The 144,179-nt window shown below is 41.4% G+C and overlaps 5 protein-coding genes across 9 annotated transcripts in view; 2 read left to right on the forward strand and 3 right to left on the reverse strand.

Moving 5' to 3' along the window:
* Positions 1-11,156: 11,156 nt before the first annotated feature.
* Positions 11,157-52,264, reverse strand: LOC137095121 (protein-L-histidine N-pros-methyltransferase). 2 transcript variants are annotated; one of them, XM_067461403.1, is made up of 5 exons: positions 51,801-52,264; positions 35,050-35,240; positions 25,527-25,736; positions 23,152-23,336; positions 11,157-11,906 (listed from the first exon to the last, which is right to left on the reverse strand). In XM_067461403.1, the coding sequence occupies exons 1-5, from the start codon at positions 51,975-51,977 to the stop codon at positions 11,701-11,703; spliced, it is 969 nt and encodes a 322-aa protein (XP_067317504.1). In that variant the 5' UTR covers positions 51,978-52,264; the 3' UTR covers positions 11,157-11,700. The 2 variants fall into 2 exon arrangements, with proteins under 2 accessions (XP_067317504.1, XP_067317505.1); XM_067461404.1 differs by lacking the exon at positions 51,801-52,264 and adding an exon at positions 35,851-35,964.
* LOC132782018 (immunoglobulin superfamily member 6) lies at positions 13,849-20,180 on the forward strand. Its single transcript, XM_067461405.1, has 6 exons — positions 13,849-14,097; positions 15,324-15,674; positions 16,620-16,726; positions 18,336-18,389; positions 19,382-19,456; positions 19,792-20,180. Exons 1-6 carry the CDS (start codon positions 14,037-14,039, stop codon positions 19,831-19,833), a joined length of 690 nt encoding a protein of 229 aa, XP_067317506.1. The 5' UTR covers positions 13,849-14,036; the 3' UTR covers positions 19,834-20,180.
* A 5,143-nt stretch (positions 52,265-57,407) lies between the features above and the next one.
* LOC137095354 (transmembrane protein 180-like) lies at positions 57,408-75,364 on the reverse strand. Of its 3 annotated transcripts, none has more exons than XM_067461929.1 (8): positions 75,300-75,364; positions 67,027-67,121; positions 65,806-65,986; positions 63,863-64,597; positions 62,734-62,888; positions 61,748-61,831; positions 60,766-60,909; positions 57,408-59,973 (listed from the first exon to the last, which is right to left on the reverse strand). In XM_067461929.1, the coding sequence occupies exons 3-8, from the start codon at positions 65,956-65,958 to the stop codon at positions 59,850-59,852; spliced, it is 1,395 nt and encodes a 464-aa protein (XP_067318030.1). In that variant the 5' UTR covers positions 65,959-65,986; positions 67,027-67,121; positions 75,300-75,364; the 3' UTR covers positions 57,408-59,849. The 3 variants fall into 3 exon arrangements, with proteins under 3 accessions (XP_067318030.1, XP_067318032.1, XP_067318031.1); XM_067461931.1 differs by lacking the exon at positions 67,027-67,121 and adding an exon at positions 66,853-66,978 and having other exon boundaries at positions 75,300-75,346; XM_067461930.1 differs by lacking the exon at positions 67,027-67,121 and having other exon boundaries at positions 75,300-75,348.
* A 100-nt stretch (positions 75,365-75,464) lies between these two features.
* LOC137095355 (cerebellar degeneration-related protein 2-like) lies at positions 75,465-97,603 on the forward strand. Its single transcript, XM_067461932.1, has 5 exons — positions 75,465-75,689; positions 86,879-86,991; positions 91,960-92,108; positions 93,537-93,701; positions 94,314-97,603. The coding sequence occupies exons 1-5, from the start codon at positions 75,611-75,613 to the stop codon at positions 95,170-95,172; spliced, it is 1,365 nt and encodes a 454-aa protein (XP_067318033.1). The 5' UTR covers positions 75,465-75,610; the 3' UTR covers positions 95,173-97,603.
* A 2,796-nt stretch (positions 97,604-100,399) lies between these two features.
* POLR3E (RNA polymerase III subunit E) overlaps positions 100,400-144,179 on the reverse strand; it is a 49,482-nt gene continuing 5,702 nt past the window's right edge. The window contains exons 2-21 of one of the 2 annotated variants that reach the window (XM_067461927.1): positions 139,710-139,792; positions 137,131-137,181; positions 136,946-137,023; positions 136,153-136,268; positions 134,794-134,876; positions 133,087-133,194; positions 131,873-131,922; positions 131,255-131,374; positions 129,259-129,344; positions 127,341-127,385; positions 126,698-126,789; positions 124,721-124,841; positions 122,245-122,326; positions 120,931-120,990; positions 119,298-119,455; positions 118,170-118,234; positions 113,703-114,184; positions 108,027-108,104; positions 106,774-106,899; positions 100,400-100,842 (exon numbers count right to left, since the gene is read on the reverse strand). In XM_067461927.1, the coding sequence (XP_067318028.1) occupies positions 100,777-100,842; positions 106,774-106,899; positions 108,027-108,104; positions 113,703-114,184; positions 118,170-118,234; positions 119,298-119,455; positions 120,931-120,990; positions 122,245-122,326; positions 124,721-124,841; positions 126,698-126,789; positions 127,341-127,385; positions 129,259-129,344; positions 131,255-131,374; positions 131,873-131,922; positions 133,087-133,194; positions 134,794-134,876; positions 136,153-136,268; positions 136,946-137,023; positions 137,131-137,181; positions 139,710-139,745 (2,103 nt within the window). In that variant the 5' untranslated portion in view covers positions 139,746-139,792 and the 3' untranslated portion in view covers positions 100,400-100,776. Of the gene's footprint in view, positions 100,843-106,773; positions 106,900-108,026; positions 108,105-113,702; positions 114,185-118,169; positions 118,235-119,297; positions 119,456-120,930; positions 120,991-122,244; positions 122,327-124,720; positions 124,842-126,697; positions 126,790-127,340; positions 127,386-129,258; positions 129,345-131,254; positions 131,375-131,872; positions 131,923-133,086; positions 133,195-134,793; positions 134,877-136,148; positions 136,269-136,945; positions 137,024-137,130; positions 137,182-139,709; positions 139,793-144,179 lie in introns of those variants that run through there. The other variant, XM_067461928.1, reaches the window with a different exon arrangement.

Consider the following 144,179-nt stretch of genomic DNA (forward strand, 5'->3'; position numbering starts at 1 on the left):
CAGACCTCCGCTGATTGTCATCCCAGATTTCAATGGCAATTCTGTGCAGGTTTACTTAGAAGCAAATCTCCCTGAGTTCAATGGGGCTTACAGTCAAGAAAATAGGCACTGATTTGCCTTCTCCATTCCCTACTGATGATTATATTTAATACTTGCTTTCCTTTTTTAAAAACAAGAAACTCTGCTCTTTTGGGAAATTATTTTGATAATCAATCTGGATATCACATCATTACAGCAATTTACAACTAAGGCTAGATCTACACTGCCAGTTTGGAACCACATTTTATGATCAGTGTAGACCCATATTGCATTAGATGGTCAATGTAGAGCAGGCATGGGCAAACTTCGGTGCTCCGGGTGTTTTGGACTTGGGAAAAACTGGGAGGCTGTTAGGAATTGTGGGAGTTGAAGTCCAAAACACCGGGGGGGGGGGCAAAGTTTGCCCATGGCTGATGTAGACTCATATAATGCAGCTCGATGCAGATAAACTGGATTCTAGGAGTCTACAGTCACTGACAATGTATGCATTATTTGGCAGTGCAGACAGGGCCCTAGAGGGGAATATTTCTGGATCATGGCTAAATTAAACCATAGATATTGAATCCAGGGATTGTACTGCATAGTGCATAAATTTCCTTGGTATATACTGTAGAACTGTAATTATGTGATACCTAAAGGAAATCTCTTAAAGTTGGGTTGTTGTAGGTTTTTCTGGGCTATATGGCCATGTTCTAGAGGCATTTTCTCCTGACATTTCGCCTGCATCTATGGCAAGCATCCTCAGAGGTAGTGAGGTCTGTTGGAAGTAGGAAAATGGGTTTATATATCTGTGGAATGACTGGGGTGGGACAAAGGACCTTTGTCTGCTGGAGCTAGGTGTGAATGTTTCAACTGAAACTTCGCTTAAAGTTTCTTGTCATATGTTCCTAAAGACGGTGTTCCACTGGAAGAATGCAATCATCATCATCAACAACAAAAACATCAATATCATCACCACACAGTAAAAACTCAGCAAATTAGGCAGGCACCTGAAAATAACCTGGACCATTTGATCTTGACTGTATTTGTTGTTTATTTGTTCAGTCGTTTTCGACTCTTAGTGGCCTCATGGACCAGCCCACGCCAGATTTCCCTGTTGGCTGTTGGCACCCCCAGCTCTTTCAAGGTCAAGCCAGTCGCTTCAAGGATACCATCCATCCATCTTGTCCTTGGTCGGTCCCTCTTCCTTTTTCCTTTTTCCTTCCATTTTCCCCAGCATCATTATCTTTTCCAAGCTTTCCTGTCTTCTCATGATGTGGCCAAAGTACTTCATCTTTGCCTTTAATATCCTTCCCTCCAGTGAGCAGTTCAGCATTAAATCCTGGAGAATGAACTGATTTGATCTTCTTACCTGGCCACGGTAGTCCACGCTCTGGTTACATCCCGCCTTGACTACTGCAACGCTCTCTACGTGGGGTTGCCTTTGAAGACGGCCCGGAAGCTCCAATTAGTCCAACGGGCGGCAGCCATGGTATTAACAGGAGCAGGGCGCAGGGAGCATACAACTCCTCTGCTGTACCAGCTCCACTGGCTACCGATTAGCTACCGAGCCCAATTCAAAGTGCTGGCTTTGACCTTTAAAGCCCTAAACGGTTCTGGCCCTACATACCTATCCGAACGTATCTCGGCCTATCAGCCCACCAGGACCCTAAGATCTTCAGGAGAAGCCCTTCTCTCCATCCCGCCTGCTTCACAAGTGCGGCTTGTGGGAACGAGAGATAGGGCCTTTTCTGTGGTGGCCCCGCGGCTTTGGAATGCCCTCCCTACTGAAATAAGATCAGCCACCTCGCTAATGGCATTTCGGAAAAAACTGAAAACTTGGATGTTCGAGCAAGTTTTCAACTAATTCCGATGTGATGATGTTTTGATCATGGACTAGCAATCAAGGATAACGAATTGGATTACGACTTTAACTATGAGATGTTCCGGTCTGTATTGGTGGCCCAATACTATGTATGTATATGTATGTATTTTTATATTTTATTTTATATTTTTAAAGTGAATATTGTATTTTTAAATATGTTGTAAACCGCAATGAGTCGCCGCACAGGCTGAGATATTAGCGGTATACAAGTGTACTAAATAAATAAATAAATAAATAAATTTAATGGAAATTGAAGCAATTGCTGACATCTGGTTTTCTAGATTTTTATGCCAACTACATTTTTATGCCAACTTCCTACATCTCATTTTCCAAAAATTGCAAGATTTCGCAGTCCAAGGCACTCTCAATATTTTCCTCCAACACCACAGTTCAAAAGTGTCTATCTTCCTTTGTTCAGCCTTCCTTATGGCCCAGCTCTCATATCCATAGGTTACTACAGGGAATACCATTGCTTTAACTATGTGGAGCATCGTTGCCAGTGTGATGTGTGCTATGTATGAACGTATCTCCTTCTACGTCCCACCTAGGAATTTAAGATCTTCTGAGGATGCCCTGCTCTTGGCCCCACCTTTATCACAAGTGAGGCTGGTGGGGACGAGGGACAGGGCCTTCTCGGTGGTGGCCCCCGCCTGTGGAATTCACTCCCCAGGGAAATTAGATCATCGTCATTCCTCCTATCTTTCAGAAGGAAGTTAAAAACTTGGATATGGGACCAGGCCTTTGGGTAATCTGGCAGACCGACAAGGACAATGACGTCTATAGCTTTGGAAAGGATTATGATAATGCTGAATGGACTTACGGATTACAGAACTCGGCGAACGTTGGCCACCAGATTGGCTTTTCTTTTTTTAGTTGTTATTGTATTAATTAAATGTTTTTAACTATTTATAATTGCTGCTGTTATATATTTTACTATGTTGAATTGTTGGCATTGAATTGTGCCGGTTATAAGCCGCCCTGAGTCCTCCCTAGGGGGTTGAGAAGGGCGGGCTAGAAATGCTCGAAATAAATAAATAAATAAATAAATAAATAAATAAATATGTGTACAGTGTGAGGAAGTACATCATCAGTGTCACAAATGGATGGTGAACCGACAGCTCCCCTGACGGCCAGAATACCCTCATGAAAAAGCTGGAATGTTAATAGCCTCTGTGTGTCTGTCTATATATGTTGCGTGTCTATGGCATTGACTGTTTGCCATGTATATGTACATTGTAATCCGTCCTGAGTCCCCTGCGGGGTGAGAAGGGTGGAATATAAATACTGTAAATAAATAAATAAATAAATAAATATCTCTACTCTTAATTATTTTATTGAGATTAGTCATTGCTCTCCTCCAAAGAAGTAAACGTCTTCTGATTTCCTGGCTGCAGTCCGTGTGTGCAATAATCTTCGTGTCTAGAAATACAAAGGCTGGCAAGTCTGGCACTGTCTCCACGTTTTCCCCATCTGTTTTCTAGTTATCAATCAGTCTAGTAGCCATCATCTTGGATTTGGTTTTTTTTATGTTAACTGCAACCCAACTTTTGCACTTTCTTCTTTCACCTTGGTTATCAGGCTTCTCGTCTCCTCCTTGCTTTCAGCCATCAAAGTGGTATCATCTTCATATCTAAGGTTGTTAATGTTTCTTCCAGCAATTTTAACTCTAGCTTTGGATTCATCAAGCCCTGCATATCGCATGATGTGTTTTGCATACAAGTTGGATAGGTTGGGTGATAGAGTGCCCTGCCATACTAATTTCCCATCTTGAACCAGTCTGTTGTCCCATGGTCTGTTCTTACCATTGCTACTTGAACTTGCTTGACTGTATGTAAAATTTTATTGGACTGCTTGGCTTCGAATGAAGGGGGGAAATATATTTTCAGCAATAAGAGCTAAAAACTCCTCCTTTAGTTTTTAAAACCAACTCTACATCCAATCATATATTCTCAGCTTGCTTTTTGTCACAGACTCCCCTCAGCCCATCAGTCACTCCTTCCTTGCTTGCAGTGGAAGATCTTTGGAAAACAAGGAGGGAGAGAGCAATAAACACAATCTGCCTTGTATTTGGAACTATAAAGTTTCTTTCAGGGAAACTTTTCAACAGTTAATCCAGCAAATGAGAAGGAGCTTCTATTTTGCTTTTGAGGTCTGAGTGATAAGGCTAACAATCCTTATCACTGGATTGTTTGAGGAAAACAGTTCCCCAGTGGAAGCCTCTGTCCCGATCTCTGGTTGGCATTGCACCTCATAGTTATGCTCAGCAAGACCCAAAAAGCACAATGGACAATAATAACAGGCACAAAAAGATAGCCGAGGGCAACATCTCACCATTGCCAGCTGATTAGAGTTTGAAATGGATCAGGGTTGCATTGTAGCTCTGGAAGGAGGTAAAATGAGGGCATGGCTTCCCAATAAGAAAAAAACCCTTTCAATTAAATGACTAGGATTGTTGTGACTTAATTTTTAGTTGTGCATTTAGACCAGCTATGGGCAAACTTTGTCCCCCCAGGTGTTTGGACTTCGACTCCCACAATTGTGGGTGTCAAAGTCTAAAACACCTGGAGGGCCGAAGTTTGCCCATGCCTGATTGAGACATATTGTTTAGCACTTGCAAACTCATCCTCGTTTTCTTGCAACAGTGAGTGAAAAATACATAAGTTTCATTTAAATCATATATGAGAAGGGATGTTATCCTGTATATGTTGGGAAGTAAGTCCCCTCCTATTGATTACACTATGTTCCTGGGTTATAAAGGTCATTTCCTGATTGGTTCTATCATTAAAACATGAAAAAAGTTTATTAAACTGCAAAAAAAGTGGTCTGCACAAGAGGTTACAAATTGCCTATAAATGGTTAAAAGTGGCAGCCACAAAAACCAAGTCTCTGTAGTATAACAACTACTTTCAAAGTGAGGACTGCACAATTAAACAGGAAATAATACTTTCAAACCAGGAACAGATTTTCCCCCAAATTTTGTTACATAGTGTTGTCAATTGCTACAATCAAATGAAAAGTAAGAAATGGGAAAACGGGAAGTTCAGTGTCAGTACTGTAGAAACAAACAAACCAATACTTTCCCATAAACACTGAATTTTATGAAAGCATTCGTGATTTTTTTTCAGGAGAAGCAAGCCTTTCATCATCCACTGGATTTTTGTTTCTTATTGTTTTAACTTGTTTAAAATGGTTCCACATTTTATTATAATTAAAGTGCCTTTTAATCAGATTCTTTTTTGTATGCTGTTTATTTTTTTTAACTCTGTCTGTTATAACCGTTATAAGCCACCTTTACTCACAAACTGGGAAAAGCACAGTAAATATAACAATAATAACAATAACAGCAAAGCAGATCCTAAACTATGAATTGAATTCCTGGTCCATTAGTGTTAATAATAATAATAATAATAATAATAATAATAGCAAAGCAGATCCTAAACTATGAATTGGATTCATAGTTCATTAGTGTTAATAATAATAATAATAATAATAATAATAATAATCGCAAAGCAAATCCCAAACTATGAACTGAATTATAATAATAGCAAAGCAGATGCAAAACTCTGAACTAAATTCTTAGTTCATTAGTGATAATAATAACAATAATAACAACAATAGCAAAGAAGATCCTAAACTATGAACTTAATAATAATAATAATAGCAAAGCATATCCTAAACTTTGAACTGAATAACAACAACAACAACAACAACAACAACAATATTGATAGCAAAGTAGATATTAAACTATGAATTTAATTTCTGGTTCATTAGTGTTATTACTAATAATAATAGCAACAAAGCAGATCCTAGACTATTAATTTAATTCCTGGTTCATTAATGTTACTACTACTACTACTACTACTACTAATAATAATAATAAATTTAATACTAAAGCAGATCCTAAACTATGAACTGAATTTTTAGTTCATTAGTGATAATAATAATAACAACAATAGCAAAGAAGATCCTAAACTATGAACTTAATAATAATAATAATAATAATAAAAGCAAAATAGATCCCAAACTTTGAACTGAATAACAACAACAACAATAATATTGATAGCAAAGTAGATCTTAAACTATGAATTGAATTTCTGGTTCATTAGTGTTAATACTAATAATAATAGCAACAAAGCAGATCCTAGACTATTAATTTAATTCCTGGTTCATTAGTGTTAATACTACTACTATAATAATAATAATAATAATAATAATAACAAAGCCGATCCTAAATATGTACTCAACAACAACAACAACAACAACTTTATTTATATCCCACCACCATCTCCCAAAAAGGGATTTGGGGGGCAGCTCACATGTCAACAAAAGTGCAATACAAAACATATAAAATACAGAAAAATTTGGCCACATCAATGAGCAACACCAAAAATAATAGCCAAGCAGATCCTAAACAATAAATGGAATTCCCAGGGATTATATAAATGCAAGCATATATTAATATGATCATCATCATCATCTCATAAATATAATTATTAGCATGACCATGATCACCCATCCATTGCAAAAAAAAGTTATCCTATGGGAAAATACCTTATGAAAGGTAATATCTGGGAAACCTTCAGTTCGGACTCACCTGCAAATCCTGTGAAGTCGGTGAAACCGAGGATCCCAGGAAGTATTCCTCTCACTCAGTTTTAGGGCTGCGAGTCAAAGAGGTTTACTTTCTAGAAGAAAGGTGAAGAGGGGGAGACTGAGGAAGAAGGAAAGAAAGAGAGAAAGAGAAGAGGGAAGAAGAAAGAAAGGGAAAGGGAGTCTGGAATGCAGAGGGACAGCAGGGACTGTTGAAAGGCAAGCGAGAAGGAATGAAAGGAGGAAGGAAAGGAGCACATGAAGGTGAAGCGAATAGGGAATTCCAGGGAATGTGAAGCCTCTTGTGTCCCCTCACAGGAACAACACTTGCGCACTATACACAAACAACTTCTGTGATTCTGCTGCTTCTAGATCACTGATCAAGTAGCTCATTAACTGTACCTTTAATGCAGAGCTTTCCAAATGGTGTGTCGGGACACGAGTGTGTCACCTGCAGTCCATAGGTGTGTCACATTATATATTTAGAACATTTATAATTATAAATGTATTTATAATTGGAGCCCTCGGTGGCACAGTGGGTTAAAGCACTGAGCTGCTCAGCTTGTTGACCGAAAGATCGCAGGTTCGAATCTGGGGAGCGGCATGAGCTTCCGCTGTCAGCCCCAGCTTCTGCCAATCTAGCAGTTCAAAAACATGCAAATGTGAGTAGACCAATAGGTACCACTTTGGCAGGAAGGTAACGGTGCTCCATGCAGTCATGCCGGCCACATGATCTTGGAGATGTCTATGGACAATGCTGGCTCTTTAGCTTAGAAATTGAGATGAGCACCACACCTCAGAGTCGGACACGACTGGACTTAGTGTCAGGGGAAAATCTTTACTTTCACCTTTACCTTCTCAACCGCCGAAGAGGAACTCAGGACGGCTTCCAACAGGCAACTATTCGACACCGACACAGTATATTAACATAACATAAAAATGCAATTAGAATACATTAAAACCAGTTGTAAATATACATTAAAACAGTTTGCCAGTTCAAATCGTCATCCAAATCAGTCCATTGCAGTCCACTATTCTATTCAGTCTATTCTGCAAACGCTTGATCCCACAGCCAGGATTTGAGCTTCTTCCAGAAGGTCAGGAGGGATGGAGCAGATCTAATCTCATTAGGGAGGGAGTTCCACAGCCAAGGGGCCACCACAGATAAGGCCATGTCTCTCGTCCTCACCAAATGCAACTGCGATGGCGATGTGACCAAGAGCAGGGCCTCGCCGGATGTTCTTAAGGTCCTTGGTGGTTTGTGGAGGGAGATACATTCGGACAGGTTAGCTGGGCCGGAACTGTTTAGGGCTTTATGGGTTAAGACCAGCACTTTGAATTGTGCCCAGAAGCAAATAGGCAGCCAGTGGTCTTCCCATCTCACTGGAAGCAACCCCTAAAGGGCATCTAGTCCAACCCCCTTCAGCCAGGCAGGAAGACATAGTCAAAGAAGGAAAAATGGAGAAAAGATGTCTTATATATATATACACACACACACACATTATTTCGCACTTTATGCTGATCTCTTAGGTGTGCGATTGCCGTTGTTCTTTTGTGTTTAGATAATTAATGCTTTCTTCTCCTCTTCCATGTATTTCTTAAATGGTTGCCAGTTTGTTTGTTATGAGTTGAGTCAATTCATCCATGTTCATTTCGTCTGTTATTTTTATTTGCCATTGGTCTTTTGATGGGGTTTCTTCCAGTCTCCAATTCTTTGCATATACTAATCTTGCAGCCGTAATTAAATAATTTAAAAGAATTTCTTTATTCAATACCAATTTCAGTGCAATTCCAATGGTGGGAGTTGGAGTCCAAAACACCTGGAGGGCCCAAGTTTGCCCATGCCTGCCTTACAAAAATAACACAACACGGGGATTGTTGCACTGAGATCCTTGTTTGCCATGTTGCCTCCGCAAAATTGTCCTGCACAAGGAATTATTCACTGGTTGCTATACACAAAACCTGCTTTCTTAAAGCTACACACAGCTTTAAAACATGAACTGCACTGCCATCTAGAGAGAAGGCAGTGGGACAACCGAGATCTAAAGGCCTGTCTTGGTTCTGTCATCTGTCCTGAAGGCTGATGAAGTAATTCAACTCACAAACAACATCTTTAAACTTACTCGCCCCAACGACGCTCAGTATTCACATCAACACAATCACCATAAACAGCTTGCATTCTCTGATGAATCTCCTTTGGGGTGACACCTTCTGCTGTCAAGAATTCAATGACTGCATGTTGCTTAAATCACATTGACCGACTGTCTGCGTAAGGTTCCATACTTTGCACTTTAACAACACAACTGTTCAATGCTAAGGCTTCCCACCAAAATGGAACTGTAGAGGAGAGTCTACTGAACAAGCCAGTACCTGCCACATACTAGTACTGCCATCTGTTGAAGAGTTATGAAGGTGGAGGCATTACTTTTCATTCAACCCTCGTACTCTGATGTTGAAGCCCCCAGTGGCGCAGTGGTTGAACTGCTGAGCTGCTGAACTTGCTGGCCAAAAGGTCACTGATTCAAATCTGGGGAGCAGGATGAGCTCCTGCTGTTAGCCCCAGCTTCTACCAACCTAGCCGTAGGAAAACATGCAAATCTGAGTAGATCAACAGGTACTGCTCCGGCGGGAAGGTAACAGCACTCCATGCAGTCATGCCAGCCACACAACCATGGACATGTCTATGGACAATGCCAGCTCTTTGGCTTAGAAATGGAGATGAGCGCCAACCACCAGAGTTGGACATGACTGAACTTCATGTCAGGGGAAAACCCTTACCTACTCTGACATTGAAGTTTTCAGATGTGATTCTATGGTATCCTCTTGACCCAAGTATAGTAAATATATAAGGTACACTGTTATGCATAGTTTCAGGTATCCAGAGGTGGTCTTGGAATATGGGAGTCATACTGTATAGGGAACTTGAAGAAACAGACTACACTGTATCTGCCTCATTTATCCTTTTTTGGCCGCAGGGTGGTGACCCTTCTGGACACAGCCCAGGATAAGAGAGGCTATGACTACGTTTAGGGCACTTTTTCTAGCCCCTTCCCCAGCAGCGTGACTTTACTTGCAGAGGATTCTAGGTTTTGTCCTTAGCATCTCAAGTTGGAATATCTCAGGTAACAAAGGAAAGTCAAACTTGACCCCGGTAGTGCACACTCTGGTTACATCCTGAATAGACTACTGCAATGTGCTCTACTTGGGGCTGCCTTTGAAGACTGTTCGAAAGCTACAAATGGTCCAACGGGCAGCAGCCAGGCTAACTGGAGCAGAGTAGAGAGGACATCCCTCCTGTTGCGTCAGCACCACTGGCTGCCAGTCTGCTACCGAGCACAATTCAAAGTGCTCCCTTTAACCTATAAAGCCCTAAATGGTTCTAGCCCAGCTTATCTGTCTGAACTTATCCCCCTATGGACCGCCTTGTAGGTTAAGATCTTCTGGGGAGGCCCTGTTCTCAGTCCCACCTTCACCGCAGGCACAACTGGTGGGGATGAGAGACAGGGCTTTCTCAGTGGTGGCCCCTCGGATGTGGAACTCCCTCCCTAGTGACATTAGATTGGCCCCCTTCCTCCTGGCCTTCAGAAGGAAAGTGAAAGCATGGCTTTGGGATCAAGCCTTCGGAGAATAATTGTAGTGCAGTAATAGATACGGATTATGTGAAATGACTACTGAAATGGCCCCAGATTACGACTGTGGATGGTGTGGTTTTTAACAGTAAGTGTAATGTATTTTAAAATGTTTTAATGTGCATTAATTTTAATTCTTAATTGAAATGTTTATTTTAATTGTATGTTGTGTTAAGGCATTGAATAGTTGCCTTGAGTCCCCTTCAGGGTTGAGAAAGGCAGGGTATAAATAGGGTAAATATATAAATAAATAAGCTTATCCTGAGCTTCAGTGGTGCAGCAGTCAGTTTGGAACTGAAGATGCTACTCATGGCAACCCCCATAGACAAACCCACAAGGAAAGCAAAAAATAATGCAAGTTGCAGTGTTGATCTAACGCAGGGGTCCTCAAACTTTTTAAACAGAGGGCCATGTCACAGTCCCTCAAACTGTTGGAGGGCCAAATTATAATTTGAAAAAATGCATGAATTCCTATGCACACTGCACATATCTTATTTGTAGTGCAAAAAACACTTTAAAACAATACAATAATTAAAATGAATAACTATTTAAACAAATATAAACTTATTAGTATTTCAATGGGAAGTGTGGGCCTGCTTTTGGCTGATGAGATAGGATTGTTGTTGTTGTTGTTGTGTGCTTTCAAGTCATTACAGACATAGGTTGACCCTGAGCGAGGGCCAAGTAAATGACCTTGGAGGGCCGTATCCAGCCTCCGGGCCTTAGTTTGAGGACCCCTGATCTAACGGTTCTGGCAGTTTCCATTTCTACCAGGAATAAGTCATTTTCAAAATTCAAAGGTATTAAATGTTTACTCATCACCAAGCAACAAAACACATTGCTTTACAACAGGGCTAGTGCAGTGGTTCTCAACCTTTGGGTCGCCAGATATTTTGGCCTTCAACTCCCAGAAATCATAACAGCTGGTAAACTGGCTGAGATTTCTAGGACTTGTAGGCCAAAACACCTGGAGACCCACAGGTTAAGAACCATTGGGTTAGTGCAAAAAATAAAATAAAATTCTGGGACAAGAGTCATGTCAAAAAAGTTTTATTAGGCATGATTAAAAACATGTGCTGAAGACCAACAGATAAAATAACTTCATAAACATGGAAGAAAATCTATCCCAACCCTTCATCAACCCAAATTTTATACCGAGCGAACAGCTTTATTGCCAGGGTTCTCTTCCAATGTTCTGGAGAAAAACAATGCACACGGGTTCCGTTTGTGCAACCTCCTGGCTGTTGCTGAATCAAGTCCTACCGCTGTCAGGTATAAAAATATCTTCTAGTTATGGTTGGATTGCAGGGACCTCGTGGGGGTTAAGAAATCATCAGCAGAAGAGCTCTGTCTTTTTTTCCTTTTTTAAAAAAGATGTTCTTTTCTTAAAAAAAACATACTACAAGGAAATTAGTAATTCTTTTTTTGACCTTTAGACTTCATACATGACGTCGATTTAGAATGGACAACCACAATTTTTTCCTCCTTTCCTGTAATTAATAATAATAATAAAAAACAAAAAAAAATCAAAACGCTTCATTCACAGGCTGCTTCTTGGGATCGACTCAGAAGGTACATTTACACTGGTTTGAGGACGAAGACAGCATCATCTAAGACATAGTAGTCATTATACATATCACCTTCACATAAGTAGGGCAGTCTAGTGAATGCCTCTATGGCAAAGCCAGCTTTTTTGAAAACCTCTGGCAGGCTGTTCACTTGTTCCTCCCATGTCAGTCCTTTGATGTCCAAAACTTCAGAAGGCTTGTCCCACTTGCCACCTACTGAGAGAACATACGGGTTTCATTAGCATTTATTTTTCATAATTCATATTGAGTCTCAATCCTGCCATCTGGCTCAATTCATCTAAGAGGAGAAGTCCATTTATAAACCAATCTACTACAAAGTGGGCAAAACTAATGGGTTGGAAAGCACACAAAAGGGAGGGTAAGCGTTTCCAAAACAGTGAGAGACCCATGGAGGCTTGCAAATAGAAGCAATAATCAGCTCAACAAAGTAAAAGTATAAGGAAGAGTGAATTTCTTACTTTTTGGTCAAAACAATGAAGAAATCTGTGGCACTTTAAAGACATATTGCCAGGGTTCATGCTATGGTTCTCAACCTGGAATCCCCAGATGTTTTTGGCCTACAACTCCCAGAAATCCCAGCCAGTTTACCAGCTGTTAGGGTTTCTGGGAGTTGAAGGCCAAAAACCTCTGGGGACCCCAGGTTGAGAACTACTGCGCTATAATAAATTGGGTTGTCCGTAAGGTGCCAAACCATTGGTTTTACTCAATCAGACTGACTTGGTCACTCCTTCAGATCCTATCAGGCAGAGCAAGGTGGACTTTTGTGGCCCACCTGATGCTCTTGGCTTGCAACATCAGCTGAGGCACCATTATTAATGGTGAGGAATTCTGGGAGGTACTTTCCAAAAACATTGAAGAGGCCACACCAGCTCACCCTTGTGTCCAGGAGTTGCAATGCTTTCCACTTCATGGGTGACTGTTCCTCAGGTTCTTAACTGTCTGTGGATCCATAAGGTTTTCATGAATGGTCCATGGCTGGTCTAGAGATCCATGGACAAGGTGCTATTTTTGTTCTTCAGATTTATAACAAAGAGGTTATAAATATTGCTTTGACTAACAATCTCTTGACCATGCTGTGCTTCCTGCGTGGTTGTGTTCCTCTATGCCAGTGGTTCTCAACCTGTGGGTCCCCAGATGCTTTGGCCTTCAACTCCCAGAAATCATTAACAACTGGTAAACTGCTGGGATTTCTGGGAGTTGTAGGGCAACATACCTGAGGACCCACAGGTTAACAACCACTGCTCTTTGATAAGGATGAAAACACCAGTGTGAAAAGAAGAAATTTAAACTTCAGGAAAACTTCCACTATGTGCCTTTCCCTCTATCACGCAGCATTCCCCATTATATGTCTGGCCTTTCTAGCCTTCACTGATTTCTGGACAAGATTGTAGAGTTGTTGAACCAGACATCTTGGTTTCGATGAGTGAATGTGAGTGAACAAACTGCAGTGAACATGGGGCCTGCTTTCAGTTTTGGCAAAAAATCCACTGAAATTTTTAACTGTAGCTGAGAAATCCAGGACACCCAACCAGTTATGCTGGAGAGGGAAAATTAAGTCCAATGATAAAAACTGATATGGAATCAACCCCTAAAATTATATATAAATTTAAAATATATATAATTTTTTTTCAGGGAAAGGGGGGGGGGAGTTGAATACACATGGTATTAAAAGTTATGATTCTTTCAAATGATCTTGAATGTCCTTAAAACTGACATGACTTTAGCCTTGAGTTATGTTCAAAACAGTATTTCAGTGCAGTTTCTTTGAGGGAAGTGAAAGAATAACTTGGAAGGAAGAGCGCAATCGCAACCACTAAACCACTAAACCTTACAAGACAAGAACAAGAGCTACTGTACTCGGCACGGTTCAGCAGATAGGCAAACAACTTGCAGCGATGGTCTGTTTTACTGCCAGGGAATCACTTGTGGAATATTTTGTTTCAGGAGCCAAATACGTTGACTACTTTTGAGTACTGCTTTGAGTAGGTCATGTATAAATGTAATTTGCTGAAACACATCATGCAGCAAAATGCTTCAAGCGCGCCCTGGAGAGAAGACACATTTATGGAACTGGAATCTGTTCATTCAGAGGGAAGGCAAATATGATCTGTGCTAAAAACTGAGACAGCCAACTTTCATCAAGTAAGCGAAGGTATTTTCAGAAAACAGAGCCCTATGCTTCCCCTAAACATACGCTTGGGAAGTTCCTTTCTTGAGCAATATGAGGGCATTAACTAAGAAGAGTTTCCTATTTTGGTGCTATTTCAGGGTGACTTACTTCCACTTTCTCAAGCTAAACCCTTTCAGAGGAATCTCACAGGCAAAATGATAACGTCCACACAATGGGTTCTGGTTCTTGAAGTTACCTGGCTATCATATTGTGCTGGTAAGGAATTTTTTAAATCAATGCTTTCTGCTATTATTGAGCTTTAAAATAACAGTCAACAGGGCTAGCCCTATCATAAAGCAAAATGAAGTAATTGCCTGCTTGATGTGCCCTGGTTGCATTTTTTCTTACTAGTGGTCGGGAGAGCTGCTTGAGAAATTTTCTGCTTAAATCAAAATACCTTGCTTGGCTTTGCGGATTTATAGACTTGAATGTTGTTGGGGGCAGTTGTGACCCTGCCTAAGGATGGTCTTGAGTTCACACAGATTTCTTACACAGAGTAACAGAAAATTACTCTCCTGAGTAAACCTGGACAGGAGTGGGAAAGGCAAATAGGGAGAAACAATTTCCTAAGCAAGTTATTTCACAAATTTAGAGGGACATATCACATCCTCCCTCACCCTACCGTCCATGGAGCAGCTGACAGTTCTGTGGAAATAAACCACAATAGTTCAGAGGATTTATTCGCTAATAAGCATGCTTGAGAGTGAACATAATCACTAGTAGTCCTAGCTGGGCAGAGTAGAAAAAGCAAGAATGAGAGCAGATCTCAAACATCAACAGAACAGTCACCCTGAAGACTACCAATGCGTTGTTGAAGACTTTTATGACTGGAATCACTGGGTTGCTGTAAGTTTTCTGGGCTGTATGGCCATGTTCCAGAAGCAGTCTCTCCTGATGTTTCACCCGCATCTATGGCAGGCATCCTCAGAGGTTGAGGGGTCTCTTGGAAACTAGGCAAGTGAGGTTTATATATCTGTGGAGTTTCCAAGGTGGGAGAAAAAAACCCTTGTCTGCTTGAGGCAAGTGCGAATGTTGCAATTGGCCAACTCGATTAGCATTTGTGAAGAGTGACACTCTAAAAGCAAGGGAATTCCAGACAAGAATCAATCAGGGCCAGTTAACACCTCCCAACAAAGGATTCTTCCAGGCGGCAACCAGCCAGGCTTTTAAACGGCAAGGCCATTAAATGCTAATCAAAGTGGCCAACTGAAACATTAACACTTGCCTCAAGCAGACAAGAGCTCCCTCACCCTGGACATTATTCCACAGATATACAGTATAAACCTCACTTGCCTAGTTTCCAACAGACTCCTTAACCTCTGAGGATGCCTGCCATAGGTGTGGGTGAAACATCAGGAGAGAATGCTTCTGCAACATGGCCATACAGCCCAGACAAATCACAGCAACCCACTAACAATGCACATTTTCCCCCTTTTCAATAGGTGCTGACCATTGTGCAGTGAGTGTAAGACAACCTCAATCCATGGATGGTTTTACCGAATCCAGCAACATTAGTATATCATGCACCTTTTCTGCTCAGAATTGTCCCACATCATCCCTTAATATTCTATGGTTTCGGTATCTTGCAAAAACCCATGAAGATTTGTGTACTCCTGTGTGTAAAAACAGAACCAAGTTCGAAGTGCTTCACCCAGCAGATGATCAGATTTTGCTTCAAATTAACACACTCAGTGTGGACGACAGTGGAATTTACTACTGTGGTGTAGCATTTCCGGATTCCATAGCACCTACCTCCAAGACCACAGGGGAAGGAACAGTGTTAGTGATCAGAGGTCAGTTGCAATTTTGAGTTTTTTTAACACTTTATTTAAGAGATCTAAAATCCACTTTCCTATCAAAGAATGCACCCAAATATTGTTTATCGTGTGATTTTACAGGTAAAATCATATGGTACCGGGCATGCTCTGTATACAGAAACCACTAATTTCATCTTTAGTATTACAAGGAGAAAGAAAAAAACACTCCTACCTGAGACTCTAGTGAAGCTTTACCCATTGGATTTAGTACAAACTGCCTGATTACAGATTTGCTTCCAAGCTGAACTCAAGAGGCTGTTACTTCTTTACAAAGTTTTAGCTTTGAGGTAAATATCTAAAAGGCTGCATCTTGCCCATATTTTATGATTCTCAATGGAGGATCATTTGTATGTTTAATCACCCCAAATGGCTGAGTTAGTGGGCACACATGGAGCTGCGGTGGCACAATGGGTTAAACCCTTGTGCCGGCTTGATTGCTGACCTGAAGGTTGCTGGTTTGAATCCGTGAGACAAGGTGAGCTCCCACCTGTCAGCTCTAGCTTGTGGGACCCGAGAGAAGCCTCCCAGCAGTATGGTAACACATCCGGAAATCCCCTGGGCAACGTCTCTGTAGATGGCCAATTCTCTCACACCAGAAGCGATTTGCAGTATGTTCTCAAATCACTTCTGACACGACAAAAAAAAGTGGGCACACAAGAGAGGACTTTCTCTCTTGTATATCTGCCAACCTGGACTGTGAAATTGCATTGCAAGGGAAGCTTGGCATACTTTAAATATGTCTGAAGTTCTAAAGGTGACCTTTGAAGGTAGCAAGCAAGATATAAAGCATTAATATAAAACCAAAGCCCAGAGTCTTCAAATTGGAATGAGGGTGACAAAATAATTCATACTATAAATCTGATATGAAATAGGGAAATAAACCACATATCCTGTATTATTTTTTGTTTGCCATTAACACAGAAACTAAGATATACAGCCAAGGAACTATCAATATCATGGTGGCCATATCACTGCTGCTGTTCTTATACTTCACTGCAATTTTGGCAATTTTGAAGTTCTTCTCTAAGGTATGTTCATGACTGTATCCTTATTTGTGTCTGCGTAAGCATCAAAGCATGTACATGGTTTTTGCAATGACTCTGAAAAACGTTAGTTAGTGGACTACAATTTCCAGAATCCTTGAACTAATGAAGTCTCTGTATGATGTATAAGAGATGCATGTCTTTGTTCATGTACACATTTATTATAGACAGTAACACCCTCTGAACTACTGCAAATTATCTCAATCTGGGGCAAAGTAGAATTGAGAGCATCAGATTTTCTTTTAAAAGTGTCAAATGAATATTAAGACACCTTACTTAGTTAATGTAGTACTATTAGCCTATTTGCTGCATTGGACAACTACAATACGCTCTTTCATCTGAACAGAGTTTACAAGCTGTATCTGGTCCAAAATGCTCTGCCCAGGCTGCCCAGAGCGGTTAATAGGAATAATGCTACAAAAATGAATTTAAAAATGGCATCCCCAGTCAATTTCTGAGTGCAATCCCAATACTCTAATCCTGATAAGAGCCTAAGTAAGGTACGGTATGGAAAGGGTAACCTGTGGGGCAACATGTGTTTCCCAAATCCCACTTTGTCAGCTCTCAAAATCCCCTCTAAGTATTTAATATTGTTTTCAGCTTTTTTTTGCATGGATTTCACTCAAAAACTATTCCAAAACACCTGAAAATCACATGCAAATAGGGTGGTTAGCCCCTCATTCCCTTAAAATTGAGTGGTGACATGTCATTTGGAACTTATTTTTGGCCTTTTTCTAAGAGTTTTACTTTGTCCTTTCTTTGGTGACATTCCATTGGTGGACTTCGACATTTCAGGTGGCTTTTGAAATTTGTAACCTGATTTCCATTGGCTTCTTCTTACTGCTTGCAGATCTTAATCAGTGCTATTTTGCTTTAGTGCGATTGATAGCCTTAGAAAACTAACATATGGTGAGTGTAATATGTTCTAGTTTGTATTCTATATTCTTCCTTGCTTTTAACAATATTTTATGGGATACGTTGGATCTAAATAATTCTTAATAAATCAATAGCTGAGTTCAATACTAGAGTGGATAGATTGTAAGTTGGCTTTCAGTGCTTCGAAACCTAATTAGTCATTAGATTAGTCATTTCAAGTTTGGGACTCTAGAAACAGCAATTCAAAAATAATTTCCCAGTTTCTGATTGGTATCTACTACAAACTGATCTAATCATTACCTACAGAAACTACACTTTTGGTCTATTTAAACTATGTTCAATTGTTTTAAACTGTTTAAATTGATTTTACTTGTACACCCTCTTGAGAGAATGTGATATAGAGAGGGATACAACTACTGTATTCAAATAAATCAATGTCCTATAACCAGCAAGAGTTTTTACTCTCCAGTGAATTAAAAACACAGATAAGAAGCTCCCTCTTCTCTCAAATTTTATCAAATGTGCTTTTAAGAAGTCATTCAACTTCTCCACTTCAGTCCCATAAAGATAATGTGTCAGTTCTCCATGCAGCAATATTATTTATTGCTTGCAAAGGAAGGCAACTAGACCTGAAAAATCAGAACCACATCCCCTAACATTTGCAAGGCTACCTTCTTTGTTATTTACTCAAACCATGTGCATTTCCTTTCTTTTATAGCCAAAATGTAAGAAATCTGAAAACGATGACCTGAGAGGGAAACAAAATGTTCATGTAAGTGTTAGCTATTTGAGAAACTACAGTAATAGCAAATCATTACCTGGTTGTGGCTTCTGGAGAAAGAAAGAAAGAAAGAAAGAAAGAAAGAAAGAAAAGGGGAGGGGTATCAGAAGGTACAAAACAACCCCAAAGTCTGCATAAGTTAAAAATAACAGGAAAGACACAGAAATAACTATGTATGTGGGCTGGAATCCTCTTGGTGATTTATAACTGTGCAAATGGGGTTGCATCCCAAGAAATGCTCTACTGGACACTGCAGGAAGAGGTATCCTACATCTCTTTCAGAACTTTTTTCTCCATTGTGCAAAGGCAGCTGGATATCTCTAGGGAGGAGCTCCACTTGACTGAAACACCACTGACTGGCTACAGGGTTTGTGTCTATGTACCCCTGGGTGCCATTCAGTTGCTTCTTCCTTTCTGAGGCCCTTGTGTTTGTGACGCTAAGGCATACCAACAAAGTCTACCAACCAAAGTTTCCTTCTTGCCGCTTTCTAAAAGGGAAAGGAAGAGCAGCACACAAACTGATAGGATGTATGGTCCAATTGTATAAAGATTGTATAATCTTTATACAATCTTTATACAGCCCTGCAATGAGTTAAATCTTCAGCTTTAGGGTGTGCAATTTGGGGCCCACCAGTCATCACTGTACTGAACTCATGATCATTCCCCATTCCTGTTGCAGAACTACTGGGCTAGATAATCTCTGTGTCAATATCAGGGTGTGAAGCTTCGATCATCCAATTTTTTTGGACAACAACACCCATAAAACCTTGTCAGCACGTTGCAGAATGATGGGAGTTTGGGGACCAGAAATAGCTTCCTACCCTACTTTAAACAATTCAACCATTATACATCCTACTACAGGGCAACAACAATAATCTTTCTTTTAAAGTCAGCAATATGTTTCATATTTTCTGTTTATATATCAGACTATGTGACAAAGGTAAGACCAGGACACTATTCAAAACTCTTTTTTAATTTCCCAGGCGAAAGAGACTAGAGATGCTTGTCAAGCAATTGCAAAGGAGATCTACAAAAAGAAGAAAAGAAAACAATGGCCTGTAAGTAGCCAGTAGCATCAAAACTGCAAGTCAGTTCTGGTGTGAGAGAATTTGCCATCTGCAAGGACATTGCCCGGGGACGCCTGGATATTTTACCATCCTGTGGCAGGCTTCTCTCATGTCCCATGAGAAGCTGGAGCTGACAAATGGGAGCTCACCCTGCTCCCCGGATTCGAACCACCAACCTTTTGGTCAGCAGTCCTGCTGGCACAAGAGTTTAACCCACTGTGCCACCAGGGGCTCCTGGTCTGTGACTGAAAGTCATATGAAGATGCTACATGATCTTTTTTCCTCAATTTTCTTTTGTCTGAACGTGCTACTTTCCTTTCTTTCAGAGGCATCTGGCTAACATCAGCAAAAGACATGTACCATCCTAGTCACTTTTTTATTTCGTGCGTCACACAGCTGAGGATGTGATTCAGATGCTGAACATTTGCAAGAAAAAGATCTCTATGAAGACCATCATTTACCAGCAAAGTATTTTGCACAGAAACTGCATCCTAAGTAGAACATTAAACAATAACATAGCATTTACTTGTTGCCCAGGAACTGCCAGGACCAAAAGGCTTTATGGATGTGCAAAGTGATTGGTAAGGTAAACTGTATGAGAGAAAAGACTTAACTATCAGATTTCATCAACTTAGTGCCTTCCAGATTTCTGTGGACAATTATCTTTGTAGAAAGGCCAATAAAAATATATTCCAAAATATCTGGAGAGTCTTTGGAGGACATTGCCCTCGGGGCAAAACATCTTCCTCGGTCTAAAATAATATGCTTACCATAGGTGGTGGCTGGCTCATTTCACCAGGAACAACTCATAAAGGCTTTTTTTTTTTTTTTTTAAAGTTTGTTTGGAAAAAAACTCCCTTTCCTGGTTCTCCCTATTTTTGACCTTTGACCTATTCCCTGGCTTTGGCACTTTTGGGTTAACATGGTGGGAATCTAAATATATACAGGACCAAAGATTGAGAACCACTGACTTTTCAAAATATATTCAGATGTTATATTCCAACCCTTTCAAAAGAAACTGAAGTGTATTCTTGGAATTTAAGATAGTGAAAATGCAAGTGCCGGTGAGTCTTGCACCATATGTGCATGTGAAAAGTATTTCTATAGATACATCTGTGTTTCTCTGACATCCTCCAACAATATCTTCATTAATGGTTTTATTAAAACTTTATTATCTAATTCCAGCTCAGATACACCATAGAATAGTCACAATTCTACTTTTTGCACATATATATTCAACCCTAGTAAAACCATCCAGATGTTGTGGTATCATAACTCCCAACATTCTTCATCATTTGGTATGCTGCTGAATGCTGCTGGGATTTGCAGTTACACAACAACTGCATGATCCCCACCTTTGCTTCATAGATTCTAATGGAACCTCAAGCTATGGAACAAATGCACAGAGAAGTCTTAAGGGTCCTGTGGCCCTTCCTCCTTTTGTGCACCACAATTCTCCTCTTCAAGTCTAGTTTGGAAAGTGCTATAGCTTATGGTATTGGCTGTACTACCAAACCACTGTTTGTGTTTATCCAACAATTATGATGCATGCAAATACAGTTGCGGTATATTGAAGGACACATATCTTGCAAGAAAAAAGAGGAGATTGTTTGCCCTTTGTTAGCATGTGTCCATGTTTGTTTATTTTCCCTTGGGTTATTTGCCTTTGATTTAATTTTAGTTTATCCTTTCAATCTATTCACTTTATTTCTTGGGTATTTACATTGGACTGAACTAATATGTAAGAGTTTTGTATTTTAATGTATTGTCGAAGGCTTTCATGGCTGGAATCACTAGGTTCTTGTGGGTTTTTTCGGGCTACAGGGCCATGTTCTAGAGGCATTTCTCCTGACGTTTCGCTTGCATCTATGGCAAGCATTACTACCTCTGAGGATGCTTGCCATAGATGCAGGTGAAACGTCAGGAGAAATGCCTCTAGAATATGGCCCTACAGCCCGAAAAAACCCACAAGAACCTAGTTTTGTACTTTGATAAAACTAAAACGGAACATCTATGTGCACACATGGTATTTAAAAAAAACTGAGAAATCATACAAGTTAGCTTGGGTTTGTAGTGAAGAGGACTTCTGTGCAACTAGAGAAAAACTCTTTGAACCTGGAGAGAAATGCAGGACATCTGGAAAGTGCCTGTTCTTCTATTCTGACTGTGGGCCATGGTTGTCTAAAATCTCCAAAGTGAGTCCTTGTAAGGGCTGCTTCACATGTAATTAGAAGTACGGTGCCTGCTTCTTCTGCATATTAATTTACTACGGTTCTATGGCTTGGCTGTGCCACTTGGCATAACTTCTAAACATTCCCACAGAGTACAAGAGCAGCCACAAATGTAATGCTCACCACAGAGCTACCGGCAAACCATAAATCAGCCTCCAATTCTAAGAACTCTGTCATAAAGAGTCCTTCTAGTATGCCACAGCTTGCATTCCACACCCAGCATTTCTCCATTCTCCCTTTCCCAATCACTGGCTCCACTGACTTGCTTTTAATTTGGAGTGACACCAGTTTTTAAAACTTGCCTGACTAAACAGACTGAGTATACATCCTACTGAGCCCCACCCAGCTAGCAATAAGCCTCAAACTTGACAAGTCTTAAGTATTGTTAGAGCCAAGGATGCAATACTGGAACTACAGCAAAGCATGGACGTTTCTCAAATAAGATTCAGATCAACTTAATTTGGTTATTTGCATAGGTTGCTTAGAAAACGCGAACCGACTTGAATTTAGTCATCTGTGAGTCAATTCTCCCTATAGCAAACAAAGTGTGCCACACCTGAAGAAGTCAAGGCAGAGCCCTTTAGTGTGCTCCGAAGGAAGCAACAAGTGGCAATGTTTTGAGGCCATGAGATAAAGCAACTTTTCTGGACTAAAAGAGATGTGGGGTTGGCTCTCATTTGGATGGGAAACCACATGTGTGTTTTGCCACCCCGAATCCCAAAACAGGTAAAAATACTCTGTATTTTCAGGGCATGTTTTGTGGGGATCAAAATTAGACAAGGTGTAAATAAACTCACCTTATGTCTTATTTGTGGGGTAGGGGGATAAGTAAATAAGTAAGGATAAAATACAAATGGGAAACAGCTTTAACTCACAGTAAATAACAGGGTCAAACTAGACACACTTAATAATTTTTGTATCTAGGCCTAAGATCGAAAACCATACTTTCATTAGAATGACACGAAAAGGAGGGGGTAAACTTCAAATAGCAAAATGTTCTAGGTCCACTGCATCACCTTTCAGAAAACCTTGACACCAGCATATCCATTTCCAAGCAGCTCCCTGCAGCCAACCACTGATAATGTGTCAGATGCCTGTTCTGTGTATTCCTCTAATAAAAGAGGAAAAAGGGGTGTGTCTGGGAGCTATTATTCTAATTTTCCACAATGCCCTGGAGTACTAGTATATTAAGCATATTTTTTGGCAATCTAAATCAAGATTTCCAGGCCAACAATCTGGTGTTGCTGCTGCATGGCTATGGAAGACAATAGAGGGCCCATTACCCAGAATCCTTCAGCCCCGGAGGTGGCCTTGGCTGTTGTCCTTCTGGCCAAACCCAATCCCAAACTGATGATGTATATATATATATATATATATATATATATATATGAGTGCTCTTTACATGGGGCGATTCATATGTGGCTTTTTCTCAAGAAGCATCTGGCAGACACTTACCATTTTCCACATACGGATGAAAAGGCAGGACCAATGCCAGGATAACTCTGCCTCTCGTAGGCTCCAGTACACTTCTAATATCTTTTAATACAGTCAATGGCTGATCACAGCGATCAAGCAGATTCAAGCAGCTGATGACATCATACTGGAAGCCTGTATTTTGCCATTCGTTGATGCCGAGTATTCTGCAAAAGTGTTTTAAAAGCACAAGCTTACACTTAGATAATGGCTTATTTGCTTACAGCAATGAGAAGGTGAGGTAACCAAAGAAAAACTTCACCTCATTAAATCTAGTCCATCAACCATAAGAAACTTGACAAAGGAAATGTGATTCTTTCATTTCTTTTTACATTATTAACAGATATAAACACTATTATATCAATTTATATTAATATTGTACATTAATAGTATTAATAATCTCCCCATACTCTACCTATATAGATCTTTAATAAATATTATAATACGTTAATATGTATTTGATGAGTGGGGGGTCTAGAAATTGGCAAGACACAATTGCACTACAGAGCACAATTGAGAAAAGAGGTTAAATAGACATGAATGGCATCAAAAAGGGCAATACCCCAAAACTAGCATTCCATTTCAACTTTCCTGGATATACCAATATGGGGCTTACAAGTGGCAGTTCTAAACAAACAAAAAAATCGAAGGAAGAAAAGAAAGACAGAAAAATGAAAGAGAAAAAGCTGAAGTCGTAAATTCCAATCCACTGCACACTACAGCATGCTATGTATGTAAATACCTCAAGCTTCATAATTGTGCATATAATAAAGGAATTTTCATGGAGGAAGTTTTTGAACTGACTTCTGAGACATAGATTTAGCGCTTGTACAAATCAATACTAATTGATAATTTTAAAGACTTGGGAGTCATGTATAGCCTCATAAAGTTCTATAAAGATTTATAGCCAAGGCCACAATTTGCATCTTTTCGTATTTTGCTACATTTTATCACACTCCCACAACTGTTTAATTGCACTTAAAATCTGTGGCTTTAACAAGGAGGAAGCATAGGAAGCCTATGATGCCTTTATATGTGTTATTCAAATAGAAGACTGTGACCTCTTAAAGAAAAGATATTATCTGAGAAATGATTATAGATCATGAATAGCTGGAAAATATTGCACTGTACATAACAAGCACTTACAAATGTATGTCTATTTCAATAAACAAAATAATAATAATAATAATAATAATAATAATAATGATGTGGCTTTAATATTACTTCATCGCTTCATCAAATGAAGTGGCCTGACGTCTATGAAAACTCATGCCAAAATATACATTATTAGTCTGAAAAGTACGATTAGATTTCATTTAACCTTTACCCCTATTTTACTATGGCAGGGAAGATAATCTCTGGATTGTGGAAATACCACAACCATAAATGCCCCAAATCTGTCCCACCGAAAGATAGCAATTCTCCTCCTCTCTGCAAACTCTCTGACTATTATTGTGCAGCTACAAACAAAACACTCAATGGGACAGCAGAAAAAGTGGAAGGAAGAACAGGTTTCAAAACCTCAAGAGTGAAGAGAACCCTATGGGCAAATCATTGCCTGAATTTGGACACTGGAGATTCCTCCTTGACAAATATTAGTTGAGCAAAGGCTCAAAAGGCAATCTGACTTCCTCAACGACAACCTATGGGTTTGCTCCATCATTTCTGACTTGCTGTTGCCTAATTGCTTTCCTTTGATCAAGCACAAGGAACACCAACTCTTGTCAATCCAAAAAAGGATGAGTTGCTGTGAGTTTTCTGGGCTATATGGCCATGTTCCAGAAGTATTTTCTCCTGATGTTTCGCCCAGAGATCTTGGCAAAATGTCAGGAGATAATACTTCTGGAACACAGCCATACAGCCTGGGAAACTCAAAGCAACCCAGTGATACCAGCCATGAAAGCCTTTGACAACATATCAAAAAAGGATATTTTGTAGATATTTATTTATTTATTTCCTATATTTATACCCTGTCCTTCTCACCCCGAAGGGGGGACTCCTAGATAGGAGAACATAATTCTTCATAAGGAAAATTTAAAAGGAAAACCAGCAGCAACTGTCTTATTCGTACATTTCTTGGAAAGAAACTCAACATCCATGTCCTGGGATTATGAAACATGCAAAAATCTACTTCCTTGCCCCCATTCCATTTTCAATTTATCATTATATGTCCTGTAGAGCAGGGGACACTTCTCACACATTCTCTTTTCTTTAAATGTTCTATCTTTCATGGAAATCAGCCACAGAATTATTGCTATAGGTTACTTTGAAGCTATGAAAGAGGACCGAGTGTGGGGGTGGGAATAAAATAGCTATGTCCCAGTACCTATGCACTATCATGCCCATTTCTGTCATACCTGTATTTCTTCTTCTGAAGCTGCCATATCATTGTTTCAGACAACTCGGTAACATAGGTTTCTTCAAAATGCGGACTCATGACTTTTGTGACTTCTCCATCTCCGGCTCCTAAATCAAGAAGCCTGCGGGATTTCCAGTCTGGATTTATTGTGAGCAGTCTCTGAAATTGTTCGGGTGAAAACACAAACATTGAACCTCTTCCCAGCAACCTGAAATGTCAAAAGGTAGAGGTTTATGTATTTCTTTATTTTGGAAGAGAAACACATTCAGCAAAATGATACTTTTCTTCAGGACAGGACTAGACACAGCGGTTGGATGAAGGTATCAGAACACTGCTTCAGAAGGTTACGCTTATTTTGAGAATAACTTCGCAAATCTCCCAGCCTACATGGCCATGTAACTTTTCCAAGTTCTGGGCTAGATCATGGGTAAGGAAAGGTTGCTTACCTGTAACCATGTTTCTTCAAGTGGTCATCTGTGAAATTTGCACATAACAACAATAATAACAACAGCAATCTTTATTTGTACCCTGCAACTTGGGGCGGCTCATAGAAGCGCTCAAAGTGCCACACGCAAACAACAATACGTAAGTATAAATACAATGACATAAGTATAACAACAATGCATAAAAATCTCATTAATAAAATGATAAAAAACTGAGAATTATAAAATTCCTAAAATGCAGTGGGATCTGCCAGTCGGCTATCTGTCATAACAATCAATCAATCTGAACTGACTGCTTGCACAATCAGTTCAGAATCTTCTAGAAGCTTTACACCTTTTAGGCAGTAGCCCAGCCACACTCCCCATGGAGTTATATATCTAGTGGGAGGGGCTACACCTCAGTTCCTCCGCTGCAAGGTAGCAGCAAGAGAAACAGAGGCATGACGAGATAGTGAGGAGGATGGATGGAGATGTCCACATTTCACAGATGACAACTTGAAGAAACATGGTTACAGGTAAGCAACTCCTCCTTCTTCTTCGTGGTCTCTGTGAAATCACACATATGGTAGAGTACCAAGCTACTAACCTTGGCTGGCAGGAGTCATGCTACTAAAGAGAAGAGGACTGCTCTGCCAAAGGCCACATTTCTCATGGAAAGAGTATCCCTTGAAATGGGCCACAAAGGTGAGTGGGATAGACCAGGTGGCTGCCCGGCAGACATCTTCTAAAGGCATGTCCCCACACACCCTTTCTACCTCAACATACTCTTTCTACCTTTTCAGCTTCTCACCCATTGCTTCCCCTACCTTTTCCCTGTTATAGATTTTAACATCAAACTTCCCCCATTGGAAAACCTGTCAATAAAGATGATTTTAAAAAACGAATAAAGGCATGCCCCTCAAGAAGGCCCAGGAAGTGGCCACCGCCCTCGGGGAGTCGACCCTGATTTGTGGAGTTAAAATACTACCCACCAACTGGTAGGCCAAACGGATAGTAGATACAATCCATGAGGAAATTTAGAGCTCGTGCCAGGCGAACAATAAGTGCTGCGAAATTGCTGAATTCATCGGCCGATGGGAGCTCCATTTCCAACTGGGACTCAAGTGGGGATGCCATGTGAATGCCCTCTGTTGACTCTGAGTCCTTGTCGGACTCGTCAACTTGAATGGGGGGCGAAGTCGAGGCCGTCACCACTGGCATGGCAGGCTGGCTCCTCTGCAATGCTGAATTCAAAGCAGCAGGTATGGGTGGTTGACTCTGGAGGGGCTCTTCATCTATGGGGTATGAAGGCCCAAAATAGCAATAACTGCCCCTGGGGGGAGCACTGCCAGCAGCCCCAATTATCAGGGCATAAAAGCAGCCCCTATAGTCTTTCTTCCTGTGGTAGGAGGGGGAGTGGCAGCTATAATCAGCTCCCCTATGTGGAGGCAGTGACCCACGATAGTAGGATATGCCCCTGGAGCGGCTATGTGCGCAGGAGGTCCAGAATTGTGTAGCTGAAGCGTGACCCCTCAATCTTGAGTACCCTGAGTACTGAGATCAGTAAGTGTGGAAGGAGGTACAACACGCATGTGATCTCCTGCTTTTAACTGTTTGCCCCGATCTAGTCATTTCCCAGATGGTGGGAGCTGGGAGGTTTTGGGCTTCTTAGCCTTGGCAGTCTTGGACCGAGTGGGCCAGCTTTGGAGGGACGAGCTCTCCGCCAAAGATAGGAGGCACTCCTGAGCAGCGCCATTAGTTGAGGGAGCAGGTGGCCCCGATGCTAATCTCTTTTTCAGGAAGGCTTGCTTATAAAGCAGGACATTGAATGGGACTCATGGTTTTTTCAAGCTTGGGGGTGAAGGAGGGGCACATGCTACAAGATTGTACTGTGTGGCCTTCTCCCAGGCAGAGCAAGCACATTATGTGCCAGTTTGTGTCAAGTAACTTCCTCCCACAGGACGAGCACTTCTTTTAAAAAGCGGTAGAAGACATTACTGCCCTGACCCTATTCACGTAGTCAAGATAGTCCGGGTCAAAATGTGTAGCTGAAGGAGAACTAAAGAAAGAATAGTTTAAAAAAAAAACAGTCCTAGTCAATGACCAGGTCAGTTAACCTATTTGGGTCCGTTTTTTTTGTCGTGCCAGGAGCCACTTGAACTGCAAGTCGCTTCTGGTGTGAGAAAATTGGCTGTCTGCAAGGACGTTGCACAGGGGACACCTGGATGCTTTGATGTTTTAACATCCTTGTGGGAGGCTTCTCTCATGTCCCCGCATGAGGAGCTGGAGCTGATAGAGGGAGCTCATCTGTACTCTCCCCAGATTTGAACCTGCGACCTGTCCGTCTTCAGTCCTGCTGGCACAGGGGTTTAAACCTCTGCGCCATCGGGGGCTCAGTAACAAGGCAAGTAAGCTAAAGAGCAAAGAGATTCCTAAGCCGCTGCAACTATGGTGGACAAAAGGAACTGAGGCTGTAGCCCATCCCACTGACTATATACCTCCATGAGGAGTGTGGGCGGGGCTACAAACTAAAATGTATCATAGGGCTTCTAGAAGATTCTGAACTGACCATGCAGGCGTAGGAAATACCATGTGTGATTTCACAGAGACCACGAAGAAGAAAGGAATTATAACAATTTAGACCAGGAGATCATGTTTAGACCTCTCTGACTGATGACAATTCAAGGTTTCACAAAGAGGCAATTTTTAGTACACACTACCTAAGAACCTTTGAAATGAGTATTTCAGAAATGAAAATAGGATTTTGTGTGTGTGTGTGCAGAAAGCAGACAGGCAGAACCTCCTCTGTACGCAGTATTAGAAGCTGATACTGTAGAATTAATGCAGTTTGACACCACTCTAACTGCCATCGCTCAATGCTATGGAAGCCTGGGAGCTGTAGTTTTACAGAGTCTGTAGCCTTCTCTGTCTGAGAGTGCTGATGTCTCACCAACTACAGCTGCCATGTCACATGATGCAACTGGGTGGTTGTAGACAGCAGACAAATCAAATCAACTGGTTTTTCATGGAATTTGCTGACACAAAATGCAGCAATGGTCACCAACTTGGATAGGGATCAGACAAATCCATTTTGGTAAAGCTATCAAAAGTGACTAATAATGATGGATATGTATCCGTGGCAATGAAGCTCATATGCTAGCAATAAGAAACGCAAACAAGGGGGTTACATCCTGCTTGTGGGTTTCCACTGGGCATCTGATTAGCTACTGTGTAAAAAGAATGCTGAACAACTTAGGCCAAGTGTGGCTCAGGAAAATGTTGCACCACTGAGCCATGGTCTCTCCTAGAAGCCTGGAGGATCCTCCCTTTCCTCCCTTCCAGAAGGAATCTCTCTGCCCATAATGCAACTTGAGGACTATTCATTTAAAAATTAATTCTACTTTTTGTTTGTATGCCATATTCAAACTCAGGAAAGAGTGAACATGGAACGGCTTAGACAATGTTTTTGGAAAATGATTTAATAGAAGTCACTGGTGATTGTATGTTTTTAATTATTTTTACATGGTTTTTATAAGGTGCACTAAATGTTTTAGTCCACCTCAGACATCAGAAGAGTTGCAAGAGCGAGAACAAGCCACGAGATTAAAGACTAAGATCCACCCAGAGGAAAAGTGTTATTGCCATACATTAAGGGAACCACTGACAGCATAGGGAAGCTGATGAGGAAACACAACATACAAACTATCTACAGACCCACCAAGAAAATCCAACAAATGCTACGTGCAGCAAAAGACAAGAGGGATCCTCTCACTTCTGCAGGAGTCTACTGTATACCATGCAGCTGTGAACAAGTCTACATAGGGACCACCAAACACAGCAGCATTGCCCAAACACGAATCAAAGAAGATGAAAGGCACTGGAGACTACTTCAGCCAGAGAAGTCAGCCATAGCAGAGCACCTGATGAACCAACCTGGACACAGCATATTATTTGAGAACACAGAAATGCTGGACCACTCTCACAACCACCATGTCAGACTACACAGAGAAGCCATTGAAATCCACAAGTATGTGGACAATTTCAACAAAAAGGAGGAAATCATGAAAATGAACAAAATCTGGCTACCAGTATTAAAAAACTCTAAAATTACAACAGCAAAACAACAGAGAGGAAACAATCAGGGACAGCTAATCACCTCTCAACAAAAGATTCCCCCAGGCACTAACAAGCCATGCCAAAAAACTGCTAGGCCATCAAATGCTAATCAAGGTGGTCAGTTGAAACATTCACACCTAGCTCCAACAGATAAGAGTTCTTTGTCCCACCCTGGTCATTCCACAGATATATAAACCCAATTTTCCTAGTTCCAACAGACTTCACAAGCTCTGAGGATGCTTGCCATAGATGCAGGTCAAGAGAGAATATCTCTAGAGCAGGGGTCAGGAACCTTCAGCTCTCCAGGTGTGGTGGACTTCAACTCCCACAATTCCTTGAGGCTCGGCATTCACCCCAAAGGCTTACCTTGGTCTCAAGGAATTGTGGGAGTTGAAGTCCACCACACCTGGAGAGCCGAAGGTTCCCCATGCCTGCTCTAGAGCATGGCCATATAGCCCGAAAAAAACCTACAACAACCCAGTGATTTCGGCCATGAAAGCCTTCGACAATGCGTTTTTAATTGTGTTTTAGGACTATTGTGGCATCGAATTGTACCAGTTGTAAGCCGCCTTGAGTCGCCTTTGGGTTGAGAAAGGCGGCAAAGAATCGCCGTAAATAAATAGGTAAATAAATAAATACTTAAATAATGAAGAAAATATGAAACAATCGCCCATTCTAGTACCTATTTAAAAGATAAAACCTAATTTATATTGGCACAGCAGATCACATGAATAATGGCAGTGTGGAGGATACAACACTGTGCAGAGGAACACATTAGCTTATATTCACAGGGCATTTAGAGACAGAAGATAGCAGATCTGATCCAAAAGACTGAAGCTTAAAAAAAACCAAAACGACAAGGAAGATGTAAAAGAACAGAAATTCCAGAGTGAAAGAGAGGCTGAAGGTGACATCGATGAAGCAGTGGGAGAGGAGATTAATATTTTAAAACTGTATAATCTATCAGCAAAGGACTGCAGTAGCTACCTGAGGCTCTCTTGGACGGGAAAGAATGTAGAATAGCAAATGAGCTCTTCATTAAGGAATGTGTGGCAGGGGACAGGCAGGGTCTCTCTGGATCATGCCAATGGCATCGCGGCCTGCTCGACTTTGTAGACTATATTGTAAGATTACAGTAGAAGCGACAGAGGTTCAAGCAGATGAAAGGATACATAGAATATACAGGGAGAAAGAAAATAATTGGTTAGCAAGAGAGACGAGAGGGGAGCCAGGCATTAGTCAGGTCGGCATAGCTAGAGAATCCAAACTAGAGTGTAAAAAGCAATTGGCGCCAAGGCATCTGCAGCTGCAAAGAGCAGATTCATGATCAAGGGAGAGGACAGGGGAAGGAGAAAGAATAGGTAGCGAAGACAATGAGGCCAGATGAAAAGTGAGAAAGCACCGCGGATTTATGTGGGTGGAATATAATGGTCCATAGGAAATGACCTGTTAAATGTTGATAACAGTGTTCAAGGAAATCATTTTGTACAGAATACCACTTCGGTTAAAAGACCAACCCCCTGGTGGTACCTTTCAGTGTCAGATAAATTGGCACAAGGGTATTATTCCTAAAGCCATGGGGAGAAGAGGTTCAAAGCGACAGAACCCCTTTTTGAGCCGAGGAAAAATGGCAAAGAAGGAAAGAGGGTGGAAAGTACTACTTGACTACACACTCCACAGGAAACGTCTAGCTGAGAAGTATGATTGGCTCTTAATATAATATTATCCCTCTCTCTCTCCCTCACACAGACATATGCCAGCTTCAGCAGATCAAACTGCAGAAGAGGAAAACGCGAGGTGGTGGGAAAGGAGGTCAAAAAGTGTAGTGCAATAGTCAATCTGCTAAATATGGAAAACCTACGAAGCATGATGTTTTGGATTTTGATGGGATCACTCAACATGATGCTCCACTGGAAACTTTGTGGGCCTATGACAAGGTACTGTGTGATGAATTATCCCTCACACAGATTATCCCTATCTTAGATTTAGGGTGCAAGATCGGAGCTTGGACAAAGCATCCCTACTTTCTGAACAACCTCTGAGGATGCCTGACATAGATGTAGATGAAAGGTCAGGAGAGAATGCTTCTGGAAAATGGCCACACCGCCCGAAAAACTTACAGTAACCTACTTTCTGAACACGGCTATCAGCCTCCTCCCAGTAGACTCTAATCAAGACAAAGCTTCATGACAATCACCACTCCTCTTAATGTTCCTCCAGCAACAGCAAGAGTATCCATCTGGGCAGCTAAACCAGGAAATCCCAAGTGGATGTCCCCCCACAAAGGTCTGCAACCTGAGGCAAACCAAGAATGGGCAACTTGGAAGTCCCTGAAGACACTCAGAATTGAAGTGAGCAGATCAAAAGACAACCTGGCAAAATGGCACTACCTAAAAGAATCCTCCACCTTGTGTGACTGTGGAGCAGAACAGACAACTCTGCAACTGTATGCTTGTCCACAATGTCCTGCCTCATGTAGAGAGGAAGAATTGTTGGAGGCTACAGATAATACGGTTGCTTTTGTCCATTTATGGTCAAAAGATACTTAGCCACTTGTGCTCCTTCTATTTTTATCAGTTTTATACTAATTTATGCAATGCTTTTGATACAAAATAAATAACTTTCTGAACAACCTCTTTCCCTGGCCCTTTTACTACAGTTAAAAAGTACAGGTCAGAAACATAGAACGGTATAACATTAAACCACAATGGAGCAAATTGTAATATAAAAGAACAATGGAATGAAAGACAATTGAAAACAAAATCAGTAAGGTACAAGATAATCCCATACATTCATCAGCAGCTCTTCCACAAGCTCCACCAGAATCAAAATGCTCTGACTTGGGGTCTTTGCAGTGCAACACAGATTGTGAAGTTAATTTGCACAATGAAAAATTGTCAGTGCCTTCCAATCAAATATCTGCCACAAGGCAAAGGATCCTTGTGTGCCTTATTCAGCAACCAAAAATAAATGACATGGACACAATGAACACTGCCAGGAACAGTTTTGTGTCTCAGGACAAGACACTTGGAACACATCTTACCCAAAAACATTGGCATTCTTCACAAAATAATGTATCTGTTATCTAAGGTAAACTTCTACCCAATTTCTTCCAAAACTAAACACACAGCCAACTATCTTCCCGAGAGCAAGGGTCTTAGAACAAGCATTGGATTACAATATGGAGGGCAATCCATGTGCAACTTTCCTATTTTCCTCTGTTCAGTTGGATGGTACTGAAATCCAAGAATGGTAAAATAAAAGAACCTTTCTACATTAAGACATGCTTCCCCGTCTGCCTCATTTTAATGTATAAATGGCACTGTGTATGGATGCAATTGTTGGTGGATTGCCAGGGAAACATGTTCTTAGAACAACTGTGTTGCCCACCCTGGGCTAAAGTGGGCAAAATGGGGAATGAGACACACATAGCCCCAATTTAGTAGACCATGAAGCACCCCATAAGCCTTCAAACACCAACTCCAAACATTCAGACAATTTTTCACAATCAAAAGCCCCAAATAGTTAAAACCACAGGAAAACGTAACAGTTTGCCTTCACAGGCCCTCAACTACACATGTCACAAAATCTTTAACCCCCCCCCCCCCCAAACTGGCTGAAAAGCAATTGAAGCTGAAGTAGAACTGATATAGGCTGACCACTTCTAGATTGCATGGCCTTCAAACAAGAGTGAGAACTCAGGATCATTCAACACAGCTTACATTTTATTGCAAGGGCGAACAGACTGTGTTTAAAGGATATCCTTTGATGTTTTATTTGTTTTGACTTCTGAGAGCCAAAAACTTGAGACTGATACAAAACACATATACTTAGAATTAAAACATTCCAAGCCCGGCAGTTGGTTTTTAGCATTAGAGATAAACACAGCTCCCAGTTCTTCCATGCAAAAAATACAGTGCTTTTCTACACACAGTTTTTTTCATTTCTGTACAATTTTGGCAAGGAAGGCTGTCATTTTGTAGTGGTTGCTGTTAAGCAATTGAGTGTTAGAAATGTTTGCTGATCTACCACAGATCACCTGGAGATTTGTTTTCTGCACATTCTTGCCTTAATGGTCAACAGGGACAGCCCCCAGTAAGAAAAAAAGTAGTTCACACAAGACTAACATTTGCATTATAGGTTTACCAAAGGTCAGTGCTAAATAATTTAATCAGTAACTAACCTCCATCATTGCTACTGAAACAACTAGGGCTCTGGCTGGTATTTGGGATTCTGATAAATGTTTTGGTTCAAGTGCACATTATATGTTATGAACACATAACTTCTTTGGCTAGTTGATGCTGTGGTTAGAACTTCCTGACACAGTCAGTGCAATTGTGCTGCCTAGGGATGTGCTACAGCTGAACTCAACAGGACAATGAGGGGCTGTCAAAGTCTAGAACACCACAGCATTCATTCTCATTGAACTCAACAGTTTGCATTGACATGTTCCAATACGACATGGGGTGGTTTGATGTGATGCATCAACTTATCTCAGATAACAAGTTATGGTTTGCTAACCAGTCACAAATGACAATCTGAATCTACAGTTAGTTGCTGGTTTATTACCTCTGATTTGTTTAAATCATGGTTTTCTATGTTTACCTTTAAAATAATTGAATTAGGCAGAGAGTGGTGGGAGAACACATTAAAAATGGTGAACATAAACCATGGTTTGTTTGATCATCTGACATGCAATTAACACTATAAGGAAAAATGGTTTATCTTAAAGACAGTTTATTGTGACAGTTTGGCCAGTCATTACATAGGCCACAAAAAAGCATGAAGACAATAGTCCATGCCTAACTGATATTCAAAGAGATACTGCTTTTGAAGATGAAGATCTCAGCCTGAAGATCAACTCGGTTAACTCAATTTGGTTAAATTTAACATTTCTTTATGCATGCTTTACATTATAGCAATATTAAAAAACAAATTTAAGAACACGTCCCAAGCTTGATGTTTTCATTTTTTTTTACTTACCCATTAATAGACGTCCTAGACATAAACAAGCTAAAAACAGAGGACACGAAGGAATGGTAGAGTTGAATGAATAGCCAGCCAGATTTCTCAATGCTGTTATCTAAGAAGATCTGTGTTCCTTGGTCAAGGTAACTCTGGACGAACATAGGCTGAAGAGATTCACATAGCTGCTCTCGATTGCACACGTACCACTAAAGGTGAGCAGGGGAGAAAAATAACCAAGAATTATTATTCACATTTCAGTACCGCCAAATGAGACTTAACTAAAGAATAGTCTTGAGAGAAGTGAAGGAATGTAACCCAACTGCAGAGTATGTGCTCTGCATGCAGAAGCCCTTACATTTGATCCTTCATGTTAATAATTCAAAAGATTAGGCACCAAGGGATGGCAAAGAGACTCTAGAGAACTGCTGCCAGTCAGAACAGACAAAATTGGGGTGGATGGACACTATTTGACTTTGTATGAAAGACTAAATAAATAAACACTTTGAAGATCCCTCAGAATTTCTTAGAACTTTGCCAAATATATAAAGTTTAGCAGGCAATAAGTGTAATTTGCCCATTTGTAGTTTCCAGGTCAATTTAGACTGATGGTATCAAAATACCAAGATTATGACGCTAACTTTGAGGTTCCCTCTTGCTGGGAAGCCCTGCAAGAACAGGCAGGATTGTGGAGTGTGGTATAGCCTCCTTCTGTTGCAAGCGATTTGACTGTGTGCTCCTGTATGGCAGAATGGGGTGGGACTTGATAACTCTTGAGGTCCCTTCCAACTCTATGATTCTATGGTCATACCTGCCTACCTGCCAAAAACCTTGTTCTCTTGTTGCAAAGATCACGACAACGCAGCATCCAATTGTGGCACAAATCAGAAGGCTACAGAAACCTACAGATAGTTGCATCATTCACCAAACAGAGCTTGGACAAGGTAGCTTTTGGACTATAGCTCCCAGAGTCTCACAAACAGCATAGCGGATTATCCTTAAGAAAATGTGGCTCTAAACAGAGAGAGAGAAAAATCCCAATTGTTGGCTAGATAATCTCTAAGTATAAGACAGTTTTGAGCAAATGAGGTATGAAATAAGCAGACTGAATTGTTTCAGCTGCCCATTGATGAAAATGGCTCAGTTCTACGCATCATCATTGCCCAAGATCCAATTATATCCTAGTCTTTAATAATTGGTTCTAGTACACCGCCAACACTTTGTTTTGTATTCCTTACACATAAGCTGTGACTCAAGTTCCTTCCCATTCTGAGCAACTGTGGACACATCTCGCCTGCACTTCCTCTATATTCCTGGAAATGTCCTAATCGCTACAACTAGGTTTTCTGCTGCTTTAGTTAAGTTCCACAAAGCTTATGTGTCCCCCTCCCGTCTTTTCCTATGTTTCTAAAAGTGGCTGGGCAGGGGGAGACTGGAATTTTCCCCATTACAAATAGCCTAATCAAACAGATTGAAATTGTTACAATATCTCATGTGAGAAACTACCATTTACATAAAACTTTTTATCATTTCATCATTTTAATTGACTTGGGAATCTGTTTTATGTTTTAATTGGATTCGTTTTGCTTGATAGTATCATTATTAGCCATCTTGAGAGCTGTACTTCAGAAGCAAGCTGGGGCATAAATCCAATAAATTAATAATTCTGAATTCTAATCACATAAATTTCAATGGCAGTCGGGAATGACCTTAATAAACTTGGCTGGCAACCTGTTCAGGATTTAAAGGTGGATTTGGAGTCTTGCTACTGCTGGAGATTCATGTTTAAAGTCTATTATTATTATTATTATTATTATTACCACTTTTTCTCTCCACAAGGAGACTCAATAACCACACACATCTAAAACAACCCCCCAAAAACCTTACAATTTCTATTTGGCAGCACAACAACTTAATGATTTTCAAGGTGCTGCAGATAGCAATGCCCTTCCGGTTGTGTGGTGCCTTAAGACAAGCTGTGGGAGTTGTGGTAAGACCTCAAGATCTCAATGTGTCCCATAACTAGAGGGAATTGCAGATATTATTACTGGGTGTTCTAATCTACAGAAACCCTTCAACTGAGGCATTCTTAGGCAGAAACAGTAGGCTTTAGAGCAGCCTAGCTGTTAGGAATTGTGGGGATTGAAGTCCAAAACACCCGGAGAGCTGAAGTGTGCCCATGCCTGCTTTAGAGGAACATCATCATCAGTCATAACTGATGTAGGGCTTTAGTGACTCAGCAGAAGATACATCTCTTCTTCCACTTCTTTCAATGAGCAATTATTAAATCATATAGGAGTTAAATAAACCCATATAGTATTTTATCCCACTATGAATGATGAAGAAACCTGATACAAGCTGTCCTGCTAACTGAGTTGGGGAGTAAGAGCATAAAATTTATTAATATAATTATTTTGAGTTGCTGCAATATTTTGTCGTCATTATTATACATAATCTGTCCATTCATTTAAGTCACTCCTAGAGAATGAATTAAAGTATATACCATATATACTCATGTATAAATTGATCTCATTTATTAGTCGAGAACAGATCTGGGGCCCAAAATTATAGATTTATATATGGCCAGGTGTAAAGAGGGCACCCAATTTGTAACGATGCCACCAGTTTGTAAATGTTTGTAAAGGAGCCACCACTTTGTAAGGACTTACTAAATTGATAACACAACTAATAACTTGTAATATTGATTTAGTCTTTCTTCAATGTGTAGCGTGGCTTAACTTGGAAGTATTTGTAACAGAGACTTGGCTTTAGAAGAAACTGTAACAAGGTTATTGAAGTATAGAAGAAGCTTGATGGTTTCAATGTTTCTTAACTCTTAGAGGCACATATCTTCAGAGGTTACATTTATAACTTTTCATAAAACAACTCTTAAGAGGACTATTCCTTCTACTAAACAGGTTTCAAACTTATTTTCCTTCAAAATGTGTTTCTTTCTTTAACAGATTACTTCAGGCACAGGCTTATTCTTTCCTTATGTTATTTCTGTTAGTAAAGATTCTTATTAGGGTTCTCTCACCCTTTCTACTCATACACTAACTACTAACCTAAATAAGTCAACTTGACCTATCCAAACTACACAGGCTAAAAGCCTAAATGCTCCTGATTTTCAACACAGTAGAATCAGCCTTTCCCTGTAGTTCTTAGACTACTTTACTGGTTCTCAACACACAATAGAACCAGCCTTCCCTGTAGTTCGCTGACTACAGACTAACTGTTTTAAAATGGCTGCCCTGCCAAGTGGCAGTTGGCTCTGCCCCTTTTTCCATGGCAACCCAGCTCAAAGTGAGCTAAGCTGGCTACCATTCCCCCAGTTATGCTAGTTTAAATACTTACCCTTTTAAACACCTATCTATTATTATACATAACTGTAGATTAAAACTCACACTTCACCACACCAGGGATATGCCAAGCCTCATCTCATGGAGATCAGAAAACTTAAGCATTGTGTCAGGGGTTCAGCCATCCCTCGATGCTGCTACCATTTTCCTATCCAGGCATTTGAAAAGGCCAGAAGTAGTGTTGAGGCAGAGAGTAGACAAGGTCAGTGCTTCTTCTAAGTTCTCCTTGATGGACTAAGCTCTCACCTTTCACCACTTTATATAGAGAAGGGGATTGTTCCCTTTAAAAATAAAAGTACCATACTTACATTGAACCATAGAAAAGAAACCAGTTTTTTTTTGCTTAATTTTTAAAACTAAATTTTCTAGACTTATACACGAGTATGTACAATACATACCGTATATACTCGAGTATAAGTTGAGTTTTTCAGCCCTTTTTAAAGGCTGAAAAAGCCCCCTTCGGCTTATAGTCAAAGTTATTTATTATTTTACTCTGTTGTTATTATTACATTTATTATTTTACTCTATTATTATTATTGTATTACATTTATTATTTTGTTCTATTTATTATTGTTATTATTATTACATTTATTATTTTACTCTTTTATTACTGTTATTATTACATTTCCATTATTCTACTCTATTTATTATTATTAGAAGGATACGTAAACACATTGGGGAAGGTGAGACTAATGGTTTAATCAGAGTTGGACAGCCTTATCTTAAACTACAGTTTTATGTAAATATTCAAAAACATTTAACCTACTGATGCCCCAATTAACGTAATTTTATTGGTATCTATTTTTATTTTGAAATTGATCACTAGCTGATGCATTTCCCACCTTTGGCTTATACGCAAGTCAGTATGTTTTCCCAGTTTTTTTGAGGTAAAATTGGGTGTCTCGGCTTATATTTGGGTTATTTGGGTTATACTCGAGTATATACGGTATATTTGACATTCAGACATATAGAATATTGAAATAAAATTTCTTATTAACTGAAAGACACAACTCCAGAACACAAAGAACTCAAAAATAAGCATCACTCCTAGTTTATCCTTGGTTAAGTTAATTACATTGATTGTTTTATCAGCTATACTATAACAAAATTACAGGGGAAGGGGGGAGCATATAACTGAGCAGGAACATGAATTATGATTTAGAAGATGACATCATTACAATCTCTGAACAACATATAAAGTCTTGCTCCACTTCCTTTCCTGTAACATGAATGCTTAACATTCATTTACGAAAGAGTCAAACTGCTCTGTGTTGAAATATGCACCAGTTGCTCTTTTACGTTCTACACAAATAATGAGGAAAAGAGCACTCCATTCTGTTATCCTGCAATGTGACAATAACAGTACAATAGGATGAAGAGGTAAACAGTAATAGGATAGTAATTTATGAAGGCACTACAAATTTAGAAACAGCATAGCAATATAATTGCGTATCCCAAAGGAAATTATATGGCAAAACTTTCTATTTGCACAGAAAGGGACACTGACTGGATTATCATATCAAAGTAATTCACGGGGACTGCCTGTAGTTTAAACAAGCCACAATTCATTATACAGAAGTAAATGTCAGCTGCTCCGTATGACTAGCTAGCATATAACTATTTCAGAGATAACACTTTTGTATGCACTTGTAGTTCCTCCAATGGGGAGGATCTAGAGATTCCTAGAGATGAGTTTCCTCAAGCAACAAATAGGCTCTATTTGTAATTCTTGTTTTTCCATTACATAGGAGTCCCTATCCCCAGCAAAGGTGGAGGCCAACTATACAGACCAGCGGTTCCCAACCTGTGGTCTGTGGACTACCAGTGGTCTGCAAGAACTAAAATATGGTCTGTGGTCCCATCATTACTACACCATTGCAACAAGAGCGACTGGTCTTGCGAAACCCTCTTATAGTGCCAAGGTTTATAAAATATGGTTTTCTGTGGGCAAGCAGGTGGTAACTACTGGATGGCATATGTTCTGTATCAGAAACTAGAGCTTATGTGGTCCATCCAATGTAATTTTCTAAATCAACACCCCAAATAACCAACCAAATCTAAAGTTGGGTTGTTGCATCTGATGCAGGCGAAACGCCAGGAGAGAATGCCTCTAGAACATGGCCATGTAGCCCAAAAAAACCTACAACAACCCAGAGATTCCGGCCATGAAAGCCTTCGACAATAAATCTAAAGTTGATCAAAAACTGATTTGTAACTCTTTTGGTACTAATGTTGCAGAATGGTCCCTGGTAAAAAAAAAAAAAAAAAAAGGTTGGGAACTACTGATATATACTAAGCTTCAGTTCTTTTTTCCGTTGCATAACAAATTTGATGGGTTTTAGTCAAATATGCAGGGTGAGGCAGCATAACTTCCTTTTTTAAAATGCGTGCCATTCAGTCGGTTGAAGACGTAGCAGAGCGCTAGTGGTCTCGTTCGAGAGGCGGGAGTATAAAGTTTTGTCCTGACACAGTTCAGTCGCCATCATGCGTTGGAACAGTGAGGAGTGTGCTTTTGCGGTTGAGGCCTACTTTTCGAGTGGATTTGGAGTGGCTGGCCCGCTCTCCAGATTTGGCCCCTTGTGATTTTTTTCTATGGGTTTTTTTGAAATCCCGTGTTTATGTGAACCGTCTAAGGACCCTACAAGATTTGAAGACCAACATCCAGGAAGAAATTGCCAATATAACGCCTGCTATGCTGGGAAGAGTCATGACAAACACCAGAAATTGGTTTACTCAGTGTATGGAGAATGGAGAATGGGGGACGTCACCTACCTAATTTGATCTTCAAAACTACATAAAACAAAACTTTAGGTATGCGCCTCCATTATAAAAAAAATCTGATTCATACAATGGAGGACAAATTAAGATGGTCCGCCCTAGGAGACTGATGGATCCGGACAGATTCCTGAGGAATCTTAGGGTTCTTCCTGCCTTGGAGCCTGGCGATTCTATCGACGCCTTGGTAACTCTCTATAACGGGGAGATGGCCAGGGCGTTAGATACGATCGCACCCGAACGCCCCATCTCGTTGTGTCGTGACAGGCCATCTCCTTGGTTCACCGAGGAGCTGGCTGTGATGAAGCATACGAGAAGGGGGCTAGAGCGCAAATGGAGGAAATCTCGAGATGTATCTGATCGAACACGGGCTAGAGCCTCTCTTAAGGCATACTCCGTGGCCATACGGGCGGCCAGGAAGTCATTCACGACCGCTCGTATAGCATCTGCAGCAAATAGATCATCGGAGCTGTTTCGGGTCGTGGGAGAACTCCTCCAACCACCTGCGGTGGAGGAGGTCCCTGACGACCCCGCAGCTCGGTGTCGCGATTTCGCACACCATTTTGCAGATAAAGTCGCCCAGATACGCCTCGAGCTCGACTCCAATTCCATCGCAGTGCCAGAAGAGGTGACAGAGGCACCTGCTTGTCCAGTTTTATGGGATTCTTTTAGGCTTGTTCTCCCTGAAACCGTGGAGGAGATTCTTGGGGCTGTGAGAGCGACCACCTCATCTCTAGACCCATGCCCATCTTGGCTCATTAAATCAGCCAGAGGGGGGTTGCTTGATTGGTTTGTACTGATTGTCAATGCATCGCTGGAGCAAGGAATTTTTCCATCTAATTTGAAGCAGGCCGTGGTCCGCCCACTTATCAAAAAAGCTTCCCTTGACTCCACGGTGCTGAATAATTACAGGCCGATCTCCAACCTCCCCTTTTTGGGTAAGGTGCTGGAAAGGGTGGTCGCCTCTCAGCTTCAGGGTTTCCTAGACGATACCAACTACCTAGATCAGTCACAGTCTGGTTTCAGGCCTGGTCATGGCACCAAGACAGCCTTGGTCGCCTTGGTGGATGACCTCCGCAGAGAACTGGACAGGGGGAGTGTGACCCTGCTGGTTCTCTTGGACATCTCAGCGGCTTTCGATACCATCGATCATGGTATCCTTCTGGGTCGTCTCTCCGGGATGGGCCTTGGGGGCACGGTTCTGTTGTGGCTCCAGTCCTTCCTGGAGGGACGAACTCAGATGGTGAAGCTGGGAGACGCCTGCTCTGACCCCTGGCCTTTGACCTGTGGGGTCCCGCAAGGCTCTATTTTGTCACCCATGCTTTTTAACATCTACATGAAACCGCTGGGAGAGGTCATCCGGAGTTTTGGAGTTGGGTGCCATCTCTACGCGGATGACACACAACTCTACTACTCTTTTCCACCTAATTCCAAGGAGGCTTCTCAGGTGCTAGACGAGTGCCTGGCCGCTGTGTCGATCTGGATGAGGAAGAACAAGCTGAAGATCAATCCCGATAAGACAGAGGTCCTCCTGGTCGATCGCAAACCAGATCGGGGTATAGGGTGGTCACCTGTGTTGGACGGGGTTACACTCCCCCTGAAGCCACAGGTCCGCAGTTTGGGCGTCCTCTTGGATTCTTCGCTTACACTTGAGGCTCAGGTGTCGGCGGTATCCGGGAGGGCCTTTGCGCAACTGAGACTTGTGCGCCAACTGCGACCATACCTCGTGAAGGCTGATCTGGCTGGGGTGGTCCATGCCTTGGTCACCTCTAGAATGGATTACTGCAATGCGCTCTACGTGGGGCTGCCCTTGAAGACGGCTCGGAAACTTCAATTGGTCCAGCGGGCAGCAGCCAGGATACTAACCGGAGCTCATTATCAAGAGAGGTCTACCCCTCTGTTTAAGGAGCTCCATTGGCTGCCATTCATTTTCCGAGCCCAATTCAAGGTGCAGGTGCTCACCTACAAAGCCCTAAACGGTTTGGGACCACCCTACCTGCGTGACCGCATCACCATCTACGAACCCACGCGCTCGTTACGGTCATCTGGAGAGGCCCTGCTCGTGATCCCACCCACGTCGCAAGCGCGCTTGGTGGGGACACGTGACAGGGCCTTTTCTGTGGCGGCCCCCCGACTTTGGAACGCCCTCCCAAAAGATCTCAGACAGGCCCCCACTCTAGCCGTTTTCAGAAGGAACTTAAAAACTTGGCTGTTCCGTTGTGCCTTCCCAGACTAGGAATCCCCACCCCAAGTCCTAGTAGCACCTTAGCATAACAAACTGTCGCTGCACATCGCACTTTTAACCCTACGTGCCTCCTGCCATTTCAGCACTTTTAACCCTTGTACCCCAGTGCGCCGGCCGAACCAGTTTTTAATAATGTCTTGATGTACTGCCATTGTTGTTATTTTGCTTATTGTTTGATTTGCTTTGTTGTTGTGATGTTACATTCTCTATTGTATTGTGTTTTGAGGCTTCGGCCTGTGTAAGCCGCATCGAGTCCTCCGGGAGATGCTAGCGGGGTACAAATAAAGTTAATAATAATAATAATAATAATAATAATAATAATAAGTTTTGAAAAAAGGAAGTTATGCTGCTGCACCCTGTAGAAGCAGATTCATAGTTGTCATCTTCCACAAATTTCTTCTAACATGGGGATGAGGAGCAATTGCTCCTGCAGACCTTGGCAGAATATAGCTCCCATCACAACTGATGTCTGCCCATGTTAGCTCAAGCGAGTGGAGTTGGACAACATATAGAGAACCACACCTTCCTCATCCTTGGTCTAGCAAGCTACAGGAAGCCAGCTGCTATTTCTTGTCTGTTGTTCATATGATGACAAAAGAAAGTCATATAGACAAGATTAGCAATGATATTTACTTTAGATAGCATGCCTAATACATTATCAGTTGAGTATATAAAAATTGGCATGTGTAGAAGTGGTTGTGGACATTATCACTCTATTAATAAAAAACCCTATAATTTTCCAAACTTGGGTCCTTTCAGAAAGGGTTTTAGGGGTATGGGATAGTACTTCTAGAGCAAAGAAATAAAAGCAAACTTAATATATAAAAAGGCTGGCCAATTCTCAACCTAATAAAATTAAAAAAAACAAACAACAACAACAACAAAAACCCCACAATCTCTATCACTTTACTTAATTGAGTTATAGGCCTCCTTTCTCATAAAACTGGAATGGAAATTAGCTCAAAGGGTAGGTATATCACACAAGAAAATTAACTCAAAAGGTAGATATAAAACACAAAAGGTTGTAATTAAAATAGTTTTTAAAAGCCTGGACTTGAGACAACCAGAAGGCCTAATAAAATTGCTTTAAAATTTACTGTTTGACATCTAATTTTCAGAAGGAAGGTGAAAACCCATAGTCAGACCATGTTATTATGCTCAGTATCACTGCGGGTCCTTCCACACAGCTACATAATTCAGAATTATCAAGGCAGAAAATTCCATAATATCTGCTTTGAACTAGGTTTTCTGAGTCCACACTGTCATATATTCCAGTTCAAAGTAGAAAATGTGGGATTTTGTTCAGCTGTGTGAAGGGGGCCTGCGTCTCCATTTTGCCTAAAATTATAAGTGGCAATCCAGAGGTAGTGATGATAAGAATAACCATGTCGCTAAACAAAAGATTTCCCATCATGCTGACAAGTGCCACACAATAGTTTTACATTTTTTTCATCTTCATTCTAAACCTGCTTTATCTCCACAGTTTCAAGGTGGATAATAATGTATACGAAAATCACTGAACCAGAATAATAAGTGTGGTATAAAGCAAGAAAGATGCTATCCATTTAAAAAATCTGATAAAAATGATAGGGAAGGGAAAAAAATAGAATGAAGGAAAAGCAACAAAACAAATGGATAAAACCAGACCACCAGCAGATAAAAGAACAGACAAACAGGAATATTTTCACCTAGCGGTGAAAACTCACAAACAGTCAGCAGGTGCTGGGGGAATCACTTTGAACTTGAGATATTCCATAGCTGGAGCATCACAATGAAGAAAGCTGGAGCATCACAATGAAGAATAGCCAATCCTTGGTCAAGGTGCCTCACATTAATAGAAATGATACCCAAAAATGATTTCAGGGATTAGACAGGTTCATTGAGAAGCAGGCAACTATAAGAGTAAACTGATCCAAAGCGGCCACATGGCTTCTGACTGCACAACTTCACCAAAAAGGGGTCAGAAATAATCCTGTTCAACAATGGCAATCATAGATATGGTATCTGGAAAGCTTTACACCAAATAGTTTTAGTATTCCAGTTTTTCTTGGTCCCAGTTCAATGACATCTGGAAATGTTTGCACGTACTGTTACAATAAACATTATCAATATTGATGATCCACTGTCAGTTTAATTGCATAAGAACCCACATATACATCTAAAACTCTTCAGAAAGTTTCCCTGAAAATGAATTCTTTACAACTGTACAGAATGAAACAGTACCAAAAAGATGGTCCAGAAAAAACCCTATAAATTCCAAATTGGTTTAGGTATTTTTCAACACAACTCTAATATTTCTGCTTGGCTTTTAAACAACTAAACACAGTACAGTAGTCTGAAGATAATGTTCCACTTACTCGTTTTCTCAACGAGGTTGCCATTGTATACCAAAAGGAGCTGAAAAGTGTCCTAATTTACCTATAGCCACGTTACGAGAACAGATGGATCTGAAAGTTTTACAGAACTGTAACATGCTTTTATAAACATGTATCTAGGTAGTTTGCACAACTGCTACAGCGTTTGTATATTAAACAACTCCTCCTTCGCTGATTCTTTTCCTGTTTGCAAATATCTCAATGTATTTCAGTCTACACATTCTTGCTTTGGAGGTCAAATTGCAACATTATCTATTATCACTAGACTTCCTTGTAGGACAAACATCTCCAGAGAAACATGATGAATGAGACCACATTCGCCCAATCAAAGGAGAGAACTTGCCCCCTGAAAAAGGAGGAAATTTGGGGGCCTAACTAGAGCAAGAAGAGAGCAGTAAGTATACAATCCCTTCTGCAGATACCTCTGCGATGCTTCAGGAGAAAGCTTAATAGAGGGAAATAACCGCATAAAGATGGATATGGGACTTCATCACACTAGAGAATTCATCCACTTTAAATCCGGTTTCTGCTACCTGCAGAATTCTGGGGTTTGTAGTTTAGCAAGGCTGTTAAAGGCTCCTCCCTAAACTTTTTTTTTGTCATGTCAGGAGTGACTCCTGGTGTGAGAGAATTGGCCGTCTGCAAGGACGTTGCCCAGGGGACGCCTGGATGATTTGATGTTTTTATCACCCTTGTGGGAGGCTTCTCTCATGTCCCCGCATGAGGAGCTGGAGCTGATAGAGGGAGCTCATCCGCCTCTCCCCTAAACTACAAACCCCAGAATTCTGCAGGAGGCAGAAACCAGATTTAAAGTAGATTCATTCCCTAGTGTGATGAGGTCCATGTAGATGTAATTAAAAGAGACTATGACTCTAGAGATGAAGGTTTGAATCTCTGCTTGGCCATGGGAACCCACCAGCTGATCTTTGGCAAGTCCCATTTTATCGGACTGAGAGAAAGGCAAAGGAAAACCAACACAGGATATATCTTGGGGGGAAAAGGACGGGTTTTACCTTTGGGTCACCATAAGGCAGAAACGCATTGAAGGAACACAACAACCAATGTAATTAGAATGGGCTATCATGTTGATGGCACTCAAATTGTGGCAATAAACGTATAGTTCCTGAAAAGGTAAGGATGCATCTACACTGTCGAATTAATGCAGTCAGACACCACTTGAACTGCCATAACCCACAGCTATGGAATCATAGGAGGTGCAGTTTTACAAGGTCTTTAGCCTTCTCTGCCTCACCAAACAACTCCCAGAACTACAGTGTATTCAGCCATGGCATTTAAAGTGCTGTCAAATTGCCTTAACTTTACTCTGTAGATACACCTTCTAACTCTTTGTATCATTTCCTTTCCCTTATATTCTAAACTAGTATACACTTATTTATTTCGTGTCAGGAGCGACTTGAGAAACTGCAAGTTGCTTCTGATGTGAGAGAATAGGCTGTCTGCAATGATGTTGCCCAGGGGACACCTGGATGTTTGATGTTTTCCTATCCTTGGGGGAAGCTTCTTTCATGTCCCCACATGGGGAGCTGGAACTGATTGAGAGCGGGAGCTCAACCCGCTCTCCCCAGATTCGAACCATTGACCTATTGGTCAGCAGTCCTGCCGGCACAAGGGTTTAACCCATTGCACCACTGGGGGCTCCCCTTATACATAAAACTGAATTACCATGTCACAAAAGGACACATTTCTACAAAGTGTGTCACCAACATAAAAACTTTGGAAAGCTCTGATCTAAACCATGGGTTATATGGGGAAGGAAAACATAGAAGTGTAGAAATGGGGAGGGGAGTTGAGATGACAAGCAATGAAGAACTCAGTCCTTGCCCAGGTTTCATTATATGAACCCCATCTCTTGGGCTTAGTCATACGTGTACAGGTAGTCCACGAGTTCCTCTACCCCTCGGAAGGGAAATCCACTCCTGAAAGTTATTATCATGGGGAAAAGGTGTCCTCACTGAAGCTTTCTCCCAATCATTGTTTCCACAATAAGCCACATTTTCCTATATCCAATTCTCACAGGGAAAGTGAGGCTCCTTAAAAAGTGAGCTATATAAAATCCACATTGAACTGGACTAAATGGCAGTGTAGACTCAGATAATCCAGTTCAAAGCAGATATTGTGGATTATCTGCCTTGATAATCTGGGTTATATGGCCGTTTGGAAGGGCCCTGAGATGACATCTTGTGAACGGAGGCTCAGACAGGAAAACAAACACTTTTCCTATGTTATCCAAAGCATGTGTGTGTGTTTGTGTGTGTGTGTGTATACACATATGACTGGAATTCCATTTTTAAAGTACCTGTACTGGCTTACATACAAATTAAATTTTAGAAAAACTCAACAGAATTAATCTTGTTGGTAACTTGAGAACTGTCTTTATTTGGGAAAACCCAGAAAGGGAGCAACCCACCGATGATGATGATGATTATTATTATGTGCATTTATATTCCACTTTTTTTCTCCACAAGGAGACTCAAAGTGGCTACCATTCACCTCCCCCAAGATTCACTCCTGGTGACAGAGGACCCTTCCAGACAGGCACTATATCCCTGGATCTGATCCCAGGTTTTCGGTTTATCCCAGATTACCTGTGATTTTAAAATTTGCATTGTTGTATTTTACTATGCTCTTATTTTAATTGTGTTTTTGCTTTAATAGATAGTTATGCTTTTATGTTTTGTTAGCATTGTGACCCATATGTAACCTGCCCCGAGCCCCTTCAGGGAGACGGTGGTGGTGTATAAGAATAAAGTAGTAGTAGTAGTTGTTGTTATTATTATTATTATTATTATTTTCTGCCAGTGCGGACTCATATCATCCAGTTTAAAGCAGAAAACCTGGGATCAGATTCTGTGATACAGGGCCTGTCTGGAAAGGCCCTGTGTCTCAGGCCCCTTCCAGACAGCTAAATAAGATCCCACATTATCTGCTTTGAACTCAAATATATGGCAGTGTGGACTCAGATAAATCAGTTCAAAACACCTATTGTGGGATTTTCTGCCGGGATATTCTGTATTGTAGTCCCTTCAAGGAGGGGGGGGGGTTATAAACAAAGTATCATTATTATTGGGTTGGTGTGAGTTTTCTGGGCTGCATGGCCATGTTCCAGAAGCATTCTCTCCTGATGTTTCACCCACATCTATGGCAGGCATCCTCAGAGGTTGAGGGGTCTGTTGGAAATTAGGCAAGTGGGGTTTATATATCTGTGGCATGTCCAGGTTGATTCCGGCCACAAAAGCCTTCTTCTTCTTCTTCTTCTTCTTCTTCTTCTTATTATTATTATTATTAGTTTGCGTGGAAGGGCTCTGAGTCCATACTGCCATATATTCCGCTTCCAAGCAGATCTTGTGGGATTTTATACCTTGCTATTCTGGGTTATAGTCCTTTTGGGGCAAGAGGGCGGGTTATAAATAAATAAATAATTTACTACACTTATATACCGCCCCTCTCAGCCCAGAGGCGACTCAGGGTGGTTCATAATTGGCAACAATTTGATGCCTCCAGAACTATAAAGTGCAAGTTAAAAACAGATTATAAAAACAATTAAAACATTAACATATAGTATAAAACACAGACAAAGCTATAAAACACAATCTTCAATGTCTTCTTACTGAAATCATGATCCAAGTGCATCGTCAATCATTTCAAATTCATCTTTATCTAATTATGTTTCACTGGCAAAAGCTTGCTCGAAGAGCCATGTTTTAACCTTCTTACGGAATGTCAGGAGGGAGGGGGCTAATCTTATATCTGTGGGAGGGGCATTCCACAGCCGAGGGGCCACTGCTGAGAAGGCCCTGTCTCTCATCCCCGCCAATCACATCTGTGAAGGGGACAGCACTGAGTGCAGCCCCCCCCCCCCCCCCCCAGACGATCTTAAAATCCTAGATGGTTCATAAAGAGATATATGTTCTGACAGGTAAGTCGGGCCGAACGTATCTTATAGGTCTGTGTGGAAGGGCCCCGAGTCCATGCTGCCATATATTCCAGTTCCAAGCAGATCTTGTGAGATTTTCTGACTAGAAATTCTGGGTTACAGTTCTTTGGGGGAGAGAGGGCAGGTTATAAAATTATTATTATTATTATTGGTCTGTGTGGAAGGGCCTTGAGTCCATACTGCCCTATATTCCAAGCAGATCTTGTGGGATTTTGTGCCTTGATATTCTGGGTTACAGTCCTTTTGGGGAGAGAGGGCGGGTTATAAATATATTATTATTATTATTATTATTATTATTATTATTCTGTGTGGAAGGGACCTGAATCCATGCTGCCATATATTCTAGTTCCAAGCAGATCTTGTAGGATTTTGTGCCTAGATATTCTGGGTTACAGTCCTTTAGGGGAGAGAGGACGGGTAATAATAATAATAATAGGTCTGTATGGAAGGGCCTTGAGTCCATGCTGCCATATATTCTAGTTCCAAGCAGATCTTGTAGGATTTTGTGCCTAGATATTCTGGGTTACTGTCCTTTTGGGGGGAGAGAACGCGTTATAAATATATTATTATTATTATGTATTATTATTATTAGTCTGTATGGAAGGGCCCTGAATCCATGCTGCCATATATTCCAGTTCCAAGCAGATCTTGTGGGATTTTGTGCCTGGATATTCTGGGTTACATTCCTTTTGGGGAGAGAGGGCAGGTTATAAATATATTATTATTATTATTATTATTATTATTATTATTAGTCTGTATGGAAGGGCCTTGAGTCCATACTGCCATATATTCCAGGCAGATGTTGTGGGATTTTGTGCCTTGATATTCTGGGTTACAGTGCTTTTGGGGAGAGAGGGTGCATCATAAATATATTATTATTACTATTCTGTGTGGAAGGGCCCTGAGTCCATGCTGCCATGGTTCCAAGCAGATCTTGTGGGATTTTTTTGCCTTGATATTCTGGGTTATAGTCCTTTTGGGGAGAGAGGGCGGGTTATAAATATATTATTATTGATAGCTGTCCCCTGCCACATGTTGCTGTAGCCCACATGGGGGTTCTGTGTGGGAGGTTTGGCCCAATTGGTGGGGTTCAGAATGCTCTGATTGTAGGTGAACTATAAATCCCAGCAACTACAACTCCCAAATGTCAAGGTCTATTCCCCCCAAACTCCATCTGAGTTTGTATTTGTGGCAAGTTTGGTCCAGATGCATCATTCTTTGAGTCCACAGTGATCTCTGGATGTAGGTGAACTACAACTCTAAAACCAAAGGACACTGCTCACCAAACCCTTCTAGTATTTTATGTTGGTCATGGAAGAACTGTGTGCCAAGTTTGGTTCAATTCCATCGTTGGTGGGGTTCAGAATGCTCTTTGATTGTAAGCGAACTATAAATCCCAGGAACTACAACTCCCAAATGACAAAATCAATTTTTGAGTGAAGGACATACATTGGGTTGTTAGGTGTATGCTGTCCAAATTTGGTGTCAATTCCCCCAGTGGTTTTTGAGTTATGTTAATCCCATAAACGAACATTATTTTTATTTATACAGATGATGATGATGATTATTATTATTATTATTGATTATATTGATGATTATAAAGATTATGATTATTATTATTGGTCTGTGTGGAAGGGCCCTGGGTCCATGCTGCCATATATTCCAAGCAGATGTTGTGGGATTTTGTGCCTGGATATTCTGGGATGCAGGGCTGTGTGGAAGGGCCCCCCAGCAACCCCCCTGTGTGCGTGTCCCCTTTTCCCCAGCAGGAGGCGCTCTCCCCGTGGCTCCTGCCCTTCACTGAGGGGGGGGGATGGGGTAGGGAAGGCCCAGGGCCCCCCTCCGCCGCCGACAGGGCCATTGCTTCCCAGGCTCCCCCTTCGGAGGAGGAGGAGGAGGCGGCCTCCCTTGCCTTTATGACGTCCACACAAAGCGCAACACGCCGAGCAGAGGCGCCTTCTTTCCCTCGCCTCTCCGTGTTGGGTAGGCCTCTCTTTCCTGAGACTTTCCCTCAGGGAGGCGTCCCCTCTCTCCCCTCCCTCCCGCTCAGAGGCGCCTACCTGGTGGTTCTCCTTGAGGCCCGGCGCGGGCTGGCCGTGGCTGCCCATCATGTTGGCGTAGAAGAGCGAGCGGGATAAAGGGCTCCTGAGGTAGCGGGCAGGGCCAGACCACATCCTCCTCCTCAGCGCCCACAGGGACAAGGTGCAGCAGCCCAGCCAGGCTAGCCAGAGTCTCATGAGGGGACGGGGAGAAGGGAGGAAGGAGGCCGAGGAGGAGGAGGAGAGGGCCGCGCGGTCACCCTCTCCCGCCTCTGCCGCTGCCTCTCCCGCCGCTGCTGCTGCCGCCGCCGCCTCTCTCCATGGCAGCCGCCCGCGCCCAGCTCCCCATTCAGTGGCCGCACAGGCCGAGCGCGGAACCCCAGGCCTCGGGGAGAGCGGGGCCGGCCGGACGGGATGGCCGGTGACACACACACACTCAGACACAGAAACACACACACAGAGAGGCGCTGGCCTCGGGAGCGCGCACGCACGCCGGCGTGCCTCTCTCTCCCTCCCCCGCCTCCTTCTCCTGGAAGCGCTCCGCCAATTAGAGAGCGGCGCGAGCTGCGCCTCTTGGGGGCGCTGCTTTTGAAAGCTCGCGGAGGCACAATGGACGCGCCTCCAGGTGGCCAGGGGGCGCGCACGCACGCACGCACGAGGGCTCGGCCGCGCGCCTTGTCCCCTCTGCCAGAGGCTTCCGAAGCGCCTGGCCTGAAGCTGGACTATCTAGAGCAGTGTTTCTCAACCTGGGGGGTCGGGACCCCGGGGGGGGGGTCACAAGGGGGTGTCACTGGGGTCGCCAAAGACCCATCAGAAAACACACTATTTTTTGTTGGTCATGGGGGTTCTGTGTGGGAAGTTTGGCCCAATTCTATCGTTGGTGGGGTTCAGAATGTTCTTTGATTGTAGGTGAACTATAAATCCCAGAAATGACACCCCCCAAATGTTATTTTCCCCAGTGTCCACATTTCCCCCACTCCACCAGGGTCCACTGGTGGAGCGAGGAGGAGCTGAGGAGCCTTCTAATCAAGGTGAAAGAAGAAAGCGCAAAAGCCAGGTTGCAGCTAAACACCAAAAAAACCAAGATTATGGCAACAAGAATGATTGACAACTGGGAAATAGAGGGAGAAAATGTGGAGGCCGTGACAGACTTTGTATTTCTAGGTGCAAAGATTACTGCAGATGCAGACTGTGGCCAGGAAATCAGAAGACGCTTACTTCTTGGGAGGAGAGCAATGTCCAGTCTCGATAAAATAGTAAAGAGTAGAGACATCACACTGGCAACAAAGATCCGCCTAGTCAAAGCCATGGTATTCCCTGTAGTAACCTACGGATGTGAGACCTGGACCTTAGGGAAGGCTGAGCAAAGGAAGATCGATGCTTTTGAGCTGTGGTGTTGGAGGAAAGTGCTGAGAGTGTCTTGGACTGCGAGAAGATCCAACCAGTCCATTCTCCAGGAAACAAAGCCCGGCTGCTCATTGGAGGGAAGGATACTAGAGACAAAGTTGAAGTACTTTGGCCACATCATGAGGAGACAGCAAAGCCTGGAGAAGATAATTATGTTGGGGAAGGTGGAAGGCAAAAGGAAGAGGGGCTGACCAAGGGCAAGATGGATGGATGGCATCCTTGAAGTGACTGGACTGACCTTGAAGGAGCTGGGGGTGGTGACGGCCGACAGGGAGCTCTGGCGCGGGCTGGTCCATGAGGTCACGAAGAGTCGGAGATGACTGAACGAATGAACAACAACACCACCAGTGTCCACATTTGGGCATACTGAGTATTCATGCCAAGTTTGGTCCAGATCCATCCTAGCTTGAGTCTCTGGATGTAGGTGAACTACAACTCCAAAACTCAAGGTCAATGTCCACCAAACCCTTAGTATTTTCTGTTGGTCATGGGAGTTCTGTGTGCCAAGACTGGTTCAATTCCATCACTGGTGGAGTCCAGAATATTCTTTGATTATAGGTGAACTATACACTGCAGCAACTACAACTCCCTAATGACAAAACCCCACCAGTATTCAAATTTGGGCATATCGGGTATTTGTGTCAAATTTGGTCCAGTGAATGATAATACATCCTGCATGTCAGATGTTTACATGATGATTCATAACAGTAGCAAAATTACAGTTATGAAGTAGCAACGAAAATAATTTTATGGTTGGGGGTCAACACAACATGAGGAACTGTATGAAGGGGTCACGGCATTAGGAAGGTTGGGAAACACTGATCTAGAGTCCACACTGCCATATAACCCAGTTCAGTGTGGATTTTATACAGCTGTGTGGGGTAGGGGCCAAAGACACACAAGCTATGAATAGGTGTTTTCATCATTTAAGGGTTTTGAAGGGTGTTCATTTTATAATACCGTTTATCTATATAAATAAAAATGTAATGTTTCTGGGATTAACATAAATCAAAAACCACTGGACGAATTGACACCAAATTTGGACACAATAGACCTACCAGGCCAACGAGTGACCATCTATATATAAATAAAAATGTAATGTCCATTTGTGGGATTAACAGAACTCAAAAACCACTGGGCGAATTGACACCAAATTTGGACACAAGACACCTAACAACCCAATGTTTGCCCTTCATTCAAAAAATGATTTTATCATTTGGGAGTTGTACTTGCTGGGATTTATAGTTCACCTACAATCAAAGATTACGGCAGATGCAGACTGTGACCAGGAAATCAGAAGATGCTTACTTCTTGGGAGGAGAGCAATGTCCAGTCTCGATAAAATAGTAAAGAGTAGAGACATCACACTGGCAACAAAGATCCGCATAGTCAAAGCCATGGTATTCCCTTTAGTCACCTACGGATGTGAGAGCTGGACCTTAGGGAAGGCTGAGCGAAGGAAGAGAGATGCTTTTGAGCTGTGGTGTTGGAGGAAGGTTCTGAGAGTGCCTTGGACTGTGAGAAGATCCAACCAGTCCATCCTCCAGGAAATAAAGCCCGACTGCTCACTGGAGGGAAGGATACTAGAGACGAAGTTGAAGTACTTTGGCCACATCATGAGGAGACGGCAAAGCCTAGAAAAGACAATTATGTTGGGGAAAGTGGAAGGCAAAAGGAAGAGGGGCCGACCAAGGGCAAGATGGATGGATGGCATCCTTGGAGTGACTGGACTGACCTTGAAAGAGCTGGGGGTGGTGACCGCCGACAGGGAGCTCTGGCGTGGGCTGGTCCATGAAGTCACGAAGAGTCGGAGACAACTGAACGAATGAACAACAAACAATCAAAGAGCATTCTGAACCCCACCAACGATGGAATTCAAGCAAACGTGGCACACAGTTCTCCCATGACCAACAGAAAATACTGGGTTTGGTGAGCAGTATCCTTTGGTTTTGGAGTTGTAGTTCACCTACATCCAGAGATCACTGTGGACTCAAACAATAATGGATCTGGACCAAACTCTACACAAATACTCAATATGCCCAAATGTGAACATTGGTGGAGTTTGGGGAAAAATAATCTTGACATTTGGGAGTTGTAGTTCCTGGGATTTATAGTTCACCTACAATCACAGAGCATCTGAACCCCAGCAACGATAGAATTGGGCCAAACCTCCCAAACAGAACCCCCATGTGGGCCACAGCAATGCGTGGCAGGGGACGGCTAGTAAATAAATAAAAATGTTCGTTTGTGGGTTTAACATAACTGAAAAACCACAGGGCCAATTGACACCAAATTTGGACACAATACACCTCTCAGGCCAACAAGTGACCATCACTCATAAAAACACAGGAAAACAGCGGGACAGACTTAAAAAGCAAAAAAAACAAACAAAAAAAACCCCTAACAACAACAACATTACAACACATACACAAAACCACATATATATACACAAGCATATGCACAGACTGGGCCACAGCAACGCGTGGCAGGGGACGGCTAGTCACTCATAAAAACACTGAAAAACACAGCATAAGGGACTTAAAAAGCCAAAACAAAAATTACAACACATGTGCATAACCACATAAATACACATATTCACAAATACATGCACATATATACACACACAAAACACATACACAGACTGAGGCACAGCAACTCGTGGTAGGGGATGGCTAGTCTACATTAATAAAAATGTAATGTTCATTTGTGGGATTAACATAACTCAGAAACCACTGGACGAATTTACACCAAATTTGGACACAATACACCTATCAGGCCAACGAGTGACCATCACTCATAAATACACAGCAAAACACAGCTGTGTTTTGCCAAAAAACAAAAATTACAATACAATGCATGTGCAAAACTACATATATATACGCAAACACACATATACACAAATATATACACACACAAAACACAAATACACAGACTGGGCCACAGCACTGCGTGGCAGGGGACAACTAGTATATTAATACTTTCTTTATAACCCACCCTATCTCCCCGAGAGGACTCAGGGTGGTTTTTTGGGGCCCTTCCACACATCCCTATATCCCAGAATATCAAGGCAGGATATCCCTGTGGGAGGCTTCTCTCATCCTCGCTTGGGAAGCTAGAGCTGACAGATGAAAGCTCACCTCATCTCATGGATTTGATCCACCAACCTTCAGGTCAGCACTTCAGCCAGCACAAGGGTTTAACCCATTGTGCCACTGTGGCTGCTATGTGACCAAGTGATACTCGGAGAGAGACTGCCTTTGAACACAGGAGTTTTGTCTACCTATGAGAAATACCATCAACAGACATCTCTTCCTCTTTCATGAATATGTCTTAATCCCTTTTTCAAGTCCTGAAAATCCATATGGCAGACTATTTATTGTATATCCCATAATTATTCCAGCACGGAACCCAAGTCAGCTAACAGCATGGACTGAACTATAACGATAACAAGAGTTTAACAGTGGAATAAATTATTTTATTAAAATACTATTTTCTTTAAAAAGCATTTGGAAGTGTAAGACACTACTTATATGTGTAAAGTATTTTATTTTGAGCAGGATTTTGTTTCCACACAGCCATATAACCCAGAATATCAAGGCAGACAATCCCACAACATCTGCTTTGAACTGGGTTATCTGAGTCCACACTGCCATATCTTCCAGTTCAAAGCAGAAAATGAGGGATTTTATTCAGCTGTGTGAAAGGGGCCTAAGTTCCTTGGTAGACCTCACTTCAGTTTTTGTGCTATAAAACAGGAGCAAATAAATTCTATCTACTTTCTCCACTTCTGGGTCACTTTTTAGACAGGATAGGGCTCTTATACATGATCAGAGAAGTCCCACATCCTTGTGTTACCACTTCACATATAGATATCAGAGTGACTTAAGAGTAAGATTTAGAAAGCGCTGGCTCAAAGGCAATCAAAATGCTTCTAAAGATGTGGGAGCGATTACTCACTTGTGAGAAGGACATATGTTAAGTGGCACTCCATTATCACAATGCTGCACACCTCCACAGTAAATTCAGTTACTGCTTTCCCACATAATACAGCGCTCATTCTAATCACCAACTAGTAATACGACGATTTGTTTGCTACAAAACCAGTGATTTTCCCCATACAGAATATACTGGAAAGCACTTGAAACATTCACAAATGAAACTTGTTTGTTTCTAATTTTGAACACTGAAAACTATGAAGGAAAATAGGAATATTACAAGAGGTTAGAACAGGTTACTCATTTTTATTAACAATTCAGAATCACTTATACAGAAATATTTTGCATAGACTTAGGCATAATATAATCTCCACTCCCATCTTCAAGTAAACATTCTCAATGGAACAAAATCCCAAATTGATTTCCATAATTTAGAAGTTACAACTATTTAAAAAAAACAACATAGAAGTAAACTTGAACAACTCCTCATTTTAATGGGGCATGTGCAGGACAGGCTGCTGGATAGCTGTGCAAAATAGAACACCACAATAATTGCCACAAATGTGCAGGACAAAATAAAACCAGAACTTGAAAATGCATCCCTTAATGTATGCCATTAATACAAATTTCAAATGATGATTGTTCTAATATATAAATAAAAGCCACCAGAAACATTAGTATAAATAAATAAAAACACAGAAAAATTTGGCATATTACTGCATTAAAAAATAGGCTGGAATCCCTTTCCAAGTTTTTGTTGGTCAAGATTAGAGAACAGCAAACTTCTTTACTAGGGAAAACTGTCTGAAATAAGTTCTGCCAGTATGATTTGACCTGCGATAATTGCTTTTTGTCTAGCATTTTATTAATGTGAACTTGTTGAGTCTATGGACTGTAATAAAGTGTTGTTCTTATAGGATTTAATGGTATGTTTACTTCTTGAAGAATGTGAAAGCAATCCTATTGGATTGCTGTGAGTTTTCTGGGCTGTATGGCCATATTCCAGAAGCATTTGCTCCTGACGTTTCACCCACATCTATGGCAGGCATCCTCAGAGGTTGTGAGGTCACAGCGAAACGTCATGAGAGAATATTTCCGGAACATGGCCATACAGCCCGGAAAACTCACAGCAACCCAGTGATTCTGGCCATGAAAGCCTTCAACAACACAGTTCCATTGGAGTTAAGCTGTTTAACAAAAGAGGTAGATTAGCTTGTATGCAATGATTCTGGGAAAGAAAATCCAAATCTTATCATGAACAAGTTTTCTAAGAAGTCATTTTCTTCTTCCCGTGTTGAAGAAGAAAATGACTTAAACTTCAGCTAAATAGTCTACTATACAGAGAGTAAAATGATTATATATATATAATGTACTAGGCTAAGATAAGAATTGTAGGATATATTCAATTATAATTTAGGCTTTGTGACATATCAAGTGGTATTACCTTGTCATTAGGTGTGAATTCCACCTGGAAGATGAAAATTGCAAATGTCTTTAACAGTCAAATTCAAAGTACAGTTCTCAGCTATTTGAAATAATATAAATAAAACTTGACAGGCAAGCCAAACGGACTGTCAAAGCACTAGAATGGTACATCATATCCCTATTTGCATTGATAAGCTATCCAAAAAGTAAAAAAATCTTCCAATCACTAAATGTGCATGTTTGTGTGTGTGTACATTATAAAATACATCTGAGTATTCCTTATCTAAGGAAATGCTGTGGAAGTCATGGAGTTGCCTTGAAGTCACACTACTACTACTACTACTATTCTAGTTTTACAGTCCAAAATTCCAAAAAGTTGGATTTCCAAAATTATTGTAACATGTTTTGGAAGTACTCAACCCCCTTTTCTTTAATTATGAAGTATCTATCAAAAGATTCAAGCTTGGTAGAAGCATCTGCTTTCTTTCAGGCAATAACATGCCTGCCCTCCACCTAGATTTCCTACTTACTAACCTACTTCTGTTTCCTACCACTTCATCCTTTACAAAGTGACAAATGGCAGTGTTTCTAATAAAACCCCTACTGGCTTTGCTAAATACATATATTGATGTCTGTGCTCTCTACAGAGCATCTACCTTCATTCCCCTTCAATTACGTTTCCCTTTTATTCTTGTTTGTTTACTAAATAGTCCCTATAACTTCTACTCATCTGCTTTCAATGGTTACAGCCATTAATTCTTCCCTGCAGAGTTAAAGTATCTTATTTAAGAAAATCATATTGAGTGTTGCATACTGGATATTAGGAAGAGATAAATGCAATAAATCTTTCTATATTTCTTGGGGGCGGGGGAAATGACATCTAATTTGCACATGTGGAAGTAATATTCCATATTTTTAGAATATTCAAATGAACCCTTTTGAGGTTATTGTAGGTCTTTACACACTCTAAAAGGAATCCAATTTGAGGATGTCGAGGTGGTACACGGAATTCCAGTTTACCACTAATTTTAATATAGCAGTATTTTAAATGTCCTCCTCAAGTCTTTTGGAGATCCCTAACTTCTTCAAGTCACTCAGCTCGAAAGAGATACTTACTTCATGTCAAGGTACTCAGGTACTTAATGAATGCATTTCCAGGGCTAACAATTAACCAATAAATGGCTCAGGTTGCATCTGATCTATTTGTCCAAAGATACAAAAGGGTCCAGTGTTCGAGTTCACAGCTGTCATTGGCTATTGTTTGAAATTCACTGTCTGGTCCTTTGAAGGCCATGTTTACAACTTAGTGCATTAGGTGGCTATTCTGGATAGAAAAGGGTGTCCATGTCAAAATTTGTATGACTGCAATGCAGAGAGGAATCAGGCAAATCATGTAGAACATGGCATCATGGAGACCTAAAAACAAACTGGGGGGGAAAGTCCAAATTTTTCAAGTTCAGTATTCAGAGGACTCATTACAAAACCCAAATAATTACAGTACATATATAGAAAAATTCTGTTGTCCTACAGAAGATAATAAAATTATATTAACTTTATTTTGCTGGACTAGTAAATAGAATGAAAGAACTATATGTCAATTGAATTCAAACAAACAATGGCACATGCAATTCTGAACAAGTGGTGCTGTCAAAGCCATGTATACTATTTCTATAAAACATTTTTCTTGCTTTGCTACCCTTGTATTTCACAAAGATGTCCTGCAAAATATGTGCCTCATTCATTTTAATAAGATTCCATACAAACTAGGGAACTCTCTGGAGGTGTAGCATTCTGAAATAGTTGCAGTTTAGAAAACAATATTTAGTGACAGCTCAACACAAGAACTTTACTTCTCTGCATGTCCATTCATGTCTATTTCTCAGTTAACAACAAACAAGTAATTGTGTGGGAAAATGGAGCTGTGAATCAGGCATAGACATTTTTTTTTTTGCTCCAAACACAGGATTCACTACAGTTGTGGTCTGTGCACAGTCCAATTTGTATTTTGGTTATTTGTTCAATATACTAAAGGAGAGACTGGTCTGACTGTATGGGGAAAGCAATAAATTTTATGCAAATCTGCCTTTGGAGTCCTAGTACTCTGGAGGTGATGATGAAATCTGCAATATACTAAAACAAATTCCCGACTAATGTATCTATGCATACGTGTGTATAAAACACTTGATAGCATTAACATTTAATATCTTTCTGACACTTACTGTGGGTCAGGCTGGATGGCTTTGTTATTCAGTTGTGCGTACCCAAACTGATTTAGTATTGTAACCACAAGCATAGGGGCTAAAGACTGAGCTGGTTTTGTAAACAGGGCATTTGTTCCAAAGACCATAGAAGAAAGTGGTGATCTGAAAAGTCAGCAGATGGTTTTGTGTTACAAGCCATTATCAATGTGAATAAAGTATAAGATCTCATTTCACAATATAGTGGTAATGACTGAACAAGAATGCATTGGCCAGTTAGATTCTAGATTGATCAATTTATTTTCACTATGAATGTAACCATGACCAAGCTTGGATTCTGATTCTTCAAATCCTAATACAGAGGATATTTTTCTTATGAATAATGAAAAGGGAACCTTCTCAGCTCCCAGAAACTTCTTAACATGTTTAATATTCTTTTAGACTAAAACCTTTGTCGGCTGAATAAAGTATTCAAGCAGAATCACCATCTAGTTTCAAATGTAAGAAAAGGAAAGGAAAAAAATGTGTAAAAGGGTTGATACAGAAAAAATTACCAGTAATAGATTGCAAGGAGCTGAATGCTTTGCTGATCTGCCAGTAAAGGTAAAGGTTTCGCTTGACATTAAGTTTAGTTGTGTCAGAGTCTGGGGTATGGTATTCATCTACATTTCTAAGCCAAAGAGCTGGCGTTGTCCGTAGATACCTTCAAGGCCATATGGCCAGCCTGACTGGATGGAGCACCGTTACCTTCCTGTTGGAGTAGTACACCTATTGATCTACTCACATTTGAATGTTTTCAAACTGCTAGGTTGGCAGAAGCTGGGGCTAACAGTGGGAGCTCACCCCTCTGCAGATTCGAACCGCTGACCTTTCGGTCAGCAAGTTCAGCAGCTCAGCAATTTAACCTGCTGCACCACCAGGGGCTCCAATCTGCCAGTAGTATGTGCAAAATAATTTAGCATTATTAGCTATGATAAATGTGTATATAAGTATAAAATACTACCTTCTTTTATATTTCTTTAAATCTTCATCCACAATATCAGCCAAAGGCAGATTAAACAAACTGAAGGCAGCTTGAACAATTACCCTAAATAAATAGGAAAGCAGGTTTTGTTTCTGAAGAAACAAAATGTGTATATGAAGCATTTAGAAACAAAAACATTAATAAATACACAGCGCTGGAAATAAATATCAGGACTCAATTAGTGGCCAAAACAAACATTCCAGAACCAAACAGATAAAAATCCAATATACCTGAAATGTGACAATTATGGAATCCCAGTGCCTTTCATTTTAAGACAATTGCAGCTTGTGCTACTCTTAAGTTACATGGTGAATCTGTGTTCCTTATTTCCTTAATATCCAAAATAACAGTTAATAGATAAAACAATATTTAATACTAACTTTCCCAGTGATGCTAAAGACTATGATTAATAGTTCCAATAATTACTGCAAAAATTCAAGAGTCCTTGTAGTTCAGAAGTCCATCTAATCAGGTTTTCTACAACTTCTCAGCTGCTCTACCTATAGTTTCCATCTATCCCCAGATTGCCTGGCTAATAATCTGTAGACCATAGGTCTGATCTCTCCAACCCGGAGTTTGCCATGAGTATAAACAACCAGAAGTTTCCAGGAAATGCACAAACAGGATATGAAAGGAATAGTCAAAAGTAAGGCTATTCAGATGAAAAAGTGCAAACAGAGCATTCGTATATGAGTTTGTCTAATACCCTTTTAAAGAAGCAGAGGTCTTCAGTAATATCTTCCAGGTATGTTAGCAATATAAAAACATTTCACATTGCCAAGACTGGGTACAGAAACAGCCATCTTCCTTTCTGCCTGGTGGTGTTGTTTCTTCCACCATCCTAAGGCACAGTAAACCACTGACAGTAGCTAGCCCAATTCATCATTGCGCTTCCATCAAATTCAGGCAGCCTTTGAACCTAAAGGAGCTTTCCAAAAGGTGTCTAACATGTGGGAAATACTTACATATTTCCTGTAAGATAAGCAGCCAGAAGGTAGTAGTGTTCTACACCTAGAAAAAACATGGCAGCTGCAGCCATCACTTCCAAGTAGAAGGAATATAGGACAATCTTATAGTAACCAAATTTCCGCAACAAAGTTTGACTGATGAGCACAAGACACTGAAAGATAAGAGAAAATATTTACCTATAATACTGTAATCCTGCTAAAGAGATGCTAAATATTGCTAGGCTTGCTTTACCTGGATTTTAATAATTAGAAACAAAGATCAAAAATGTCACTTGAGAACACTGGTTTTTGCTCAGTAACATAGAGATTGGCTCTGTGTTCCAACATAAGGAAATACAGGCTCAGTCAGTACCAGAAGGGGACTCAAGGACACAGTTGAGGTGTGCTGCTGGATTCAGCACTGCCAGTGCCTAGCACTTGGCAGGAAAAGTTTGAACAGTTAAGACTAGTGACAGTGAGTCAAGTGCACTGTCTAGAAATGCTTGAACCTACTATGGTGACACACTGTTCCACACCAAAATGACATTTTAGAATGACCACGGGATTCTTATCACTGCAAACACACACTCATGTGCAACTGCACCAAGTACACATATCGCTCAAAGTCAGAGGCACATAATGGCTGACAATGCAGACAACTGAAACTTCTCAGCTGTTTTATTGCATATATTTTCTAGAGACTCGCCTGATATAAATTCATTTCAAAATGTGAAAGGCAAATATTTCATCCAAAGCAAAAGACAAAATTGCAAATATGGTGGAACGACTGTATTTTCCCGTTTTATTATTTAATACATGTGGAAAAGCGATTTTAGTTAAGCATTAATTGTTTCCAAACCTTCTCCTTAAAAATATAAAATAAATTCTTCAATCATCAAGAGTATTTCATAGTATAAATGTATATGATTTTTTAAAATATGTCCTAGGAGCAAATGGGAAAGAATTCAAGCTTCTTTGTACAAATCCATCATGTCAAAAGATTTGTTATACCATATGATAACTGTAGAGTAGGAAGACAATAATGCAGAATTACTAACATCAAGCAATGGGAGGAATTTTCTAGGATTTATGGTAATACATTTTCCTTTCAAGATAAAAAAAAAGAGTGGTTGTTTGTTTTGCCTACCTGAGGACAAATAAAGCCTGCTCCGTACATGATACTTCTGACAGAAGATGCAAGAACTTCTTTGGGGATGAGATTATCTGCAAAGATCATCATGAAATTGTTGCAAAAGGCCAGGTGGAAGACTTGAAAGAAGTTCATGGTCACAAAAAGCAAGAAGTTTTTCTGGGTCATGATCTGCCTGGTCAACGAAATTATAGAAGACCAAGACAGAGAACCCTCAGCACTCTCTGAAACAACCTCTTCTGCAAGAATCTCCTTTTGTTCATACTCAGTTGTGCTGTAGAGTCCAGTGTAGCACATACAAGCTGTTGCGATAACTCCTACTAAAACTGTAAAGGCTTGGAAAGAGACAAAGTTCTCCATATTATCTGTAATTAAACCACAGAAAAGGATACTGGTAGATCCAACTAAGCTCGCCACCTGGTTATACTTAATCAGCTGGAGCCTACTTTCATGTCGAGTGGAAATTTCAGCAAAAAGTGCACATTGTGCTAGTAAAACAAATGTAAGCAGGCCGTCAAAAGCGCACAAGGCAACAATAAGATGAAGCCCGCTAAGCCAGTCATCTTCTCCATATTGTTTCCAAGGAAACCAAGGAAGCAGAAAGGCCAAAGCATACAAGGGAGCACCATACAGAATGGAAAACTGGCGTCTAGAGCAGCATGGTACTCTGGAGTTGTCTTGAATATACCCAAAGAGAGGATCATTAATGGCATTCCAGATCATAAAAACAACCTAGGTGAAAACAAAATACAACCATTTGCATTGTTCAGTTACAAAGAACACTATGCAAATGAACACAATATGAAATAAATGCAATGTGAAATGGAAATATCAAATTTGTTAAATATTTTATCAATTTGATGAATTAAATGGTTGATAACTGATCCATTAAAAACAACAGTGTAGAAAAAAACAGAAAAAGTGTGAAATGGGAAATAGATGATGCTTTGTTGCAAGAAATGAAAACTTAGAAGAAATTTCTGTAGACATAATATGTCATTTTTAAATCGCATCCTTCATCCAAGAAACTCAAGCCATGTAAGTAACTGTCTCCCTCTTATTTCTCCACAATATTCCTAAAACGGATGCCATTATTATTATTATTATTATTATTATTGTTATTATTATTATTTTACTGACACAAAAATACAGTATGACAAAGCAAATGAGATATATATGCTGGATTTCGTATCACAAAATCACAAGTCAAAATGTTTCGGACTGTGTGATGTATTTTCGAATGATGTGCACAGATCCAAGTAGGGATTATTATTATTATTATTATTATTATTATTATTATTATTATTATTATTATATGCCGCTTTATCTCCCCTGAAGGTGACTCAAAGTGGCTTAACATAAAAGCATTAGCATAACTATTTAAAATATACAAAAATACAAACATTAAAACAGGATTAAATATAAACAGTACTAAAAAAAATACAGTTAAAACAAATTCAAAGTTAAAAACCACAACATCCCCTGAATTGATCTTAAATCTTTAAACACCTGTCTGAATAAAAAGGTTTTAGGGATACCAGTGACTGGCTAATAAACCTCATGAACTTACAGATCCTTAAAACAAGGACTGGGACAGAATATAAGAGATGGTCAAAAAGGGAAAAAAACAGCATTTAAATCTGTTATCAACCATATTTATATGATAGCTAGAGCCATCATGTTTGGCAATAAATCAGAGAATTATGAACATGAAAGGGAACTAAAAGTAACTACAATTAAGAAAAGGAAACTTAAAAATTATAAGTATTTTAAAATTGGGTAATGGAAATAAGCCGTTTTGGTTATGATCATGTCTTATAACATGATCCATTCGTATTGGCTAGGTACAGTCTTAGCCAGCATTATAGCATAACTTTTGTAACACAGTGTTTAATTCTGAATTCAAAACATTTATCTACTGAGAAACAAACCCAATGTACCTGCGCTTGATGGAACGCGGTTTCTGAGATCTTGTATCGGTTTAGAAAAAGTTTAACATAATAGAAATTGAAGATACTATTCATCATTCCAGCACCCAATGTGGTCATGGAGTATGCCAGCGCATTGCGATGAATTCCAGACATAAACTTCATTTTTCAAATATAAGAGTCTCTGTTGTCCCTAGCATAAAATACATACTTATGAAAAATAGTACAGATGGTTGTAATTTTTATCAAAAGCTGAGGACTGAAAGAATATTAGTAAGTCAGTCTTATACAAAAGTAAATCCTGCATTCAGAGAGGAATCAATGCAATTCATACGACATCAGTCCTATCGAGATTTATTTGGAAATATACTCATGTGTGTACAGTATGCTTTATGTTGAAAATAACTGTAAATGGGTGCTATTCAAAATGGGGGCCCAGCTTTCAGGAAAGAAACAAACACCTGTAGCAAATGGTCACAAATGTTATACTGGCCCCTGGCATATTGAGCAAAATAATGAATGAATGAATAAATAAATAAATAAAAACAGTTGAAGTCCCTCCAATGTCAGACAGTTTGGGAAGCACTGCTGAAAATGCCTGCAATGCTGTATTAATCAATAAAGCAAAGGCTACCAGAATTTTGTTCTACAGGACTGTAGCAATGCATGAAAAAAATATACAATGTGTTGTCAAAGGCTTTCATGGCTGGAATCCCTGATCACACCAACCTCTGAGGATGCCTGCCATAGATTTGGGGGTGAAACGTTAGGAGATAATGCTTCTGGAACATGGCCATACAGCCCGGAGAACTCTCAGCAACCCAAAAAAAATACAATTTATTCATATTCACTCTTTTATAAATACTGCACCTGGCCATCAATTTTAAAAAACTACAACACTGTGCAGACATAATGTAAAGAGGCAAGCAGCACAGTTGATAGTGATAGTGACATTACATTATGATATGTGAGTTTTTTTATTAGTTTGCAGAACAGAAAGGTACCTATCATTGAATCATTATCGATAGGTATTTCTGGACCAAATTTAAAATTGTTTACCTAGTTTTGCACACATTTAAAATTCTTGACTTTAGATCAGCCTGAGTTAAGAACAATAATTTTATCCTTTTGTAACTGAAACGCAAGTCAGTCCTTCACATTCGCTGTTGCTTGGAACACGGGACCCTTGTGAAAATGAAAAACCAAGAAGAAAGACATATTTAATGTTTTTACCTGAGAGAAAATCTTTCTAGGGATTTTCAGATCCTCCAATATGAATCTGTGGTCAATTTCTGCTGGACGTTGACCACAGAATTGTATTGCAGGATCTAGAGATTCAGAGAAAGAGCATTATAATCAAATCTACAAAAGTCACATCTACAAATGTGGAGAGCTAACTGTATCTCATCATCTATTTGCTAAAGTAAACATATGACATGTGCCTGTTAACATTAAATATTGAAGTCACAATTCAACCAATATTTGTTGGTAAATACTATTATTGTGTGTTGTGTTCTGCTATGCTTTGTGTTCTTCTGTTAATATGCATGCACTTATGTGTATAAATGTAAGCATGTTTGTGTGATCCTTTACTATGGACAATTTTAATTACTTATGAATTTCCAGTGTATTAATAATTTTGTGGTTTTATTTATATATTTTGAAGGGATAAGTTGTTGTCAGGAAGGGGATTCATATTTCTAGTGGGATTCTACATTAAGGAAGCCACAATAAACACTGTGTGACACTTGCAGTAAAGTATTTATGTACATGACAGAATATAAGATTATGCTGGATTGTGGTATGGTATAATAGATGGTTTTGGTGGGAAATTAAATTGGTGATACACATGATGTATGCTTTTAATAATCTCTTCATATTTTCTTGGGGTTTTTTGGCTACTGCCAGAGTTTGAATATTATAGAAATGGCAGACCTGACTGCTTCATTTCAGATAGATTAAACCAATGTTACTTTTCCCACTTAGTACCTATTAAAGGGATAATGCCTTGTTTCAATCATGACCACACATCTTTATGCACATTAATTACAATCTTAGGTTCTTGTGTAATTGCCTTCGACAATTACAATCTTCACATGATCCATAAGAGGGCAGCATTTCCTAATCGATTTGCCCTTGTCTCACTGCTATAGGATGGCTCTGCAATTTGCCAGAGATCCAAGGCAAACAAGCAAAAAAGGGTAAGGGGCAGTTTTCAAGATAATTTGTTCCAAAACCAGGATGATTAGTCCACCACCACCACAAGCCCATTTTTGGTCCCAGCACACTAAGAAATGTGTTTGGAAAACAAGCTAAAAAACCTATACAGGTGGCAGTAATTATCTTTATCAATATTTGGATTCAATCATAGGGTGAATCTACCACATACACACACACACACACACACACAGAATGTATGTACTTATCTATGTTTATGTATATGTATGATTGATCCACATATGATACTACACAGCTTGATGAATCTGGCCTCAACTTGGCATACCTACCCATCATGATTCAACTTAAAATACCGGTGGGTCTTTCTTTTTGAGGCGGGGAGGCACTGGTAGATGATGGGAGTTGTAGTCCTGTCACATCCAGAGATCCATGTGTATACTACCCTGGGATGGAGGCCACACTTGGAGATACATACATTTCAAGATCTAACTTTAAAATACTAATGAGGTTAGGGGAGAATGATAGCGAATAATGAGAATTGGCGTCTAGCCACGTCTGGAGAACCACATCATTGCCAGTTCCAATCCAAACAGATCGGGGCACATTGGAGTTCCAGCTGACCAAATCTAGGGCTAATGGGATTTGTAGCCTGACCAGGACTTGGGCTAATGGAAATTCCAACTCATCACCCATATAATTTTATAAACCTCCCATTATGTACAGCTATACACTTTCTAATGGGACAATTCATAAAATCATAAAGCTAATAATGGTTATTTGTAATAAATAGCATTAGAAGATGCATATCTGGGCAACATTAGGTACATAAGACAGATAGGTAATAGCATTGATTAAACAGCTCCGTTTAAAGCAGTGCATGGGATACACGTAAACAGAACTAGGTTGAAACACAAAGAACAAAAATGTTTTGTTGGGTTTTTTTGTGAGCTCCACTTAAAATACTCAAATTCTGCCATCTATATATATAAATTTGTTAGGGGCATCCAACGAGGAAACAAAACTCAAAAAACCCCCAACGAAACTTAACCAAAATTCCCATGCCCATAACACAACCCACAAGGTACAAACATATCTACTCAAAATGAAAAACAACACAACAACACACTCACAAAACGGCAAAACAACAAAACTCAAAAATCCCCCAACGAAACTTAACCAAAATTCCCATGCCCATAACACAACCCACAAGGTACAAACATATCTACTCAAAATGAAAAACAACACAACAACACACTCACAAAACGACAAAACAACAAAACTCAAAAATCCCCCAACAAAACTTAACCAAAATTCCCATACCCATAACACAACCCACAAGGTACAAACATATCTACTCAAAATGAAAAACAACACAACAACACACTCACAAAACGGCAAAACAACAAAACTCAAAAATCCCCCAACGAAACTTAACCAAAATTCCCATGCCCATAACACAAGCCACAAGGTACAAACATATCTACGCAAAATGAAAAACAACACAACAACACACTCACAAAACGGCAAAACAACAAAACTCAAAAATCCCCCAACGAAACTTAACCAAAATTCCCATGCCCATAACACAACCCACAAGGTACAAACATATCTACTCAAAATGAAAAACAACACAACAACACACTCACAAAACGGCAAAAGAATAAAACTCAAAAAAACCCCAACGAAACTTAACCAAAATTCCCATGCTCATAACACAACCCACAAGGTACACACATATCTATTCAAAATGAAAAACAACACAACAACACACTCAAAATGGCAAAAAAACAAAACTCAAAAATCCCCCAACGAAACTTAACCAAAATTCCCATGCCCATAACACAACCCACAAGGTACAAACATATCTACTCAAAATGAAAAACAACACAACAACACACTCACAAAACGGCAAAACAACAAAACTCAAAAATCCCCCAACGAAACTTAACCAAATTTCCCATGCCCATAACACAACCCACAAGGTACAAAATATCTACTCAAAATGAAAAACAACACAACAACACACTCACAAAACGGCAAAACAACAAAACTCAAAAATCCCCCAACGAAACTTAACCAAAATTCCCATGCCCATAACACAACCCACAAGGCACAAACATATCTACTCTAAATGAAAAACAACACAACAACACACTCACAAAATGGCAAAAGGATAAAACTCTAAAAAAACAACAACGAAACTTAACCAAAATTCCCATGCTCATAACACAACCCACAAGGTACAAACATATTACTCAAAATGAAAAATAACACAACAACATACTCAAAACGGCAAAAAAACAAAACTCAAAAAAACCCCAAAGAAACTTAACCAAAATTCCCATGCCCATAACACAACCCACAAGGTACAAACGTATCTACTCAAAATGAAAAACAACACAACAACACACTCACATAACGGCAAAACAACTGAGCATGCGCATTGGCGCCCAGCCGCAAGTTCCCTGGTGCGCGCACATGCCCTTCCGGCCAGCGTTCCCTCTGCGGAAACCATGCCCACTCCAAGCCCCGCCGCGCCGCTTCCCGCACACACACACACCCCCTGCCGCACACACACACACAACCCCACACTCCATCACTCCCCCCGCCGCTGCACACACACACGCAACCCCACTCCCCCCGCCACCGCACACACACACGGAACCCCACACTCCATCACTTCCCCCGCTGCCGCACGCACACACGCAACCCCACTCCCCCCGCCGCCGCACACACACACGCAACCCCACGCTCCATCACTCCCCCCGTCGCCGCACGCACACACGCAACCCCACTCCCCCGCCGCCGCACACACACACACAACCCCACGCTCCATCACTCCCCCCCGCCGCCGCACACACACACGCAACCCCACGCTCCATCACTCCCCCCGCCGCTGCACACACACACGCAACCCCATGCTCCATCACTCCCCCACCCCAATCTTACCTCCTTTTACTTCACGCCCCCTCCAAACCCCACCCCGCCCCTTCCCGCCCTGTCAAAATCTAGGAAAGACAGGAAGGAAGGAAAAAAGGAAGAAAGAGAAAGGGAGGTAAAGAAAAAGGGGGAAGGAAGGAAAGTTAGAGAAAGAAGGAAGAAGAAAAGGAAAGAAAAGGAAAGATGGAAGGAAAGAAAAGAGAGACAGCAGAAAAGAAAGAAAAAGGGGGAAGGAAGGAAAGAGATAGAGAAAGAAGAGGAGAAGGAAAGATGGGAGGGAAGGAAGAAAGGAAGGAGGGAAAGAAGGAGAGAAAGAGGGAAGATTGGCCACAGCAACACGTGGCGGGTAAAGGTTGTTATTTCTATTATTATTATTATTATTATTATTATTATTATTATGCTATTGTTCCTATGAGACCCTGGAGGAATGGGAGAGGTGTCAGGTCCCAGAGGCAATGCATTGCATTATTGTTATTGTTATGATGGTAGTAAAATAAAAGGAAATAAAAAGTGAAAGAAGGAAGCAAACAGGGAGGGAAGAAAGGCAAAGGAAGAAAGGGGGAGGGAATGAAGGAAAGAGAGAAGGATGAAACCAAGTAGTGAAAGAAAGAAAGAGGTAGAGAAGGAAGAAAGGAGAGAAAGGGGGAGGAAAAGGGGGAAGGAATAGGTAGGTACCTCTCTTTCATAATAGTCCAGATATCCACCTCAACTTTGATAAGTTTTACTATAGGCCACAGCAACGCGTGGCAGGGCACAGCTAGTAGTATATATTACAGTATATGAGGTTCTCATAGCCGTCACATTGAATCATTCAGCAAACAAAAGACACAGGAAATTACTTTTCTTGAATTTAACTATACCTGTACAAACCACATACCTTTTCTGCATATAGTCAATTTAAATGTTATAACTCAGGAAGATAATAGATAGAATAAGAAATGGATTAAATAAAATAAAGATAGAAAAATATAGGGATCTAGAGCAGAAAGTAATAACAAAATGGTATAGGACACCAATTCAATTGGCACATAAGAATCTGAACACTTGTCCTGCCAAGAAAAGATCAGTTTTGTTTTCTGTTGTATTACAGAATAGAACTAGAAACAGCAGGGAAGCAAACAGGCGATGATTTTTAAAGCTTAAAAGCTTTTCAACAGTAACACAAACTGTCTGGCGAACAGGGACTACTAGTAAGCATTTAAGCTGAGTGCATGCTCCTCTTATGGCAGGGAGAAGAAAATGTGATTGGCTTCTTAAAAGCTGGCCTCATGCCAACTAATTCTACTTTTATTTCATTAATGGAGGAAACTGCAGCTTTGTTTTTTGCTTTTTTACTTTTTTGAACTCTTGTATATTTTAATTGTAAGATGTTTAATTCTTGTCAGAATTGTCATCTAAAAATGAATTAGGTGGCTCTCTGTATGCTCAGATTCCATCATCCGTGGCTTGCAAATATTTTTGAAAATCCAGAAAGCAAGCCTCGATTTAGACACAATAAACACCATCTTATTATGCCATTGTGTATTAGCATATTTACTCAAATCTAATGCTCAGCTTTGTTTGCTAAATTACCTTGCCAAAATTAGGGTGCACATTAGATTCGAGTAACACAGTCATCTTAGTGCTGGATCAAAGCTTCAGGAGCTGCATTTGGAGCTCCATTGAGGGACTGGAGGTGAAACCATCCGTTTGTAAGAGATACGGACACAGACATAGATTGGAATAACAAAATGTATCTCGTATGAAAACCTTTCATTTATGTGTTTAAACTTATATGGTTTCTTGCTTCTTTCACATAGTGTCAGAGGTTTCTCACTATGTTCATGTGACACACGTAGACACTGCAGCCAACACACGAGTATAGACCGTGCCCTGAGCATTTTGGACTAAAAGGTTGCCTATTACACTATGTAACAAAATTTGGGGGAAAATTATGTTCCTGGTTTGAAAGTTTTATTTCCTGTTTAATTGTGCGGTACTTATTTTGAAAGTAGTTATTCTACTCCAGAAACTTCGTTTTTATGGCTGCTACAAACTAGGTTGAATTGGTTGAGACTCTGAAGATATTCATTGAAAAAATAGAGCAAAATGTGCTGCAGGATGTCGCTCCTGCAATAACAAAGGTTTCGCAGTTTAATACACTTTTTCATTGTGTGGCACAATGGGTTAAACCCTTCTGCCAGCTGAACTGCTGACCGGAAAGTTGGCAGTTTGAATCCATAAGACAGGGTGAGCTCTCATCTGTCAGCTCCAGATTCCCATGCGGGACATGAAAGAAGTCTCCCACAGGATGGTAATACATCTGGGTGTCTCCTGGCTACCTCTTTGCAGACAGCCAACTCTCTCACACCAGAAGTGACTTGCAGTTTCTCAAGTTGCTTCTGACCCGATTAAAAATGTTTTTTTATGACAGAACCAATTAGGAAATGACATTTATAACCCAGGAACAAAGATCCTGTAACATAGTGTTATATACAGCTGCATAAAAAGAGGTTGCTTTCATGCCTTTTGAAATTTTTCAACAGCTGCTGAAAAGTAGGAAGCGGTGCAGCCTGTTCTGGAGGAATGAGGAAAAGCCTCAAGGCTTCCTTTTTCTGGCTGCTGGGTCCCATTCACAGACATCTAAATCCAGTTTTGGGGTGAAGCAGTATTGTAGAATTAATGCAGTTTGACACCACTTTAGCTGCCACATAGTAACATCATAGAATCATAGAGTTGGAAGAGACCTCATGGGCTATCCAGTCCAACCCCCTGCCAAGAAGCAAGAATATTGCATTCAAATCACCCCTGACAGATGGCCATCCAGCCTCTGCTTAAAAGCTTCCAAAGAAGGAGCCTCCACCACACTCCGGGGCAGAGAGTTCCATTGCTGAACGGCTCTTAGTCAGGAAGTTCATCCTCATGTTCAGATGGAATCTCCTTTCTTGTAGTTTGAACCCATTGTTCCGTGTCCTAGTCTCCAGGGTGGCAGAAAACAAGCTTGCTCCCTCCTCCCTGTGACTTCCTCTCACATATTTATAAATGGCTATCCTATCTCCTTATTTCTAAGCCGAAGAGCTGGCATTGTCCGTAGCCACCTCCAAGGTCATGTAGCCAGCATGACTGCATGAAAAGCCATTACCTTCCTGTTGGGGCGGTACCTATTGATCTACTCACATTTGCATGTTTTCAAACTGCTAGGTTGGCAGAAGCTGAGGCTGACAGCGGAAGCTCACGCCGCTTCCTGAAATCAGATCTGTGATCTTTCGGTCAACAAGCTCAACAGCTCCTGGTTTTACCCACTACAACACCAGGGGCTCCATGAACATAAAATATATACAATAATAAATGACACAGGTTACTATGTCATTTATTATTGTATGTATTTTATACACAACTAGACTTAATGTCAGGGAAAACGTTTACCTTTACTCATATGAACATAAAATATATACAATAACTAACATATTTTATGTTCATGTGAGTAAAGGTAAAGGTTTCCCCTGACATTAAGGCTAGTTGTGTCCGACTCTGGGAAGTGGTGCTCATCTCAATTTCTAAGCCAAAGAGCCAGTGTTGTCCCTAGACACCTCCTAGATCATGTGGCCAGCACGACTACGTAGCATGCCTTTTACCTTCCCGCTGGAGCAGTACTTATTGATTTACTCACATTTGCATGTTTTTGAACTGCTAGGTTGGCAGAATCCCCTGATTCAAACCGCCGACCTTTCAGTCAGCAAGTTCAGCAGCTCAACGGTTTAACCCACTGCGCCACTGGGTAAAAATAGTATTCTTAAAAAAAAAATTAGTAGGGAAGGTTTCCAGTAATTGAAGTCGAAGAGCCGGTGTTGTCCGTAGACGCCTCCTAGATCATGTGGCTGGCATGACTGCGTGGAATGCCTTTTACCTTCCGGCTGGGGCGGTACCTATTGATTTACTCACATTTGCATGTTTTTGAACTGCTAGGTTGGCAGAAGCTGGGGCTAACAGTGGGAGCTCATCGGGCTTAAGCGGCTGAGGGGGAAAAAAGAAAGGTCCTGTGGTTGTTAGGAATGGGGACTGAGAGGTTTAAATGGAGAAAATCAATCTAAGTGCAGGCCTGGGCCAACTTGGGCCCTCCAGGTGTTTTGGACTTCAACTCCCACAATTCCTAACAGCCTACCGGCTGTTAGGAATTGTGGGAGTTGAAGTCCAAAACACCTGGAGGGCCCAAGTTGGCCCAGACCTGCACTAGTGAACCCCTCTCTCAATGTAGTAGCCATTTCCGCGTGTATCTTTGCGGTTCAGACCATTCTAAGAACACGACACGCAACAAGGGAGAGTGACAAAGGAGGCCCCTCCGGCCTGGCGAGGGCGAGGTTCCCATGGCAACGGCCGCGCCCTCCCTCCCTCCCTCACGACCGACTAACCGTTCCTTCCGTCTCGAGCGACGCTGAGAAGCACCGGAGGCGGGCTCTCGCCTCCCAAGCCTCACCTCATTGGCCGGACGGCGGGAGTAGTGGCCTGCTATTGGCTGCCTGAATCCAGAAAAGGTGGGGGCGCCTTTTTGAAGAGCGCCTTTGCCACGTTGCGGCTCGGAGACGAAAAGGGAGGGAGAAAGGAGGGGCCTTCGGGCAAAGCCGGAAGCGCTCGGGAAACTTCGGAGGCGGCTTTTAAAACCTCGCTCGCCGGAGCAGAACAAGAGGCGAGGAGGCGGCAGTGGCGGGTGTTGTTCTCCGCGATGCTGACCGACAGCTTGGTGGAGGAGTTCGAGATCCGCGAGGATGAGCCTTGGTACGACCAGCAGGACCTGCAGCAAGGTGAGCCCGGAAGGAGGGAAGGAAGGAGGAAGGGCATCACCTGCAGCCGCGTCCCCCATTGTCTTCTCTCGGGCGCCTCCTTTCCTTTCTTCTCTACCTCGTTCCTTTCTTTTTCCCACCCCGTCCCTTCTTTCTTTTCTTTCTTTTCTTCCTTTTCTCATAACCCTTCTTTTCCTTTCTTTGTTTCTTTTCCTTCCTTTCCTTTCCTCATAACCTTCTCCTCGTTTCCTTTCCTTTTTCCCTTCCCTTGCTGCTTCCCTTTCTTTCCTCTCCCCATTACTTCTTTCCTTTCCTCTTTCCTCACCTCCTTTCCTACCTTTCTTTCTCTCTTACCTTATTTCTTTACCTTTCCTCATTACCTTTCTTTCCTCTCCCCGTTACTTCTTTCTCTCATTTCCTTTCTTAGCCTTCTTTCCTTTCCCCATTACTTCCTTTCTTTATTTCTTTTCCTTCCTTCGTTCCTTGCCTTTCTTTTCCTCATTTCCTTTCCTTCCTTCCTTCCTTCCCTCTCATAGAATCATAGAATCAAAGAGTTGGAAGAGACCTCATGGGCCATCCAGTCCAACCCCCTGCCAAGAAGCAGGAATATTGCATTCAAATCACCCCTGACAGATGGCCATCCAGCCTCTGTTTAAAAGCTTCCAAAGAAGGAGCCTCCACCACACTCCGGCGCAGAGAGTTCCACTGCTGAACGGCTCTCACAGTCAGGAAGTTCTTCCTCATGTTCAGATGGAATCTCCTCTCTTGTAGTTTGAAGACATTATTCTGCGTCCTAGTCTCCAAGGAAGCAGAAAACAAGCTTGCTCCCTCCTCCCTGCTGCTTCCTCTCACATATTTATACATGGCTATCATATCCCCTCTCAGCCTTCTCTTCTTCAGGCTAAACATGCCCAGTTCCCTAAGCCGCTCCTCATAGGGCTTGTTCTCCAGACCCTTGATCATTTTAGTCGCCCTCCTCTGGACACATTCCTCCTCTTCCCATTACTTCTTTCCGTCCCTCTTTTCTTTCCTCCCTTCCCTCCCTCCTTCCTTATCTTTCCTCGTTATCTTTCTTTCCTCTCCTCATTACTTCTTTCCTTTCCTCATCCCTCCCTCCTCTTCTTTCCTTTCTTCCTTACATTTCCTTCCTTTCACCATTACTTCTTTCCTTTCCTTACCCCTTTCATTCCTTACTTTTCCTTCTTACCATTCTTTCCTCTCCTCATTACTTCTTTCCTTTCCTCTTTCCTTACCTCCTTTCTTACCTTCCTTCCTTCCCTTCTTTCTTTCTCTCTTACCTTATTTCTTTACCTTTCCTCATTACCTTTCTTTCCTCCCCCCGTTACTTCTTTCTCTCATTTCCTTTCTTTGCCCTCTTTCCTTCCTTCCTTCTTTTCTTCATAAATTTATTCTTTTTTTCCTTTCCTCATTACTACTTTCCTTTCCTTCCTTAGTTCCTTGCCTTTCTTTTCCTCATTTCCTTTCCTTCCTTACCTTTCCTCCATACCTTCCTTTCCTCTCCCCATTACTACTTTCTTTTCCTCTTTCCTTATCTCTTTTCTTTCTTTCCCTCCTCCCTTATCTTTCCTCATTATCTTTCTTTCCTCTCCTCATTACTTCCTTTCCTCATCCCTCCCTCCCTCCCTCCCCTTCTTTCCTTTCTTCCTTACATTTCCTTCTTTTCACCATTACTTCTTTCCTTTCTTCTTTCCTTCCTTCCTTTCCTTACCCCTTTCATTCCTTACTTTTCCTCCTTACCATTCTTTCCTCTCCTCATTACTTCTTTCCTTACCTCCTTTCTTTTCTTCCTTCCTTTCTTTCATCTTACCTTCCTTCCTTACCTTTCCTCATTACCTTTCTTTCCTCTCCCCCTTATTTCTTTCTCTCATTTCCTTTCTTTGCCTCTTTTCCTTCCTTTCTTTTCTTCCTTCCTTTCCACATTTCATTTCACTGTTTTCTATTCTTCTTTCCTTTCCCCATTACTTCTTTCCTTCCTTCGTTCCTTCCCTTTCTTTCTTCCTTTCTTCCTTATCTTTCCTCATTATCTTTCTTTCCTCTCCCCATTACTTCTTTCCTTTCTTCATTTCCCTTCCTCCTTTCCTTTCATTACCTTCTTTCCTTCCTTCCTTTCCTCATATCCTTTCCTTACCTCTTTTCCTTCCATACTTTCCCTCCTTACTGTTCTTTCCTCTCCCCATTACTCCTTCCCTTCCTTTCCTCATTTCCTTCCTTTCTTCCCTTCCTTTCCTTTTGTAATTTCCCTTCCTTTCCATTCCTTTCTTTCTTCTCATTACTTATTTCCTATCCTCTTTCCTTTCCTTATCTCCTTTCCTTTTTCCTTTCTTTCCTCATTACCTTTCTTTCCTCTCCACATTACTTCTTTCCTTGCCTCATTTCCTTTCTTTACCTTCTTTCCTTCCTTCTTTCCTTCCTCCCTCCCTGTTCTTTACTCTCCCCATTACTGCTTTCCTTTCCTGCCTTCCTTTCCTCATTTCCTTTCTTTCTTTTCTTCCTTCCTTCAATCCTTTCTTTTCTTCCTTACCTTTCCTCATTACCTTTCTTTCCTTTCCCCATTACTTCTGTGTCTCCTTATTTCCTTTCCTTACCTCTTTCCTTTCCTTCCTTCCCTCGTTTCCCTTCTTTCTTTTCTTCCCTCCATTCTTTCCTTTCCTCATTTCCTTTCTTTCTTTTCCTTCCTTCCTTCCTTTCTATTCTTTTCTTCCATCAGTTATTTTTCTTCCTCTTTTCCTCGCTTCCCTTCCTCTTTTTGCCCTTTGCCTTCTCCTCAAGGGGATGTTTCCACCCGCCCTTCTCTTTCCACACACAACAGACCTTCCGACCTTTCACACAGAAGTCTCTGTCTTAAAAGCAGGATAACAATAAATATATCAGAGGAATATAAATATATCAACGTATCCCTGCATCTGGTTGTCCTTCTCCATCTTCCCAGTCTTTTATTAAATGTGTATCTTGCCCATATGTCCTACACATAAGCTGTATGTCAGCTGGGTTGTTGTGAGTTTTCCGGGCTGCATGACCACGTTCCAGAAGCATTCTCTCCTGACATTTCACCTGCAACTATGGCAGGCATCCTCAGAGGTTGTGAGGTCTGTTGGAAACTAGGAAAGTGTATATCTGTGGAATGTCTGTTTGATGCAAGTGTGAATGTTGCAATTGGCCACCTTGATTAGCATTGAATGGCCTTGCAGTTTCAAGGCCTGGCTGCTTGTGAGATCTGAGGATGGCTGCCATAGATGCAGGCAAAACGTCAGGAGAGAATGCTTCTGGAACATGGAAAACTCACAACAACCCAGCGATTCCAGCCACGAAAGCCTTTGACAATATATCTAAGCTCTCCCCGCTTCAACTTAACTGATGGCTACAAACCTTTTTTTAAATGCCCTCATGCTCACACTTCCACTTTAAGCCTTTGTTTATAATCAATACAAACCTCTTCCTCATTTAGTTCTCTTCATTACCCCATACACCTGTGCCTTAAATACATCTCCTCATCCTATCATTCCTCCCACTTGCTAGGCTCATTTTGAGCTTCTCTTTTTCGTCTTTTGAGTGTCTCCCCAGGCCTTTCTCTTCTTCGCCCCTTCACGTTCCTATTTCTATAATTAGTCCTTGACTCTGCCTCTTTGCTTGGATTTTCCTATCCCAAAGTCCGCTCTAGGGAAATTATCAACTAATGCGTTGGGGAAGTGCTCTACTTCCGATAGTCATTTAAACACTTAGCAGCTATTTATACCTCACAAGGTGGCTCCTGGCATAATTTGAAAGCACATTTGAAGGGCTACAGTAGGCATGGGCAAACTTCAACCCTCCAGGTGTTTTGGACTTCAACTCCCACAATTCCTAGCAGCGTTAGGCCCTTTCCTCCCCCCCCCCCCTCAGCCACTTAAGAATGTTGAGGCTGGCCAATCAGAAACCATATGCAAAGTAGTGGGTCGAGATAGCTCATGCAAGGGCCAACTTGGGCCCTGCAGATGTTTTGGACTCCAACTCCCACAATTCCTAACAGCTTCAGGCCCTTTCCCCCTCAGTCACTTAAGAATGTTGAGGCTGGCCAATCAGAAACCATATGCGAATTAGTAGGTCGAGATAACTCATGCAAGGGCCAACTTGGGCCCTGCAGGTGTTTTGGACTCCAACTCCCACAATTCCTAACAGCCTCAGGTCCTTACCCTTTCCCCCTCAGCCACTTAAGAATGTTGAGGCTGGCCAATCAGAAACCATATGCGAATTAGTAGGTCGAGCTAGCTCATGCAAGGGCCAACTTGGGCCCTGCAGGTATTTTGGACTCCAACTCCCACAATTCCTAACAACCTCAGGTCCTTTCCCTTTCCCCCTCAGCCACTTAAGAATGTTGAGCCTGGCCAGTCAGAAACCATATGCAAATTAGTAGGCTGAGATAGGTCATGCAAGGGCCAGCTTGGGCCTTGCAGGTGTTTTGGACTCCAACTCCCACCATCCCTAACAGCCTCAGGCCCTTTCCTTTCCCCCCTCAGCCGCTTAAGCACAGTAGCTTTTTACACACAGCAGCCTTCACACTGGAACTTCCTCTCACACTGAGGCGTTCTCATACTGAGGCCTGCTAACATTGATGACCACCTCACACTGAGGCAAACTAACAGTGATAGAGTCTCGTAGAGCCTCTTCTCACACCAATGTTACATAGGATCTTCACACAGTAGGTTTTTTTTTTTTTGCCCCAGTCCTATATATCCATCTTTCCTTTCTCCCCTCCTCAATGCATTCGTCCCCAGCTAATATCTGGTATTATCTTTCTCATTCACAAAAAAATACTTCAATAAAATTATTAAAACACAGTAGCTTTTTACACACAGCAGCCTTCACACTGGAGCTTCCTCTCACACTGAGGCATTCTCACACTGAGGCCTGCTAACACTGACAACTACCTCACACTGAAGCCTTCTCATGCTGAGGTAAACTAACACTGAGGCCTACTCTAACACACTGAGGCCCTAATCCCAGAGGGCTACTAAGCTACAGGCACACCTGCTTATATTGAACTGCAGCTTTTGCTGAGACAATGCATCGATTTAACCCTTTCAGTGCTTGACTCACATTTTTGCAATTAAAAATACCTAGTTAATATTTAATATTTCTGACATATTTATCTGCTGAAAAGAAGATATACTAAATTGCTGGTGGTAGTTTTCTACTCCCATTTAAAACTACAGCTCCCATGATTCCATAGCATTGAGTCAAAGCAGTCAAAGTGGTATCAAAACTACATTATTAGCCTCGTCACACTAGAGAATTAATCCACTTTACATCAGGTTCCTGTTCTCCTGCAGAATTCTGGGGTTTGTGGTTTAGGGAGGAGCCTTTAGAAGCCTCACTAAACTACAAACCCCAGAATTCTGCAGGAGGCAGAAATCGGATTTAAAGCTGATTCATTCTGCAGTGCAATGAAGTCTTTAGCGTTGTTGACGCTCTGTGATCCTTGTACCATATAAGCACCCTTGATTGTGCTCACCCTGAAGAAACATCAATGATTGTTGGGTTGCTGAGTTTCCCAGGCTGTCAGACCATGTTCCAGAAGCATTCTCTCCTGACGTTTCTCCCACATCTATGGCAGGCATCCTCAGAGGTTGTGAAGTCTGTTGGAAACTAGGCAAGTGGGGTTTATATATCTGAATAATGTCCAGGGTGGGAGAATGAACTTTTGTCTGTTTGAGGGAAGTGTGAATGCTGCAATTGGCCAGCTTGATTAACATTGAATAGCCTTGGAGCTTCAAAGCCTGGCTGCTTCCTGTCTGGGGGAATACTTTGTTGGGAGGCTTTAGCTGGCCCTGATTGTTTCCTGACTGGAATTCTACTGTTTTCTGAGTGTTGTCCCAAGGACAAGAGGGATGTTCTCATCTCTGCAGGAGTCTACCATATACCATGCAGCTGTGGACAAGTCTACATAGGGACCCCCAAACGCAGCAGCATTGCTCAGACACGAATCAAGGAACACGAAAGGCACTGCAGACTAATTCAACCAGAGAAGTCAGCCATAGCAGAGCACCTGATGAACCAACCTGGACACAGAATATTATTTAACAACACAGAAATGTTGGACCACTCTAACAACTACCGTGTCAGACTACACAGAAAAGCTATTGAAATCTACAAGCATGTGGACAAATTTAACAGAAAGGAGGAAAGCATGAAAATGAACAAAATCTGGCTACCAGTATTAAAAAACCGTAAAATCAGGAGAGTAAATAAAGAGCAACAGTCAAAAAACAGGGGAATTCCAGACAAGAATCGATCAGGGTCAGCTAACACCTCCCAACAAAGGACTCTCCCAGGCAGCAGGCAGCCAGGCTTTGAAGCTGCAGGGCCATTCAATGCTAATCAAGGTGGCTATTTGCAATATTCTCCCACCCTGGACATTATTCCACAGATATATAAAGCTCACTTGCCTAGTTTCCAACAGACCTCACAATCTCTGAGGATGCCTGCCATAGAAGTGGGTGAAACATCAGGAGAGCATGCTTCTGGTACACGGCCAGACTGCCCGGAAAACTCACTGCAACCCATTGTACATTTGAATCCCTAGAGCTGTGAGATTACAAATCCAGTTTATGATCTAATAACTAATGAATGGAATGCCAGCCTCTGTCTATACATCTACATAGAAAAGTGTGTCAACCAGGCATGGGCAAACCACCATGTGAGACTACGCAGAGAAGCCATTGAAATCCACAAGCATGTGGACAATTGCAACAAAAAAAGAGGAAACCATGAGAATGAACAAAATCTGGCTACCAGTATTTTAAAGTCTAAAAATCAGGACAGTAAATAAAAAGCAACACTTCAAAAAAAGAGGAATTCCAGATAGGAGACAATCAAGGCCAGCTAACACCTTCCAACAAAGGATTCCTCCAGGCAGGAAGCAGCCAGACTTTGAAGCTACAAGGAGAGTTCCCCTGCTGAACAGCTCTCCTATCAATCCATTGCTATTAAGATCATGGCTGCTGCTGAATGCTGTATGCAAAGAAAACCATCGAGTGCATGAGGTCTGGAGGAGGGCATGGAGGCTTAGAGGCAGAAACACAGAGTCTCTTTCTCATCATCGCAAATGCAGCTAATCCAATACAGCGCAGCTCTGTGTTTGTCACCCTTGAGAACCAAGAATTAGACTTTGCCTTACACTGTAAGTTGGAGGTTACAGGGCGCCACCACCTTATCAGGAAAGCCTTGTACTTGTTCACCTTTGGATGTTGAACAGTAGCTCCACCTGTTCAGATTTGTACCTATTAACATAACATTTATTTCCCACTAGAGGTGATATATAATACTTCTTGTTCATTAGGATTATGTCTTTACAGCCTGTAAATTAAACTACTTTAAGTAGTTATGTATACGGAAAGTGGGACACCTTTTTCAAAAGGTATCTAGGACTTGCCTTATAACCTGTCCTCATTTCCTAGCAATTTGAAGGTTTTGGATCATGCAGATCCGAGAGAGAGATTTTTACAGCCAGAGCACCCATTCTCTAAACCAGGCAAGGGCGAACTCCTGTCCTCCTGGCGTTTTGGACTTCAGCTCCCATAATTCCTAACAGCCTGTAGACTACTTCAACCAGAGAAGTCAGTCATAGCAGAAAATCTGGTGAACCAACCTGGACACAAAATATTATTTGACAACACAGAAATTCTGGATCACTCTAACAACCCCCATGTCAGACTACACAGAGAAGCCATTGAAATCCATAAGCACGTAGACAATTTCAGCAGAAAAGAGGAAAACATGAAAATGAACAAAATCTGGCTACCAGTATTTAAAAATGTCTAGAATCAGGATGGTAAATAAAGAAGAACACTCAGAAAACAGGGGAATTCCAGACAGGAAACAATCAGGGCCATCTAACACCTCCCAACAAAGTATTACCCCAGACAGGAAGCAGCCATGCTTCGAAGCTGCAGTGCCATTCAATGCTAATCAAGGTGGCCAATTGCAGCATTCATAGATGCCTCAAGCATTTAATGCCCTTGCAGCTTCAAAGCCTGGCTGGCTGCTGCCTGGAGGAATCCTTTGTTGGGATGTGTTAACTAGCGCTGATTGGTGCTTGTCTGGAATTCCCCTGCATTTTGAGTGTTGCTCTTTATTTACTATCTTGATTTTACTACAAGGCTATTAAATGTGAATCAAGGTGACCAATTGCAGCATTCACACTTATCTCAAGCATTTAATGTCCTTGCAGCTTCAAGGCCTGGCTTCCTGCTGCCTGGGGGAATCCTGGGGTGGTCCGCGAGAAGGCCTTACTGGTGCATTATTTAAACTGTTATGTTTATTCATATCATGATCTGATCACCATACTCAATATATCCCATATGCATGGGGGTATTGGGGTAACGATACAAAAGGTTTGCTAGGGTAGACCCCCTTTGCTCAGACTCAGCCCCCCCCCCCCCCCCCCGGAATCGAAATCCTGGCTACGGGCCTGTTGGGAGGTGTTAGCTAGCACTGATTGATTCCTGTCTGGAATTACCCTCCTTTTTGAGTGTTGCTTTTTATTTACTGTCTTGATTTTACTGCAAGGCCATTAAATGCGAATCAAGGTGACTATTTGCAACATTCACACTTGCCTCAAGCAGACAAGACTTCTTTCTCCCACCCTGGACATTCCACCTCACTTGCCTACTTTTCAACAGACCTCACAACCTCTGTGGATGCCTGCTATAGATGTGGGCGAAACATCAGGAGAGAATGCTTCTGGAACATGGCCATACAGCCCGGAAAACTCACAGCAACCAATGCACATTTCCCCCTTTTCAATAGGTATTGACCATTCTGCAGGGAGTGTAAGACAACCTCAATCCATGGACGGTTTTACCAAACCCAGCAACATTACTATAGCATGCACCTTTTTAATTTATTCATTTATGTATTTACTGTATTTGTATATCGCCTTTCCCAGCCTTTTGGTGACTCAAGGCAGTTTACAGGCAGCAAATCAATGCACAATATCAAGATGCAATAGAAACATTAAAATATAATATAACACCACAACAGAAACAATAAAAACCAACATCATTAGCAACTCCTTGTTAAAACATTGTCCAGTTTCATTGTCTAGTCATTCCATTTCCTATGTCAGTTACTCTGCATTTGTAAATGCTTGCTCAAACAACCATGTCTTAACTCCTCCAAAATGTTAAAAGGGGGGGAGCCGATCTGATATCCCTAGGGAGGGCGTTCCATAGCCAAGGGGCCACCACTGAGAAGGCCCTGTCTCTCGTCTCTGCCAATCGTACTTGTGATGAAGGCAGGATCGAGAGCAGGGCCTCCCCAGACGATCTTAAGGTCCTAGATGGTTCATAAGGGGAGATGCATTTGGACAGGTAAATTGGGCCAGAACCTTTTCTGCTGAGAATTGATCCACATCGTCCCTTCATATTCAGTGGTTTCAGTATCTTGCAAAAGCCCATGAGGATCTTCAGTCCATCCATCAGAGTCTTAAGGAGGGAGAGAGTAATATGACTACATTTTCCAGCAAAAGCTTGGGCGAGTTGTAACTTATTCTGCAAAAGGTTGTGGACCTTGGAGATCCTGGATTGTTTGTGTTCTTATCCTTGAAACATGCCACTGATGTCAACAATCTTATGAGTTATCACTGTATGCTGAGATGCTTATTAAGATATATATGTGTCGGACAGAGATAACTGGGTGTTTTGACTTTTATTTTTCTATTGTCACCAAGATGTCAGGATTTCTCACTTAGTCTTATATTGCAGATCAGTCTGTGTCCTGCGTTGCCTTGCAAAATCCAGACATAATAATTATAACAATCAGGGACTGAGCTACTTTCCCACTTATCTGCTAAAAAAAAATGCAATGTGCTGAGTAAACATTGGCCTTAATACCACAGATTTAACCTTTGTGAAGAATTTCAAGGTGTATAGTAGTTTACATGAAGACATGTGTTTAGCATATTAAATCAGGCATGGGCAAACTTGGGCCCTCCAGGTGTTTGGACTCCAACTCCCACCATTCCTAACACCCTCAGGCCCCTTCCTTTTCCCCCTCAGCCGCTTAAGCGGCTGAGGGGGAAAAGGAAGGGGCCTGAGGGTGTTAGGAATGGTGGGAGTTGGAGTCCAAACACCTGGAGGGCCCAAGTTTGCCCATACCTGTGCTCATGGCTGGGAATGCCCTTGAGCTTGATATAATAGTGCGACAAGTTTTAATTTTGCCATCGTTTAATGAACTTATGAGCATGCAAGGTTCAGAACGTGTCTACTCTGTGCCCAAGAGCACTTGCACACACACTTTATATCAACAGAAGTTGGTTTGTTTAAAAATAGCTTGCATTTTCTGGTTTGACGCCAACACTTGGGTCTATACCAAACTTTTGTAAAGGAACAGCATCAAAAACACAAGAAATCTGGTCCACCAGACTACCATGTCTTCCAGAGCTGAACCAAATATGTCCCCTTAAAAACTAATTTTGTTTGGCAAAAAAAGCTTTTAAAATACTTATTTTGCTGCGAGAATATAATGGATCAGTCTTTTTCCTGCTTTTGATGTCATGTGTTGGAATAGATAGTTTCAAAATCACCCCTTCCGTGGCTCAGTTGTAAACAAACATCAGGAAGTACATCCTACTCCCAAGAAGAAAATGAGGGAACATCTAGACTCTAACTTGTTTCTCTCAAAAGCTACAGAAGTGTAATTAGTTTTGTTTCTCCTTCGTTTTGAAAGGCGCGTTGGAAATACAGTAGAGTCTCGCTTATCCGACCTTTGCTTATCCGACATTCTGTCTTATCCTACACTCTCCTTTTCCTCCAGCATTTCCCCTTCAATTAATGGAGTGCTCCCAAACTCTCTCTCAATTTCCAATAAGTGAAAAAGTCAAGATAAGGAAGGGGGGAAAGAGGCAGGGCCAGAAGTAGAAGCATCCTTCCTCCTTCCCTCTGTGATTTCCATGCTCCTCTTCCATATCCAGGCACTTCCTGCTGGAACTCTCTAGACCTGAGGCATTGCCTTGCCTTAACTCTTTGAGTCCCTGCTGTTAGTATTTTAGGTGTCTAGTGCCGCGTCGGACGGTAGTAGATACCGTATTATTCGACATTTTCGTCTATCCGACATTCTGCTAGCCTGTTTATGTCGGATAAGCGAGACTCTACTGTAATATGGTAACCTTGGCATTGAGTAAAATCTGCTAAAAAAATCACTACTCATTTCAGATCTCCATCTTGCTGCTGAACTTGGAAAGACACTGTTGGACCGGAACACTGAGCTGGAAACATCTCTGCAGCAGATGTATTCGACCAATCAAGAGCAGTTGCAGGAAATAGAGGTAACAACTCCACATTGTCACATAAGTGGCTGTAGCATTCTGTTTGTTTTTCTCATGCAGAGCAATGTCTGCGATCAGTTATATGGTCTGCCATAATATCACTCAATGTCCTTATTAGAGTCGCTGTCATCTTCTCTCACATCTGCAGTCTAGGGTTACTCCTAATAAAATTGTTCTTAAAATTGCAACCTAACACAGGGATAATATTCCGAACATTTGAAATTTCTATATCAGTGTTTAAAAAGCACTACTCTTAAAGTTGATATTGATGATATCTCACTATCCCATGTTGTTGTTTTAACATGGAGATTTTCAATTCTGATAATGTTGTTTTAATAATAATAATAATAATAATAATAATAATAATAAAACTTTATTTATCCACCACCATATCCCCAAGGGGACTCGGGGCGGCTTACATGAGGCCAAGCCCAGCAGTATAACAATGCAAATGTACAGCATAAGAATACAACAGTAAAATATAAAATACAAGAAACATTATAAATAAACACATCAGACAATATAAAATCACAATATTTGAACACAGAGAATTAATCATATTGGGCAGGGCCAGTTGCAAGGATTAAAAGTTTAAAAACACTGGGTGAGAGAACAACACAATGTAACTAACACTGAGGCCTACTAACATACTGAGGCCTCCTAACACACTGAGGCCCTTCTCCCACAGAGGGCTACTAAGCTAAAAGAACATCTTATCACTGCACCTATTTAATCCTTTCAGTGCTTGATTCACATTTTTGTAATTAAAAATGCCTAGTTAATTTTTAATATTTCTGACATATCTCTCTGCTGAAAAGAAGATATACTGAATTGCTGGTGATAGTTTTGTACTCCCATTTAAAATATTATTGGAGTAAGATTTTTGTGCCTACGAAGCAAGATTGCAGTAAGTATGGAATAAAATTCCAGACCACCTATGTCTCAGCCCCTCACTCTCATCCATGTGCTCAGCATTCAAATCAATCTATGTCAGGCCTTCCAGGTGTTTTAGACTTCAACTCCCACAATTCCTAACAGCCTACCAGCTTCATTATGTTAGTAGGCCCCAGTGTTAGTTTGCCTCAGTGGGAGAACATCTCAGTGTGAGGCAGTCCTCAGTGTTAGCAGGCATCAGTATGAGAATGCCTCAGTGTGAAAGGAAGCTCCAGGGTGAAGGCTGCTGTTAGGAATGGTGGGAGTTGAAGTCCAAAACACCTGGAGGGCTCATGTTTGCCCATGCCTGATCTATGTTGTACTAGTTCTACTCCTCCTTTACTGCATTCTGGAGCTTCTTAATTCGAACTCCTCAGTCTGGGTTCTTTCTGGTAATATATGTTTGCATAAGTTCCTTTCTACTACCAAATAGGATGTTCTGCCCCACAACTCTGTGTGTTTTATGAGTTCCATTTAAACTCCCTGCTCCTATTTTATCTCATCATAGTCTGTTAATTGTTTTCATTTGGAATATGTGGCCCGCCCATTGTCATCTTTATCGTGATTGTATCTATTGGTATTTTATTCTATTTTATTTTATTATTACTACTACTATTATTATTTTATTATTATTATAATGTCATTTGGAGAATGTTGTTGTTGTCTGATGTATATGCTTTGATTTTATTGCTGTATTATGTTGTCTGGGCTTGGCCCCATGTAAGCCACACCGAGTCCCCATCGGGGAGATGGTGGCGGGGTAGAAATAAAGTTTATAATAATAATAATCATCATCATCATCATCTTCTTATAATAATAATAATAAGATTACTACTACTACTACTACTACTAGGAAATACTTTGTTATAATGATGTGTTCTACTTGCATTCAACATAGTAGAAAATACTAACTTGCTTCAGGTGACACTCATGTTCTGGCTAATGCTGCCCTTGACTAATCTCCGTGTTGTGCATAGTCTGGCTATAAATGGCAACAGGTAAACAGTGCCTAATTGATGTGCATAGGGTGAAGGTTGTGAGCAATTGCTCTAGATCAAGTGGTAATCCCGATTTATGCTTCTAAAAAATGTAAGCCTACCAATCTTTTTTTAATGAAGTGAACAGCCAAGTGCAGAAGATTTGATTACATAATCAATAGGCTACTTACAGGAGTTGGGACTCCGAAACCTCTTAGTGATCTAAAAAGATTTGCAGATTGAACCGTTCTGCCAAAACCAGAGCTGGGCGTTCGGAGATTGTACCTGGGTTTGTGCAACCTGATCCTCTGGAAATATTCTAAATCGACCTGTTTCACCCTGCAATGGAGAGACTCGGGGAGTTGGAGCGTCTTTCTTCCTCCCCTCCTTGGAGCGTGAGATTAAGTAGTGTGAAGTGGAAATAGAAATCCAAGGTTTGACACTAAGATGCCTCTTGCAAAGCCGCTTAAAGCTAATGGTTTAGTGCTCTTTATACAGGAGACCTCTTATCCAAGGCTTTCCGAAAGCAGTTTTCACAACTATAAACAACCTGTTGTGTTTCTTGAATAAAGAAGATTACATTTCATACAGATTTAAGCAAAACAGGAACACCCTGGCTGAGATTAAATAACCTGTCTCTCCCCTTGCAGTAATTCCCCTTGGAGGAATATTTCATCAGCACGTACAGATCAGCCATAGGGTGCCTTCTTACTTCATATGCATTGTTTCTACAACAGTGTTTCTCAATCTTCCTAATGCCATGACCCCTTAATACAATTTCTCGTGTTGCGGTGACCCCCAACCATAACATTATTTTCATGGCTACTTCATAACTGTAATTTTGCCACTGTTATGAGCCGTAATGTAAATATCCGATATGCAGGATGTATTATCATTCACTGGATCAAATTTGGCACAAAACCTGATACACCCACATTTGAATACTGGTGGGGTTGAGGGGGGATTGATTTTGCCATTTGGGAGTTGTAGTTCCTGTGATTTATAGTTCATCTACAATCAAGGAGCATTCTGAACTCCACCAATGATGGAATTGAACCAAACTTGGCACACAGAACTCCCATGACTGACAGAAAATACTGGAAGGGTTTGGTGGGCGTTGACGTTGAGTTTGGGAGTTGTAATTCACCTACATCCAGAGAGCACTGTGGACTCAAACAATTATAGATCTGGACCAAACTTGGCACAAATACTCAAAATGTGCACACGTGAACAATGGGGAAAATAGACCTTGATATTTGAGAGTTGTTGCTGGGACGTATAGTTCACCTACAATCAAAGAGCATTCTGAATCCCACCAACAATAGAATTGGGCCAAATTTCCCACACAGAACCTCTATGCTATGAAGGGACTTGTTTACATGAGCCTCGCTCCCACCTTGCATGCTCTCCCTCTCCCATACGGGCACATCACGCTGCCATGCACTGAGCACACCTGTTCTCCCCTCCCCACTTGGTCTCAGAAACATTCCCCCCCCCCCCCTTGGCTGAGAGGCTGGCCAATCCCAGCGGAGGAGGGCTTTTGGTGGGAGGATTTGCCATCTGTTTCCAAAAAGGAAGAGAAAGGACAGAGGGAGAAATCTTCAGCCTTCTCTGCCAAAGGGCTTCCTAAGACCATCAGAAATAAGTTTGCTGGTGGTCTTTGGCGACCCCTCTGAAACCCCCTTGCGACCCCTCCAAGGGGTCCCGACCCCCAGGTTGAGAAACGCTGTTCTACAATGTGAAGTGCCCATGTTTCTTGTGGAAATAAATGCTTGCTCAGCATTATCTCAGGCACATCCAAAAGGCATCTTTTAGATTGAATCTCTCAATTTTTTTATTTACAGTGTGGTTCTCAATGCAACACAGAGGAGATGTGGAAGGAGATCATGCTTGGGAAGATATAGTCTGGTGCCTTCTTGGCCATGTAGAAATACAATAATAATAATAATAATAATAATAATAATAATAAAAGATCGAACTGCATAAGCCAGTCCCAGTGTTCCCAGTGGTTATCGGCACACTGGGTGCAGTGCCTAAAGACCTCGGCCTGCACTTAAACACAATCTGTGCTGACAAAATTAACATCTGCCAGCTGCAGAAGGCCACCTTACTGGGATCTGCATGCATTATTTGCCAATACATCACACAGTCCTAGACACTTGGGAAGTGTCCGACGTGTGTCTGCTGTGGACTCATCTTGTTGTGTTTCAAATAATAATAATAATAATAATAATAATAATAATGCACTTTATTTACATTGCACCCTTCTCCTCTAGGGGACTCAGAGCGGATTATAGCATTTACATACATATGCAAATATTCAATGCCTTTACAATCACATACAATGAGACAGACAAAAACAAACAAAGGCAGAGGCTTCTCCTTTCATTTCCGGCTTCTGGAGGCAGTGTTCATCTCTGGTTCTGGGGAGATGCTTTTTTTCTCCATTTTCAAGCTCAGGAGCCTGTGTTGTCACCTCTTGGTTGTGTAGTCGGCATGATTGCTTGGAGCGTCTCTTTGCCTTTTCCTACCAAATTGGTACATATTTATCTACTCACATTTATGTGTTTTTGAACTGCTAGATTGGCAGGAGCTGGATCTTACAGACAGGAGCTCACCCCTGTCTCGTGGATTCGAACTGCCAACCTTCAGGTCAGCAGTTTAGGGGCACAAGGGTTTAACTCAGGCATGGGCAAACTTCGACCCTCTGGATGTTTTGGACTCCCAACTCCCACAATTCCTAACAGCCTACCAGCTGTTAGGAATTGTGGGAGTTGAAGTCCAAAACACCCAGAGGGCTGAAGTTGCCCATGCCTGGTTTAACCTATTGTGCCATTTCAGCTCCTTTGAACCCTGGTTCTGTTCTCCTTTGCATTTGCTTTTAATGTGTAAACAGTATGCTTTTAGAGCTAAAATAGGAACATTCAACATTTGTTTTTATGCAGACTTATAGAAGTCTGAGAGATTACTTTGCCATTATTGAGCAGTGCAATGAAAGCAGCCGAAAAACTGACCCTTTGAACTGCTGGTTGAGTGCTAATCATAAATTATTTTTCAGTATCTTACAAAACAGGTGGAACTTCTGCGTCAGATGAATGACCAACATGCCAAAGTTTATGAGCAGCTTGATGTTACTGCCAGGGAACTAGAAGACGCTAATCAAAAACTGGTTGCCGATAGTAGAGGCGCACAGCAAAAGATAATAAGGTAATATTTTACTGCAGCACTTTGTTTTCTGTCATTTATCAGCATCCACTGCATCTATATACAATCAGAAGGAAAACTATGTAGAATATTTATTTTTATTTATTTATAGTATTTATATTTCACCCTTTTCACCCTGAAGGGTACTCTGGGCGGATCATAGAACACATATACGGCAAACATTCAGAGCCGTTATACACTGACAAGACAGACAACTGTACATAGATAGAAGTATATATAGGCTTTTCCCCATCTTCGGCGTCTTGGGGGCTTGTCCTCGGTTCTGGCCATGTGGGGTGCTGTCACTCTGTCTCTCCTACCAAAGAGCTTTGTTTGTAAACTTCCTCCTTGATTGAATCACTGGCATTTTCTGAAATTTCATTATAGGCGCCTTAAATACCTCCCTGCTTAAGCGGTACCTGTTTATCTACTCAGATTGCTGTTTTCGAAACTGCTGGATAGGCAGAAGCTGGGCTAAAGGCCAGGAGCTCACCTTGATCCAGACTTCGAACTGTCAACCTTTTGATGGGCAAGATTTACTGCAGCTGGTGGTTAACCTGCTCTGCTAAAGCCTGGCCCATCTCTCCCTCTGTTATTTTGGGCCTTGTTCCATTTATTCCCCCATGTTGAACAAAACTTCAAGATCCCATGTTTATCTGAATGCAAGGTCTTCAAAATGCTGCAGTATGGGAAGACTGGGATCCCTTTCCTGAAGTCAAGAGGAAGGGTCTCCCAGTCTCATTTTGCAGGAGGAGTAAGATCCTGGGATCCCTGATTAGATAGATACCAAAATCAAGAACCTGAAACAAGCATTTCATGGAATCGTAGAGTTGGAAGAGACTTCATGGGCCACCCAGTCCAACTCCCTGCCAAGTGTGGCGTAATGTGAAATAAACTATGTGTAGTTCACGTTTGATCAGCCCACCCGCTTCCTTGCCAGAAAAAGAAAATATGCCATGCAGACAAACAGTAAAGAACAAGCCTTTTACTCTTCGTAGCTCAGAACAATATATGTACAATGTGATCAGTTGCATCAATGCATATAATGTCCTTTTTTGAGATATTTTAAATGGTCTTTCTTTGTCCCATGTGGATAAACTCTTTCAGCAGTTCATGAAGTGAGAGCACACTCCAAACTCTGTCTCTCTCTGCTTCTTTCTCTCTCTCTCTAAATATCTGCATAGCTCAAGCCTGAACAAAAATGTAACAGTAAACAAAAGTCCCAGGCTCAGCTTGCTCTCCAGGAATTGCTTCATACATCTAATTTTGCAGTTTACACACACACAGACACAGACACAGACACACACACTGATTCCTTGCATATTCCCGACACCACGAAGCAGGAAAATCACATTCAAAGAACCCCCGACAGATGGATATCCAGCCTCCAAAGAAGGAGCCTCCACCACACTCATATTTTCTTTTTTTCAGCCTAACTGAGACAATTGAAAGCCTTCAAACACACATCGATGACCTCCAGAGGCAAGTGGAAGATATGAAGAATCCTGGGCAAGGTCTCGTGAGCCGGGAAAGGCCGGAGCAGCCAAGATCGGTTCACAGTTTCCCGTGTCTAAAGGAACTGTACGACCTTCGCAAGTAAGGCACAAGCTTATGCTAAAATTAGTTGTTTTCTAGAGGGGAAAAATAGCTGAAATGTCCCTTCCTGGTATGACTGAATTAGGAAAAGGGAAGAAGCATATGTAGACATTATAATATGTTAAGTTTGTGTAGTGGGTAAAGAGGATGAAGTCACAATGTTGAAGCTGTCCCTCATTGGGTCACCTGTAGTTTTTCTGGTAGATCAGGCCTGGACAAACTTGGGCCACCTTTCCAGGTGTTTTGGATTCCAACTCCCATCATTCCTAACAACCTCAGGTCCCTTTCTTTTCTCCTAGTACACTCCAAACTCTGTCTCTCTCTGCTTCTCTCGAAATACTTGCACAGCTCAAACCTGAACAAAAACGTAACAGTATCCAAAAGTCCCAGGTTTAGCCATATTCCCCGGCATTGTCCAATCAATCAGCTTCATGCATTTTATCTTACAGTTGACATACACACATTAACTGATTCCTTGCATAATCCAATACACATTGTGGGGTGGGGGGAATGCCAGCTAGCCTGTAGAGAGTATCAATTTTATAATGAACTATATTGATTGAGGAAAAGATGGATTAATGTATTTTCTTGGCTCTTTTGATATGTACCCAGGTATTTCGTTTACGATCATATATTCGCGGAAAAAATTACTTCGATGGACAGCCAGCCGAGTCCTCTGGAGGAAGAGAACCAGAACCTGAAAAAGGCCGTTACGCTCTTGCAAGCTCAGCTGAATTTGGAAAAAGAGAAGCGGATGACCATAGAGGAAGAGTACAGCCTCATGTTCAAGGAGAATTGTGATCTCGAGCAGAGGCTGATGGATGTTGACCTGTACCGTGCCAGAGCCGAAGAGCTGGAGGTCGAAGTGGCAGAAATGAAGCAGATCTTTCAGTCCGAAAACACCTTTGTGAACGGGGTGGAAAAGCTCGTTCCAGAGTCCTTTTTCATTTCCTTTAAAGACTCTTTAGAAAGAGAGCTGAGCCCGAGCCCTTCCGAGGGGCTGCCTTTAACTCTTCCGGAACCGGACAAACGGGCTCTCAAGAGGAGCAGCAGCGAGACCCTCCTGGCCAGTGGCGCGGGTGGGGACCTCCTCAAAGGCCACGAAGAGACCTGTATTCGGCGGGCAGAAGCCGTGAAGCAAAGGGGCATCTCTCTGCTCAATGAGGTGGACGCACAGTACAATGCCCTGAAAGTCAAGTATGAAGAACTGCTGAAGAAGTGTCAAATAGATGAAGAGTCTTTGAAACATAAGGCAGTGCAGACCTCAAAACAGTATTCCAAAGATGTAAGTGTGGGAAATGTCGTATTGGACACATGCACTAGAACGCCTGAGCCCACAACTGGCTCATCTTCGAGTAGTCCACCTGAATACAAACTGCTCTTTAAAGAAATCTTCAGCTGTATCAAGAAAACTAAACAGGAAATAGATGAACACCGGGCAAAATATAAATCTTTCCCTTCTCAGCCTTAACCCTTCCCTCCCTTCTACTCTTTCTGTCTTCCTTCCTTCCTCCCTTTCCTTTCCTTTCCCATCCTTCTTTTTCTTTCCTTCCTTTCTTCTTTCCTTTCCTCTTTTTTCTTCTTTTTCCTTCCTTTCCTTTCCCTTCATTCCTTCCCCTTCTTTTCCTTTTCTTCCTTTCCTTTCCCTTCCTTCCTTTTTCCCCTTTCCCTTCCTTTCCTTTCTCTTCCTTCCATTCCTTTCTTCCTTTCCCTTCATTTCTTCTTTCCTTTCTTCATTTACTTTCCCTTCCTTCCTTTTTCCCCTTCCTTTTTTCCTTTTCCTTCTTTCCTTTCCTTTCTTCCATCCTTTCCCTTCTTCTTTCCTTCCGTCATCTCTCTGTCTCTCTCTCTGAATGTACACGTTAATATTACATTAGGAAACAACCGTTCCTGAAATTGCCCTTTAATGTTTCATATGAAACACGAGGTTGCATGTATGTATTTTTCCAGGGTGTATGTAAGATATTTTGTTGTTGTTGTTAGAATGGCTTGAGTCCACTGGGGGAGAGTTGTGTCCATTGGAACACTTGATTCCACTATATTGAAACCCAAATTGCTCAGGGTCAGTTACTGGCACTGATTCCTTAGAAAACGTGGTGAGTTGTTTCAAATAACTGCAATGGTCAGTACACAGGAGATATGAGAGCCAACCAATAGTTTAGAGCGTATAGAGCCATCACTCTTGAAATCCTGGTTTAGATTGTCTGTGGTCACGTGTTGAAAAATAGAAACTCCTATTTAATGGCAATTCAGATACTAAGCATGATATGAACTAAGTTATTTCCAACATTAACACTATTCTTTTATCTCAGATATAACATTGGCACTGAATATTATGCGATTTCATAAGAAATACAATTTTAGAAGAGTAAACCATTCTGGACAGATCCATTGTTTGATTTCCCTAAACAGGCAGACGTGGTGTCTTCCACAAATCCAATCTTTTCTCTCTTAAGAGGAAAAAATATATATTCATAAGGAATTAAGAGTAAGGAACGGCCTGTTGATCAATGTTCATCTTTAGACTTATATCTCTATTGAACGTTTCCCAGTACCATACATTCAGAATTACTTTAGAAGGTGAGCAAATTGTCTCTAGGCCTCATTGGGATGTTGGATGCTCTTTTAATTTCAATGAAAGCATCCACAACAATGCTTCCTGTGAAGAGAGGCCACTGCTTTCTCCAGGTGTATCAATGTGAAGTAAGTCCCAGTGAAAAGCCCTCCAAAATCTTACATTACTCCCTGAACCTGAGTAAGATTGGAACTAAAAATCTGATAGTTGTATATAAAGTCCAGTAAAGTAAAAAAAGGCAAAGAGTATTATATACATTCTCCAATTTCACCACAAACTAACAACGAATTAGATGAGAATCATCTTTCAAACAGCTAATTTAGCCCGTATCAGTATTGTTTCCTAAGTAATGATGTGTGAGCACAACCTGAGAAAACACTATTGCAGCCTTAGTCAGACGTAGCTTAAACCAGTATATCCCTCCTGTGCACTTGAATTGCCCTTGTTGTAGCAAGGTTGTGTGTGTAAGCGCCTACGAGGTGCAATTGTTCTGTATGTAAATGAATTCTGGTGTGTAGGTATTGGAGGGGTGGATAGGAGTGCTTTGGCTGAAAGCAGGAGTGGGGCAAGCTATGGCTCATTAGATGATGTTGGACCATAGTTTCCACCAGCCATGACCAATGTGATGGGAGCTGCAATCCAGAAGCACTCGGGGCCAGAGATAACCCACTCCTGACGGTGGACCCTGCACACAGTTCTAGTTTTGCTGCTAATGGGACACTTGATTGAAAGTACCTTTGGGTCATTTTTAATTGTTCAAAAATTGTATTTAATTGAAGCTGGGCAATGTTTCATATAAAGCCTTGAGAAGCTGTTTAAAAAAGGGAACAGATAGGTTTTAATATATACTATGTCTTGGCTGCAGAACGTGGGGGTGTAGTTTGAGAACCTCGTTGATGAACAATTGCTCGATCTTCAGCAGCTTTAGTGAGCAGCTCTGAGAAGTCTCCAATACAGCTCATAATGGAGCTAAAAAAAATTAGAAGGCGAAAACCAGTTATTCAGCATTTCAAAGGGTGATTTGCTATTCTGAACTCCCAACGAGGCTATGCCTATAGTGATGCATGATTGTTAATTTACTAGTTAGGAAAACAATGAGACTTGAACTCCCCCCCCCCCCCCCCCCAAATCAATGGTATCCGCAGCTTTAATTCAATTGCTGCTATCTGCAAACTTCTCTGCCTTATGTTCAGTGTAAAGTGGGGATTGTTTGTTCTGTTCTGTAGATGGGAGACTCATCCCAAACTGCTTATTTAAAGTTATTTAAAGTGTTGTTAAGCTATTGCAAATATTTTGTAAGAAGCAAATAAATCCCTTCAGCAACTAAGTTTGTGCTGCTAGTGTTGTATATACACATACGAGCGCAAATAAGCCTGTTGCTGCTGTGGGCTTTCAAGATGTTTCTGATGTCTGATGACCCGAAGGTGGAAACCACACCTGAACTGACAGATGAATATGTTTTTCCTGTATCTAGCTTTTAGTCTTGACTCACATGACAAAAGACAAAGGTTTACCTCATATTGAGGCCTCTCTCAGACTGAGGCCTCTCTAACACTTGAGCTTTCTCATACTGAGGCCTCTCTCAGACTGAGGCTCTCTAACTCCGGAGCCTTCTCATACTGAGGCTTTTCTCTCACAGAGGCTCTCTAACACTGGAGCCTCCTCAGACTGAGGCCATTTTCTCACTAAGGCTCTCTAATTCTGGAGCCTTCTCATACTGAGGCCTCTCTCAGACTGAGGCCTTTCTCTCACTGAGGCTCACACTGGAGCCTTCTCATACTGAGGCCTCTCTCAGACTGAAGGCAACTAACACTGAGGCGTACTAAGCTATAGATACACCTACTTGTATTGAACTGCAGCATTTGCTGAGTCATTGCATCCATTTAACCCTTTCAATGCTTGACACGGAGCCCCCGGTGGTGCAGTGGGTTAAACCCCTGTGCCGGCAGGACTGAAGACTGACAGGTCACAGGTTAAAATCCAGGGAGAGGCAGATGAGCTCCCTCTATCAGCTCCAGCTTCTCATACGGGGACATGAGAGAAGCCTCCCACAAGGATGATAAAAACATCAAATCATCCGGGCATCCCCTGGGCAACGTCCTTGTAGACTGCCAATTCTCTCACACCAGAAGCAACTTGCAGTTTCTCAAGTCGCTCCTGACACGACAAAAAAAAGTGCTTAACACACAATTTTGTAATGAAAAGTACCTACTTAATTTTTAATATTTCTGGCAGCTGTCCCTTATAAAAGTTAACTACCAACTATTCCCTCCTTGTAACCATTTTGACAGTGACTGTACTGTTTATTTTGTACTATGATTCATTTTAAATAGATTTTTATAGCAAGGGTGGAAATGATGACAGGAGGAAATAAGTGACGAAACATATGCTAGAGCAGAAGCCACTTATATTCTCAGTTGAAAGTCAGAGAGGTCAGGACCATATCAGGTCAAACTGCTGGTGCACTGGGCCATCTTTGGGTGAGACAGGATTCCTTAAATCAGGTCTGGGCAAGCTTGGGCCCTCCAGGTGTTTTGGACGTTAACTACCACAATTCCTAGTGGCTGAGGAGGAAAGGAAGGAGCCTGAGGCTGTTGGGAATTGTGGGATTTGAAGTCCAAAACACCTGGAGGGCCTAAGTTTGTCCATGCCTGCTGTAAACTGGTGTTCTGAGCAGAGGTAGGACGTAACATGATACAGCCCCCTTCATAACACAGCTGTTTTTTGCACCCACATCAAGTGCTAAACCTATACAATGCAAGAATTCTACCAAGTTGTGAAGAGAGTGGGCGAGGAGTTAACTCCAGTCGAAACACTGCTTGCATAGTCAAAACACAGTAGAAATATGGCAGCAAAGGGAGGGGAGATATTCTTTGAAGGACAAGGGGAAAATCTTGCTTAATGCCACTTTACAAGGCAGGGTCCCAATATGCCCAAAAGACATGGTTGTAAGGCCTCTTCTGAAACAAAAATGTCTCTGGATCCCACACTCTATACACATAATAAAAGTGAAAATATGCATGTGTGTGTGTGGTTGGGGGGGTTTACTTACACAGACAGGCTCCCACCTCCACAAACAGCTATAGCTCCCACTACGCAGGAGACGCCAACGGCATCCTTCTAATGGCATCGCAGGTTATAGTGAGCGCCATGAACATGTCCAAGAGCCCTGTCAATGTCCTCCATAAACACCACACTGCCCACCACCCAAGGGAAGGTATTCATATGGGGACAATTTCGTCTTAGATTATATGTGTTTCCTCCACCACAGACATCCCAGGATTTCTTACTCTCTCCATTAGTGTGGAATTAGCATGACCACGCCCACTGACTCTCCCTTAACTCTTTCCTATTCTTTTCTATGACACACAACAGAGGAATTGATCAGCAACTGGAGAGGTTTGGGGAGATTTCACCATGATTTATAGGAGTTGTAGGTACTGGGATGTATAGTTCACCTGCAATCTAAGAGCACTCTGAACTCCACCAACGATGGACCTGGAATTAACTTGGCACACAGAACCCACATGAGCAACAAAACATACTGGAGGCCTTTGGAAAGATTTATAGGAGTTGTAGTTACCCTTCAGCCAGAGAGCACACTGAACTCCACCAATGATGCATGTAGAGCAAACTTCCCCAACATAACAAACTTTTAAGTACTGATGGAGTTTTTCGGGGTTATGTCGGGTACCCAAGCATTATGGGCCAGTCTCCAATATCTCTTTTTTGGGCAAAATACTTCTGCATGTGGTTGTATCTCAAATTCAGGGATTTCTGCGTAAAATGGATTATCTAGACACATTTCATTCTGTTTTCAGGGCTGGTTACTTCAATAGTATTGGTATTTATCAAGTGTGATACCAATTGCACATAATCCCGGATGGGAAAGTATACATCTGTTGACAGGTGAATTCAATCATGCAAAAAAATAAAAAATAAAAACTCCCCAGAAAACCTAAAAACCTTTCAGGTGTATTGATGTCTCTGCATCCGATTAATTTTCATATTAAAAATGAAATTACAGAAAAATTAATAATGCCCTTCTCCCTAAGTAAGACGAACGTATTCCCAAGGAGGAGCAAAGTTAGAATATTTTCCCACGCCCCCCAAAATCTGGATCTGGAAGTGTAAACTTGCAATTTATTGGCATTAGTTACAAAATAAAATGTTAGATCATGATCTCCTGTTAACATGTGGGTCAGTGTAAGTTTCTGTCATTGCTGTTATTATCAGAACGAGAAGCAAAATACATTAGGAATCCCAAACACTTCGAACAGGCCACGAAGGTCCGCAGTTCCTTCTTCCCGTTCCAGGCTGGCATTTCAGATGCCACACAGATACCACTGGGTCCATCGCTTCCTCCATCCATCGCGAAACCAGTTCTGCCCCATACAAAGGGGAAGCAGGGCCTCGAAGTGGCTTTCTTGCCTGCGTCACTCTTGTCTCTCTCTAGTCTTGGGAGTTAACCTGATGTGACGACAAGCACAGTCCCCTTTGTCAAGACGCTGGCTGTTGCACTGTTCCTTTCAGGTACCACATGCCTCCGTGGCTGACACAGCAGTCCTGGAAGAAAGGCAAAGCTGGTTAGCAGCATTCTTATAAATCTCAATGGATAAAAATAATTCTAGTCCTAATGGCATGCCTCGAAAGCAGTGGTTCTCAACCTTCTCAATGCCACAACCCCTTAATACAGTTCCTCATGTTGCGGTGACCCCCAACCATAACATTATTTCAGTTACTACTTCATAACTGTCATTTTGATACTGTTCTGAATCGTAATATACAGTATATACTAGAGTATAAGCCGACCCGAATATAAGCCGAGGCACTTAATTTTACCACAAAAAAACTGGGAAACCGTATTGACTTGAGTATAAGCCGAGGGTCGGAAATGCAACAGAAACTGGTAAATTTCAAAATAAAAATAGATACCAATAAAATTACATTAATTGAGGCATCAGGAGGTTAAATGTTTTTGAATATTTACATAAAACTAATTTAAGATAAGACTGCTCAGCTCTGATTATAAATAATAATAATAATAATAATAATAATAATAATAACAACAACACTTTATTTGTACCCCGCTACCATCTCCCCAAGGGACTTGGTGCGGCTTACATGAGGCCAAGCACAAACACAACAATACAAGCAATTAAAAACAACATAGACAATAAGATAAACAACATTATCAATAAAACAACACATAATTAAAAACAGCGGGAAGGCCAAATGTTAAGTTAAAATTGGAAATAATGCTGGGACATGAACGGAAGGTGATACTGGTGCTTGTGGAAGGGCATATGAGCAGACTAAACCGTTCTGACTGTCTTCAGTGTAAATGTGCTTGTGTACCCTTCCAATTAAATAAATAGAGTAAAATAATAAATGTAATAATAACAATAAAGTAAAATAATAAATGTAGTAATAATAATAATAATTTATTACGTATTTATAACGGAGTAAAATAATAAATAACCTTGACTCGAGTATAAGCCGAGAGACTTTTTCAGCCCCCCAAAAGGTCTGAAAAACTAGGCTTATGCTAGAGTATATACAGTAAATATCTGATATGCAGGATGTATTTTCATTCACTGGACCAAATTTGAACTGGACGGTGCACGAGACCCCCCTTTTAGCTCTGATTAAAGATTTAGTAAAATGGATTCAATGTGCATAGATCAGGCATGGGCAAACTTTCTAACTTGGGGGCTGCATGGCGGGCCGGAGCTTGGTAGGTGGGCCGGGAGGGAGGGGGTTCTCTCCAAGCCCCCTCCCTGTCCTTCCTCTTCTTTTTTGGAGGCAGAAGGAAGGATGGAAAAATTTTGGATCCCAAAAGGATTGGCCTTGCTCAGGAGGAGATGGTGGAAGGGAGAGGAAAAAGTGTATCCATTAGACCCTGTATTGCCTACTTCTGATATATAATCCTAGAGCTGGAAGAGACCCCCAAGCGACATCCAGTCCAACCCCCTGCCATGCAAGAACGCACAATAAAGGCACTCCTGATAGACGGCCTCTGTGGAAAAGCCTCCAGAGAAAGAGACTCCACCACACTCCAAGGCAGCTTATGCCACTCTTGGACAGCTCTTCTGCTCAGGAAGTTCTCCCTAATCTTTTCAGTCCAATCTCTCTCCCTGCCATTTGAACCCATGGCTTCCTTGCGCCCTGGTCTCTAGAGCAGCAGAAAGTCCGTTTCCCCCCTCCTCCTCAATGGGACACCCTTTGAAATCTAGAAACATGGTTCTCATGTTCTCTCCCAGCTGTCTCTTCTCCCAGCTAAATATCCCCCAGGAGGAAAGGAGGAAGGAAAAAGAGAAGGAAAGAAGAAAGGGAGAAAGAGAATGGTGGAAGGGAATGGAGGGAGGAGGGAGGGAGGAAATAAAAAGAGAGGGGGAAGGAAGGACAAAAGGATGGAAGGGAAGAAAGGGAGAAAGAGGAAGATAAGGAAGGGAGGAAGGAAAGAAAGAAGGAAGGGAGGAAGAGAAGGGTGGAAGGGAATAGAGGGAGGGAGAAAAGACAAAAGGGAAGGAAGGAAAGAAGAGGAAAGAGAGAGGAGGAAGGAGGGAAGAAAGGATAAAAGGGTGGAAGGGAAGGAAGGGAGAAAGAAGGAGATAAGGGAGGCAGAGAAGGAGGAAGGAAAGAGAGGAGGGAGGGAGGAAGAGAAAGGTGGAAGGAAATAGAGGGAGGGAGAAAAGACAAAAGGGAATGAAGGAAAGAAGGAGAAAGAGAGAGTGGGAAGGACTGAGGAAAGAAGGAAGGAAGGATGGAGGGGAAGGAAGGGAAAAAGAGGGAGGGAGAAAAGACAAAAGGGAAGGAAGGAGAGAGAGGGAAGGAGGAAAGAGGGAAGGAAGGATAAAAGGGTGGAAGGGAAGGAAGGGAGAAAGAGGGAGATAAGGGAGGGAGGGAGGAAGAGAAAGGTGGAAGGAAATAGAGGGAGGGAGGAAAGAGAAAAGCTAATGAAGGAAAGGAGAAAGAGAGAGGGAAGGACTGAGGAAAGAATGGAAGGGAAGGGAGGGAAAAAGAGGGAAGGAAGGAAGGGAGGGAGGTAATGAGGAAGGAAAGAGAGAAGGGAGGAAGAGAAGGATGGAAGGAAATGGAGGGAAGGAGGGAGGGAAGACAAAAGGGAAGGAAGGAGAGAGAGAGAGGAGGAAAGAGGGAAGGAAGGACAAAAGAGTTGGAAGGGAAGAAGGAAGAGAGAAAGTGGGAGATAAAGAATAAAGGAAGGAGGAAGGAAAGAGAGAAGGAAATGGAGGGAGGAAAGACAAAAGGGAGGGAAAGAAAGAGAGGGAAGGAGAAAAGAGGGAAGGAAAGACAACAGAGTGGAAGGGAAGGGAGGGAAGGAGGAAGGAAAGAGAGAGAGAAGGAAGGAAGGAAGGAAGGATAGGATGGTGAGAAAAAAGAGGGACTGAGAAAAGAGCCCAAGGGGCCACATCCAGCCTCTGTGCCTGGGTTTGCCCATACCTGGCATAGACCCTTCTAACAGTTTAATATACCTTATGCACACATCTCTATAAACTGCAGGACACCGTGTACCTTGCTTATTGTTTAAGAAGCAAGAACCACAGAGGTAACATGATGAGGGAGAAAGGGAACTCGTTGGGGCTTGCAGGCGACTGCTGATGCTATCTGGGCAATTATAGCAGTCTTCTGAGAACATATGGTGCCTTGGTAGCATTTCCAATAGGAATCGTTTGGCACCGTCTCCTTGGGCAATACCCCAAACACAACATTTAGACCGAGACCTGGTTTGCAGTGTGATTATAAGCAAAAAAGGATTGGCTAACTGGAGCCATTAACCAGGTAACTGTAGTCATGCTGATGTTTTTGCAAGACAAAGGGTGCGCACATGTACTATGAAGATTCTGTTTAAATATTTGTAATTTATTGTACGTGTGTGTTTTGACTGTGTTGAACCTGCCTTGGAGCCATGAGAAGGTAATAAATAAATTGATGATGATGCCAGGCACCTGGTCTTCAATATCGCTTCATCTGTTCATTCCAGGGTCATTTATTTATTTATTTACAAAAGGATATCTTTTACATACAGAGGAAGGAGGATCAGCCGAAGGAAAAATGACCTTCAAAGGTCTCCTAGGGATTTCAGAGAAGGCTTGAAATAACACCTGCCAGCTGGCCCCGGGGCTGCTGCTGCTGCTGCTGCAGGATAAATGAATGCTTTTGAAAGGTGATTCTAATTAAAAGGCTCAAAATATTGATGCAGCAGGGGAAAGTGCGACCGCAATTAAGGAGATGGGCAGCAGCCCTTTGACAAGAACTCTAATAATCGGGCTGAGTGCACTACAGTCAATATCACCTAATTTATAACTGAATGTACGCAAACGTGTCAGCAGTGATGACCATGTCTTGCATACAGAGCAGTGGATTGTTTCATGTGAATTAAATATTCACAGGGATGAATGCTTGGAGTGCGATTGCACACTTTGCATGTAGCTGATGACAGGTTCAATCCCAGAGATCTTTAAGGAGTGGATGGGAATGAGGCCTGAGGCATGGAGAGAGCAATGCAGAGACATGAACAGACTCCATATAAAGCAGTAGGTTCCCAACCTTTTTTGACCAGGGACCTCTTGACCAGGGACCAACTTTGATCAGGGACCGCTCTCCAACATTAGTACCAAAAGGGTTACGAATCATTTTTTGGTCAACTTTAGATTCAGTTTGGTTATTTGGGGGGTGCTGATTCAGAAAACTGCATTCGATACACCACATCAGCTTTAGCTTCTGATACAGAACATATACCATCCAGTAATCGCCATCTGCTCGTCCACAGAAAACCATATTTAATAAGACTTGACACTATAAGAGGGTTTTGCGAGACCAGTTGCTCTCATTGCAACCATGTAGTAGTGGTGAGGCAGTGGACTATATTTTAGTTCTTGTGGACCACTGGTGGCCCACAGAACACAGGTTGGGAATCACTGATATCAAGCGACTTCCAGCTACGTTATGTTGCATCTCCTACTCTTCCCTGCAGGATACCTTCTTTGCTTATCTTCCACCTAATCCATGCTACAAATAGAAAGCAGGGCCACATGTTAAGAGTTGCAACTCTTATCTATACATATATGTGTAAGTCAATGTATTTATGTATGTTGGTTGGTTTGTATCGGAGCTTGATAGATTTGGACCAAACCTGGCCCATGTACGCTTCACTATCTAACTTAAAATGATGGGACTTTGAACTTAAAAACAACAACACTCTTTCAGGACACAAAGTTGAGGAAACGTATGTGTGTGTGTATGTGTATATATAATGTATCCAGAGGAGGGCGACTAAAATGATCAAGGGTCCCTATGAGGAGCAGCATAAGGAGCTGGGCATGTCTAGCCTGGAGAAGAGAAGGCTGAGAGGAGATATGATAGCCATGTATAAATATGTGAGAGGAAGCCACAGGGAGGAGGGAGCAAGCTTGTTTTCTGCTGCCCTGGAGACTAGGACGTGAAACAATGGCTTCAAACTACAAGAAAGGAGATTCCATCTGAACATGAGGATCACCCCTGACTGTGAGAGCCGTTCAGCAGTGGAACTCTCTGCCCCGGAGTGTGGTGGAGGCTCCTTCTTTGGAAGCTTTTAAACAGAGGCTGGATGGCCATCTGTCAGGGGTGATTTGAATGCAATATTCCTGTTTCTTGGCAGGGGGTTGGACTGGATGGCCCATGAGGTCTCTTCCAACTCTTTGATTCTATGATTCTATATGTGTGTGTGTATGTACACACACACACACACACACAGTCAATGATCAGCACTAAGGAATGGATTAGCTGTTGCTAGGTGAAGTGGCCCTCTGTCACACGACTGGGAAAGAAAGGGAGCAAAGCAGTTTGGTTGCTACTAGGTGATGTGTGTATGCGGGGAAAGGGAGGCTATAAGGAAAGAAAGAAAAGAGAAAAAGGAGGGAGGAGGAGAAAGAAAAAGGAGGGAAGGAAAGAAGGAAGAGAAAGGAAAGAAAAAATATATTAGGGGAGGGGAAATAAAAAGAATGGAAGGGAAGAAAGGACAGGCAGACACAGAAAGAAAGAAAGAAAGAAAGAAAGAAAGAAAGAAAGAAAGAAAGAGAAGAGGGAAGGTATATGAGAGAAAGCAAGGAAAAAAGTAAAAAAAAGAAAACACAGGGCGCTTTTACACATCCCTATATTCCAGAATATCAAGTGTGGACTCAGATAACCCAGTTCAAAGCAGATATTGCGGGATTTAATGCCTTGATATTCTGGAATACAGGGCTGTGTGGAAGGGCCCACAGAAGGAGAAGATATATGAGGGAAAAGGAGGGAAGGAGGAAAGCAACAAAGAGCCACAAAGAAAAGGCATACTTGGGCACCACTAGATATATATGCTAGTAATATAGGTAAAAAAGAACCTGATTATTTTAATCCTATGAGCAATTCTACAAGAAAACCAGTTAAATAACACAAGCTCTGCTTCAGGAGGTGGTGGGCATTTCAGGTTTTATCCTCAAGCTTGACGAGTCTTACCTTCAAGATTTTATCCACCTCTTGCTTATCGATGCCGTCTCCATATTCCTGCGCAAGCCGATTCTGGATGACATTTCTACGCACTCTGTAGTTTTTGGAAAAAATATCAAGCAAAATTTGCCTGTGCTTTGAGACCAAGAAAGAGCGAGAAAAGAAGAAACTTCAAGTTAATAGGTTTAAAAAATGGACAGTCAGAGGCACATGAGAAAATCAGTATTAGGATCAAGCATGCAGCTCTGGGATTAAACTAAGATGCCACTAATGAACTATATTTATTTACTATTTATTTAAAACATGAATATTCCGTCCTTCTCACCTTGAAGGGGACTCAGGGTGGAGCACAACATATATACGGCCAACATTCAATGCCATAATATAAAATAAACTATAGGTAAAGGTTTTCCCCAACATTAAGTCCAGTCATGTCCGACTCTGGGGTTGGTGCTCATCTCCATTTCTAAGCCAAAGAGCTGGCGTTGTCCGTAGACACTTCCAAGGTCATGTGGTCGGCATGATTGTATGGAGCACCATTTTGGGAGTTATAGTTCACCCTACACACAGAGACCAGAGACTCCCACCAACAATGGATCTTGACCAAACATGGCACACATACCCAACATGACCAAATTTAAGTACTGGAGGGGTTTCGGGGGGATTAGCCTGGCATGATGTGAGTTGTAGACCACCCACATCCTTATGCATGTTCTTAATGGAACCATTCATAAAACTCAAAAACTGTGACTTTCTCAAATACATAGTGTTACAAATGACAAAATCTCTAACCCAAGCATCACCAGGTACCTAAGCTAGCATAAAAATAAAATACATATGCAAAGGTAAGCATCCTCTTAATATCTGGGCTTAATATTCTTGATGAAATTGTGGATAAATCTAGAAATGGACAGGCACATTCCACTCTTACATCAAAAAGCTTCTCTCATGTCCCTGCATGAGAAGCTGGAGCTGACAGACAGGAGCTCACCCCACTCCCCGGATTCAAACTGCCGACCTTTCAGTCAACGGTCCTGCCAGCACAAGGGTTTAACCCATTGCTCCATTTCCCAAAACTGACCGAAAAGACTCAATTATCCAGGTTCTGGCTATCTAGTGAGCTGAATCCCCTTGACTCTGACAAACAATGCACAAAATGCCACCTCGAATCCTATCTGGGGAGAAAGGTGGGATCTAAATGCAATAAATAGCTAAGTTTGCTGGAGGGGTCATTCCAATGCACAGAGTCCGCCAGAGCTTACCTGGTCAAACATGTCACCGACTTCCCATAGTGCAAAGACCTTTTGTTCATCCGGTAATGCAGCCGTCTGGGGAGGAAACTAAGAACAGGTTGTGCCCGTTAGGATTATTGGCTTTAGGGCATTAAAATATACAGAACAGGAAAAAGGCTAATTCAATTAAGATTTTGCATTGGTCCATTGCATGCAGAAGGGAGAACATAAGTTTTTAGATTCTCAGCGTGAACCAAAGGCAGAGAAAAACAATATTGTGACAGAACACAAAGGATCTTGGGGAGATCCTTTGTTAGGAGGTATTAGCCCCCCTTCCTAGGGGGATCCAGGCAGCATCAAGCCAGACTTTGAAGCTGCAAGGCCATTAAATGCTAATCCAGGTGGCCAATTTCAACATTCACACTTGCCCCAAGCAGACAAGAGTTCTTTCTCCCACCCTGGACATTATTCAACATATATATAAACCTCACTTGTCTAGTTTCCAACAGACCTCACTACCACTGAGGATGCTTGCCACAGATGTGGGCGAAACATCAGGAGAGAACGCTTCTGGAACATGGCCAGACAGCCCGGAAAACTCACAGCTACCCAGTGATTCTGGCTATAAAAGCCTTATACAACACACAAAACAATATGATCACAACAGCAATGGGATCCACATTAACCACGACCCATTCAGATCCAAGACAATTTTACTCTGTTTACATGTCCCATGTGGACAGATTTTAGACACAGCACGAGCTCATGTCATGTCCTTTCTAGTTCAGCCCAAACGTTACACCAAACAGGTGCGCAGGGAAAAAAACAGGTTTTGAACTGAATCACAGCTTCAGCGCTCCAATTTGTTGGCCTGATAATCTTATTTCTGCTGTCATTCTCATTCACGAACGAGGAGAAATCAAATACTGGAAACCTTCCCTACTAAGTTTTTAAAAAATACTATTTTCACCTAGTGGCGCAGTAGGTTAAACCACTGAGCTGCTGAACTTGCTGACCGAAGGGTTGCCGGTTTGAAACCAGGGAGCAAAATGAGCTCCCGCTGTTATTTTTATTTATTTATTTACTATATTTCTATACCGCCCTTCTCAGTCCAAGGGTGAATCAGGGCGGTTTAAACCCCAGCTTCCGCCAACCTAGCAGTTCGAAAACATGTAAATGTGAGTACTGTATTTTCTGGCGTATAGGATTATTTATTTATTTATTTATTTATTTACTTGCAGTATTTATATTCCGCCCTTCTCACCCCCCAGGGGACTTAGGGCAGATTACAATGTACATATACATGGCAAACATTCAATGCCATTTAGACATACAACATAGATAGACAGACACAGAGGCAATTTAACATTCCAGTTTTCCGGCTTCATGAGGGTATGCTTGGTTCCGGCCACAGGGGGAGCTGCCACTTCACCGCCCACTTGTGACACCGCATCCTTTGATGGAGTACTTCCTCATTTTTCTGCATGCTGCTGGAAGGTTTTATGGTGTCATAAATTAGTTAAATTAGCCTCTCCACATAAAGTGGTACCTAAATATCCTGCTTGACAGATGCAACTGTCTTTCAGGCTGCATAGGTTGACAGCAAGCTAGACTATTAATGGTCAGGAGCTTAATCCGACCCGGGTTTCAAACTGATGACCTCTTAGTAGTGATTTAATGCAACTGGCTACTAACTAGCTGCCCGGTCCCTAATTTTATGGCTTGATTGGCTGCTTAACAAACTATTTACTTGATGCCTGTAGTTTGGACATTGTAATGGTCCAGAGTTGTATCTGAACCCCCTTGATAGCCTAGTTTAGACACAATAGAGAAGTTATGTTTTGTGCCTTTGAGCAGAAGGGGAACTTTAAATGCCCTTAGAGTTAGCTTGGGACAGCGTCCAGGGATTTCGATGGGAGGAAATGGGATGTACCCTAGCTGTCCACATATCTGGGGTATAAAATCAAATGAAAGGTAATACATGAATAGCAGAAATCATGTTTTTCTCTTATGCTTGAGCAGTCGGTAGACAGACAACGGTTCAGACTGCCTTGGTTGTTTTTCATATTCCATCATCTCAACATTCCCTTTTCTGTGACGTCAGTGACTATGGAAGAGAAGCTCCATCTTGTAAACACAGACATTTAGTCGAAACCTTTACAGCAAGCCAAAACAGCGATTAAAAACAAAACCTATCTCTCTCTCTCTCTCTCTCTAGGTTTACAGAGCAATTATGCATGATGATTTTTCATGGGCATCACAGCAAATTATGGCACCAAAATATCAACACTGGCTCACGGTGATGTCTGAATATAAGGTCCTTCTACTCACAGCGCTTAACGTTTATTACCTATTTTACAAGAAAACACAACAAAATCTTCCCTTGTCAGACAAGAAGAGAAATAAAGGAATGGGCAAAGAAATACAGCTTTAGCACAGCATGGCCGATTCTAAGGAGGAAGCCGATGGTCTTTGATTATAGTTTAAAATAGAGAAGGGCTTTCTGCTTGCCATGGTTTATTTTTTGAACCACAGGAAAGACGTCGAAATCAATGGTTCAGCTTCTCAAAAGGTCTGCCTTAAAAGGAAACTCTGATTAAAACCTGTCTTTTCACTTTCAAGCAGAAAAACAGGAAAGACAGAAAATCTGCCTCACCCAGGATTTTTGCAGGTGTGCATACTTTCATTTCAGATTCAGTGAGATATATGAAGAAAGCTATTTATCTGGATTCAAGAAATAGTTTTCTAAGATCTACAGAGACACTCGCAGGAATACCTCAGCAAGCGAGAGTCCAAAGGTGGCAGGCTAAAACCCAGAACCTCAATCAGTGGCTTATGGTGCACCACTCCAAAAAAAATTGGCTCACATATATAAAAATACTTCCGATAAATGCTGGATAGGCTGCCAACAAGTAGGTACATTTTACCACATGTGGTGGGCATGTAAAGAAACTACGAAATACTGGACATTGGTCCATGAGGAGACACAAAAAATATTGAAAAGGTCATTCAAAAAGAAACCAGAGTACTATTTGCTAGGTTTTACTGATTTGGAGTTACAGCCTAATGAAAACGAAGATAAACTATTCACATATATCACTACGGCGGCAAGAATAACTTTAGTGAAATTTTGGAAACAGGATAAAATCCCAGATACTGATAAATGGTTGGACAAGATAAGAGAAGTAAGAGAAATGGATGAACTAACTTTCTTTCTTAAAAAGAATACCGGGAAACTGATAAAGAGGACTGATTGGGCCCTCTTTCAAGACTATGACAAACTCAGAAGAGAACAAGAGGAAGCTGATTTTTGAAAAAGAACCAAAAAAATAATGAGACTAAGAACCTGAAGATGGAATGGAAGTCAATTTTTATTTTTTTATCTTATTTTTCTCTTTTTCTTTTTGGAGCTGTTTTTGTTTGCTAATAGGTGTTATACTATTATTCCTACTTTTCTATCTCCTTCTAGTTATTCCCCCTCTTTCCATGTAACTTTATATAACCTTAATAAAAATTATATTTAAAAAAATCAGTGGCCTATACCAAATGAGAGACTCCTTCCTGGGCACACAGAAGAAGGGGCAATTTGGAAGGTGTTAAAAAAGACTGCGTTCTGGCACCACGAGATGCAGAGCCAACCTTAAGAAAAGGGGTCACAAAGTGGAGTCCACGACATGTGGGTGTGGAGAAGAGCAAACCCCAGACCACCTATTACAATGCAGCCTGAGCCCTGCCACATGCACAATGGAGGACCTCCTTATAGCAATGCCAGAGGCACTCCAAGTGGTCAGCTTCCGGTCAGAGGACATTTAATATAATGGCAAGTTTTCAAACTTTGTGGGGTTTTTGTAATGCATTACAACTGTACCCTTGATTTGCTCCTGATACGATAAATAAACAATAAATAAATCTGGATTGTAACCTCCAGAATTCCCTTGTCAGCATGGCAAAATTTTGAAAGTTATAGTTCGCAAAGGAATTCCTTGAACTCTGCATCTAGCACCAAAGGCAATAATTTATGGGGATTTATGGGGAACAATATAAACATTTTCCCATCTTAAAATACACCTGAGAGGCTGATGAAACAGTCATTCCTTTCTGACACAATGCTGCTTCTAAGTCATGCTCAGCTTATTCATGTCTGGCTAGACGAGTAATTTTCAAACATTATTATTACAAACAGACATTCTTGCTCAGTTACCTTTTTTATGGCAAGACAATATTCGTTCAATTCAAGCAAACTCCTTGAATTATGCCTTGGATGCGGCTTTGCTTCTGATCAAACAGAATGGCTTTGGAATCTCTTTATTTTGCGACAGGAAGACAGAAGTGGAAAGGTAGAAACCAGGCAAAATTTAGCACACGCTGGAAACTTTTTCTCCACTTGTATTAAGCCTTGGTATGTTCTGGACTCCCGACAGATAACTGATTACCATTATAAACAACGGCAAAGGAAGTTGGTGCCTCTTGTACAAAACAGCAAAATCAAGTTTTGCTTTTTGGATTCCCTTCCCCTCATTCAATATGTTCAAGCCGTGGATGGTTGAATCCATAGTCTGCATGTAAAGTGGGGCTAAATGACTCATGGAACTCAAGATGCCAGAAGGCTTGTATCAGAGCTTTCCAAGCTTTTCATGTTGGTGACACACTTTTGAGATATGCCTCCTTTCACGGCACGGTAATTCAGTTTTACTAGCAAACGGAGGTTACACCAACCCCTTAAAAGGGTTTTATACAATATATATGGCATATAACATATATGTATATAACATATATGTATATATGGCATATAACATATATATGTATTATATATACCGTATATTCTCGAGTATAAGATGAGTTTTCAGCCATTTTTTAAGGCTTGAAAAATCCCCCTTGGCTTATACTCGAGTCAAAGTTAGGGTTAAACAAGCTTATTTTCGGGGTTGTTGTAGGTTTTTCAGGCTATATGGCCATGTGCTAGAAGCATTCTCTCCTGACGTTTCGCCTGCATCTATGGCAAGCATCCTCAGAGGATGCTTGCCATAGATGCAGGCGAAACGTCAGGAGAGAATGCTTCTAGCACATGGCCATATAGCCCGAAAAAAACTACAACAAGCCAGTGATTCCAGCCATGAAAGTCTTCGACAATACAGGCTCATTTTTGTTTGTATGAAGTACAGCTGAAGCATCTTCCGCAGAGTCCATTATTAACATGACAACACAAAGTTGTGTAAATGTCCAAAACAGTCACTAGGTGGCATTTAGAAAAATTCAGGACCCCAACATAGAGCTAAAGGGCCCCCATTTGGAGTCAGGACCAACAATTTAAGAAGTGGAGGAGACAACCTGCCTCTGGAATTCCAAGCCTTTGATCTCATTAGAACTTTTCTAGGTATGAAGCTACCTGACACTTCTATGACCTCAGAGCAGCGAAGCCAACAGGCTGTCTGAAAGATTAGGCCCACAAATACACATTACAGCTGTTGTTCTGTATAGTGGCTGGCATCATGTTGTGCCTGGTAATGGTGATATAGCCGGACCCTTCTCCAATCTAGTGCATGAGGCACATAAATAATGTATTTAGGGGGCACAGGATTCTGTATGATGGAGGGAAAGAACCCTAAATCTACACTGCCCAGAAGAGGACAGAAACAGGCACAAGGGAAACTGGCATACACCATTGCAACACATAATAATAATTAGTAGCAAAATAAGAGCACTTACAGGCACCATGATTTGCTTGCAGCCCAGGTCCAACACCATGTCCTGCAACGTTTTGTCTGAAATGCCGCTAAACAAGAGGTTCCCAGGAGGAAGGCTAGCCACGTGGAGATTAAACAAGCGTTTCAGCTCGTTCAGGGTTAGGACATACTGTCTCCTAAACGTTGCCACCAAAAAGGCTCTCAGTTCCTGAGTGACCCTCTCCTGGACTGGCAAGTGGCCATTTAAGGAGTCCACTGAGTTCTCTTCCAAATGGATACCGTTGGCCAGTCCGTTATTCAGGCCATCACAGACCGATGTATCCATTGGCTCCTCGTCGCTCAGGGGCTCCTCCTTTATGTGGACCCCAAGAACGTCCATCGGGCAGAAGGCTTGGCTCTCGGCCTTCCGCTTCCGAAAGTCTTGCTCCAGTTGCCCATAGCTCTGCTTGACTTTTGCAATGGCCAGGTTGACCCTCTGTTCTCCGGAAACCAGCAACGGAGCAGCTACACATAAAAAAGAATGTATTTATTTATTTATAGTATTTATATTCCACCCTTCTCACCCCGCAGGGGACTCAGGGCAGATTACAATGTACATATACATGGCAAACATTCAATGCAGTAGACACACAACATATATAGACAGACACACAGAGACCATTTAACATTCCAGCTTTTTCATGAGGGTATTTTGGCCACCAGGGGAGCTGTTGCTTCATCGCCCATTTGTGACACTGATGAAGTATTTCCTCATTATTGGCATGCTTGCTGGAGATTTTTATGGCATCGTAAATTAACCTCCCCGCATAAGCGGTACCTAAATTTCCTACTTGACAGATACAACTGTCTTCCGGGCTGCAAAGGCCGACAGCAAGCTACACAAATTGGTCGGAAGCTCACTCTGACCCAGGCTGGCTTCGAACTCATGACCTTTTGGTCAGTAGTGATCTTAATGCAACTGATTCCCAGCCAGCTGCGCCACAGTCCCGGTGCAAATACACAAGAACAGGTATGGATGAATCTGGGCAAAGAACCTGACATATTAAGCTGAATTAAATTAGTTTACTCAAGTGTACCATAACTCATAATAGTGGTTTGATCATAGCAGCTCTAGGCCTGGAGCTACACTGTCATATAACAGTTTTAGAATACAGATTAACTGCATTGAAAAGTTTCATCTATGCAGACGATTGTGCCATCACCACTCAAGCAGGGAGCTTTGAAATGGTTGAACAGACGCTCTCGACATTTTTGGTGCTCTTACTGCCAATTACAGGGAAAACTAACTGATTTCTAATCCATATAATATGCAGACATGTGCTTTTCATCTCAAGAGCAGACAAGCATCTCGAGCTCTGAGGATTACCCAGGAAGGAATCCCACTGGAGCATTGCAGCACTCCAAAATACCTGGGAGTTACTGTGGACCATGCTCTGACTCATAAGAAGCACTACTTGAATATCAAGCAAATGGTGAGTACTATAAATAATATTGTACAAAAGCTGTCTGGCACAAACTGCATTATATGGCAGCGTAGATCCAGTTTGGGAAACACACAAACAAGGTCTGAATCCAAAAGAGCCTTCTAACTCATATTGTGCAGCAACAGATAACTGAGAGGAATATTGACTCTGATAATGGAGGCTGTACACTGCCTGCATGACTAGAAGCCATGAACAGAGAACTAGCTAAAAAGCATGAACTGATGCCCATCCACTACTCAATTTATTTATTAATAGAATTGTGTGCTCTTCAAGAAAGCCAGTACTAATCTAGGATCTCAGACGCTTTGGGTGGGGTGGGAAAAAAGGGCAATGCAAGCAACTGTCTCATTTACTTAAAGTAATCCAAGTGCAAGGGGAGGGGTCATTTGCATGTTCCAATGAGCTACAATTTGCCTCACTTTCCATAACCAGTGCATCATCCAGTAATTAAGGGCCTCTACAAAAAACCCTAGGATTGTAGCAAAGATTCTCATCCAGCTTGCTTCTCGGCCACAACTTGCATGAATGCATTATAAGTAACCTTGGTTATCCATAATGACTTTCATTGTTTATTAAATGCAACCCCCCCCCCCAAAAAAAACCCCAAGTCGCATCCAAAAAAACAGGGCGACTGGGATTTTAAGAGGAGGGGAAGGTGGAACAATATTTAGTTATTTTTTAATTTACTATTAAAAGGCAATTTTAGAGAAAATTTGGGTGGCTTTTTTCAAGCCATTGTGTCTCCATTCCCACCACCTTAATCATTGTGTTGTCGAAGGCTTTCATGGCCGTAATCCCTGTCTTGCTGTGGGTTTTCCAGACTGTCTGTCCACGTTCCAGAAGCATTTTCCCCTGACTTTTCTCCCACATCTATGGCAGGCCTCTTCAGAAGTTGTGAGGTATGTTGGAAACTAGGCAAGAGAGATTTATATACCTGTGGAATAATGTCCAAGGTGGGAGAAAAAACTTGTCTGCCTGAAGCAAGTGTGAATGTTGCAATTGGCCAGCTTGATTAGCACTGAATGGCACTTTAGCTTCAAAGCCTGGGGAATTCCGGATAGGAAACAATCAGAGCCAGCTGATGGTGTTTATGGAAGATCTTTCAACAATATAGAAAGTGTTATTTTGTGTCACTATGCCTGACATTGTTTAATTGTTATTTTGGAAGCTCTAGTTTCACTGTGTTGACAAAGTATTGAAAACTTATCTTTTATTTATGAACAGTCTCTAATTAATCGTGTGAATGTTCTCATGTTACATTCAATGTAGAAATTCTGGGAACATAGAAATTGCGATTTGCAGTCTACAGTTGTTGTAATTATTGGCATAGTACCATCAGTATGCAATGTACGACTTCTACAAAACCTTTGCTTGCTCCCCTCCAGAAAGAGAAAGTAATGGAATTAAGAAAACTGGAACCATCCCTACAAAAAAAAAGTGGTGACTGTGTATGTTAACTAATTTCCTTGGAGAGGATTTTGAAGTCTATAACAAAAGCAACTACCAAGATCCAGATCCTGTTGGTTTTACCTGACGACTTCCAAAGACAGAAGAATGTCAAGGCACAATCCCAAAGGAGCTGAAGAACAAAGCCCTCGATGCATAAACGCCCAGCACATATGTGCAACGCAGACTCCTTGAAATCAGGGCTGCCACTTAGACTGCTAATCGCCTTTCAGACTGCCCAGCTAGTAATCCTTCCAAGCAGATTTTGGATGGGAAGAAAAGCAGGAAGGGCAAAGGGAAGGGGAGGGGGGGAAGCAAGGTCCATTCATGCTCTCTGTGGGCTAATTCCTCTTATCGTTTCCAGAGTCTGGAAAGAAGCCAAATGCTGAATTTGAGATTGCTATGTTCACTTAATGTGAATTCTTTACTCAACTGTCTCGGACTCACTCTTGTTTTTTTCTACTTCCCAAATCTCTCCTTCAAGCTTCATGATGAAAGAAGAATGTCTTTGGAGACCTCACCTGTTCCCTCATCTGGAAGAGTCTTTGGGGCAAAAGACTGGTTGCTAAACCAGTTTAAAGAGCTGATATGACTGTTATTTTAAACGAGCTTGGTTCACTTCATGAAAAAATATTCATGAATTTTCCTCTCGCCTCCCAGGAAGGGTGTGCCAATGTGCTAAGACATCTAGTCGAAAAAAACTAGTTTTTCCAGTCCCAACATTTGGGAACAAAATAATAATAATAATTTTGTGCAAAAAAAAAGTATTGCACATAATATAGTGCTTTACATTTTTATTTTTTTTGCACAAAAACAATGTCATGAAATTTTCACAAGTACTAGAAATATGAAAAATCACCAAATGTGTGTGAAGAACCCTTTCACAAACTAATCGGTTGGGGAACAAATTTTGGTTTCCTTCCTGCACATAAAGATTTACATGCCTCCTAGCTCAGATACAACTACTTTGGAAATGTGATTTCTATTTCCTGTGCTGGTCTATGACCGAAATAAATGATTTGATTTGATTGATTTGATTTGAACTACTTTGGTTCAATGAACTGTGTGTTATTTCAGTCTCCATCTCTATTGGAATCCCATTTCACACTACAGGAGCCCCCAGTGGCCCAATGGGTTAAACCCTTGCGCCAGCAGGACTGGAGACTGACAGGTCGCACGTTCAAATCAGGGGAGAGCGTGGATGAGCTCCCTCTGTCAGCTCCAGCTCCCCATGTGGGGACATGAGAGAAGCCTCCCACAAGGATGGTAAAACATTAAATCAGGCTATACCCTGGGCAACGTCCTTGCAGACGGCCAATTCTCTCACACCAGAAGCGACTTGCAGTTTCTCAAGTCGCTCCTGACACCAAAAAAATAAAAATAAAATAACACTACTCCTTTCTTAGACCATCATTTCCTCTGCTGTTTGATCAGAGAAACTGTGGCATGAGGGATCCCTGTAAACAAGAGTCTTGTACTAAAATATAGAAATAAAAGTCCATGTAAATGTAATGCAAAGCTGCAATAAAGCCTTAAAGAAAAGATTGAGATTCCTTTACCAGCCTGAGAAGCCTGTTTCTTTGGCGCCATGTGTTCTTTTGCCAGGTTATACACCTTCTCTAACCTGAAGAAAAGACAGAAATGTATGTTACTTGTTGTTTCCAATTCATTATTATCCTAAAGTGAACCTATCACAAGGTTTTCTTGAACAGATTTGTTCAGAGGCGCTTTTGCGTTTCTGAAATTCAGAGGGTAGGACTTGGCCAAAGCTGCCCATTTAAACCCTGGTCTCCAGAGTCATAACCCAGCACTCAGATCACTACACAACACTACACAAACACACACACATCCTTATCAGTTAATTGATCTAATTCAAAACACCATAATGATACTCTGGAAAATATAAACCACTCATCCTTAAAATTATACCCACTTTCCCTGCCGAAGAGCTTTGTTCAGAAACTTCCTCACTGATTGAATTGCCATAATTTTCTTGACATTTTCTTATGGGTGCCTTAAGTACCTCCCCACTTAAGCGGTACCTATTTATCTATTCACACTGCTGTTTTCGAAACTGCTAGGTAGGCAGAAGCTGGGCTAAAGGCCAGGAGCTCACCCTGACCCAGGCTTCGAACTGGTAACCTTTTGGTTGGCAAGATTTACTGCCATTGGTGGTTAACCTGCTGTGCTAAAGCCCAACCTACTAGGGATAGAAATCACGTAGCTGATTTTTCATTCATTGGTGAAGACTCCAGAAGAGAAAATAAATGCTCCCAAATGGGGGAAGATGGGACTTCCGTCCCTCAAATGGGAGAACTGTATCTAAGTGGCAGAGACCTCCACCAAAAACCATCCTTCCCTGTTTATTTTAGTCAAAAATCCATTTAAAGACTGAACCTCAACCATGATTAATATTCTGGTCACCTCCAGTTTTATTATAAAGGACTGGTGGGGCTCCAACAGAGTTCCAAGGCTGGAGAAAATGTCCCCAGAACTCATGGAAAATACCCGTCTACATGAACCCACAGACATTTGAGTAGCACTTTGATGCGCTCTGTTTGGCCAAACCAATGGCTCTTCAAATCAATCTGCCAATTTAGGGCCACTGCCAAGCTTCACGTTGCTCGCTCTCCACAGCACCCCCCTCCTCACCCTGTTCCCTGGGAAAGGTAAATCAAACCATTTACTTGGCCTGGATCCCCATCCAGAGCATCTGCTGCCTTTGGACCACGTCCGGATGCTTCCTGACAAAATCCTCGTCGTACTGGAGCTTGAATTCCCAGCCTCTGTTTATCCTCAGGAAAGACATGTGCTCCAAGAAGTCCTTCACATCCTCTGGGCCAAGCTAGAAAAAAAGCAAGTATTTGTCAGAAATATTAAAAATTAACTAATTTTGGTTACAAAAATGTGAGTCAAGCGGTGAAAAGGTTAAATGGATGCAGTGACTCAATATAAGCAGGTGTGCCTGTTGCTTAGCAATGCCTCAGTCTGAGAGGACTCTCAGTGTGAGAGAAACCTCTCTGTATGAGAGATTGCCTCAGTGAGAGAACACCTCAGTCTGTGAGAAGGCTTCTCCGTGAGGCAGGCCTTAAAGTCTACGAGTAGGTTGAGCGTGACAAGGTCTGTTGTGAGAAGCTTCGGCAAAAGAAGCCTCAGGTTGAAGACCTCATGTGTAAAGCTACTGTGTGAAGATCCTGAGTAAGATTGGTGTGAGAGGAAGCTCTGTGGGAGTGAAGCTGTTTATCTGCATGAGAAAGAAGCCCAGCGTGGAAGCAAAGAAGGAAGTATAAAGAACTTAACATGTGTTTTGGAAAGCTAGTTCTTGTAACTAGTGCAACCATATTATTTTACTACAAAGAAAAGCCTCCTAATGAAGAGATAACATTGGTCTATGTGTTTTTGTACTTTTGATCACTTTGGGCTACTGATGCTGGGTCACGTTGCTGCTAATAAGTTACTCTGCTATACATTTATGGGGAGGGTCTTTTGTTAATAAGGCTACTCGCTCAACAGTATTTATGTTTATACAAGCAGTCCCCATGTTACAAACAAGATAGCTTCTGTAGGTTTAACTTGAATTTGTATATAAGTAAGAGCAGGTACATTTTTAAGTGTAACTCCAGCCAAATAGATATATATCCCCATGATAATTTTCAGGACTGCATAGATTTCCCTCACTTTCTGTTGTCTCAGCCCTATTCTTAACTATGAGTCATTCATAAGTTGGATTTTGTAACTCAAGAGACTGACTATATACTGATGTAAAGTATATTTCATTGGTTGATTGGAATAATAACCAAGAGCCTTATGTGATCAGCAACCCTTCACAGCATCCAAGTGAGCTCTCAAATATCAGAAATGGAAACCTGAACTGGGGAAAAGCCTACTCCCACTTTGTAGATCAATGGAAGTCTCAACCAGATCTTCTGAGGTGTGAATTCCTACAAGAACTAGAGCTTTTTTTGTTTTGTTTAAATCAGTGGTTCTCAACCTTTGGGTGTCCAGGTGTTTTGGCCTACAACTCCCAGAAATCCCAGCCAGTTCACTAGCTGTTAAGATTTCTGGGAGTTGAAGGTCAAAGCATCTGGGGACCCACAGGCTGAGAACCACTGGTTTAAATGAATCCAAATCGGAATGGGGTGCTCTACACAGAATACCTAGACATAGACTTCATCTGACATCTTTCCTGAAACTTCCCATTTGGGTGAACCACAAGATTTTGTCGTATTTGGGATATTTTGAAGATTGGGTCTGGAGACAGACAGTTCGAGTAGAACATCAAGCCTGAACCCCATTCAATTCACTGTAAAAGAAACGTACTTTTGTAACCGTTGCGACTTCTTTCCGTACAACCCAGCGGTCTTGTGTGAACTTCCACATCTGAGAAGAGATAGTTTAAATTATATACACACACACATAAAACTTTGACACGTTTACTTGGCTTATTTTAGGGCAAGGATGTGGAAAATCTTTCTCTTCCAATATTTTGGCCCAGAATTAGTCTCCACTCACCATCATGAGTAGGAAGAAGCAGCTGTCAGGGAATGTATGTCCATAACTAGACTAGAGACCCTTTCTCTATATGACATGAAACAATCAGGTCACATATGACTTGTAATAAGTAAGCAAACATATTTGGAATCTCCCATGAAACTAACATGCATCCAGGGATGACATTTTCTTTCACTGAGCCCATTTTCTTAGTAAAGGTAAAGGTTTCCCCTTTGACATTATGTCTAGTTGTGTCCAACTCTGGGGAGCGATGTTCATCTCCATTTCTAAGACGAAGAGCCGGCATTGTCCGTAGTCACCTCCAAGGTCATGTGGCCAGCATGACTGCATGAAGCACCATTACCTTACCATTACCTTGATCTACTCACATTTGCATGTTTTCGAACTGCTAGATTGGCAGAAGCTGCGGCTAACAGCAGGAGCTCACCCCGCTCCATGGATTCGAACTGCTGACCTTTCAATCAGCAAGTTCATCAGCTCAGCGGTTTAACCCGCTGCACCAGCACAGGCTCTCCAGTTTTCTTATCCTTTCCATTTAAATAAGTCTATGCCTATTTAATATACTGGGGTTAGTTGAAAAGGCAAGTTTATCTCCTCTCGCAGCCCTCAGTTTTATTGTTTATTCACAACAATATAGGATTCTGGAGGTAGTTGAAACTTACCTGCCTATTTTACAGAGATGCACATAAAAATCTCACCTAGACAGAGAACGAGGAAGAAACCGAAGGAATGTTTCACTATCAGTTAAGTAAGGTATACTTATACCAGGTATGGGCAAACTTGGGCCCTCCGTGTGTTTTGGATTCCAACTCCCACAATTCCTAACAGCCTCAGGCCCCTTCCTTTTCCCCCTCAGCCGCTTAAGCGGCTGAGGGGGAAAAGGAGGGGGCCTGAGGCTGTTAGGAATTGTGGGAGTTGGAGTCCAAAACACACGGAGGGCCCAAGTTTGCCCAGGCCTAATCTATATTGATAGTGACTGGCAAGACATTCCTGAATTTGTGGTGTGATTTTTCTTGCCAGCCCCACCTGGAGAAGCCAAGGATTGCTCCTGCAAAGTATATGTCCTTCCAATGAACTACAGCCCAAGGGAGAGTCAAGATAATAGATGTCTTTCATACTCACCACAAAATCTCTTCCGCGGCAAAGAACTTCTGCTGGGACTCCGCTGTGTGGGCTGGAGGTGTCCTTTGGGTAGAGGACATCGCTGTTTGTGAAGATAAAGCCTTGTGAGTTGCAGCTCCTTGTGTTATTAATACAATGGCTCCAGGCACCTGCTCGGTGGCACCATCTCATTCAGCCTGGATTAGAAACTGCTCGAATATCTCAAAAGAGAACTCAAAGCCCCTTTTTAAATGTAATTTTGATGCTGTTGCTTGTTGCTGATGTTTTGGTTTTATTTTGCTGTAATATGTTGTCTGGGCTTGGCCTCATGTAAGCCGCTCCGAGTCCCCATTGGGGAGATGGTAGCGGGGTATAAATAAAGATTATTATTATTATTGATCAATTACACTTTAAGGGATTTTACAAAGCAAATAGTACATTAAAACTGGTCATGTCAGGCCTGGCAGGGATACATACAAAATGCACTCAAGAGGGGGAGAAAAACTCAAAAGGACCTTTTTTATATACATTATTTTATATTGTTTCAAAATCTAAACACTGCACCTACTTCTCAAAGCTTGGAAAGCTTTTTTTTTAATGCTCATACCTTCCAAAATTTCAATTTTGTCTTGAGCAATATCAGAAAAACATCTAAAGCCTGCTATTTTATGCACAGAAGCCCTGGAATGTATGGACTGGGTTTAAGAAAGCCTTCGAAAAAGCCACAAAATGGGTTTCCTCATAAGCGCGGTTGGTGGGGATGAGGGACAGGGCCTTCTTAGTGGTGGCCCCTCGGTTGTGGAACTCCATCCCTAGCAACATCAGATCAGCCCCCTCTCTCTTAGCCTTCAGGAGGAGAGTCAAAACCTGGCTCTGGGACCAGGCTTTTGAAAAATAGGGCAGCGCAGTAATCTTAATGTAGAATTATGTGCAATAGATCACAGAATGGCTTTAGACCTTGGACTCTGGATGGGGTATTTTAACCTTGAATGTATTTTAATCATGTTTATTATGTTGTAATTTTATTTAGGTGATTTTTGTATGTTTTGAGGCACTGTGTAGGTACCATTTGGAAGCTGCCTTGAGTTCCCCCCGGGGTAAAGAAAGGCAGGGTATAAATAAGGTAAATAAATAAATTTACTGGTAATAATTACATCCCGTTTAGACTACTGCAATGCTCTCTACGTGGGGTTGCCTCTGAAGACTGCCCAGAAGCTTCAATTAGTCCAACGAGCGGCAGCCAGATTGCTAACAGGTACATACGACCCCTCTGTTGCGCCAGCTCCACTGGCTGCCAATTAGCTTCCGAGCACAATTCAAAGTGCTGGTTTTGACCTATAAAGCCCTAATCGACTCCGGCCCAGTTCACCTGTCCGAACGGATTCTCCCCTACGAACTATCAAGGTTACCAAGATCTTCCGGAGGGGCCCTGCTCTCGGTCCCACCACCCTCGCAATCATGTCTGGTGGGGACGAGGGACAGGGCCTTCTCGGTGGTGTCCCCTCAGCTTTGGAATTCCCTCCCACCAGAAATTAGATCTGCTCCTTCCCTCCTGACCTTTAGAAAGTTAATAAAAACCTGGCTTTGGAATATGGCATTCGATGATTGAGTAAATAACCCTTGTCCACATGGAAGGATGGCGATGAATTGGGACGACTTGGCTTGTGTAATGTGATGATGTATTTTATTGTATTTTATATTTTAATGTATAATTGCATTGTGTTGTTTTTATATTACTGTATATGAACACATGTTGTGAACCGGCCTGAGTCCCTCCTCGGAGGTGAGAAGACCGGTATATAAAACTTCTAAATAATAATAAATAATAATAATAGTAAGTCCCATCTCCCTCCTGCTTAGTTAAGTGAGTGCAAACTACTTTTGCATTTGAACTCAGTTTTTAACAACTAAGCAAAGGAAGAAAGGGAAAATGTGACAAAAAAATCAGAACTTTTTTCCCCAATATTTCAATTTTTTTTTTACAAATTAGAACATTTTAAAACCAGATGAGAAACTGAGATAGATGAGAATTAACCAGTACTGTAAAGCCAGTCAAATAGCCGGTAGGCTGTCAGGAATTGTGGGAGTTGAAGTCCAAAACACCTGGAGGACCAAAGTTTGCTCATGCCTGTTTTATTCACTCTCCAATCTCTCCAGAAAAAGGGAACTTGGGCATCTTTTTTAGTTTGCATAAGAGTCAAGCTTCTTAACTCACAAATAAGGAACATCCCTTGCAGTATGGGGCCCCTGGTAACCCCAAGTAGAGGAAATACTTCATTTTTGTGCAACTACTTCTAATTCAATTCCAAAGTAGCACAGTTATAAAGAACAAAGTAGATCACATTTGTAAATATGCAATAGATACATGGCCTGCTGGAAGCTCTTCAACACATGTTAATAATTTGGCACCCCATTTGACTCTGCAGCCCCCCAAAAAGCAAAAGAAGAACAATAGAGTCTATTTTGTAAAGAGAAACAGAACAAAAGGGCGCTTTACCTTTTCACCACCCAGTTTCCTTGCACCAACAGCGCCACCTGCTGGATGCAACGCAAGGCTGCTGTGGGATCCGTCCCAGAAGCCAAGAGGCTCATCAGGTTTGCAAATGCAATGACTTTCACTGAAGGTGAAAACACACAAAACAGAATGCTTCAGGGATTCCGAAAATGATATAACTCTGCTTCCCTTTTGACATGTGAGACTAAAACCCCAATAAGCCACAGCCAAGTTGGCTGGGAGAATGGGAGGTGTAATCCAACGCATCTGGAGAACAATATCAGGGTTAGAAGAATAAGGCCTCCGCAATATCAAGGAAGATGATACCAACTTCAGTTTTCTTCAGGTTTCCTTGCTCACTCCGAACTTAACTGTACTTCCCATACTAGTATTGGGAGGATAGATTTATTGGAGTTCAACCCCACACTGCCCAAGTCTCACGTCCTCAATGAGGAGCAGATAGTTTAGAATAGTCTGAGGGTTTCCCTTCCCCTTCCGATGTCTCCTGAATGACAGTTGGGAATGTATCCTTTTATTTATTTATTGACTGGAATGACAATACAGCTGATGATATTGTATTATTGTTTTGATTAATGTTTATGTACTGTTTAATTAATGTTTTATGTATTTTAATTTTGTTGTATTATTGTAATTTTTTATATGAAGCGGCATTGAATCGCTGCCTAATGTAAGCCATCCGGAGTCCCACTTCGGGGTTGAGAAGAGACGGTTAGAAATATATAAATAAATAAATATTTGCGACACTTGTATGCTGCCCTTCTCAACCCGAAGGGAACTCAGAGCAGCTTACAAGATATATATACATACAATATATTATATTATTAGCATAGTACAATATCAGTATTATATATTACTATATTGTGCTATACCATTGTATTATACCATTCTTCTCTTTTTGACTGGTTGTTTAAAATGGATACAATGGAGAGTATGTGCTGTGTGCTTTGAGATCTCTCTCTGCGTGTGTGTCAGAGAGATGTAGTCATTGGTGTTTTTCCCCTCTCTTGGAACCATAGAAGAGAATAGCTCAAACTCAGTTCTTGATTATTAAGAAATGCAATTATTTCTTATTATTGTAAATAAACCTTCTGGGATTTTTAAGACTGAACTCTGCATCTTTACCTGCCTAAGCTCTAAATTCTTTACAGCCACATCACATGGCACTTCAAGCTCTGCTCACTAGTGTATCCTGTTTAGTTTTGGATGCTCTGCTTTATTTTGTATCCTGTTTAGTTTTGGATGCTCTGCTTTATTTTAGGGTAGTTTTCCCTAACAGGAGCCCCTGGTGGTGCAATGGGTTAAACCCTTGTCCCAGCACAGAGGTTCGAATCTGGGAAGAGCACGGATGAGCTCCCTCTGTCAGCTCCAGCTCCCCATGCAGGGACATGAGAGAAGCCTCCCACAAGGATGGTGCAAACATCAAAACATCCAGGCATCCCCTGGGCAACATCCTCGCAGATGGTCAATTCTCTCACACCGGAAGCGACTTGCAGTTTCTGAAGTTGCTCCTGATTAAAAAATTTAAAAAAAGTTTTCTCTAACAGGATTTTCTCAGCAAAAGTGAATAGGTTTGAGTTTTCCCAGTAATAACAGAAGTTTTTTAAATTGTCGCATTCTTGAAATTAAGAACCATTAGCTCAGTGTTTCTCAACCTGTGGGTCCCCAGGTGTTTTGGCCTACAACTCCCAGAAATCCCAGCCAGTTTATCAACTGGTAGGATTTCTGGGAGTTGATGGCCAAAACATCTGGGGACCCACAGGTTGAGAACCACTGTTTTACCAAAGACCTGTTCCTCATGGGAATAAAAACTACTAGAACTGATCTGATGATCTGCATCAACCTTTACATTTTTAGATTGTTTCCTTAGGAACCTGACTACAGAGGCAATAAATACCCATAATTCAAAGAGCTTAGTTTTTAGAAGGACCGACAAGCACAACAAATGCCACAATAACATACCATTTTTCATCAAGATCTTGATTTGATCAGCAAGGGGCAGAGTCCTCAGCTGAGCCATAGAGAGGACGTTGCTAGGAGCCACAGGTTTGTCCCTGCAGGACAAGGAAATGTGTTAAGACAACCAACATATTGATTTCTCTTGGAGGACAGCCCTAGAAACAAAGCAGGAGGAGAGGGCATAACTACATTGGCAAATAAAGGTTGGGCCTCCATGATACAAAGTTCTTGGGACATTGTGACCTACAGATTGCCAGAAATTATCCAGAAAGTCCTTGAGATGAATCTATGCTGTAGAACAAATCCACCTTAACTGCTCTGGCACAATGTTATGAAATTGTGTAGTTTTACAAGATCTTCTCTGCCAAAGGATGCTGATGACTCACCCAACTACAACTTCCAGGATCCCATAGCATTGAGCCCCGACCATTAAATGAGAGGAGATGTCCCTCAAACAGGAGCTCTAGGTGCTCCTGAAGGAGATTCCCCTTTTCCTTTGACTCAGCACTAAGATCACCATATTACACAAATTGGGAAGGTAATTCAGCTAAAAAAGGTGAACATTAGTTTCATACAGTACTTGAGTAAATACAAAATCTAAGCCTTTGCTGTAGAGCTGAAGAGCCCGTCATCCCCATGCACTTACTTCTCCTCTTCCACGCTTGGCGGCACAAGCATCATCAGGTACTCACTGGAGAAAGACAAAGAACACATCCTCACAACACTGCCATTCAGGGAACTGTCATACAACAAATGGCTTCATTCTCTAAAGTGATCCACAAAGAAGGCACAGAGAATCTTTGTTGTGGGTGGTCTTGGGTCCTGTCTACTAGGAGAAAAATCCCCATGGTTTTAGATGGAGAGAAGTCGAGGCAGGCACAGCATCAACGGTGCCTCAACCCTAGCCATTAATCTCCATCCCATCAACACTTGAAGAGCCACCAGTTGCATATGCTTGATCTGGAGATGCAGACTGGCTAGAAGGAAGGTCACACATGACCTATCAATATGATGATGGAGAAGACATAATGAGGGATGGAATATGTGTGGTTTTACATTTTATCAAGTAGGTTTGAGCAGCATTTTCCAATTCAGATATACTCAATGTTGCTAGTCCCGCTGGATATAACAATAACTATAATAATGATAATTCGTAGTTAAGGCTTGAGCTATGGGTACCAAAGTTTCTGCTAACAACAATAACAAAACCCCGAGTGTCTATAAGGTCCTCCAGAATGGATAGTTAAGACTGTATTGTTTACAGGGACAGGCTGGATTAGCTGAATATTTAACAGGGCAAAATATATGTATTGTTTTTGTAAGATTCTGACCGCCATTAATTACACAGTCAACTAAAATACATTGCTGATGTTAAATAGTTGACAGTCTATCTTCTTTGTCATATCACAGACTAACAGATCAGTCCTATGTATCTCAACAAATTCAATGATGTTTCAGTCCCAAATACACATTACGACACCCTAAGCCATGGTTTCACTTTCACATCCTCAATAATAATAATAATAATAATAATAATAATAATAATCTGCAAGGAAGCAGATGAAACAATAGATCATATCCTCAGCTGCTGCAAGAAGATCGCGCAGACAGACTACAAGCAGAGGCATAACACCGTTGCTCAGATGATTCATTGGAACTTGTGCCACAAATATCATCTGCCTGCGTCAAAAAACTGGTGGGACCACAAGCCAGAAAAAGTTACAGAGAATGAACACTCTGGGACTTCCGGATTCAGACCATTAGCACAATTAAAATTTGTGTGCCAGTTGCACCAGTACCTTGGGAAGTCAGATTGGCCACAGTAGTCCAAGCTCTTGTTATATCCCGAATAGACTACTGCAACGCGCTCTACGTGGGGTTACCTTTGAAGACTGTTCGAAGCTTCAAGTGGTCTAATGGGTGGCAACTGGCTTGTAATTATGTGATGCCTAAAGGAAATCTCTTAAAGTTGGGTTGTTGTAGGTTTTTCCGGGCTATATGGCCATGTTCTAGAGGCATTTTCTCCTGACGTTTCACCTGCATCTATGGCAAGCATCCTCAGAGGTAGTGAGGTCTCAGATCTCACTACCTCTGAGGATGCTTGCCATAGATGCAGGCGAAACGTCAGGAGAAAAATTGCCTCCAGAACATGGCCATATAGCCCGGAAAAACCTACAACAACCCAGTGATCCCGGCCATGAAAGCCTTCGACAGTTAATGTAATGTTTTAAATGTACAAATATAGTAAATAATGGGGACTGTACTAATATCTTACTGGGCATAAAGAGACTTGCTTCTGGTAAAACGTACAAGACAGTCTTATCAACTAAAGACAAGAAAGAATTGAGGATAAATAGCTACACACAGAGTTTAAGGAAACTTTACGTAAAGAAGTTCATCTGAATTTGAAAAAAGAATCAGGACAGTAGGAGACGAGAGGGTCAAAACTTCCCATTCGGTGCCTTTCCCCCTCTCATTTTAAATTAGAATATAGGTTTCCCCTGAAGTAAGAACAGTTCCCCACAAATAATTCAAGGAATTAAAAAGGTTGGGTTTTTTTTTACCTTGGGGATTTAATTAATTCGGTATTTCCAGCTATGCCGTGACCTTGACTAAACAAATATTGGCGTTCATGTTCCGAGCGGCTGTCCTAAGAAACATGGGGAGAAAGCCCAAGATTCATGATAGGATAGAGATTCCAAGCAATCTTTAGACATTTAATTGGTTTGCACATAAACAACCGCCCAGATCCCACTGTGTTTAAATCTCCATTTAAGTACTGTACAGTGTTACACAGAATAGCTGGAATTCTTTTCACATTGCTACCAGAGAGGCACGCAGGAGCTCAGAAACAAAGATGCCTAGCATTTTTTACTGCAAACCCCCCCCCCCCCCCCCATAAATTATATGTCCTAACGGATGAGACAATTCACTTGAAATGGAAGAACCTTTGTGTACCAGTCTACATTGTTACAAACAACTAGTGTTAGCTCCATACACATAATCATGAATCATAAATATATAAAGAGAGCTCATATTTTTATGGGAAGACTTGCTTGAAATACCCTTCCTCCTCGTATTCTAAAGGAACATTTGCTTCGATAGAAACTGGGAGACCAAAGTGAAGCCTCCAGGGCCATTTTGTTACCCCAATGAGTCAAATTATTTGTTTTAAATAACGCCTTCTATATGGATATTCCTGGTATATTTTTGTCTTTCCTTGCCTATTTTAGGTCTAGAAGAGTCCCAGCAGATAACCTTATGCCAGGGGTCCTCAAACATTTTAAACAGAGGGCCAGGTCACAGTCCCTCAAACTGTTGGAGGGCTGAATTAGAATTTTTTAAAAAACATGAATGAATTCCTATGCACACTGCACATATCTTATTTGTAGTGCAAAAAACACTTAAAACAATACAATAATTAAAACAAAAAACAATTTTAACAAATATAAACTTATTAGTATTTCAATGGGAAGTGTGGGCCTGCTTTTGGCTGATGAGATAGGATTGTTGTTGTTGTTGTTGTTGTTGTTGTGTGCTTTCAAGTTGTTTCAGATTTAGGTTGACTCTGAGCGAGGGCTGGGTAAATGACCTTGGAGGGCCATATCCAGCCCTCGGGCCATAGTTTGAGGACCCCTGCCTTATGCAGTTGTTAAAAAGGCCTATTCCTGGTTTATAATAAAAATAAATTTTAAAATCAAGACAGTAAATAAAGAGCAACACAAAAAAAAAGGAAACAATTAGGGCCAGCTAACACCTTCCAACAAAGGATTTCCCCAAGCAGGAAGCAGCCAGGCTTTGAAGCTGCAAGGCCATTTAATGCTGGATCACTCTAACAACCACCATGTCAGACTACACAGAGAAGCCATTGAAATCCACAGCATGTGGACAATTACCATTAAAAAAGAAGAAGAAACCATGAAAATGAACAAAATCTGGCTACCGGTATTTAAAAAGTCTAAAAATCAGGACAGTAAATAAAGACAGGTAAGAATCAGGGCCAGCTAACACCTCCCAGCAAAGGATCCCCCCAGGCAGGAAGCAGCCAGGCTTTGAAGCTGCAAGGCCATTCAATGCTAATCAAGGTGACCAATTGCAACAGTCACACTTGCCTCCAACAGACAAGAGTTCTTTCTCCCACCCTGGACATAATTCCACAGGTATATAAACCTCCCTTGTCTAGTTTCCAACTGACCTCACAACCTCTGAGGATGCCTGCCATAGATGTGGGCAAAATGTCAGGAGACAATGCTTCTGGAACATGGCCATACACCCAAAAACTCACAGCAACCCAACAATTTTATTTCTCACCCACCTCTCCTGGTGGCTCGAGGTGGATTACAACACAGGTAAAAACATATAATAATCTTAAACATTCTATAAAATACCTATATTAAAATGTATTTCTAAAGAACACATATTATTTTATAGATAAAATATTTTATAGGCACTGGGTCTATGGATTCAACCAACCAATGAGCAAATATAATAAAACAGCTCTCTCTCTCTCTCTCACACACACACACACAACCCCTACAGGAAAATGATGCAAACACTTACCTTTAAACCGTAATAATGGAGGTGGACCCAATGCTCCTCAGCTTGTCTTTTCTGCAAGAATTCATAAGACTGAACCCGTCGCTGGCGTGCCTGCTCTGACTCCGGGCGGGAGAATCTCACCTAAAAAGTGTTATTGTCATTACAAGTTGATAGGACCAAATCACCCCAAATAAGACCAAACTTTATTTGTGTCATGGAAACCTTGTTCGTGTAAATAGTGCAACCATATTATTTTGCTACAAAGAAAAGCCTCCTAATGAAGAGACAACATTGGTCTGTGTGTTTTTGTTCTTTTTATCACTTTGGGCTCTGGTGCTGAGTTACACTGCTGCTTATAAGTTACTCTGCTGTACATTTATGAGGAGGGTCTTATTAACAAAAGTCCACTCGCCCAACAATGTACTCTAACATTCCTCTCCACTGGTGGTGCTGGCTGGAGTTGACTGGACTTGCAGCCTAACACCTGGAGACCAACACCTGGAAAGAGTTGAGAAGATTCCAGCTAGCAGGGATGGGTTAGACTTGGAATATTTTGTTTTTGACTCAGACAGCTTCCTATGGAACCAAGTGAAGCCAAGCTTACAGCTCATACATAGTTAGGAGGGGGTTCTGACGTACCGTAATCTGCTTGACATCTTCTTCGGCTTCATCTTGAGAAGAATCGCCAGCTGCAGCAAGAAAAATAAGACAGTAAGTAATAAAAGCAATATAATGATCAAAGATCTGGAAAACCCTGTTGTGTTTTCTGGAGCTCTTGAAGGAACTACCTTGTCCTATTTTGCATCTCAGAAGCCTACAAACAGGGCCAGGACATTATGTCTTGGGAATTTTGGAAGTTAGGAATTTTTAAAACCCTCAAGTTTTCGGGCCTTTTTTAGGCTGAAAAAGCCCCCCTCGGCTTATACTCGAGTCAAAGTTATTTATTATTTGACTCTATTTATTATTATTATATTTATTATTTTACTTTATTATTATTATATTTATTATTTTATTCTATTTTTATTACTACACTAGATGTACCTGCCATTTATTATTTTACTATTTAATATTATTATTACATTTATTATTTTACTTTATTTATTATTATTATATTTATTATTTTACTCTATTTTTATTACTACGCGAGCTGTACCTGTCATTTATTATTTTACTCTATTATTATTATCTTTATTATTTTTAGTACACTAGATGTACCTGCCATTTATTATTTTACTCTATTTATTATTATTATTATTATATTTATTATTTTACTCTATTTTTATTACTACGCTAGCTGTACCCGCGATGAGTTGCTGTGGCCAACCTTCCCTCCGTCTTTCTCTCCTTTCTTTCTCTCCTTCCTTCCCTTTTTTCTTTCCTTCTCCCCTTCCTTCTCTTCCTCTTCCCTTTCCTCCCCCCCTTTCTTTCCCTTCACCTTTCTCTTCTCCTTTCTTTCTCTCCTTCCTTCCTTCCCTCTTTCCTTCCTTCATTCCCCTTTTTCTTTCATTCTCTCCTTCTTTTTCTTCCCTTCCTTCCCCCCTTTTCTTTCCCTTCCTCTTTCTCCCCTTTCTCCCTTCTCTACCCATTCTTGGACTGCAACTCCCAGATCAATCTATCTACCTACCTATCTACCTCTATCTAATCTATCTTTCTTATCTATTTGGGGGATTGCTGGGAGTTGCAGTCCAGGAAAAGGAAATTGGAAATATGCAGGGATTGGGATGTCCACAAACCTCTCTACCTGCCAGTGATACCAGTGATAACCGCACCGTGTATTAATTGTCTTAATTCACACAGAAAGCTCACTTCAGATATTGGTGTCATCGCAAGAAAGTCCTTATCAAGCGACTCACGTTCATTAGCAGCTTCTCTTTCCCGGTATTTAGCATCTGCTTTGTCCAAGTAGGTGAAACTGGGCCTCATTTGCAAGATTCCATGTAGTGGTGTAAGGTGGAGTTCACCTAAAAAGAATACAAAATATTTTCATTCATTCGTTAGATTTATTTAATTATTTTGCTTAAACAAATAAGTTTAAAACTGATAAATCAAGGGAGCACAAGCAGCTAAATAATTTTAGACCAAAAACGGGCCACAGCCTTATTTCTCTCACAATTCCCGTCGCACAGCTAGCTTATAGAGTCTATCAACAGGTGTATGTTTAAGATGTCTTGTGATTATTCTACACGTCTCATTCAATGCTATATTCACCTGCTTTGTGTGGGTAAATTTATGCCAGACGGCAGACACACTCAGCAGTTGAGTAAGACAAGGCCAGGGCTGGTGTTCTTATTAATTTTGGGGTCTCCATGTGCTGCCAGTAAGTTTCCGCAGGATGTTATTGCGTGCTGTTACTTTGTACTTGGTGTTTGCACAGTGTTTCCTAAATGTTAGCGTTCAATCTAAGGTGACACCAAGTTATTTAAGGTGGGAAAAGTGTTCAAGGTCTTGGCCTTCCCTATTATAATACTATCATAACATTATAATAGAAATATTTTAATAGACTTTCACTTTGAAGCCAAAATTCTTAAGTTTAAAAATATCACTTCGAATAGTGATATTGTTAGCTGTCTTGAACAATTTTGTTACAGTGGAAAGGCAGGAAAAACATTTAACAACTTACTCTATATAAATAAAAATGTAATGTTCGTTTGTGGGACCAATTGCCGCCAAATTTAGCCACAAGACACCTACTGACCCAAGGAGTGGCCATCACTCAAAAATTGATTTTGTCATTTGGCAGTTGTAATTGCTGGTATTTATAGTTCAAATTTAGCCACAAGACACCTACTAACCCAAGGAGTGACCATCACTCAAAAATTGATTTTGTCATTTGGGAGTTGTAGTTGCTGGTATTTATAGTTCACCTACAATCAAAGAGCATTCTGAACTCCACCAATGATGGAATTGAACCCAACGTGGCACACAGGACTCTCATGACCAACAGGAAACACTAGAAGGGTTTGGTGGGCATTGACCTTGAGTTTTGGAGTTGTAGTTCACCTACATCCAGAGAGCACTGTGGACTCAAACAATGATGGATCTGGACCAAACTTGGCACAAATACTCCATATGCCCAAATATGAACACAGATGGAATTTGGGGGAAGCAGACCTTGACATTTGGAAGTTGTAGTTACTGGGATTTACAGTTCACCTACAATCAAAGAGCATTCTGAACCCCACCAACAAGAGAATTGGGGCAAACTTCCCACACTGAACCCCCATGACCAACAGAAAATACTTAAGGCCATCCAGTCCAACTCCCTTCAGCAGGGCAAGAAAATGTAATCAACGCCCTCCTGACAAAGAGCCATCCAGCCATAGATATAGATATATGATTCACACACAGAGAGAGATAGTATCATAGATTTTAAAGGGACCCCTAAAGAAGGACAATGATATGTTGGATGTTCCAGAGTAGGCAAACCAGACAATCTCCACATCAACACTGACAAAGAAACAGCAAGAAATACGTGGCAAGGGACGGCTAGTAAAATAAATAAAAATTAAAAACGACTCTTCTTTTTAAAAGGTGGTAGAAACTTTGAGATTTCAAGTTACCTTTCCTGTAGATAGCAGCAGCGTATCGTGAAATGTTACTGGTGGTTTGCGAAGAGCAGAAAGATTGTTTGTCCATCAACTTCCTGCAAAATATACAAAGTTGCTTAGATTGTGACCACTTGAGAGAAGAGTGTCAACTCCTTAGGATCCGAGAGAAGATAGTTCTGGAGATAGGGTCAGATCTCTGGGTGAGCCAAGTAATACTGATCGACTTTAAAATCATTTTGATGGGAAACAGCTACACATTGATTCCTTTCTGCCAAAAATTATACCACTTGAAAAATTAAGGTAACCAAGAGTGGACTTTTGTATGGCAAGTCTGTGAGGAATCACAGATACAGCATAAGTCCACAATCAAGAAGATAGAAGTAGTAAAATGTGAATAGGAGTACATGAACAGGAACTTAAAAAAACTTCCAGGATATATTAAATCCAAAATCAAAGCTTGACTTGAACCAGAAAGAGAAGAACTCAGGCTTAGCTTCTCATGCTATCGCAGCACTGCCTGAACTGACCTTAAACAACATTTTGTCTAATAGATACCCATGAAATCATTCTGTTTCCCATGAGTTTCCTGCACAATTTCCCCACATAATCTCTCTGAACGATGCAATCTATTTTCTGCTCTGATTTGTAACCGAAGAGTTTTGTTGATCTCTGTAGACACAGTAGGTTCCCATGGGAACACTTCTTATCACTCAGCTCTTTGCTTGATTCCTTATCTGCTGTTGCTGCTTCTGACTCCCCTGAATGTGCTTGTGGCCCTGCACTTTCCGAGCTGGTTTTCTTACAGGGAGAACTGAAGGTTCCTGGCTGTTCCTGGATTTTGTCACCTCTGGAACTTTATGAGATATTTGAATTATTGTTTGGTTTTTACCTGTTGCTAAAACCTTTTGGATTATATATCTTCCTTTCTTATTCCTGATTTTATATGCTATATATATATATATTTACAATAAACTGTTTGCTTATATTCCTGTACTCTTGTGTGCTGCGGTGGTCATAGGTGTTTCCAGGTGTGGAGTACAACAATTTGCCATGTTTATATCCCGTCCTTCTCATCCTAGAAGGGGGCTCAGGGCGGCTCACAAAAAAGGCACAATTTGATGTCTTAAATACATGTAAAATAAAACAACATATACTTTAAAATCACATAATTAAAACATATTGCATAAAAACATTACTTAAAATCACATAATCCAGGAGCCCTTCTGATTGTCATTTGCATTGTTCACATCTGTTGTACTAAAACTCGCACCGTCATCTTTCCAAACGTACTGACAAAAAAGGGATCTGAAACCATGCCTCTAGAATAGACTGAAACCCAGCACTTGGATCCTAAACCGTGGCCACACTTACGAGGAATAAGTGTTTGTTTCATCTGTACAGGTGCCATCGACGTTGAGCGCAATTTGTTCCCCTTTGCTGCGACAGTAGTTGGGATTCAACGTGTCAATAGCCATTTCCAGCTCAACCTAGTAGTTGAATAAGGACAAAGGAAGACTTAAAATGCAAGGGAACATCTAAAACAGTGTTTCTCAATCTTCCTAATGCCGCAACCACTTAGTACAGTTTCTCATGTTGTGGTGACCCCCAACCGTAACATTATTTTCGTTGTTACTTCATAACTATAATTTTGCTCCTGTTATGAATCATAATGTAAATATTGGATATGCAGGATGTATTTTCATTCACTGGACCACATTTGGCACAAATATCCAATATGCCCAAATGTGAATCCTGGTGGGGTTGGAGGGGGGATTGATTATGTCATTTGTGAGTTGTAGTTGTTGGGATGTATAGTTCACCTACAATTAATGAGCATTCTGAACTCCACCAACGATGGAATTGAACCAAACTTGGCACACAGAACTCCCATGACTGACAGAAAATACTGGAAGGGTTTGGTGGGCATTGACCTTGAGTTTTGGAGTTGTAGTTCACCTACGTCTGTGATAATGTATGTCTAAAACAAAAAAGACAAACTGAATATTTAAATACTTAATACATCAACCAAGAGACAGCAAGATGGGTTGAGAAGGTAATATGGCTACATGAGATCCTTCATCCCCATTAAACTTTTTTTTAAAAGCAGGTTACGGTAATTTGGAGGAAAACATCCTCCCAAACGAGGTTTAAAATAGCACTTAACCTTTTGCTGCTTCGGTTTGATCTTAGCTGACAAGTGAGTCACTTCGTCGTATGTCATCGATGCTGGACGAATGGGATACTAGAAAAGAACAAAATTACTGAGCTATTTAATTTTGAAAAAATAGTATAGCTTTAATACATGTGCTTTTATCCCCCCACCCCCAAAAAAAGTTAATTCAAAAATACCTGGAAGAGATAGAGCTTCTCAGACAGACTTTTGGCCAGGTACACATCAATCTAGGAAACAGGAAACAAAGTAGACATATTCCAATATACCTTTTACTTTAAATGTGTATATAATACTTGCAGAAGTAGAAGCAATACTGAGAAAATAACGTAATAAATATGTATCATATTAAAACCAATTAAAAATACATAATGTTTTCTCGAAACCAGAAAGAGGTTCTGACTCAGTTCTTTGGGCACAGACTTCCATAGCTATAGGGTCACTACCAATCAGACCCTGCATTTGGTATGCACCGAACTGATTCTCCAGTGGTAAGATAGGTATTTGGAATACACTGGGTTGTTGTAGGTTTTTTCGGGCTATATAGCCATGTTCTAGAGGCATTCCCTCCAGACGTTTCACCTGCATATACGGCAAGCATCCTCAGAGGTGGTGAGGATGCTTGCTATAGATGCAGGTGAAACATCAGGAGAGAATGCCTCTAGAACATGGCCATATAGCTTGAAAAAACCTACAACAACCCAGTGATTCCGGCCATGAAAGCCTTCGACAATATTTGGAATACAGTTCCCCAAATCCATTAACTAGCATGGTCACTGGCCACAGGAGACGTTATCCAAATAATAATGGTTTGGGGGTGAAAGACTGACAGACCACACAGGCCTGAGTCAAATGTCATTCCCCCAAATACGCAAGGCATAAAGAATGGCCATCGTTGTCTGGATAATTGTTGGGACAACGTGCACGACGTTTAAAGGACGTTGTGGCAGACATAGTCTCAATAAAACAGCAATGTTCAATAGTAATAACAGAAGGCAGTCCAAAACAGCAGAAAAACCGATTGATAGAGAAAGGTTCCCTCAGCTCTCTCAGGCGGATAAAGAGAACTAGAGGGGTTGGGCCCACCCCCAGGCTATTTATGGTGACAGAGGGGAGTGGGCGGGCCTCATTGAATTTGTTTCTTTTATATCTCTAGAACGTTCCGAATTGCTCTGCGCAGGCGCAGGAAATACCACATGTACGATTCACAGGGACCACGACAGGGAATCAATAAATTAAATTAAATGTTTAGATTTGGGTCCCATCCCCACACTATATCATTAGGCATGTATCGGTATTCTGAAACCAAAAACACTTCTCATTCCAGGCATTGCGGATAATAGATACTTAACATGTGTAGCACTATATTTGTAATGAGCCCCCCAACAACCCTAATGGCCTGGAACAATACACACTTACTCTTTTGCTCTTACTTCTACCTTGTGTTGTAGGGATAATGCTTTGCAAACTTATCTTGGAAAAAGGATGTATGTGATATGCCTTTCTTTTCAACCTCATTAAAACATTAAAACAGCATATTAAGGCAGGTCAGATATTTGTGACTCCAACTCCCAGAAGCCTTGATGTATGAAACCCTGTAGACCGAGAAAACGCCATGAGTAAAGACGAAGATCCACCCAGAGGAAAAGTATTCTTACCATACATCAAGGGAACCACTGACCGCATAGAGAAGCTGCATAGGGAACCTACAAACTATGTACAGACCCACAAAGAAAATCCAACAAATGCTACACTCAGCAAAGGACAAGAGCAATCCTCTCACCTCTGCAGGAGTTTACCGTATACCATGCAGCTGCGTACAAGTCTACATAGGGACCACCAAACGCAGCAGCATAGCACAAACACGAATTAAAGAACATGAAAGGTACTGCAGACTAATTCAACCAGAGAAGTCAGCCATAGCAGAGCACCTGATGAACCAACCTGGACGCTGGATCACTGTAACAACTACCATATCAGACTACACAGAGAAGCCACTGAAATCCACAAGCATGTGGACAGTTTCAATAGAGGAAGAAATCATGAAAATGAACAAAATCTGGCTACCAGTATTAAAAACCGCTAAAATAATAACAGTAAATAAAGTACAACACTCAAAAAACAAGGGAAATTCCATACAAGAAACTATCAGGGTCAGCTAATCATAACCCAACAAAGGATTCCCAACAAAGGATTCCCAAGCAGTAAGAAGCCAGACCTTGAAAACTGCTATGCCATTAAATGCTAATCAAGGTGGTCAATTGAAACATTCACATCTACCTCAAACAGACAAGAGTTCTTTCTCCCACCCTGGACATTCCAGATATATAAACCCAATTTTCCTAGTTTCCAACAGACAAACTCTGATGATGCCTTCCATAGATGCAGGCAAATGTCAGGAGAGAATGCTTCTGGAACATGGCCATACAGCCCGGAAAACTCACAACAACCCAGTTTTGTAAAGCTAAAACTCCCTTGGACCCATTAAAGCGGTGCCAAACTGTATTAATTACATAGTACAGGTGCACCAATAATTACAACGTGCAACAAGTTCTCGGCCTGAGATGTCTGCCCCTATCTCCCTTGAAGTAAGAGTGCCCCAACTGTAAGACATTACTCTTAATCATCAAATCCAAACTTGCCTCCATTCTGACCCATCCAGGTTGACAAGTCCAGAGAAAAAGACAGGAAACATTCTTTGATCAGTGCAAACGTTAACGCATGAGATGATTAAAAGAAACAAGACCTATTTATTTACCTCCTGTATAATTGGGTCATCTTCTTCATTTGCCATAGTAGCATCGAAAGAAAAATGGGAGTTGAAGTATCACTTAGAGCTGGCTGAAAGAAAACACAGCAGGGATCAGTTAGGTCATCACTACTCATTCCATAGTAAACACCTAGGATTGGCAACTGGTACTTGAAAAACCCATCCAAGCCCTCAATTGTTTACTCTTCACTTCTTCAGTGAGGAAAAGATGCAGAGGCGTGCAAAGGATCCTTGTCCTTTCTACCATCTTTCTCCAACCTTTGGATCATGAAGACAAGAAGCAGGAGGAGTCTATTATCTTTCTGCAGGTTATTTATTTATTTATCGTGTCAGGGGCAGACCAAGCAGTTGCATTGCATTTTTTAACAAACAAACAAAGCACAAAAGTTTGCAAGCTTGGTAGTTGATTAAATGTCCATTGACCAGTAGCTGGTCACTTGGAGTGTCTCTGGTGTTGCTGCAAGAAGGTCCTCCATTGTGCATGTGGCAGGGCTCAGGTTGCATTGCTGCAGGTGGTCTGTGGTTTGCTCTTCTCCACATTCGCATGTCGTGGATTCCACTTTGTAGCCCCATTTCTTGAGGTTGGCTCTGCATCTCGTGGTGCCAGAGTGAAGTCTGTTGAGCGCCTTCCAAGTCGCCCAGTTTTCTGTGTGCCCAGGGGGGAGTCTCTCATTTGGTATCAGCCATTGATTGAGGTTCTGGGTTTGAGCCTGCCACTTCTGGACTCTCGCGTGCTGGGGTGTTCCAGCAAGTGTCTCTGTAGATCTTAGAAAACTATTTCTTGATTTAAGTTGTTGACGTGCTGGCTGATACCCAAACAGGGGATGAGCTGGAGATGTCTCTGCCTTGGTCCTGTCACTATTGGCTGCTACTTCCCGGAGGATGTCAGGTGGTGCAATACCGGCGACAGTGTAATTTCTCCAGTGGTGTAGGGTGCAGACACCCCGTGATAATGCAGCATGTTTCATTAAGAGCCACATCCACTGTTTTAACGTGGTGAGATGTGTTCCACACTGGGCATGCATACTCAGCAGCAGAGTAGCAAAGCGCAAGGGCAGATGTCTTCACTGTGTCTGGTTGTGATCCCTAGGTTCTGCAGGTCATTGTGGAGGAAATGCACAGGGGTGCATGAAGACTTTGCATGCAAGAGATTCCTACTTCAATCCTATTTAATTATTTTTAGCCAGAGGACAGGAAAGTATCTTTTTGAAAAAAATCTACAAAAAAGAGAAATACTGAATTTACTGCAATGTCTATATGAAACATTATACCTTCCCCTTTGGTACCAGTGACTTTACTTCCTGTGTACACACTTTCTAATCTATCTCATAACTCTGTTGAATGGACAAAGAAAAGTAGTGATGCTACAAAGTGGAAAAAAAAAGTGAAAACCAGTCTTTTTCAAGGTTTTTTCCCCCTAAGCAGGGTGGAAAGAGTGTCTTTTTCCCATTTCTCCTTGTGCATGTTTTTCCAAGAGATTCGAAATTAGAGAAAGGTAAAGTGGATGGAGTGTCAGACTATGACTCTGGAGTCTAGGCTTTGAATCTGCTTGGCCACTGAAACCCATCTTTGTCAAGTCTTACTCGCAAAGACTAACCTTCCCTGAATAAATCTTCCCAAGGAAATCCCATTATGGCTTCCCCTTAAAGTTACTTGAAAGCATTCAGAAGAGTGTCAGTCATTGTTATTTGGGATACAGCATCACATTTTATTTTTAGCGACACAGTAGTCAGGTTATTACAGAATTTAGAGCAGTGGTTCTCAACCCCAGATGTTTTGGCCTGCAACTCCCAGAAATCCCAGCCAGTTTACTAGCTGTTAGGATTTCTGGGAGTTGAAGGCCAAAACATCTGGGGACCCACAGATTGAGAACCACTGTTTTAGAACATTTGAACCAAAGAGAGGGGTTCTGACTGAGTTCTTTGGGCAAAGACTTCCATAGCTATGGGGTCACCACTAAACAGATCATACTTTTGGTATGCACTGATCTGATTCTCCAGTGGTAAGATAAGGGTTGTTTCTGTGGGTGTAAATGCATATGACCATTGGTGGGACCATTAATAAATTGATTGATTGATTGGTAAGAAAAGGATTTGAACTGCAGTTCCACAAATCCATCAACCAGCATGATCCCTGGCCATGATAAAAATAATAATTCTATTTCTGATAACTTCATTTAATCCAGAATGACAACTCCCAATCAGAATGGATAAAATTGTGATATGAGCCATTGTGTCCAATGGCTGCCTTCTATTCCAGGAAGATGAGAAAAGCTGTGCTTATTGAACCCAAAGTCACCTGCAGACAACAATTAAATGGGATCAAATGTTATTTACATAATACAGACTAGAAGCTTACAGTTAGAAAAAAAAATGCCAATGTTCCAGATATCTGGACGCGGAACAATGGCTTCAAACTACAGGAAAGGAGATTCCACCTGAACATTAGGAAAAACTTCCTAACTGTGACAGCTGTTCAGCAGTGGAAATCTCTGTCCCGGAGTGTGGTGGAGGCTCCTTCTTTGGAAGCTTTTAAACAGAGGCTGGATGGCCATCTGTCAGGGGTGCTTTGAATGTGACTATCCTGCTTCTTGGCAGGGGTTGGACTGGATGGCCCACGAGGTCTCTTCCAATTCTATGATTGTATGGATAATGATGGAGAACATAAAATGTTTTCTATCATAACCTGTATGGTTTGTTGCATTAATCTGGTTTCGATTCAATGAACAAACACTGACAGTCAATATGATCAATGCCTCAGTAGGATTGAAAAAAAAAATTTTGATCCCAAAAACCACTGCTTAGTTTTGCCATTTATAGGGGCAGATGCAGACTGCAGCCAGGAAATCAGAAGACACTTACTTCTTGGGAGGAGAGCAATGTCCAGTCTCGATAAAATAGTAAAGAGCAGAGACATCAGACTGGCAACAAAGATCCATTGCCTAGTCAAAGCCATGGTATTCCCTGTAGTAACCTACGGATGTGAGAGCTGGACCTTAGGGAAGGCTGAGCGAAGGAAGATAGATGACTTTGAACTGTGGTGTTGGAGGAAAGTTCTGAGAGTGCCTTGGACTGCGAGAAGATCCAACCAGTCCATCCTCCAGGAAATAAAGCCCGGCTGCTCACTGGAGGGAAGGATACTAGAGACAAAGTTGAAGTACTTTGGCCACATCATGAGGAGACAGCAAAGCCTAGAGAAGACAATGATGCTGGGGAAAGTGGAAGGTAAAAGGAAGAGGGGCCGACCAAGGGCAAGATGGATGGATGGTATCCTTGAAGTGACTGGACTGACCTTGAAGGAGCTGAGGGTGGTGACGGCCGACAGGGAGCTCTGGCGTGGGCTGGTCCATGAGGTCACGAAGAGTCGGAGACGACTGAACGAATGAACAACAACATAGGGACACCATTTTATTATGCCACTGTATACAATGGGACTTAAGCCTCACAGATTTTGGTATCCTCGGGGGGGGGGGTCCTGAACCAAACCTTAGTGGGTATAAGGGCCCAGTGTAATATTTATCTCCATAAGATAAAAACATCATCTGGTAAGGTTGGAAGACTAATGTTATGGCTTAAAGGCACTGAACCAACCACAAGAAACGTATTTACTAACAGAATTAGCAGCACTGGTGATCTATTTGGATTGCAATATTGTATTATGGCTGATGTAACCAACTGAAAAAAAAACATTCAGAAGCAAGCTAAGCTACTTGGGTAGTGAGTCACAGTAAACTTCATGGCAGATAAAGGGGATAAATCCTGCCAGGGCTGAACAGGCTGGGCCTTTGCCACAAGGCCACTCCCTGCTCAAAAGTCAAGGAGGAAGAGACGCCCCAAAGACAAACTCAACTCCACTCTTGCTCCCCAAAACTGCAGCCGCTACAAAATCCATTTACTGATCCCATATAAACACACACACACACACAGAGTAGACTCTCAGTTAACCAGCATTCGGATTGGAAGATGTCCTGTGTAGTTTCTGGTTGTTTGAGAGTTACTATTTAAAAAGGCCTAATACTATACCATAAACTCTGTATTGGTTTGATATTAATATTGAAATACAGGGATTAAAAGCAAAATGATGACAAATAAATAACCATGGAAGTCTCTGCCTTGGGGTGCCTCCTTTTTTGGAGGCTTTTAAACAGAAGTGTCAGGGGTGCTTTGAATGTGCTTTATGGCAGAAAGGGGCTGGACTGGACAGCCAATATGGTCTCTTCCAACTCTATGACTCTAATGTAACACAGTTTTACTGTATTATAAATACAATGTTCTGGTTGCGGATGACACGATAAATAAATAAACCGTATTATAAATGCATTTTTATTTAGAGTATTATTTTTTCAATGGCTTTGCTGGAGAGTTCTGGTTAACTAGGAGCCTACTGTAGGTATGTGCATACACACACCCCCCTATAACAACTCAAAATTCCTTTGATCAGATTATCTCCACCCACTCA

This window comes from Anolis sagrei, chromosome Y (assembly GCF_037176765.1).
Source record: "Anolis sagrei isolate rAnoSag1 chromosome Y, rAnoSag1.mat, whole genome shotgun sequence".
Taxonomy (NCBI): domain Eukaryota; kingdom Metazoa; phylum Chordata; class Lepidosauria; order Squamata; family Dactyloidae; genus Anolis; species Anolis sagrei.

Excerpts from the sequence above, each read along its gene's own strand:
- LOC132782018 (XM_067461405.1), top strand. The coding sequence starts at position 14,037 with ATGATAACGTCCACACAATGGGTTCTGGTTCTTGAAGTTACCTGGCTA. Across the intron at positions 14,098-15,323 it reads CTGGCTATCATATTGTGCTG|GTGCTGACCATTGTGCAGTG; the intron begins GTAAGGAATTTT and ends CCTTTTCAATAG. Across the intron at positions 16,727-18,335 it reads TTTTGAAGTTCTTCTCTAAG|CCAAAATGTAAGAAATCTGA; the intron begins GTATGTTCATGA and ends TTTCTTTTATAG.
- LOC137095121 (XM_067461403.1), bottom strand. The coding sequence starts at position 51,977 with ATGAGACTCTGGCTAGCCTGGCTGGGCTGCTGCACCTTGTCCCTGTGG. Across the intron at positions 35,241-51,800 it reads GCCTCAAGGAGAACCACCAG|TGGTACGTGTGCAATCGAGA; the intron begins GTAGGCGCCTCT and ends GCTCACCTTTAG. Across the intron at positions 25,737-35,049 it reads TCTAGGACGTCTATTAATGG|GTTGCTGGGAAGAGGTTCAA; the intron begins GTAAGTAAAAAA and ends TTGACATTTCAG.
- LOC137095354 (XM_067461929.1), bottom strand. The coding sequence starts at position 65,958 with ATGAAGTTTATGTCTGGAATTCATCGCAATGCGCTGGCATACTCCATG. Across the intron at positions 64,598-65,805 it reads CCGCGTTCCATCAAGCGCAG|GTTGTTTTTATGATCTGGAA; the intron begins GTACATTGGGTT and ends GTTTTCACCTAG. Across the intron at positions 59,974-60,765 it reads GCCATCCAGCCTGACCCACA|TTTGTTTTTAGGTCTCCATG; the intron begins GTAAGTGTCAGA and ends TTTCCCCCCCAG.
- LOC137095355 (XM_067461932.1), top strand. The coding sequence starts at position 75,611 with ATGCTGACCGACAGCTTGGTGGAGGAGTTCGAGATCCGCGAGGATGAG. Across the intron at positions 75,690-86,878 it reads CCAGCAGGACCTGCAGCAAG|ATCTCCATCTTGCTGCTGAA; the intron begins GTGAGCCCGGAA and ends TACTCATTTCAG. Across the intron at positions 93,702-94,313 it reads GAACTGTACGACCTTCGCAA|GTATTTCGTTTACGATCATA; the intron begins GTAAGGCACAAG and ends ATATGTACCCAG.